Genomic DNA, 122190 nt, shown 5'->3' on the forward strand with positions numbered 1-122190 from the left:
ATGATTTAACCATGTAGTTTGGCCGATGCTAATTATCTAAACTTTTTCATACTATACCACTTTCTTTGTGGGACTTTCCTTGTGAATGTCTCCTTGTGTGTTTTCCACTCAGCAGCAGACATTAAGTGTTTTACTGTTTACAGAGGATCTCTAACAATGTGTCTTCGAGGTGAATGCATTGTCAGCCAAATGCAGAATAAGGAAATTAAAAGGAAACAGGGAAGGCTACCCACAGTTTTCTGCCTTAAACAACCTTCCATTCATCCCCATTGTCTCGGTTTGTGTTTTCATTATATTCATCTTTGTGCCGTTCCAACAAAAGAGCAAAACAAGGATCAGGGGAACACAATGGACTCCCAATGTCTTTGGGTATATTAACCTTGCAGCAGTGACCACAGGCCCAATTCTTAAAATCATATACAAGTTTCATCTCCAATAATCTGCACAAAATGTTTATATATTGACCAGAATTCTATTTACAGCCTTTTCCAGGAAGTTTAATTCTATTTAGATAATTTTCTTTCCTTTTCTTTTTACCTAAACTCTTTTCTGGTCTATTTTACGATGATTGGTGTTATGCTCACTATTGTGCATACAATTTACTTTATTGTGATCGTGGACCAATAATAATAACCACTTAATACCTTAATGTGTCTAGTCTATGAATCTTAGACCATTATAATGGGGGTTCAGTACTTGATGCAGTGGTTGTACACTGTATGTCAAAATGAATTATGAGTAAATACAGCTTATTTCAATTTTGTTTAAATTGGACACATTATATTGCGCTTATAGAAGAGCAACCGCCCCGCCAAAAAAATCAGTGATCCACAACAAATCATCTAACATCAGGCCTTGGCCTCAGGAATACTGTCATAGCTGAAATATGGGAGTCTACAAACAAGCCAAAAACAACTTGATCAGCACTCATAATGTAAGACGGCCTGTGGTGTTGTAGGGCTTTGGTCCGTGTCCAGGTGGAGCAGGTAAACAGGTGTGTTATTCCCCTCCTGTGTCCTCAGATAGGTTATATATGGATGACCTGTGAGCTCAGTAGTCTCTCTTTATTGGCTGGTCACTTCATTTCCTAATGTGATTAGCCGGAGTTGGGTGGAAGCAGCATACATGAAGTCTAAGCTAATCTCCAAACTAATGCTGGGTAATATACAATCTACACCGGTAGTGGCAGTGCATAGCAATAATGATATTTATAGTTTAAGAAGTGCATTCTGCGTATGTCTTTTTGGGTTGCCAGATTTGGTGATTTGCTAAGGGCTAGCGCACACAACCAGAGACTTTCTGTATTTAGCCAAAACTCTGGTGTTTTCATTCACATGGCTAAATTAGCTTTGAGAGGCAGCACCATTTTATGGAAAGCACATTCTCAAACATATATGAGTCATAATTGCCATGATCTTACTTTGGACAGCCATCCTTTAACCTTCTTATATTAATTACCTTGCATAACTTCAAGAAGTGAAAGTGGCATGCTCTCCTCCCTCCAAACCAGTAGCAGCAATAATCCAAACCTTAAAAGTAATGGAATAAATGTACACACCTGTTTCTCAAGAATTCCCAAATGTTCTACATTTTTGCGGAATCATAATAATCAAAAAATACCTTGTCAGTACAATTTTGACATAAATTCAGACCTCAAAAACACTTCAAATCAACTTCTTGTATGTTTCATATTTTACAGTGTAAAGAAAGAGCTAAATTTAGCACTTCTGAGGGTCCCCGTGGGCTACTTTAGGGACCACTGGTTGGGTTCATCGGTCAAAAGCAAGTTCCAGTTTTTCTTTGTACTGGACTCAGGGCAATAGCAGGGAAAACCTCACAGCCATCTGCCTTTGAATATTGTAGAAGCTGTAGCTTAATCCAGATTATGACCTGACCACTGTCTCTCTCTCTCTCTCTCTCTCTCTCTCTCTCTCTCTCTCTCCCTCTCTCTCTCTTTCCCCCATCAGTATCTCCACAACACAGTCAGGCTGTTTGGTGAGTGAATCTCTTCACTTTTCAGCACCTGAACTAAAGTCCTTCACACCATAAAAACAGGAAAGATCTAAAGGGTTCTCATTTGACGTGTGACGTTTATCAGCAAGCTCCAGTGGAACAAATAAGAAATGGCGTTTCTCATCAAGAGTATGATAGGGAACCCTCTGAAGGGCATGGGCCTGGGGGGAGGTGAGGAAAAGGCCGAAGAGGAGACCCCCAAAGACCCCGCGGCAGCAGCCGGGATGACCAGAGAAGAATACGAGGAGTACCAGAAACAGCTGGTGGAGGAGAAGTGAGTTTGCAGCTTTTACTTTCAATCACACTATCTCTCTGGTTAGATCTTGCTATTCTCTGACCTTCACAGGCTCCAGGAATGCAATGGCGGACTTTCAGGTGACTTATATTGTTGTATTTGTTGTATGTGCTTCTTTTAATGACAAAATAAAACAGCTTTAATCACTGTATAATGGCAAACTGTGAGCAGAGATTTCAAATAATAAATCCGTGTAGTTTTCCTTGAGTACTGTTCACATGCTCAACTCTCTAGACCCTTTTATATTTACTTCTTGAGGCAGAAATAACCATTAATGACATGAATCACAAGTGTAAAAACAAATGTAAAAATGCAGTGCGTTCAATCTACAAAGCACTGTTACATAATCCCATCATCCGTAATCTTTCCCTCTACTAACGACACCAGTCGTCCGCCATGTTGCTGAGATCAGTACTTTATTATAAATATGCTACGTGACCAAGGGTTTGTGGGCATCTGCTCATGCAAAAGTTTGGGATGACTTTACAATACATGCAGATGATGCGAAATTTTAGATTAGTTTCTAGTGCCCATTTTATGGCATTCAACCACAAGAGAATAAAAAAGGTCAGGTAATGTTGTTGCGTGGAGATCCAATCATCCAGGGAATGCTCTCCACAGCCCAGTGCTGGTGGGGGGTGGGGATATACCCCTTTGGCTGATACTTTATTGTAAAAAAATAGAAAAATTTAAATAAACGAAAGTCATTGTAAAGTAACTAATCAGCCTTAAGGGCAGGAGTTAACTCAGACCATATTCATATATATATTCATTCATTATCTGTAACCCTTATCCAGTTCAGGGTCCCGGTGGGTCCTGAGCCTACCTGGAATCATTGGGCGCAAGGCGGGAATACACCCTTGGGGGGTCCTTCATGGGGCAACACACACTCACACCTTCACTTACACCTACGGACACTTTTGAATCACCAGTCCACCTACCAATGTGTGTTTTTGGACTGTGGGACATAACCGGAGCACCCGGAGGAAACCCACGCAGACACAGGGAGAACACACCACACTCCTCACAGACAGTCACCCGGAGGAAACCCACGCAGACAAAGGGAGAACACACCACACTCCTCACAGACAGTCAACCGGAGGAAACCCACGCAGACACAGGGAGAACACACCACACTCCTCACAGACAGTCACCCGGAGGAAACCCACGCAGACACAGGGAGAACACACCACACTCCTCACAGACAGTCACCCGGAGGAAACCCACGCAGACACAGGGAGAACACACCACACTCCTCACAGACAGTTACCCGGAGGAAACCCTACAGGTACAGGGAGAACACACCACACTCCTCACATACAGTCACCCAGAGGAAACCCACGCAGACACAGGGAGAACACACCACACTCCTCACAGACAGTCACCCGGAGGAAACCCACGCAGACACAGATACAGGGAGAACACACCACACTCCTCACATACAGTCACCCAGAGGAAACCCATGCAGACACAGGGAGAACACACCACATCTGATCCTCCCCCCAAATAAAGCTCAGCTCTGTGGGGGTCCTGTAAGGATAAGATTTTATATCTTTTGCTCATTATTAACTCCCTTAACCCTCTTGCACACAATTAGTTAGTCATTTTCACAATCATGTGAATGGCACAACTTGACCAGTGTGTTGCATCACGGGACATGTATTTAAATTTATACAGGCTTTATAATGATTTTAAGTATTAACTGGAATCGCATCGCGGCACGGTGGCGCAGCAGGTCACACAGCTCCAGGGACCTGTTCGAGTCCCACTCCGGGTGACTGTCTGTGAGGAACTTGGTGTGTTCTCCCTGTGTCTGCGTGGGTTTCCTCCGGGTGACTGTCTGTGAGGAGTGTGGTGTGTTCTCTCTGTGTCTGCGTGGGTTTCCTCCGGGTGACTGTCTGTGAGGAGTGTGGTGTGTTCTCTCTGTGTCTGCGTGGGTTTCCTCCGGGTGACTGTCTGTGAGGAGTGTGGTGTGTTCTCTCTGTGTCTGCGTGGGTTTCCTCCGGGTGCTCCGGTTTCCTCCCACAGTCTAAAAACACACGTTGGTAGGTGGATTGATGACTCAAAAGTGTCCCTAGGTGTGAGTGTGTGTGTTGCCCTGTGAAGGTCTGGCGCCCCCTCCAGGGTGTATTCCCGCCTTGTGCTCAATGATTCTGGGTAGACTCCAGACCCACCGCGACCCTGAACTGGATAAGGGCTTACAGATAATGATTGAACGAATTAATGGAATCAGATCAAATTCATCAAGTTAATCATTTTATCAAGCATCTTAATATTTATAGATTAATCAGTGTTTTTGTAAAATGTCTCCATAAATCTGTTACTGATACAATATAAAAAATCTACTTTAATGGAAAATGATCAAATAGAATCTCATTGGAATACATGGAAAAATATGCAAATGAATGTGTCCATTAGGTGTATGTGAAGATAATGTACAGATGTATGTAAAGATAATGTGAAGATGTGTACATTAGGTGTACAGAATATAAAATATACATCATCTCCATGCAAATTGGCCTTTTATTAACAAAGTACACCTTCATATATTACTGAGTTTTTATGTTTTTTTTGCGTAATCATGGCAGCACTAACATGAACTGACCAGTATTTTCTCTTCTTTAGAAATTAAATATTAGGAACACAGGTTGCTTTGTTAAAATAAACATCAGAGCAACGTCCATTCATTCAGCTTTCATTTGTTCCATTTAGATCTCTGATTCTAAAACATATTACAATGTACAATGTCTTCACCACCAAAAGTAAATAACTGGAAATTATAAGTTCAATCTATTTACTCTTCAGTAACATCAACGTGTGTGGAACAGGTTGTTTTTATGTTTTTATGTACAACATGACAACAATTTCGTTTCTAAAAACTAAGTAGAAACACGGAGCTGTTCACGCAGAAGGACTTCTGTGTCCTCTCTTAATCCTGAACCTTCCAAACTGATTATCCTCAGCTTTAATTAGCCACCTTAAACACCAGCTTGCCTACAGTGAGCACCTTGGTACAGGGACAGTCTTGTTAAAGTGAAATATGTAGCCATCAGTTTATATCTGTTGTAAACACGATAGTATTTAGAGTGAAAATGTACCATTTAAAGATGAGGAAATCCCACATTTGATGATGCATTCTGAAGGTATGAGGAGTTTTGGAAGGATTAAAACTGCTTTAGGGGTAGCTGAGGTTGGACTGCTAAGAAGCAGAATATCACATATGTATTTATTTACTTCTACATCTGAGTCTTGTATTTATACAGTGCATGTTGAGAAATGTATTGAAAGAGCAATTATGTTTAGTCCAGCAGTATAGAACAACACAGAACATATTAAATATCCCATTTATTACTAGTTTACAGCTGAATTAAAACAAAAATGATGTGTCCAGAGTTTCCGAATGAATGAATGAATGAATGTCAATATTTGCAACCAACTTCTAAGACTGAAATTCTAAGAGTTTTTAAAAGTAAAACAAATGTAGCCTTTCTCTTCTGGTGTCTGTTGAACACTGCAGCGCAAGTCAAAATAGTATATATATATATATATAAATAGTTAAAACTGAAAAGAACTTAGTGTTGATGTCTGTTTGACAGTTCCTAAGCAGTAAGAGAGCGTGAGGTGAAGCAGCCCGGCACGTGCCGTGGTCTTATCTAGAGCCTCGTCGCTCACTGAACTGATACGATTAAAGGGCCTGAAAAGCTTTAGTACCCACCTAAGCTTCAGCATTTAACCCTGGAGATCATTAAAATCTGCTCCCAGTAAAATACTACACATTAATAAATCAGAGTTCACAGTTCATTCCTAATACCCACATGTTATATTTTCATAAAACATAATCAGATTATGTAACTATATTTTGAACACACTTGAAAAATATATTAAACCATTTGACGACTCATTGCGATGCCTTCTGTTATGGCTCCGCTCACACTGAGTTCATTTTATGTATTTCTTGTCCTTCTGTTTCTTTGTTGTTTGTACGGTCAATTGTGGATTTATATGTGTTTATGATGTGGATTGTTGCTTCATTTATCTCCTCAGGCTGTATATGAAATGAATTTTAAACCTCCCTTTCCCTTTACATTTTTCAACATTGATTATTTTTCCAAAACGTCTTTTTTTTACCTTAATGTTGCTTTAAAATACAGTCAAAGTCACATTTGTCAGTAAAGTTATAGTTAGTTAAAATGATAACCACCTTGTTTGGACACTCACTGACCATAAACAAGCAGTTAGTTCTACAATTGTAGTCTATAGTCCACCTGTTGCAGCTAACGGCTAACAGCTAACTGTAGCGGTTAGCTGTGATCTTGTGTTAGTGTGTGGATCAGACACAGCAGTGCTGATGGAGCTTTAAAACATGGTGACCACTCACACTCCACTCTGTGAGACACTCCTCCCTGTTTGGTTCACCTTGTAGAGGTAAAGTCAGAGACAGTAGCTCATCTGTTGCTGCACAGTTTGTGTTGGTCGTCATCTAGTCCTTCATCATGCTGTTGGCTGGGTATTTTTGGTTGGTGGACAATTCTCAGTCCGAATGACAACTAACTGTAGGACTATCATGTGTGTAAGAGCATATTTCAGAAAATATATTCAACACAGACCCTGTGAAACCTTTATATTGCTAATTTTAGTGAGAGTTTGCCTGACCTGAACTGACCTTGTGACCATGTGTTTGACCCTCAGGATGCAGAGAGATGCAGACTTCCTGCATAAGAAAGCTGAGAGAGCGACGCTCAGAGTGTGCCTCAGAGAGAAATACAGACTGCCAAAGGTAAGAACAACACTATCCTCATAAAAGCAGCCTTAACAATGCTAGTGGTTCTCTGAAGGGTAAAAATTCAGTACTTTTAGCTAGGGACATAACATAATTGTACATAAATTCTATATTAATTGTAGATTATTGAATTTTATTTATATCAAATGCCCTCATTTATCTCCAGGACTTATATTGCATTATTTTATTGGTAAAACTTTAAATTACAGCCCACTAATTACTGGGTAAGTACAGAGTATTTACCTGTTAAATAAGCCGTAAGATAAAATAAGTACTGAGTAAGTAAACGGCACACTATAAACATGTGGTTATTACTGGGTATCTTACAAACATTTGACAAATAAGGCACGTAACTACATTCTGAATCCATTTTACTTCTACACATAATTATAGATCACAAAATTGAATTAAAAGTATGACAAGTGACTACTACTGTCATTTTTTATAAATAAGGAATGGAGCTACTATTTTGAATAGATCCTTTAAACTTATTTACAGTGCACCTACAGAGAAGGATCATCACATACTTAGGATATATTTTACACTGTTTAACCTGTATGTGCAGAGGCATTACATGTACATAGCTGACAAATGAGGAAATGATTGAATGAATTTTAAGATACCCAGTATTAACCACATATTTCTAGTATCATGCCCTTTACTTATTCAGTACTTAATTTATCTTACGGCTTAATGATCAGGTACTTACTGATGATCTCTGTACTTACCCAGTAATTAGTGGCTGTAATTTAAAGTGTTACCTTTTGTTTTACAGTTCTATAACTAACTTGACTTTAAAACCACTGTTGTACCTTTAACGGTATATTTACATTTTTGCACTTTTTGTGAACAATAATGTACAGTTTTTTTCTGACATTATTTCATGCCACATGTAATGTAACTGGTTACATTGCTGAACTAATTAAAACATTCATCATAACACAGTAAATACTACTTTTGTGTGTGTAAGAAGTGTAACAACTGCATTTTTTAAAATAAATCACAGCGCTCGACCTGCATTAATGTGAGAGCATGAAACAAGCTTAAACAGAGCAAACAAACACATTAAACACTGAGAAATGAGCACTGATAAAAAAAATACTGAAAACAAGACAAGAGAACACAGACAACAAAATAATAAAAAGGGCTCCTCTCTCCTCATTCTGACTCTCGCACTGAACTGAGCTGTGGTTCATTCTCATTTAACGGATCAAGTGCTGAAACTGGTCATTCTTAACAGGGCTGTGCAGATGCAGAGAACATGGCTGTGGTGTTTGATCCTTGTAGTATTTTTCATTCATTCATTCATTATCTGTAACCCTTATCCAGTTCAGAGTCGCGATGGGTCCAGAGCCTACCTGTAATCATTGGGTGCAAGGCGGGAATACACCCTGGAGGGGGCGCCAGTCCTTCACAGGGCAACACACACACACACTCACACATTCACTCACACACTCACACCTACGGACACTTTTTGAGTCGCTAATCCACCTACCAACGTGTGTTTTTGGACTGTGGGAGGAAACTGGAGCACCCGGAGGAAACCCACGCAGACACAGGGAGAACACACCAACTGCTCACAGACAGTCACCCGGAGGAAACCCACACAGACACAGGGAGAACACACCACACTCCTCACAGACAGTCACCCGGAGGAAACCCACACAGACACAGGGAGAACACACCACACTCCTCACAGACAGTCACCCGGAGGAAACCCACGCAGACACAGGGAGAACACACCACACTCCTCACAGACAGTCCCCCGGAGCGGGAATCGAGCCCACAACCTCCAGGCCCCTGGAGCTGTGTGACTGCGATACTACCTGCTGTTGTAGTATTTTTATTAAAGTATTTCATTAAACCAACCAAGATCCCGGGAACTGCATATAACTTGTGGAAAACAAGTGGAATATGCCCCCTTTATGTAATCAGGCTAACTTTTTAATCTTGTTTGTGGAATACCTCCTAGTCCCTGACTTTTGCTGGTGCATATTAACATAATTTTAAAAAGCACAGCGTTTGATCAGCAGTGTGTGAACTGAAATAGATTTGACCTCTGTAACTTTGTGTTAACTCGAGGGGTGTAGCGTAGTGTCTAAGTGTTTGTGACTACTTTGAAACAGTAACTCTAGGAGACATCAAGCTGGGCAAAACAGCATGAGGAATCAGTTTTGCCCAGCTTGATGTTATTTATATATATATATATATATATATATATATATATATATATATTTTATGACTAAATATAAGTCATATATTTCACATGTACTAGGTTCCCTTCAAAGCTAGTGGAATAACTAAGTGTATCTGTTCACACTTGCTAGATGCTAGCTTTGCTACGCTAGGCTAGGATAAACTTACAACGTCAATGTAAGATTTTCAAAATGTAACAAGGATTTTAGTTATACACCCCAACAAATTAATCACACAACAAGAAAATGTTTGAAGCAAGAATGAAGAGTTTGTGTTAAGCTGCAATAAAAGCATTGCTGTGGCTTCATACATTGTTACAAGTTTCTGTTATTCAGTTGTTGTAGAAAAGGTTGGTGGTTGAAATGTGAAAGCTCTGCCCACTCTTGCATTTGTACATACAGTATCAACTATTGAGAGGCTGAAGTTCTGGTCTTTATTACACTTTGAAAACAGCTCATATATAAAGAAATGAGAAATGATAGCACAGTCAACAAGAAGCAAACCTTTCCCTTATTTATCCAGTTAGTCTGTCTTCAAAATGTTGTATGTGCTCCTGTTTTTGTCACTGTGTTTGTGAATAAGACTATTTACTCCTGTGTTAGAGTTTGCTCCTAATTTTATGAGATATTTATCAGTATTCCTCCTATTTCCGACTGTCCCCTAATTCCGGCCACTGCCGTATATGGTGCAATTCTGCTCCCTCTCTTCGCCAGTCGCATTGGGTAAAACAATAAAACATAAGATCAAGCCCTAGTAGGGCATTTAAACATCAGTCTTGCAAGAAATCACACATCTAAACAATATTTAAGTGTCTCTAACAGTGTTGTAATTCTTTGTGTGCAAAACTGCATGTAAAACACAACACATTTCCATTTTGCGACAGATATTTCCCTCAGTGTAAAAGTTAGCTTAGCGGTTAGCTTCCTTTTCTCTGAGGGGAAAATCTACCGCCTTTGTAGTCCTTACATGTAGAGTACGGATACCAACACAGGACAAACGTAATCTCATTTTGAACCTCTCAAAACCACTGAATGTGGTAGAAACTGTCTCGTTTGACTGTCACAAGCAGGGGAGGTGGCCGACGTTAGGGGGCGCTAGTAATCTTAGCAGCATTGGCACCTACTTAAACAAAAACGTCTTTATATGAAAAGATATATACTATCAAAATCAAAAAGGTCTTGGACATTAATCTACACACATTTGACTCCTGACAAATGTTGATTTGAGTGAGTAAAGTACTTCTATTTATTTACAGTTAGCTAAGATTTCCAATATTGTAACTAAAGTGGCCGGAAGTTTGGATAATTATGCTAGGTGGTGTATTTGTTGTTGTTGTTGACGATGCTGATATTGGTATTATTTGGTGTACCATAACACACCTCTCTGTGTCCTTGTGTAAATCAGAGTGAACAGGATGAGAATATGATCCAAATGGCTGGAGATGACGTGGATGTGCCTGAGGAGCTCCTGAAAATGGTGGACGAAGACGCCACGGAAGAGGAGGAGAAAGACTCCATCCTGGGACAGATGCAGAACTTGCAGAATATGGACATGGATCAGATCAAAGAGAAAGCTTCAGCCACACTCACTGAGATGAAGAGCAAGGCGGAGGAAAAGTGTTCTGTCATGTAACTGTGTGAGGAGCTACTAAAAACACATAGCTTGTCACAGCTTAACATACTGATACACAATTGTATACCTTTGCTTAAATGCAGAAGAGTAGCATTGCTATCTTTGATCTAAACTGAGGTTTTGGTGAAGAAATTACCAAAATTAAAATTGAATTTATGGACGCCTTTACCTTATATTACCTCATATTCTATTTTAAACTGAAAATTATACAAAACAAACAACAGATATTACAAACCAGCCAAGACTTAGCAATGAACTGATGATTACACTACACAATGAGTTGGTCCCACTTTATTACTATCCTGCAATTCATAAGCAGAGTGTTATGATGTTTTTGAGACATCCAATATAGGACTGTTCAATTGCCATTTATGTCAGTAAGCACTGATCCCTGCGTTATTGCTCAGCTTCAGGGGTTAAGCCTATTGAGTGAATATTTCTAAAAATACTGGGAAAAATAAATGTTATGGAAAAGCCCCATATCAACATTTTTGTAGGAAATTACATTTTTCTTTTGAGGAAACCCATGCCTTTTTCCAAATCTCTAATATACCATTTACTGTCTCAGAGCATTTGCAGAGGCCACTGAAGATTTATATTTTCTTCGTAGGTCTTTTGCTTGGACTGTTTTGCCAGGTTCCATTGCATCGTTTGTCCTTTGACACTTTTCTTTGTGTTGTTTCTGTAAATTCCGTTAAAGTTTCTGTCTCTGAGCTCCCACCAATTTTTTTCCTCCGCACGGAACTGTCCCAAATGTACTGGATGTTTTTACAGTGTATTTTATGATGTACAGTTAGAAAAAAAATAGTGTCATTAATTGTTAAAAAGGGTGGAAAGCATGTACAATACCCTTTGCTTTTTTACAGGATTGAGATGATCGTACATACATTGCAATAATTTACAGGAATTATTGCAAAAGTTGAACTGAATTATAATGCTGCACTGTTGTTCAGTGAATAACGTAGATTTCTGTGTGAGGCAGTGTGTGTAAGATTGTGAATGTATTATGTATAACGTGCGTACAGAGGAATTTAAATAATAAAACAGACTGTTCATAAGTCTTTTCAATTTCTTTTTTTTAAGTCTGAATTATGTGGTGGATAAGCGGTTATGGATAATGAATTAATTAATGGATGAATTATGTGGTGCTGTAGTCAATCTATAATTAAAGAATCTGGGAATATCCAGGGACTGCTGAATGAATGCTGCAAACAATTATAAGAAACAATACAAGAATCAGAAGACTGTTATTGTGATAAAATGTGTCAGTTGAGGATGGCACGGTGGTGCAGCATGTAGGGTCACTGGCACATAGCTCCAGGGACCTGGAGGTTGTGGGTTTGAGTCCTGCTTTGGGTGACTGTCTGTGAGGAGTGTGGTGTGTTCTTCCTGTGTCTGCGTGGGTTTCCTCCGGGTGACTGTCTGTGAGGAATGTGGTGTGTTCTCCCTGTGTCTGCGTGGGTTTCCTCCGGGTGACTGTCTGTGAGGAATGTGGTGTGTTCTTCCTGTGTCTGCGTGGGTTTCCTCCGGGTGACTGTCTGTGAGGAATGTGGTGTGTTCTCCCTGTGTTTGTGTTGGTTTCTTCCCATGGTCCACAAAAAAAGTTAAAATTGATTTACAACTAAATGAATAACTGTATTTGTTTCAATGTAATTTCATGATTTATTTGAACTATTTTCATTTATGTTTAGTCCTTTTAATGAGATAAATAAAATTTCATGTTTTGCTAGCACGGACCACGCCCGTAGGGGCTGAAAGGGGAGGTGAACTCAGGAGTCTTTGGCGGAGAGTTGAGGGTGGCTTATGAATGCCCCCCCTCCCCTCCCCCCTTTTTTGAAGTTTGGTGTTCTATATTGTAAATTGTATGAAAACTCTGAGAATTAAACCTGTATTTAAAGATTAAGCTACTTAAATTAAGGTGCTAACTATCTGATGGGCACCAACACATTGTAATCTTCCAGATGAAGAAATGGGTCTTAATTTAATTGGAGATTATTCCTCAGCAGTTTGGGGCTGAAGTCTCTGGTGGTTGGAGGAAGTCCACCATGTTGTGAATTACATGCACGTCCATGGTCAATATGCCTTGGATTTTGAGTTCAAAAGATTAAGCGCTAATAGGATCAGCTGAGCTGAGACGGTCATCCCATCAGGGCTAAATGCCCCGGTCAGACTCTCTTAAGTAATTTGTGTGGCATTAGTTTAGTTAGGAATCCAGACAAACACAAGCCTAGCTCCTGCTGGCAACGTGAGTGTAACTCTGCATTTTTACGTTCTTCAGAAAACTACATCCTTCTAGAGAAATGTTAGGAAATGTCATTTCTTTGGGATTAGGGGCATTATGGGAAATGTAGTCTAAAAGGACTGAGTGGAACCATGCAGGCATTTGAAGCATCAAAATGAGTTTTAAATATTTTTAAATAATTAGAATTATTGGCTAATAATCCTCTTCTCATTATAAAGCGCAATATATAAGTGAAACTTATTATTATTATTATTATTTTATCATAAAAAAATGTTTATTCTTCTTATTATTTATTTTCTTATAATTGTGTTGCTATTTTTGTTATATAATATTAGTATGATAAAGTAAAGTCTTTTATACTACTACAATAAAATAAATAAATAAATTTATAACTATTTTAGGTTGTTTTTGGGAGTATTCTTGGCATTGTGACAGGACAAGATGGTCAGATCTCTGAATAATAACAATGTGTGTGTGTGTGTGTGTGTGTGTGTGTGTGTGTGTTCGTGTACCAGGTTTCACTGACGCTGTCAGAACCAATATCTGTATTACACACACGTTGCAGGGGAAAAAGCCGGTTCCACCAATTAAATCAATCTATTTTTGACGGTTAGGGTAAGTGTAAGAGTTAATGTTAGGTTAAAGGTCACAGAAAGGTTAGTAGTAGTTATGATGACTGTTAAGGTAAATCTGAAATAAATCCCCTTCATGCATATGACATTTGTGTGTGTGAATAGTACACATTTTCCTCCTGGTGTTTCCCTCACACACTTAATGACATTGTTCTAGTTTCACGGTTCTAAATGGATCTAATAACCTCATTCTTTTTTTGTGTATTTTTTCCTTCATGCATTGAGACCTCATGAATAAAAAGCTTAGGAGACTAATAGACCATTATCTGTTATAATAAGACACAATCTAAACAGAAGAAATAAAGGGGCTTTGTTTTAGTGTTTTTAGGGAGAAAAGCGTAATCCCCTTAAACAGCGTGTGGCCTTAGGATTAACAAACTACTGTCAGTCTTACTTCGCCCTTAATTACGCGTATCCATTCAGCTCAGAGGAAGTTGGCAAATTCTTCCAATTAAGTTCACCTCAATTGCAAAGCGAGTGGCTGACACACACACTCACAATCATCTCCATGAATTGTGGGGACATTACCTTGACTTACATTCATTTAGTGGAGACCAATTTTAACCAAAATTACCACTTAATAACCCTAATGCTAACCCTAAACTAACCTTAAAACATTCAGATGAAAGGCTACACCTTAAAACCGAATGATTAACATTGTGGGGACCGGTTTGTGGTCCTCACAACGAAAACATTCCCATAATTCGTGTATGTAAACAGATTTTGTCCCTATAACGTGAGCAAAACCCACACACGCACCCATGCCTTTCCGCTCATCTCAGGTCCAGGAAAGTGAGTTTGAAGAAGCCTGTAAGACAGATCACTGGCTCTATAGCCAATGTGTCTTTTTAAAGGATGTTTCCTCTGTATTCGGCCGCATTACTGATTTATATTAACTGTAAACTCTTTGGCCACTTTATTAGAAACCCCATCTTTTATAGTTACAGACTCTAGCTCATCTGTGGAAGCACAGATGTATGAGGTGTCCTCATCAGTGATCACTTTCTGACCACAGAGTCTGGACATTGAAAGTAAACAGGGTGTCAGAGGATGGGTTACTGTAGTTTAACACTAGCAGTGACACTGTGTTAATGCTGCAGCAACACCGCTGTGTCTGAAACACTCATATCAGCGCTATACTCTGTATCATTACTCCACCAATAAATTATCAATAGTAGTATTGAATTATTTATAGCAGTTACTGTGTACTTCATTGAAATTACTGGATTATTTCACTACTACGAGTTATTGCTATTTTATACTATTAGTTATTATTTATAGTAGTTACTAAATAATGTTGAATAGTTAATGTTTAAGACCCTGGAAAAAATATTCATGAATTTGACCTTAAAAAGATGTAATGTCATCAATAATACAATATATTTATTGTATATTACGTGACAAAACACATATATTAAAGCACAATGAACCTAATACATTTGAACTTTATGTGCTGCGCGCTGTGCTGATGTGTCCTCTCTGTCTGACTCAGTCAAATCAAAAAGTGTAAATGTCTCTGTGGGCAGTGTGGGGGTCTCTGGGAGGAGTCCTGGACCATCCAGCCAATCTGAATCCTCACTGAGCCACAGGGAGGAGATCGAATGCACACAAAAGCCCCCCTGGCTCGAGGGTCAGTATAAAAGCCCCCTGAGGTCCCTGAGTTTCCACTACCATCAAGTGGAACCAAGGTGATGCCTTCAACTTCTGAACTGACAAACAGCTTTTTACAGCGTCCTACATCTGAAGATGTTTTTGTATAGAGACTGAGTTCAGCTTTAGGAGGCTTGGAATAGTGTTTATTTTTTGAGTACTTGATAAGTTCATTAGCCATCATTCCGTTTTTAATTTTTTTAATTTACTTCATTTTCTATTTTTATTTCGTAATTTCTTTACTTATTATCACTCAGTGGAAGCAACTTTGTCCAGTGTTTTGTTTTTGTTTATTGATTGTTATTTTTATGTTTTACTATTTTGATGCCTCTTGTGTAGTTTGACAGTTGCCTCTCACTGAGAGAATTTTACAGTGAACGTCCAGTTTTTTTAATGACATTTTTTGTCACCGCTGTACTTTTGTCCTGCGTGTTCAATGCGTCTTGTTGGGGTGCAGTGTGAGACTATGGAGGAACAGCTGTCCCCTTCTGCACATCTGGCTCGTGCAACTGGACCTCAAGCAAGAGTCCACAGCATTGAGGCCATCCTGGGCTTCAGAGAGGAGAAGATCCTGCAGACTGAGAGCTGTGGAAACCGAGGAGCCTCCAAAGCAGACACTAACACAGAAAACTTTCAGAGTGAGTAACAGCTAAAGGAAACTACTGCCTTTCTGTACACTGCATTACACTATACTACACTGCACTGCCTTTCTGTACACTGCACTACACTACACTACACTATACTACACCGCCTTTCTGTACACTGCACTACACTATACTACACTATACTACACCGCCTTTCTGTACACTGCACTACACTATACTACACTACACCGCCTTTCTGTACACTGCACTACACTATACTACACTGCACTGCCTTTCTGTACACCGCACTGCCTTTCTGTACACTGCAATACACTATACTCCACTGCACTGCCTTTCTGTACACTGCACTACACTATACTACACTGCACTGCCGTTCTGTACACTGCACTACACTATATTACACTGCCTTTCTGTACACTGCACTACACTATACTACACTACACCGCCTTTCTGTACACTGCACTACACTATACTACACTGCACTGCCTTTCTGTACACCGCACTGCCTTTCTGTACACTGCAATACACTATACTCCACTGCACTGCCTTTCTGTACACTGCACTACACTATACTCCACTGCACTGCCTTTCTGTACACTGCACTACACTATACTACACTGCCTTTCTGTACACTGCACTACACTACACTGCACTGCCTTTCTGTACACCGCACTACAGTATACTACACTGTACTCCTTTTCAATATTCTGCACTACATTCTACTCTATCACAACTCACTGATTCATACATGAAACAAACCTATTGAAACTTGGAGAAACACAGAAGAAAAGTCTTAATTTTCAACAAAGCCAATTATTCATTTTCTCATTCGATTCTATAACCACCCCATCCTGCTCAGAGTCGTGCTTTGTCCAAGGCCCACCTGGAATCGCAGGGCGCAAGGCAGGAACACACCATGGACAGGGTAGAGCCAGCAAAAACCTGAATGATACACAGGCACACACAGAAGTTAAAATTGGTGGGGGGAAAGATGACTGAATGCTTTTAAGTCTGCACTGTAAAAAATGATTAAATGAACTTTTTACGCATCAGTCTGAAGCTTGTGAGTCAAGTATTGTAAAATATAGTAAAAATAAACACTTTTCTTGACAATATTTAAACATAATAATAATAATATTAATAATAATAATAATAATATGCAATTATATGTCATTGTACAACATACAACAAAATATGTCTTCCACAGTTATCCCATCTGTGGCAGTGAACACACACACACACTAGTGCCCTAGGGGCTGTGAACACACACCCAGAGCAGGGGGCAGCCATCCCCGGTGCCTGGGGAGCTGTTGTGGGTTCAGTACCTTGCTCAAGGGGAAATCACTTCAGCCGTGGATTTTCTTTTCGGTCTATTGAACCAGGGACCTTCCGGTACCAAACCCGGTCCTCCAACCAATAGGCCGAAGCTGCCCATAAAAGCCCCATTCATTAATAAAATTAATTTACATCCAGTTAAAACTGACCCAAATAAACTTTTGAAACATGGGAATTTTCAAAAGAAATTAATGACTTAATTAGATCGATTTGAAATTCTATATTTAAAGTAATAACTGAAATATCTAACTCTCTGTGTATTTGTGTGTGTGTGTGTGTGTGTAGACAGTCCCACGAGTCCAGAGCGTAAGAAGCACCGCAGGAACAGGACCACCTTCACCACATTCCAGCTGCACGAGCTGGAGAGGGCCTTCGAGAGGTCTCACTACCCTGACGTCTACAGCCGAGAGGAGCTCGCCCTCAAAGTCAATCTCCCAGAGGTGCGCGTCCAGGTGAGAGAAACACATCCCATAATAAGCTGGAGGAAAGGGGAGGGCCACATCAAATGAAAGAAAATGTTGAAATAGAAAAGATCAACACACATCCTGTAGGCCCCTCTCCTCAGTTAATGCTCCGCAAATAAAATGTGTGCAATCCAAAATATTTTTATTCACCTAAGAATTCAGATTTTGAGAAATTTTGCCCGTTTATTTTGTCAAAGCAATATTCTGAATTTCTTCCACTAAATGAGAAACAGATATAGCTCCAGAGGGAATATGATGAAGTCAGTAAAGTAGGAAGTAATTGAAGGATGCCAAAAAAAAAATGGAGGAAGCAAGTTATTTTCTTTTATTTATTATTATTATATTTATAATTATCATAAAGAATATATATTATACATAAACTATGTATACATGATTTAAATATTTAGGTATTCTATGATTTCACTCGGGCAGCACGGTGGCGCAGCAGGTAGTCGCAGACACACAGCTCCTGGGACCTGGAGGTTGTGGGTTCGATTCCCGCTCCGGGTGACTGTCTGTGAGGAGTGTGGTGTGTTCTCCCTGTGTCTGCATGGGTTTCCTCCGGGTGACTGTCTGTGATGAGTGTGGTGTGTTCTCCCTGTGTCTGCGTGGGTTTCCTCCGGGTGACTGTCTGTGATGAGTGTGGTGTGTTCTCCCTGTGTCTGCGTGGGTTTCCTCCGGGTGACTGTCTGTGAGGAGTGTGGTGTGTTCTCCCTGTGTCTGTGTGGGTTTCCTCTGGTTTCCTCCCACAGTCCAAAAACACACGTTGGTAGGTGGATTGGTGACTCAAAAGTGTCCGTAGGTGTGAGTGTGTGTGTGTGTGTGTGTCTGTGTTGCCCTGTGAAGGACTGGCGCCCCCTCCAGGGTGTATTCCCGCCTTGCGCCCAATTGGATAAGCGCTTACAGATAATGAATGAATGAATGAATAATTTCACTCTGTAGTTTTAATTGCATTAACAAACAATAATAACACAGTAATCATTGTGTGGCTACATTAAAAGTGGTATTTATTCACAGTTATACGAGTGATGATTAGAAGTCTTGCCATGTAAGGGTTAATAAAGGCATTTTCAGCCTAAAGTCTGCCTTCGTTGTCTGTGTTTTTTGTTTGAAATTATTGCAGGCCAGATTTCTGATATGGTCCCTCTCTTAGAAAAGAAACAGATCCCACCAAGTACCCAGTGTTTCCTATTAGAGATTTGCAGCAGATACAAATGACTTATTAAAATGCCTGATTAAGGGGTTAAAATGAATACATTTCTGGATCATCTATTAACTCTTCATTACTATGTTACTCTGCAGGTGTGGTTTCAGAACCGTCGCGCTAAGTGGCGTCGTCAGGAGAAGCTTGAGGTCAGCTCCATTAAGCTCCAGGACTCATCCATGCTGTCTTTTCCAAGGTCAGTCGCTCCAGGCATGGGCAATGGTGGTCTTCCTCTGGACCCCTGGTTGACCGGAACCATTGCCGGTCCTATTTCGTCCCCTGCCTCACCTTTACAGACTCTGCCAGGCTTTATGACTTCTCAGGCTCCCAGCTACACTCCTCCGCCTTTCTTGGGCCATACTCTGCCGCACCTGGCCCCAGTGTGTCCCCCACCACCCCCACCAGCCCACCAGTGCTCAGGGTTCCTGGACAAACTCAGTCTGGAGGAGACGGACCCTCGTAATTCCAGCATCGCATCACTGAGACTCAGGGCCAGGGAGCACATCCAGTCTATAGGGAAAACATGGTAGAGCCACCACAGGACTTTATAGACTGTAATAAACTGCACAGAATGGACCAACAGGCTCCTACGGGATCCTAAGTGCTCACAAAGCGCAGACTCTGTATTTTGGCTGTAGTATCCATCAGCGAGAGGCCAGACTTTTACCAGCGAAGCCTAAACCCGAGGATTTTATGAAGTAATAGATTAAGACCACAACGTTGTCCCCTTGATGAAGTCTGTTTGATATGGATTTGCCCTGTTTTTATGTAATTGCTTAAAACAAAAGGCATCAAATAAATGAAAATCAAATAATGTGGCAATGACAGCTGAGAAACACAAACAAAAATGTACTGAAACCAAAAAACTCCCCACCATTCTGGGGCTCCCTTCCTGAGACAATTCTGCCCTATTTTTTTAAATATATAATACGTTTGTAATTTGATTGGATGAGGGTAATCAAGTACCAATATCTTCATGTGTCACAGACTCTTTTGCTCATATTATTACAGTTACTGTGCTGATACAATCTATTTATTCCTACTACATCTTTCTGGTGTGAGTTCTTAATTTGTTACCATGTGTTTTTTTTTCAGACGTTTGTGTGTGTGCATATGTGTGTGTGTGTGTGTGTGTGTGAGAGAGAGAGAGAGAGAGAGAGAGAGAGAGAGAGAGAGAGAGAGAGACCTGAAACTATTATGTTTTGCAAGAATATCCATCTTTCATATTCATTAAAAAAAAAAAAAAAAAAAAAAAAACGAGGGTCATTTGGGCATCAGGGATTTAATGAATCAATTTCCTTGTTTTCCTCAGAAAATATAAAAATAAAAATATTTTTAAACAAACAAACAAAAAGTTCTAACACACATTTATACCACATATACCAAGGACTTTTAATCTAGGATTTAAATAATTGATTAAATCAATTGACTTCAGAAAATTTGGTTAGATTTCAAAACTCATAACTGAAAATTAAAGAAGTGTATTTAGATTACTGGATTTGTAACCAGTGAAGAAATGTATTCATAATTCATAAAGAAATGGTCGCTTATCGTGCTTTTGCCTTCCCCTTGTGGTCATGTTGCTCTGTGATGAAGATGATGATGTTGATTATGGTAGTAATACTATTGTAAGATTACTTATGAGGTTTTATAGGTCTTTGGAATCTGTAACAAAACAACAACAACAACGTTGTCTTTAAATAATTGAAAATACTGAAAAAATATTTGAAAATGTATTGATAATGGGTAATAAAATATTAATTAAATAAAGTCCCTTAAGCTCGTTGGGGACAAAAACGACTTCCTTAGTCCACAAGATGGCGCCGAGACGCTGTAGTAAGATGTTAGAACGCTAACGGCTCTACTCGAGGTAAAAGAGGAGTATAACCTGCCGTAACTGGTAAAACAAGAAATAATATTAATAAATGGCTATAAAAATATGTCTAATTCCAGCAACTAGAATTATAAACGTGTTCTGAAATTTCAGTAAACTTTTATAATTGACCAAGTACTCAACTCCATCCACAGTTGATTAAATTGAACAAATCTTGGCTTCAAAATGGTTACTAAAACCGGCTCGATTTGAATAACGTCTGTCTTAACGGTGTTACCCTCAAACACCAGGCTTTCTACTACATTTACACAGAATTAAAATATTGTATGTGAATTTAAAAGTGGAGTAATGAATGCTATTGGGTATTGGGAGCAAACTAATGGTCTTTTATGATTTGTCAAAATTCATTATAATCTTACAGAAATGAAAATAAATTCCTTACTTAATTTTGCAAGACTTAAAGTTTAATAATTTTCTATTAATATACTACTATAATATACTAAGACTTAATATATATTTTTATATCTTCAAAATGTATTTGAACTGAATCAATATTTTTATGATCTTATGCAATAAATGTTAGTAAATGTATATACATTTTCACTCAGTTTGTGGAAACTTATCCTTACCAAACAATCACTATCATAAACCAAACCATAACCCTAACAGTATGCTAGCTCTAGCATTAGCTATCACTACCCTAACCCTAACACTAGAATGTAAGAGATGTTAACTAACATCGTGTTACCTCAGCAGTATGCTGAGGTAAATTTATTTCATTAAAACATTATTAAACTCAGCACAAAATGGAGAATGACTGTTTTACATCTCCATTATTAGCTCTACTGGTCTGTCACAAATGAGCTAAGCAAACAGGCTGTCAAGGCTGTGCGAACAGGAAACACTTAAGCACAAAAAGAGAGAAAATCTCGTATTAACATCGTTGACTGAGTGAAAGGTGGGCATCAGTAATTAGGGCCTTCACACTTTTGGACAGCTGAGAGAGGAATATGGATCTTTCCTCCAGGGAATCCTCGACGGGACACACACACAGGTTTGAAGCTTAATTGCGTCCATTAGAGCTGAAAAGAGACATTAGTCACTTTGCAACTCATGGACTGATGGTTTTCAAAAAAATAAAAAAAAAAGCAAATGTCAAATAGAGAATGACAGTTTTTTCTTCGTCCTTATAATTAGAATAATGTTAGTTGACTGCATTTATCACGGCCACAGAATAATTCAGTTATGTTTTCATTCATGTTTTGTAACTACTTCATCCTGAACAGTGCTGAACCAGAATCACTGGGCACAAGGACTGACCAGCGCCGAATAATCCTTTACATGTATTATTTTAGATGTAATCAGTGATTGTTACTAGGAAGACTACTGTGAGGAGTTTGGTGTGTTCGCCCTGTGTCTGCGTGGGTTTCTTCCGGTTTCCTCCCACCGTCCAAAAACATGTTGGTAGGTGGATTGGCTCCTCAAAAGCATCCATAGGCATGAGGGAATGTGTGAGTGTGTAAACCTGCAAAGGATTGGCGCCCCCTCCAGGGTGTGTTCCCGCATTGTGCCCAGTGATTCTGGGTAGGCTCTGGACCCACCGAAATGAACTGCATAAGCGCTTACAGAAAATGAATTAAAACACTGAATTCAAATGGCCAAAACAGAGGTCGCTCTCTGTCTTAGAGTGTCTGGTCAAAATATGGGTGTGTCTGAAGGAGTCATGTGATACCTCTGAGGTGTGTTTTTTTTTTTTTTTTTGAAAGTCACCATGAATGAAGAGAATAGACATCTGTGGTCCTATTTAAGACGCCGAATTCAAATGGCCACCACAGGTCTTTTTCTGGCCTAGAGTGGCTAGACAAAATATGGGTGTGTCTTAAGGAGTCATGTGATACCGCTGAGGTGTTTGTTGAAGATTCTGCAGAATCTTGTGGTTTCTTGTGGTTATCTGAAGACACATAAACAATAAGTCTGTTTTCACTCAACAGGAAACCCAGAGAAAAGAAGCCAAATTGAGGTTTGTAGCTGCTATTTTTAGCTTAGCTTTAGTTCAGTTCTCTCCACTGTACTGATGTATTGAGCTGTTGCCATTACAGATTCAGGTCCCTTGCAATAATTCTAGTCATCTGGCTTATTTATTCACTACCCCAAACCCACCCCAAAATACACACAACAATGCACTTGTAGTTTTCATGCAATGCCTTTAAACTAGAGATGATGGATTTGAATACTAGCTTAACTATTTATGTTCCCAGGATGCACCTCAGTAGAGATTAATGCAGAATTGGATTTCTTATTCTGGCAAAAGTCTATTAATGTTCACTTTTTTGTTTATGAGTTCCACACTACCATCTATGGCACACAGTTAAGAGTACATTAAATGTTGCTAATGTCTCCTTAAGGAGACTGTCTAATATTACTTTTCGTTTGAATCGATTCCATTATATTCATTAGATCTGTTGAAATATTGGTCAGTTCTGGTCAGAACAGAAAGTCACTTTGATTAACACTGCAGTCTATTCAAATAGTTGAAGATTTATTGAACATGTCTGAAGAAATGTCATTCAAAATCATATATATAAAGTAAGATAAATATAACCTTTAAATGAAAAAATTAAAGTCCTTGTGTTGAGTGATAAAGATTTACATAAAAAATATAACTTATGTTTATTTGTAGATTAATATATTGCAGAATAAGAAGCGTATAATGCATGCTACTTTTTTATTTTGAACAGACACAGCTGTGGTGGACTGTTATCATTTATCAGCTGCATCAAACGACAGAGAGTCTTTGATAAATGAGGGCACAGTGCTGGACTTCAGCTTTTACTGGGATCTCTCATGTTTAAAGCCAACAGCAAAATCTTTGCAGTCTGTAGAAGAGAAGAGTGAAAAAGCATTAGTCGTTTAATGAGTATGCAGTGGGCCATAAAATTAGATTAATTAGTGTTCAGCAAATTCGTGCAGGTGCAGCATTCATATTTTGTCATTTTAAACACAATACATAGGTCAATTTCAAATAGAATTTGTAAGATATGATTCTGTTTACAGGTGCTACAAGTTATAAGATCCTTTGCAGCACTTAATAAAACTGTTATCCTAAAGAATTAACAACACACAAATGCGTTTTTAATATGACTATTTTGTCCTGTTGGTCCTTGGCCTTGAATTCAGTCAGAATCCTGGCTGACTGAATATAGTGCAGCTCTATATGAAATTCTGAATTTAAATAATGTTTTCACTGGAACTAATACACTTTAGGGCGGCACGGTGGCGCAGCAGGTGGTGTCACAGTCACACAGCTCCAGGGACCTGGAGGTTGTGGGTTTGATTCCCGCTCCAGGTGACTGTCTGTGAGGAGTGTGGTGTGTTCTCCCTGTGTCTGCGTGGGTTTCCTCCGGGTGACTGTCTGTGAGGAGTGTGGTGTGTTCTCCCCGTGTCCGCGTGGGTTTCCTCCGGGTGACTGTCTGTGAGGAGTGTGGTGTGTTCTCCCTGTGTCTGCTAGGGTTTCCTCCGGGTGACTGTCTGTGAGGAGTGTGGTGTGTTCTCCCTGTGTCTGCTAGGGTTTCCTCCGGGTGACTGTCTGTGAGGAGTGTGGTGTGTTCTCCCTGTGTCTGTGTGGGTTTCCTCCGGGTGCTCCGCTTTCCTCCCACAGTCCAAAAACACATGTTGGTAGGTGGATTGGCGACTCAAAAGTGTCCGTAGGTGTGAGTGTGTGAGTGAATGTGTGTGTGTCTGTGTTGCCCTGTGAAGGACTGGCGCCCCCTTCAGGGTGTATTCTCGCCTTGCGTCCAATGATTCCAGGTAGGCTCTGGACCCACCGCGACCCTGAACTGGATAAAGGTTACAGATAATGAATGAATGAATGAATAATACACTTTAAAACACTTCATTAAAAATATAAATCACGGTCAGAAAAAATGAGTACAAGGGATTTGTCCAACAGGCTTTACATTGTTCTGTAAGGGAGGTGTTCATCAAGCAAAATGAAAACAATTTTCACAAATTTTGTAATTGAGTGAATTAAATTGAGTTAAATCACTCACTTCAATGATAATCCTGTTTTTTTTTAGAAAATCTGATGAAGAGAAGCTCTTTCTCCCACTCACTTGTTCTCTCTCTCGTTGAAGCTGCTCCTCCAACAGTTTCCTCTGCTCCAGAGCACGCTGCTGTCTCAGGCTGGTGTCTCTCGCTCTTTCTCTGTCTCTCTCTCTCTCACTCTTTGGTCCAGCCAGAGCAGTAATGAGAGCCTGCAGAAATCCTGATGGCTGTGAGTGTTCCTCAGACTCTGCTACTGTTAGATATAGCTCACTGACACCATCTCCTTCTTCAGAGCTCTGCATCTCATCTATGCTCTTCTTCCCCATCAGGTGCCCTGTTGGAAACAAGCAGAAAAGAAGACAGTTCTGACTCATAGCTGAGATGAAGACCATGTCAAAACACATCCAGTCTACTGTCAACACAGGTTAGAGTCATTTGCCATGTCCTGATATAGATAGGTGACAGAGAAAGGTTTCCACTGACAGAATAGCACAGGCTACCTTAAAAATGAGACGATTACCATGATAAATTTCCCTGTACTTAGGCACCTACCCATTTAGGTCAGTTAAGGTGGTTATCTGAACTTGGCTCAATATAAGAAAATTGAAAAGTGATTAAACCATATACTTGCGTAAAATACTGGCAGCAGAGTTCCCAGGCATTTACCGCATTATTACAGGAACACTACTGTATTTCAAATTTACAGCATATTACTGTAATTGAGTATTACAATAAAATACTGTAGCAATTTTTACAGTGTGTGTATTACCTGTTTTAGGTTTAACAAGTTTAACAATAAAAAAACGTATGTATGTTTTGTCCTTAATCTAAGCTCTACATTTCTATTCTACAGATGAACATCTGGAATTGCTCCAGTAGCAATGATTTACCCCAATACATGGTCAGAAGAAGGAGAGTAACTAACCTCACCATGCAATTCTTTATACATATAGCTTTCTTTAAAAAAAACACTACAATTTCTGCAGTCCGATGTTCCTCTGTTCATGGATATAACTTAATCAAACATAAGTTCCATGGTTTTGAGAAGTTGGATATGGTTAAAAATACCTTTCTGATGTCTCAGTTGCCAAATATGCCAGAGACCTCCATGAGCCAAAGAGACTTTACATGCAAAAATGTAAAAATATCAAATCTATTGTAATGCATGTATCTTATTGGCACTTTAAATTAAACAGAAAAGCTATTGAAATGAGAAAAATAAAACTCAGCTATTGTCATGAAAAATTCTATGGTGAGCTCCTTTAAGCCTGTGCTCTTTTAATAGAGCTGCTCTAAGCTTATTGCGTGTTACTGATTGCACATAAAGGAGGTGGAGTTAATCAGCCAGCTGCCCTTTAAAGCTGTAAAAATGGAGGAAAATCTGCAGCTTTTACACCCCCTTAACCCTCCTAAAGCACCTGGAGAGCCCTTCGAATGCCCTCTTCACACTAATGTAGGAGACCATCACAAGCAACAGCCCAAACCCAAACCAAATGGGTTACAGATCTGTTATATGCTGTTTGAGGCAGGTTTGTTTGGAAATGTGTTGTTTACGATAAAAGAAACAAAACACACAATTTCTATGATGAAGTAACCAATGTCTAAAGAAGAGTAAGAAAGTAAATAACCAAATGAAACAACACATTTAAAGAACTGGCAACAAGTATGTACTTCAGGTTATAAAATATGTCCAAGTAAAAGTACTTTCAGCTCACAAACCCGTGAAGCCAAGACACATTTCCAGAAATTGATCTTCCATTTTTCATTCCATTCTACTGTCATTTCTTTTCTAGTCTATTGTATTGCAATCAGATCAATTCTATTGTAATTAATTTGATTAATTTCTGTTCTATGCTATTCTAGATACGCGTCTGCATATTAAGATATATAATGGTATACAATTAAATAAGTATAAAAAATCAATATAAAATCAAATCAGAAACATGATAATTATAAAACTGAAATACTGTAAATGGTAGGCCCAAGTAAGAAAGTTCCTTATTAAATTGTATGAGCATAAAACACATTAACATAAAAAGTAGGACTGAATAATAAAACAAACTTTGGCAGACAGATGAAAACATGTTAGATATGTCTTCTCCAGGTTATGGAATATGGTAGATTAAATACGTAAAATACGACAAATAATTAATTAATGAGGAACACTGGGGATTTTTTTTAAATAACTAAAACAAAAAAGCAGAGGCGAAAACATTCATGGGCAAACACACGTCAGAAAAAGCTGAACTTAAAAGAAACATGCAAAAACATGTAAACCTCAACACGGTATACACATACACTTTTCTCACCTACGGCCCAGTGGTTTTGTCGTGGATAGATGTACTTTGTGAGCTGTGTCTCCTGTTCTACTTGAGCATCGCAGACTATGAAGACAAGAACAGCGAACACTGGAACGGCGAGTCTTCGTCTCCAAGCAACGCACATCGCGCGGGAAAACTAACGGTCACAGAAGCGAAGAGTATAAAGTTTATCAGCTCGGTGTCCGTCCTTTAAAATAAAAGTGTGTATTAACGGTGCACAGGTATCATCGTCTCATTTATACAACACCGTGACGAATCGATGGAAAGCCGTAAATGACGTGAGAACATCGCTTTGATTAAGTAATCCCAGAGTTAACCATCTCGTCCAGTACGGTCCCTCCCCCGTTCAGGCTAACGTTCATTTTTTGCACACCTGTATCCAGGGGAAAGCCGCCTTTGTGCGCTCTGGTTGGCTGGTAGTGTACTCTCTCAATCCAGCGAGCCAATCACAGCGCAGGAGGCGCCGAACATTCCTGAATACCGGTGGGAAAGAAATAACGGTCTTCACAGCAAAATAGCGTCTCAGCAATTCAGTTTTTGTCTCACCTTGCCCAAATATCCTTCTATCAGTTAATGGAGATCTGTAAAAAGACAAGACTATTTTTTATTTTTCCTGTTAAGAAATATAAGTTGGTAACCATCATCTAATGTTTAGAAGTGATGTATAAACTGAATTATATTTATTTATTTATGAACTATATTTAAAAATATGTAAAATATAAGGCTGCATTTCAATTTTGTAAGAAACTTCTCCTAAACTTGTTGTGGTTTATCAGTGCTGTTAGCATGTTTTTCCATTGCTTGCGCATTGTGGCTCTGTCTGACAATAGTAATATCAACACTTCTGTTTGTGTTGCTAGGAATATCGCATCTTTTAGGCACTGAACACCAGTAGTGGAAACAGCAGTGTGACAGATGAAGAAATGAATTGATTTGAGGAGGGCAAACACTGCTGCTTATGCTTGCTTTCATCTTCCATGAAAGAGGATATTATACACATAGATCAAACAACTATTCATATTGTTCCTGAGGAAGGCATCAGGGCCCACATTAGTTGTTAATGCTGTGATGATTGAATTCCATGGAAAAACAAACCAACTGACGAAGCGGTGAGAATTGGGTGATCATTCACTCCTGAAGCCTCTATTTATGGGTCACTAAATAATAAAGTCAAAAAGACGCAAACAAAGGAGTGTTTTCAGGAGCAACAGGTGACTTTGGACGTAATAAAGCTGGGAATTCCTTGAAGGCATTGTCCCAGGAGGAAGAGGAAATTGCATTAACAATTAAACAGTGTTTTTTTTTCAGTCTGTAGTGCTATAAATGCAACAACAAGCATGTCCTAAATAACCCATATGCAAACAAGGCTTCTAATTACATTCAACTTCACCCACTGCTGACACATATCCAGTTGTGCACACAAAGCCTGTAACATCCATGCCCAATGCCATGCATTGTTTAGAGAGGTAAAAAGCCCTTCAATGCAGAACCTATCAACCAAATGTCAATACCAGACTTCAGAGTCCGCTCTTGCAGCTGAATGCAATCAAATCCTCACAGCTATGTTGCAAAATCTGGTATAAACCATTCCCAGGAATGGCCTGAATATTATCTCAGTTAGCCAGCCTGCTTATAGGTAAACTCAAGAATCTTTAACAGAAGATAAGAGACACTTGTACTAAACAACATTCAGCTTAAGCTTTTCTCACTATAAACGTAACAGAAAGGGTTCTTTGAACAGTATCGAAAACTGTGTTTTTAGTTGCCTAACAAATAATTTTTAAGACTTGAGATATGCGTAATATGTCTTACAGAGAGCCACAGTTGCATCATCCCTGTTGGACATATTGTGCACTATTTTGGCACAGTGGTAACATATAGTTAAATTATGGGACATTTGAATTTCAGCTTTATAAATACCCCTGTGAGAACTTGTATGTACAGAGAATTAATATCAAAAGTGCACATCCATCCATTATCTGTAACCCTTATCCAGTTCAGGGTCACGGTGGGTCCAGAGCCTACCTGGAATCATTGGGCGCAAGGCGGGAGGGAGGGGGTGCCAGTCCTTCACAGGGCAACACACACACTCATGGACACTTTTGAGTCACCAATCTACCTACCAACGTGTGTTTTTGGACTTTTGGAGGAACACTCTGAGGAAACCCACGCAGACACAGGGAGAACACACCACACTCCTCACAGACAGTCACCCGGAGGAAACCCACACAGACACAGGGAGAACACACCACACTCCTCACAGACAGTCACCCGGAGGAAACCCACACAGACACAGGGAGAACACACCACACTCCTCACAGACAGTCACCCGGAGGAAACCCACGCAGACACAGGGAGAACACACCACACTCCTCACAGACAGTCACCCGGAGGAAACCCACGCAGACACAGGGAGAACACACCACACTCCTCACAGACAGTCACCCGGAGGAAACCCACACAGACACAGGGAGAACACACCACACTCCTCACAGACAGTCACCCGGAGGAAACCCACACAGACACAGGGAGAACACACCACACTCCTCACAGACAGTCACCCGGAGTGGGAATCGAACCCACAACCTCCAGGTCCCTGGAACTATGTGACTGCGACACTACCTGCTGCGCCACCGTGCCGCCCATCTAAAATGCACATGGTTCTCATTAAAAAAAAAGCAACATTTTATCCAAAACTGAAAACCATTTCCAGATATTAATCCTAAACTAATGCCCTTTCACTGGAGAATATCCACAACACGATGCAAAATCCAAGAATAAATTCACTCCCTGAGTGTGCGGTAAAATGGATATTTTTAATGAGAGTTCCATGTATTCTCCACTAGATGGCAGTATATATTTTAAATTACAGCTTGTTTGAAAACCTGCAACCGCACTTGATTTATTCATGAATTTGTTATCAAACACTTAAAACAATGCATTTTCTTATAATAGTGAATTACGTTTTTATTATCATTACATTCATCATCACTGCTTATACATTTTCATCATAATTTTTAATGCTAGGATAATAGGTTACTGGGGGAAAACTGTTAGAAGAGATATACCAATAATAATTAATAAAAGCATTTCATCATCATCATCTTCTTCTTCTTCTTTGCTGCTTAATCCATTTCAGGGTTGAGATAGCATTTCATTATTAATGAAACAATTAAAAGAACAGGTAAATGTGTACTGACATGATTTCCCTAAGTCATTACATTCATTCATATAATCCATCCATGAGTTTACATAACGAATATACATGAAATAAATCAATATCATCATCGGTATTCTGACCCATGAGCATATCAATGACAAAAAGCTAAATTGATGTGAATATTTCAATCTGTAATTGGCTTTTTTGTTTTGCTTTGAATGTTAAGGCATTGTGCTGTCCTGAAATCATTTACTTGAATTTTAATAATGGATTCTCTTTCTTCACAGATGCCCATGTCAAGAAACATGAACTGACTAAATCCAGCCGATAAAGAAGACGCCAAGGGCTTAAAGGCTTAAGATAAGCGTACTTACATTTAAGATGAAAAGGTCAGACATGCAAATTTGATAAGCACTGCATAGGACATGCCTAAGTTTAAGTGTCACTAGAAATCCTGTCAGCTATTAAGCCTACTTGGGTAAACAATTCAGTGATTAGAAAATGACTAGACTGTTGGTTTAAAATTAGAATCATGAGTTTGCTTTTATCCGTTCTGTCAGATATGATGAACTACTGCAGATACGTCCAAAACCGTACCTTGCGACTGCATGCTCTACAAATATTTGCTCAGAGTAAAGGAGAATTAAAAAGATGTACATAATGCCTCTGCAGTTTCTCAACAATGAAAAGTGAAAGACATTTTTATTGAGTTTCCCACTGTTTAGATTTATTGTGAGAAAAAGAGGCAAGGAATCTCACGCTTCCTTTCATGTTTTAGCAAAGTTCTCAGTTAAATGTCACACTGTGTTCAGTATTGCTCATATTTATCGACAACTGAAGTATAGACAGAAGCTAGGCATGCTAGATAAGACCAAATATGAAGCCGTATTTACCAGGAATAGTACTAAAATACGTCTAACAAAGATCAATGTCAAACGTTACCAGCTCTGTTCTGGAGACATAGTGCACTACTTTAGTGTAGAACCAGAAAATCCTAATAGAGCACTATATAAAAAGAATTGTGCCATTTGTGCTTCACACACAGTTTAAACCTTTGTGGTGTATAAACAGGGCTAAATATGAATGCATTTCTGGCCCCTGTACCCAAATAGTGCATTAATACGGAATTATTCATAATGCACAATGTGAAGAGTAGAAAGCAACTGAGATGAATAGAATGATTCAAATAATTCACTATATGGAAAGTGAGGAGCCATTTTAGGCTCACACAGATTTTACCCGTGGTAGGGATTTTTCTTTCCTTCTGTATTTAAATAGTGCATTATATCTCCAGTACACTGTGCTATATCTCGAGAATGGAGCCGATTCTGTAGGTCATTGCACTAATGAATAGGCAGTAAGGAGCCATTTGAGAGTCACAGAGAAAGAGCTGAACCCCCTGTTGTGGGTAAAAACGACAAGCTTGGCTTATTCCTGAGGGCCTTTGGTGTTTTCCAGACAGGGCAGTGTGCAGCAAAGCCTTGTGGGAAGCAGGTTTGGTTTGTCCACAGCAAGAAAACAGGGAAGATGTGGAGGGAAAACGACACCAGGGGGCTAACACACTCACGGCACTGATATGACACGTTGTCCGACGTGGTGGCGTGGGCTTAGCAATGAAAATCAAGCCGTTAAAAAAAAAAATAGGTGATTTTTCGCTTAGACTCGGTTTTTCTGAGGGTAGGGTGTTTTTGCTCACGGCGGGGATTCATGGGTAAGTGTGACATAAGGCTGGTACTGTTCTCTCGCACGTATTTGGACATTTTACATGACATCGGAATGATTTTCTTCGTGTTTTGAGAGTAAAAGTGGATGTTAGGTGTGATGTAGCAGCCAGTCGCCGCGCAGTGACTCATGGGATTGACGAGGCAGTGCTTTTGTTAGTGTGTTTACGTCTTTGAAATTGTAAACAACGCTCCTAAGGCACAAAATAACCGGCGCTCGGCGAAACTAAACCGAACGCATATTCTACGTGTGGTTCCAAGTGTTTAAAAGACATTATTTTGTCGTTTGGGATGGAAATACAGTGCGAAGTGCATCATGGGAGAATCAAGGCAAACACGGAGACAGACATCTGTGAAAAAGAAAATGTGTCGTTTGATATGTTAAAACTCCCGACACAAGCGTCGGGTAGGGTTAGATATCGTGGGGAATGTTTGGTAGTGTTTTTGAGGCAGAAAAGGAGACAGGAAAAAAGACGACACCTTGTCACGTGACCATGGACCATTATGGGGTGGGCTCTCTCTCTCTCTCTCTCGACACTGGGAGTAAATACAATATGCATGCATGGGGTTTCTATGCACATTGGAGCTTATGAGCGTCCAAAAGCTTTTATTTTTCCTGCAATGCCATGTACTGGTGTCCAAAAACACCCACTGAAATCTTCCCCTTTGTTAAAATGATGTGCACTCCTGCAGGTCAGTGGGTGCTGTGAGGATCACTGGCTGGCCCTCTAGCCTCTGGCACTGACATCTGCCTCCTTCACCATGGAAAAGCCTCCTCAAGAACTCTTGGCCTTTCGCTGAGACTCAGCAGTAGCACCCAGGTAAGGTCAGCTGTCTGCTGTTTGCTCTTCGAGTCATGTGGGTCATTCTGACTTTGACTGGTCACACAAGGCCTGGGAGAGCACAGCAGCATGACATACACACACACACACACATGGTTCTGAATGGGGCTTCTATTGTGAAAGACTGTTGAGTCTATTGATTTATTTATCTAAGGGAGAGCTGAGGTGGACAGTGGGGTTTCTGGGTTATTTGTTAATTTATATATTCTTTTATTTTTACAGGCCACTTCATTTTATGGACTAGAACGTGAGAGGCTTTATTGAGAAAATGTTAAAGATGAATGCAGTTAAGATTTTATTACTCCCTGTTGTGATTCAGCATGACTACGTTCACTGTCGTGACAGCGATGAAGAAATGATGTATTATGTGGCCTATTGTTATTAATAAACAGTAACTTTTAGATTGTATAGAATCCATTAGATGTCATCCATCAGTTTAAAAAGATTTGAGTAAAGCAGATGATTGTATTAGTTTGTTTTGATCTCTCTTGTGTTAGCAGTTGTTGATGAGCAGGTGCCCTCTATTGGAGGTTATCACCATGGCCTAGGTCAAAGTTCGTAAGGTCAGCTCAGCCTGGACTGATGCTGATTTCAGGCCTTTGTGCTTTATGAAATATTGGACATGAGAGTTGATCTGGTAGGTCTGAGTGCAACATGTACACTGCATGTTTATTAACTACTACTATGTTTATTAAGCACTACTCAGACCTATTTATGAACTACTATGAAATATTCAACTCATTAATCGCTATGACATTAACATGTAGTTTGTTGTTAACGAGACGTAAGACCCATTCGGACCAGATTAGTTTAATGCTGAAACAAACACTTAAAACACATGAGTACTGTAGTATTTGTTAATAATATCATTCACTGTGCATCAAGTGTAGTGTTATATTTTTAAATATTCAGTGATTGCTTTTGTGGGTGCTTTTCATTAATCGTTTTATTGATGTAGTCCAGGAATATGAATGTATTTTTTAAATGAAGGTTTTATAATATATAGTGGGGTGTATCACAGTAGGAAATGTGTAGCAATATAATAACAGCACTAGTATTTTGTCCGTGTGATGCAGCTCCTACTGCCCACTCACACTCCACCCTTAGTGTCCTCGGCGCCATGATGGGCCTTTGTTCTTCCAGTTCGTCTGACAGTAAACATACTTATGACTCCACAAGGGGCTTCCTTCCCCCTCCACACACACACACAATTGAGAATGCACATTTGGACTGGACCTGGCCATCAGATCCTTCACTTCCGTAATATCCTCATTTTTCTACCTTTATCTGTTTCTCTCCTCTAAATCCCTTGCTCCACTGTGCTACCGCAGATGGTTGCAGTTTTGAGCCAGTGCTGTCCCCTCACACACACACACACACAGGCAGCACACGTAGACAAAAGGCCATAGCTGCCTGTCGAAATACTGCCCCCTTTTTTCATTTCCCATGAGATGCCTTGCATCTGCAAAGAGAGAGAGAGTGACCTGCAGGGGCTGAGAGAGGGAGAGAGAGAGTGAGATGAAATAAAAAAAGGAAAAAGCACCAGAATGAGGCCTGGCTGGACTCTCTGTTTGCATCATGGACAATCTCATGGAACATTCCAGATAGTAGAGGGAATCAGACAACCAGGGTAGGCACCAGCGTGCTTTTTCCCTGCATTTCCATATATTTTTCAGCATGAAGTCTTTAGGTCTTTAGCTGATTTCTTTCTTAAATTGAAAATACCGGCAGATGTTAACCCACATCAAGAAATTGTTCAAAGTAATTTTAAATAAAATGATTTTAGACATTTAAGAGCCTTTTTACTTACCTGACATTTTTGGAGATGTGAGGTTTCATTCCAACAGCCAGGTCATGTGTGTGTACGTTCATCAATGCTTGTGTGTGAACATATATTTATACACAAATTGCAGACTACAGTAGGGTAAAGCATTGTTTTCCCCTTTTTTTCATTTATTGCAGTATTCTTTATTACACAGATTTACTGTTTGAAGCTGTGCTTTATACTTTTTACCTTGATCTAACAATCTGGACCCAAGCTAAATACATTAGTCCCAATCTGGTGCGACAGCTAATTATTAACCTCCTATTTTTGATATAGTAGTCTACTATGTAAGATGTTCTTTTAGTTTAAAAAATATTAATGAATTGTGTTAATTCATAATTGTGATACCATGATGTTGTATTTATTAATACCACCCCGGCATGCAATTGAGGGTTTCATGGCCTTTTGTTTTCTCCCCCATTTAGACTGGAGAGGATACTTGGTGGTTGCCCGTGGCTGAAGGATTAGAGACATACAGCTGATTTTAATTGACAAAGATCAGTCTCTCCCTCTGTCTCTCTCTTTCATTCTCTCTTTGGGAGAAGAGAAGACGAGAGGAAGCAGAAGCAGGGACACTGGATAGAGGAGAGGAGCAGGGACCAGGCAGAGAGAGAGTGAGAGAGAGGGAGAGAGAGAGGGAGAGGAGGAGAGGGGGAGGTAGAGCGGGAAAGGAAAGAGCATACCAGTGCTGCAGAATGGGGTAGAACGGAGAGGCAGAATCAAAAAGAGGCCAGGTACAGAGCCTGTTTACTACTACTACTTCATGTCTATGCTTTTTTTATTTTCTCAGTAAAGAGAGAGTGCTCGCGAGAGAAGAGAGGGACAGGCACTTGCTGCTTTTCCTTCTGCTGTGTTTCTTTTGCTTTCCTCCCTTGGGGGGAAGGTGGAAGGCACATTTACTTCACATTAAGTTGTTTAGTTGTTCATTGCCATCTTATCGCCATTCATTCATCCATATAAAACGTGGGTTCAAGCCTCCTGCGTGCATGCTCGTTGTGTCTTTTCCTCCATGGTGGGTTTGTGTCTGTTTTTCAGGCCTAGCATTTCCTTCCCAAGGAATGACATGGGTTTTCCGAGCCATTTTCACCACTAACCTCTTTCAAACGTGGTCCAGCACTGCTGCAGACGACATGAAGAACAGTCCTTGGCTTTATTTTAAGGGAAATGTTTCAGGTTTGACGTGGAGCACACATCAAAACGGGCAGCTGCTTCTTCCTTTTCTTCCTCTTCTCCTGTGAGGCTGCACTGCAGCACAGACATTATGTGGGGTGACCGGAACCGGTTGAAACCGGTTTGAGGCAGACGAGGAGGCTCAGGAACAATGCAGTTACTGTGCTATGGGCAGATAGCCGGCTGCTTTATGGCAAAAGAAGACTTCAGAGGACACCCAGGCTTAATTTAAAATCACCACGGAAGGGTTTAGGCTTCTCTCAGACAGTTTACTATCCCCAACCTATTGCTTATGTACTTCTAAAGGCCACAAAGCTAAAGTACACAGCACTCCTAAGTCGCCCTGTAGCACTGTTGCTGGTTGGGAATGGCTGAGGGACATTGCTACTTTTTGCTGGACATAAGGTGACCCTCATTATTTCACTCCTGCCAGGCCCTGCCTGCTGGAAGAGGGATTTTTTTCATACAACATGAGAATGACAAGGAGAGAGAGAGAGAGCGAGGAAGGAGGGAGGAGGTGTTTGTTTGAGGCTGTGGAAGTGGCAGAAGGACCCAGAGTGAGACAGGGGGAAGGAAGGAAGGAAAGAAAGACAGAAGGAAGAAGGTTATTTTGCTTTAAAAAATGGTCGGAAATGAGGGTGAGGCGTAACCTGATTTGCATGTTTCCACTCTGGTGTATGTGTGTGTTCGTGGTTTGTGGTGAACCCTGGAGGAATACTGCTGGTTAATCTTGATTTTAATGCCTTGAGGCTGAGCACACAGTGTTTATGTGACATTACTCATTGTCTTGTACTTCTTCTTGATGGTTTGATCCAAAAGGCCCAGCACTTCTCCATTGCAACACTTGGGCTTTAACATATACTCTTTATGTGATGCTTTTTTAAAATGTAGGCCTCATTTCTTCTTTTTTTCTAGTAGATTGCTCTGTACATAAGCTCCATTGTTAGTGTGTATGAGTGTGTGTGTGTGTGTGGAGGAGGGGGGAGAAGGCCATTTTGGCCCAGCCTGGGCCGAACGTGCAGATGTTAATAACAGTAATGGAGGAAGGGCTGCAGTGAGCACTCCCACAATAAAAGCAGCAAAGGGACAAGCGCTAGTTGGCTAACCTGAATAGCTTAGTCTGACCTAGCTGTCCCTCTCCTTTCTGATTCTGGTCCTTGTTTCAGGTTTTCTTTCCTCAGCCATGTCACCATATAACAACAGAGCACACGCTATCCTGCTTCGAGAAACACTGAACATTCTGTACCTCATTTCTTTCCAAGCAGTCCTGTCATGCACTTTTTGAAGGGAATTTGGGCCTACTCTGCCATAGTCATGGAATAACTTAATGTGGTTCCCTTACTAGAGAGATTACTTGGGTCTTATGTAAACTTTAATTAACTTGTTTGGATGGTTATTGAAGGATGTGTTGTACACACATTGTTATTGTATAGTAATTTAGTGGGTGTGCTGCGGGACTCTAAATTCACTAATTCATGCAGTTTATATCTTTATTTGTTGGCCTTTCAAGGTGGTCATAATTGTCTAATCACAATTATTGTGGCTGATTCCATGTATGTAACCTGAGTACAATGTTTCTCAGTTGCTAGCTTTTACAACTTGAGTTTTAATCGGTTCCATTGAGGAAATTCATGTAAATAAAGAAAGCTTTTATATAGCTACATTGAATATTCCTTCATTCATTCGCACATGCATTCACGTCCTGTATTTGCTTCATCCTGTTGAGGGTTGTGGTTGGTCCCGAGCCAACCTGGAATCACACGCAGTCCAACAAAGGGCATCACTCACACTCACACATTCACTCACACACCACAAACCTGGGGCCCCATCCAATACCTGGGAAGAGTGAGAGTGGATCAACCTCACAAATGCTCTCTTGGCTGAATGCAGTCCAACCCTCACAGAAATGTTCTAACATGTTGTTTAAAGTTTAAAGAACAACACTGATGTTAGTAGAATGTTGAAACTAGGAGTAGAGTCCCCTGAATTAGAATTATAGAGCAATATAAATAGCTTTTCCAGTGTACAATTAATACATGATGTCAAATGCAAACATTTGACCAAAGCCAATATGATGTAATTAGACTCCTGCAAATGTTGATATAATTTTGATTTCCAAAATTAAGGCTATGCAAGCTACACTCCAAATACACAAACATCTATAGCAATTTCATTTTACACATTTGCAGTGAATGTAACAAAAGCATATATTTGTGGGAAATTTACAGTTTGAATGGTCCAGGCTGCTTTCTCTGTAATCCAGTTCTTCTGTTTGTATAATAACTGTTTACCTACTGGTAGCCTTAGAACACTTAATGCACACCATGAGTTTAAAACTCTCTACCTTATTCAAAACATGAGAAACATCGAAAGGAAAGTAACCTAGTTGTACGTTGCCACTTTTAATTGTTTTTGTTGGCTTCCTCTGTAAAGGGAAAGAATTGGCTGAGCAGGATTGGACCCAACTGTTCATTAGTAAATTGACTAAAGTTGGAATGTGATCTGAATCTCAGCAGTCAAAACTAACATAGTATTTACTTGTTTTTGTTTCCTTCAAAGGGGTTTAGCTCATTTTTGTAAGACCATGGGCGACATGAAAACTCCGGACTTTGACGATCTACTTGCAGCCTTTGACATTCCTGACATGGTTGATCCCAAGGCTGCCATTGAATCTGGTCATGAAGAACACGAGGGGCAGCTCAAACAAAATGTCCACCATGACGATGACTCCCATGTGCCCTCAGCCCCAGATGTTGGAGTCAGTGTCATTGTCAAGAATGTCCGTAACATTGACACTAATGACCAGTCTCTTTCAGACAAGGATACTCATCCCTCGGTCGGAAATGGAATGCACAATGGGTTCATGGGGTCCCCTAAAAACAGGTTCAGCAAAGAGAGTAATAAACTTCAGAAAAGTGGAAATCATGGAACAGATATGAGCGGCTCCACATTTAACCAGTTTAGTCCAATTTCCAGTGCTGACGAGTTTGACGATGATGACAAGATTGAAGTAGATGACCCTATAGATAGTCAAAACAATTTACCTTGTTTCAGACCTAATCCTCTTACAGGACTTTGCTCTAAGCAAGAAGAGCCCCCTTCAAAAACTACAAAATCTTTTTCAGGTGATGGCTCATCTAAGCCAGGAACTAATGGCAGCTACAGCCATTCAAAAACTGAAAACATCAACAGTAATGGTACATTAAGTAGCTCAAACGATCCTCCAAAGTCAAGAAAATCAGAGTTGCAGCCCAAGGAACCACTCAAGGCCCAAGATGGAAAAGAAGCAAGAGAACCAGTTGTTGGGCTGAGTGTGACAAACCTCTCTCAAGCCAAGGCCAAGTCATCAGCCAAGCTCTCCTCCTGCATTGCTGCAATTGCAGCTCTCAGCGCAAAGAAGGCTGGCACAGACACCATAGTCCCTGAAACTCTCGCCAGTAAACAAGAATCACCTAGAGAGGCCAAGGAAAGCCCAAAGGTGACAGAGAAGCCTCCAGAGCAAGAGTCAGCCCTGGAGCTTGCCAAAAAGATGCTCTCCAAGCAACCCGAGAGCCCTTGTAGTTTCACCAGTGAAAACAGCAGCAAAGGATCTCCCTCATCCCCTGCAGGATCCACACCTGTCATTCCCAAAGTCCGTATTAAAACCATTAAGACGTCTTCTGGCCAGATCAAAAGGACAGTCACCAGAGTGCTGCCAGAATTTGACCCCGAAGGTCTGAAGAAGGGGATTGACGCTGGATCCATTGTGGTATCATCCCTTTTAACCTCCTCAACCTCGTCGTCTGTGTTTTCATCCTCTGCCCGAACAACACTACCCACCACAGTGGTAGCGACCTCTGGAGGCTCAGCTATTGAAGTTACAAAGCAAATGACCATCAAACCTGTTGCCACTGCCTTCTTACCTGTCTCAGCAGTTAAGACAGCTGGATCCCAGGTGATTAACTTGAAACTGGCCAATAACACAACGGTAAAGGCTACTGTTATCCCTGCTGCATCCGTTCAGAGTGCCAGCAGTGCCATCCTCAAAGCTGCCAATGCTATTCAGCAACAAACTGTCATGGTGCCTGCTTCTAGTCTAACCAACACAAAACTAGTGCCAAAGACTGTACATCTCACAAACTTGAACCTGCTTCCCCAGACACCATCAGCCTCAGAGCTGCATCAAGTCCTGTCCAAAAGTCAGCAACCCATTAAACAAGCCATGATGGCCAGCCAAACTGCTAAGAAAGTGTCCCGGGTGCAGGTCTTGGCCAGCTCCCAGAGTTCAGTAGTCGAGGCCTTCAACAAGGTCTTGAGTAGCATCAACCCAGTGCCGGTCTATGTGCCCAACCTCTGCCCTCCTTCTTCAGCATGTATCTCTCTGCCGTCCCGTGGGTACAAATGTTTAGAATGTGGTGATTCCTTTGCTCTCGAGAAGAGCCTAACTCAGCATTATGACCGGAGGAGTGTTCGCATCGAAGTCACTTGCAATCACTGCTCTAAGAACTTGGTTTTCTACAATAAGTGCAGCCTCCTCTCCCATGCCAGAAGCCATAAGGACAAGGGAGTTGTCATGCAGTGCTCCCACCTTATTTTGAAGCCCATCCCTGCTGATCAAATGATACTGGCCCCTTCAGTGACCTCTAGTGCCCCCATTTCCACTTCAAGCCTCGGTCCTTCTGCAGGAGGCAGTCAAGGAAAGAGTGACACAGCAGTGATTTCTGCACCCTCTTCAGCCCCTGTAGTGGCTGCCATGCCCCTGGATGAAGATGCCTCCAGACTCTGCCGGTCAAATCTCAAGTGCTTGGAATGTAACGAAATGTTTCAGGAGGAGTCCTCTCTAGCCATGCACTATCAGCAGGCTTCTGAATCAAGTGGACAGGTATTTTTCCCCATGGGTTGTTCAGTACATCTGAGTTTCTTTTGTCATTAAATTTGACATTTTGCCAACCTAACTAAACGCATAGTATAGTTATTAAATTTATAGCACAATATACATGTACATGCAAACAATTTATTTATTTATTTAAGGTACAGTGGAACCTCTACCTACGACCTTGATCCGTTCCGTGACCCAGTTCGTAAGTGGAAAAGTTAATTTCTCAAGTCAATTTTCCCCATTTAAAATAATGGAAAAGGAAATAATGTTCCAGCCCCCACCCGGAAAGTCACCCTTTTTGCACACTGATATACACTCTCAAATTAGTAAAAAAATACATGTAGCGTTACTAAAAATAAAAGAGAAATACAGTGGAAACAGTAATAAAAAAGAAATAAAGTTTTAAGTGGTTACACATCGCTACCTTGAAGACGTGACGACTGGCTGGAGGAGTAACACAGGCACTGGCTGAATGACGGGAGGTGGGGGGAATAGCGGAGAGTAGGCGGTGAATGTGGGGAGACGAAGCGTAGATGCGGCTTAACTTAGCATGAATTTCGATGTCTGCTATTTACACTAATGCTAAATTGCTAAAGCTACAATGTGCTAATCTTAAAAGCTCACTCAAGTCTGGGCGCTAGGAGACTCACCTATTGGGGTCAGGGGCCATTTCCAGCCGCTGGCTCGGCGGAGGCTCGGGTTCGTTTCTAGAGTCGTGGGTCGTTGGTGGAGGCAAAAAATATTCAAATGCCTGGTTCGTATCTTGGAAAGTTCGTTAGTGTAGGCGTACGTTAGTAGAGGTTCCACTGTACTTTGTTTTGTTGATTATAGTTATCCTAATTTTTATTGCAGGCAATATTTAAATATATATTTATATTATAATAAATGTCACCACATAAAAGTGGTGGGTATCTTCAGACTATACAATGCTAATACAAAGAATCATGTTTTGAAATGTTACCATAGAAGAACCTCTTTTGGCTCCCTATAGAACCTTTCAGTTGACAGCTTTCAGGTCAGTTTTAAAAAGCTATTCTTCAGGGAAACAAAAGCAGTTTCTCTTTGGCAACACACCAAAGAAATAATTTTGGCTTCTTTATTTTGATGGGTGTATGTACAGTTGCCCAGTTATGTGCTAGTGTTTTTTCTTGTGAAGAACCAAGCTGCACTTGAATATGAAAGTTGCTACAAAACGTTTGCTACCATGACTGCTATGTTTGTATTATTTAGTATTGTTACTATTTATAATTCTTACACCTTTTTAACCATTTGGTCAAATGTATTTATTTCAATAGATATTTTAAAACTATTTTGTAGCATTGTAACTGTGAGTTATAGTGCCCATATCTTCGTAATTTCACATACTGCTTTTACACTTCTCCTCTTACAGAAAACCTGCACCATCTGCCAAATGCTGCTTCCAAACCAGTGCAGCTTTGCCTCCCACCAGCGAATCCATCAGCACAAGTCTCCGTACATCTGCCCTGAGTGTGGAGCCATCTGTCGCTCCGTCCACTTCCAGTCCCACGTCACCAAAAATTGCCTGCACTACACACGACGAGTGGGATACCGGTTAGTCACTTTGTGACGTCATCATTGCATCAGTTCCTTTCAATGTCTGAGGCTGAAAAGCGTCCTCATCCAGTTCTTACACTTTGTTTAAAAGTTAACACTTAAGGCTTTAAAAATACTTAAATGTACCGAGAGGGTCTTTAATTGGTTATGAGTGCACTATCAACATGCCATGGAATGGCTACTTAATGAGCTCTTGGAATTTCATTTGCTGATGTAATCACAGTAATTACCGTGTCAGTTGCTTGAATGATTACTGCTGAAGTTGACTAATGTCTAATAAAGAAACAAAGCACTGTGTGCATAGGATATTTTTGTCAGATGACAGGTCAGCTAAGGATAGTGTGTCCATATTTCACTCACTGACATGTTGTTCAAGCATGCTACCCTCAGAAACAAAGGTAGGATGCAGGTACATTATGGTCACTAAAGGTACAAGCAGTGTAAATGTGCATTTAAAGGTATAGCAGTGGTTTTAAGGTTTTAAGTACATTACATTCTCTTCTCCAGAAGAAGAGGTGAATATTTGTATCCTAACTGTGTGAAATAATATAACGTAAGTCCTTGAGATGAATTAGGGCTTTTGAAATCAGCACAACTTTGTAATAAGGTACAAATTTGTTCCTTAATTAAAAGTACAGAATATGCACTCTTGAGTGTTCCACCACAGTAACAGCAAAAGGTACCAACACAGTGACAGATTTTCTGACAGTGTATGGTTTCAACGGTGTTGAATGAGTAATTAATTTAATTATAAGATGTCAATTTTGTATGAATTACAACGTTTAAAATGAATTCCAGAGGAGTTTCTAAGCAAAAGACGTGTACGTGTGTGTCCTCAACAATGTTCTCATCTACTGAAGGGCGGGTACTGCTGAAAAAAGTTCCACTGTGTTAAGATCTTCTATGTTTAGACAATCCATGAAACTTGAAGTCTGACCAAATGTTTACATACAACTTTAGATGTCAGCATTAACTATGTTTCCGTGTACAGCAGAGGTTTAGAAAGTAAACATCCTGTTAAGTTGGAATTCAATCCTGAGGTAGATTTTAACTTTCCAGACCTGTACTCCCAAAACTCTTAGAAACTGGACCGAACACAGATGCTTGAAAGACCTGTGTAAAGCACCAGTTCACGTGTGGTCTCATTTACATGCTGCCCACGTGTGTGGGATCCTTCTTAAAAATGTAATGATGTGTAATTCCAATTGTGTTTAGCATCTAAGTGTTCTAAGTTTGTCTAATTGTCAAAAAGCTGTCAGACTGTCAGTCAGTAGACTGGTCTTAGATTAAAGTGTATAAACGCCATCTTGAGTAGTTCAGTCGGCTTTGGCCAAATGTTTTAATCAGGCTCAGCTCAAGTCGATTAAAACCTTGTTGTTTACGTGATTAGAGCTTAGTCAGACTAGCCATCTTAGACTAATATTGAGCTATTTCTGTGTATGTAAATGTAGGTGCTTGGTTTAAATTCTGTTTATATCTCATGGATCTTTGGATTCTAGCCTCACTCTTTGGACTCTTTGGCCTGTTTGCACTAGCTTAACAACAATTTCCAAGTAAACAACATAGTAATTTGTAAGTTGCTTTGGCTGACAATGTCTGCTTAATGTCATGACAAGATGGCAATAAATGACTTGTATATGCAATTTTGTTATTGGTGTCCAGTTTAAGAGAAGTGGAAACACACAAATATGAAGAAACCGATCCAAAAACTACTCCAAAAAAAGGCATTTTTAAAACCTTTATTTGAAAATAGCCAGATTAAATCATTTGAAAAATAAAAGGATTGAATATTTTTCTGAATGTGTGAGTGTCGCCCTGAGAAGGATTGGTGTTCCTGCCTTGCGCCCAGTGATTCCGGGTAGGGTCTGGACCCACCGTGACCCTGAACTGGATTATCGGTTACAGACAATGAATGAATGAATATTTTTTTATTTATTATAACATTGCTTTGCATAATGCAATCATGTGCAGTTTTATGACCTTAATAGCTAGTTATGTATCTGTAACACATGCCAGCATTGGTGAAAGTTAATTTTCTAGGCTGCAGCGTTCCCCAGTGAATGGCTACTGTCACAGCTGAGTTAAACTTGTCTCTTATCGTGGGTAAAATAATTTCTCCTGCTCTGTTCTTCCTCAGATGTGTTCACTGTAGCGTAATCTTCGCTGATGTCGCTGCCCTAAAGTCACATATACAGAGTGCCCACTGTGAGATCTTCTACAAATGCCCCATCTGCCCCATGGCCTTTAAATCTGCTCCAGGCACTCATTCCCATGCCTACACTCAGCACCCAGGTGTGAAGATTGGAGAGCCCAAGTAAGTCTCTTATTTATCGCCAATGCAATATGTTTTTGAAAGTTTGTATACACCCCATAATTATTTTTTTTCTAAAATAACGAAGCTTCATTAAATACCTTTGAGATGAGTAGGAGTTTGTGATCCAGAACCTTCATCATCTAATATCAGTACCCGATCTCTCTAATGTTCGTGAAATCTAAGCCTTCTCAGAAAGAGTGGAAGCAAATATTTACTGCAGCAACTCCATATTCGTAGTCTTTATTTCAGAAGAATATTTGAATATGGGGCGGCACGGTGGTGCAGCAGGTAGTGTCGCAGTCACACAGCTCCAGGGACCTAGAGGTTGTGGGTTTGATTCCCACTCCGGGTGACTGTCTGTGAGGAGTGTGGTGTGTTCTCCCTGTGTCTGCGTGGGTTTCCTCCCACAGTCCAAAAACACATGTTGGTAGGTGGATTGGCAACTCAAAAGTGTCCATAGGTGTGAGTGAATGTGTGTGTGTTGCGCTGTGAAGGACTGGCGCCCCCTCCAGGGTGTATTCCCGCATTGTACCCAATGATTCCAGGTAGGCTCTGGACCCACCGCGACCCTGAACTGTATAAGGGCTTACAGATAATGAATGAATATTTGAATATACAGGTGTCCACAAACATTGGTCAAACACACAGCTGGGTGATGTATGAACCAACGTCTGATAAATTCATTCAAAAAAAGCTTTTTCATTAAAAAATGCCCCTTTATATCACTGTAGACTCAATAGTGCTAATGGCATGAGATATTTATTGGATTCTGCGTGAATTTTTCTGAATTTTATTTATTTAATTTTTTATAAAATTCGTAATTGACTTTAAAATTAGTTCCAAATTTATTTGACAGTGTTAAAATGCTGAATCTAACATAGAAATTGTGCCCTAACACACATGAAGAAAAAGCTGACAAGTCAACACCCTTTATAATGGTTTAGAACATCAACAAAGTATGGACTTTGACCTACGTGTTTTCAAACGTCACAAATGCAATAAGCAAAAGAAGAATCACTGTATTTACCCTATGACTGCACTATATTGCTGCATGACGGCTCTTTTGAATGCTTCTGATTAGGGCCTATACAGATTCTTGTAGATTTTAGGGAAGTGTTTTATTTTTCCACGAAGGGAATACGCACACTCTTTACACGTTTAATCAGTGTGACAGTCCACTAAGTGACTTAGATCACTTCCTTTAGAATCGGTTGGCCCCTGACATTTTCCAAAAGGTGAAGGTGTAGAAAGACATTATCCACAGTGGCTTTACAGCACATTGTTCCCCACCTCTAACCTGTGAACCTCGTCATGTTCATCAGCACTTACTAATTAAAAGAGCAGATGGCTCTTTTGTGCTTCCTCTCTGACCTGTTACCATGACGTGAACAATAATTACACCCAACAACGCGAACACTAATAAAGACGTTTTTCTTTAATGCTTAATACTAATGTGTGTGAGTGGTAATCTTTCACTTTAAAACGAGAGAATATCCTCATTAATGAAATCACTGTTGATGAAATGTGACTAATCTCGATCGGCTTTATTTGTTCACTGGATTACCCTCTCTGCCCTGTGGTGTGTGTAAACAAACAGCATTCAGATTGCACTGATATTGTAGTTAGTAATGAGTTTGTTTAACCTTTTTATTTTTGGGTCTATCCTCTTTTATTGTTAGTGGCATGTTATTGCATTGCAGTCATGTTTCTATGATATTAAATTACATTTATATCAGCTGACCTTAGTCCAGTTTGTGTAACCTATTTTGTATAGTCAATATTAATAAGGTGTTGAATGACTGATCCAAAATTAAACTGAAAGGGGTATTCCATGTTTTGTTTAATTTCCTCTACATGCCTCAGTCATTCAGTGAAAGTCATTTAGAGTCGTCTCATGTTCATTTTAGAGAAAACTGACATGAGAAAGCCGCAGTCCCAATGCCTACAACACCAATATGGCACTTAAAAATGAATTTTAGACCAAGTTTTTATCTCACAACTACCATAAAAACAACGTCTCAGACATCTGACATCTGTGTTTTCAAAACCATTGCATGCAGTAGCTTTTTGTGCAGAGATTTTAAAGCCAACCGTGTAGACATCTGACTGGAGTTAGCACCACTGTGTTCATTCTTGTTGGGCAAGTATTTCATTGTTGATTTAATTAAATTACTTCAATCAAACTACTCTGGAACATTTTCTTTACATCTTAACCATTTAATAATTTGCATTTTTAAAACCCTTCAGGAGTTGTTCAGCACCTATAAACACCTTTGGAATTATTTATTTAAAGGAACACTATGTAGTGTTTTTACTTAAAAATGATAGCTACAAAAAGATTGTAATAGGGAGATAGTGCCTCTCTCACTGCTCCTGGGGGTCCATCTCTAAAAAACTGGGCCATTCAACTTCAACCCAACCTCGGGGCGGAGATCTCTCCGATGAGAAATGTGTAACACTTGGTTAAAAGCAGGTTTTTGAGAGTTAATGATGAGTGAGGGCCAGTGGGCCGGTGTTTGTGTACGATGCCTTGTGATGGACTGGCACTCTGTTCGTGATGCTGTGTTCCTGTCTTGCATACATTTTATAATTTAAGTGTAAAAATGCAGAATATGTCATTTTTCATTTATTGTTTTTGTTTTTGCAGGTTGATCTACAAGTGCTCTATGTGTGACACTGTATTTACCCAGCAAACCCTGCTCTACACACACTTTGATCAGCACATTTCCAGTCAGAAAGTGTCAGTCTTCAAATGCCCCGACTGCTCCATGCACTATGCCCAAAAGCAGCTCATGTTGGAACACATTAAGGTACAGAATTGAGTACACTATCCACTATAACCGTATTCATCTTGTGATTTTGCAACACATTTTAACCTAAACTTTCTGTACTCTTCTTCTCTAGGCCACACATGGGACACTAAAGACAACAGAGGGTCCTCCTAACCTGGGCATCAACCTTCCTCTCAGCAGCAAGCCTATTAACTCCATGACCCCCAGCTCTAACAGCAAAGATGGGGGTGCTTTAAATGGACTAGAGAGAGGGGAAAAGAAGGCCCCCTCCAATATCAAGAAAACAAAGAACGGCACAGACACCCTCAAAAAATCGGCATCGTCCGATTCCTCCTCGTGTCCCGGCTGGACCTGCAAAGACTGTGACCGACTCTTCACCCAGAGAGAAGTTTTCATTGCACATATGAAGAGAGAACATGGCAAGGTAAAACTTAACCATGAAAGTATGACAGTAAACATGGCTAACATTGGAGAAGGAAAGTGCAGATCTATGCCATCTGCTGACTGCATTCAACATTTTCATTGTCCATTAATTTTAGCGAATGGAAATGATGTCCTGTTAAACGTCACTCAGGGTTTGATAGAGCCATCTCTTACACAACTGTTAGAATTATAACTTCTAACATGAATATAGCCCAGAAAATGCAGCCACATACCTAATGTTATCTGGATACAGAGCTATTTTTCAGTGGAATTTAGATTTTTAGATGACATTAAATCCATAATGTTACTTAACAGCAACAAGAGATTAATCAGCTTCAGAGGGTCCTTCATTGTGACGTACTGGGCACTGAGGAGACCAGAAATACGCCATTGGTTAGAACAAAAATGAGCACTTATCTGAAGGTTTTGTACAGAAATCAGAGTGAGCATAAATATTATAATCTTAGAAAACAATTGTGCAATCAAGTTTTATTGCACCAACCCTTACATTGGTCGTAAACGTCACAGGCAGATGCCTAGTGACCAAATAAAAATTTTCAGTGCTCAGTTTCATAGAGTATTTAGAGATTAACAACGCGCATGTTTGTTTGCCGTAATCACAGGGTTGTCTTAATCATAGAGTGGTATCAATTGCAGCAATCGCCTGGAAATCAAGCGTAATTAGACGGTGGGGCTATAATTTGTGCTTAAGGTGTGAATGCCTAATTCGGTGGTTTAAATTTCGGTGATGGGAGGAGCTAAATAATGGCCCTTACAGGTGAAATACACACATCTATTTTACCTTTTGGTGATCGAAAGTAACTACAGAAAAAATGATGCTGTCAAAACTGACGCAAAGGTCAGAGCAAAATATGGGAAAAATATAGCTTATAAGTGTATATTTTTCGAGGCAATCCGCAAGAAAAGTAAAGATACATAAAATTATATATACGTATAATCTCGTCTGTTTTCTATTAAATCAGCATTAAATAAGTAATAAGATGTGAGGTGTATATATGGAATTCTCTCTGGAATTTTAATTTTCCAGAACATTTTTAAGATTATTCTTTTTCTGTCCTGAGCCCTGGTCTTTTTCTGACCCAGATCCCTTATAAGGAAGATAAATGGCTTAATAGAGTAGTTAAGAGATGTTCTTTCTCATCCTTTCTGTAGCAACTCAAGAAGCATCCATGTCGCCAGTGTGACAAGTCTTTTAGCTCCTCCCACAGTTTGTGCCGACACAATCGGATCAAACATAAAGGAGTTCGGAAAGTTTATTCCTGTCCGTGAGTATCAGGGCTTTTGTGGATTTCTAATGTGTTGTAAATGCAGAAATGTACCATCAAAATTGTGTATTTATTTTAGTGTTTATATTTATTTTTCATAAATTATTTTAGAACAAATTAATTACATACTGGATTATGACATTAGTAGTCAGTTTAAACCAGGAGTCGGCAACCTTTATCACTCAAAGAGCCGTTTGGACCCGTTTCACACAGTAAAGAAAACACTGGGAGCCACAAAACCCTTTTGAGATTTTAAATGAAATAACACTGAAATAACAGGGTTTTTTTTTTTTTTTTGCCTTTGTGCTGTGTATAAACAAACTATAATGTGTTACATTTATGAAATCAATGAACGACTGCAGAGAAAATGAAATAACATTTCTGCATGCAACAAAACATTTTTAACTCCGAAAAAAAAGACGTTGTGTTGACGGTTAAGTAAAATACTCAATGTCTATTTGAGTCGTTGTAGTAATGGGGGAAAAAACGCAGAACTTAAATTATCCACTGGCAGCAAACAACGCTGTCCTCTCTCTGTGTGCCGTCATTATTTTACTGGCGCCGTGCAGTCAGCGGTCAGAAAGTTCCAGAAACCGCTCACTAGCGGGTGTCGCACATTGGAAGTTGTGACGTGTATTAAGAGCGACAAAAATATCTTAAATATTAAATATTAAAATATTTTAGATGTCACAAGATCGCCATAATCTTCATAGAATTACATTTTGAAAATGAACGAACTAAAATAAAATACATTTTAATTAAATACTCATTAATTATTTTCAAAATCTGAGCAGCATCAGAGGGATCAAAGAGCCGCGTGTTGCCGACCCTTGGTTTAAACTGTTATTATACGATGTACAGGCTGTTGTTTAAAGAATCATTATCATTGCTCTAGTTTTTTAATGAAATACGCAGTTGTTTATTGTTTAATGTGTATTGCCGTTGATCAGTATATAAACAGAAAAAAAAATCATTGTCTCTTGTTATGAGATTCTTTTCATCTTCGTTCCTTAGACATTGTCCAGACTCCAGCCGCACTTTCACCAAGAGGCTGATGTTGGAGAAACACATTCGGTTGATGCACGGCATCAAGGAAGCGGAAGGTAAACCAGCAGTGGAGCACATCAGCACAGAGGAGCCCACCAAGAAAGACCAGGTAACTGCTCTAAAACACACAGCCTGAGTGTCCAACCCTGAACCTTAGGTGTGCAGTTTTTGGGGCTTTTCACTTTTGTGGGCCGGCTTGACGTCACTGCCCAAGTTGTTTTCTAATTATCAAAGAACACAGGTAAAGATGATGGTTAAAATAACACAGTGTATCCCATCTGCCCAAATAACAAACCTGAATCAACTGGTGACTTTCTGACAAGAAATTAGAATCTCCCATAAATCATGATCATGTCCAAGCAAATAGAAAAAGCCACTTTGAAAAGATTAGTTTGGTATTTATTTTCCATTTGATTATTATTTGCACTGAGCACTATTAGGGTCTCGGATTGGCTCAAGCTCCACAAACATCAGGCAGAGAACATAGTGAAACATCTACCACGTCATTAAAAAATTACCTACCTTGTTGGCATGTGGTTACACGCATATACAGAGCTAAATTAGGAAGAATACAGCACAGTTCTCCACACTGATGCAACATGCAGCTAAGTGCCTTTCCTCAAGGACACAGTGGCAGAGCCATTGTCCTCCACTGGTACAAACTTGGGATTTTAGCCAAGATTTCTAACCTCTAGACTGCACATCTTTTATTTACTGACACTTTACCATTCTTAATACACACATTTATCTTCAGTATAATTATACCTTTATTATACTTTTAATTATACTTTCAACACCCCGGGGTAAACTAACTCAACCTGCTAGTAGCCACCTGCTACTTGAAATTGCCCCTCTGCCAACACTATCCCCCTCAAAGCAAACTTCCAACCTTGTATTTTATTTTATTTTTTTGAAAACCACATTAAATATGTTTTAGATAAATTTAGATAGAGTTACATACATGATTCTTGTTCAAGATGGCGCCGAGGATGGCAGCCACGGTGACGAGCTCCTCCGTGTTATGTTTGTTTTTGTTAATTAATGTTGTCTATTGTACCTCAAACTTGGTCAGCTGGAACAGAGAACAGTTATTAACCGCCAGGGACAACATTTCTCCTGATTTTATGCCGGAATTTATTCAAAAACCTTCAGAGTGTGTGGAAATCTTTACAACGGCCGCGCTGACGCTGCTCGGCCTCGCAAGGAGACGCTGGAGTCGCAGACGAAGGGGCAGACGCGCGGGCGCGCTCGTGCGTCTCAGGCGGCGCGGGCCTCGCACACCTCTACCATCATTATTCCTCTCCAACCTCCGATCTCTCAGCAACAAAACTGAGGAACTACTCCTGCTCCACCGGACCAACAAGGACGTCTCCTCTGCTTCTGCCCTCTGCTTCACGGAGACCTGGCTGAACGAGCTGATCCCGGACAGTGCGCTGGACGTACCGGGCTTCCAGCTACTGAGAGCGGACAGAGACGTGGAACGTAGCGGGAAGAGTAGGGGAGGAGGAATCTGCTTCTACATCAACGAGCGCTGGTGTAGAGACACTACAGTATTGTTAACATCATGCTCTCCTCATCTGGAGTCTCTCTTCATTAACTGTCGGCCGTTTTACTCTCCCAGAGAATTCAGCTCCTTCATTCTGGCCGGCGTGTACATTAGGCCGAGTGCGTGCACCAGCGACGCGCAGAGACAACTGGCCGAACAGATAATGGAACTAGAGAGAGACCATCCAGACTCGCTGCTGATCATTCTGGGGGACTTTAACAGCGCTAACCTCACGAAGGAGATGCCCAAATACAGGCAACATATCGCGTGCGCTACACGTGAAGGCAACACACTAGACAAATGCTACACAAGCATCAAGAATGCCTATCGCGCTGTTGCGCGCGCCGCTCTCGGGCTCTCCGATCACAGCCTCGTTCACCTCATTCCCACGTACCGGCAGAAACTCAAAACCAACAAGCCGGCCATTACAACAGTGAAGAGGTGGACCAGTGGAGATATAGAGAAGCTGCAGGGCTGCTTCGAATCCACAAACTGGGCTGTGTTTGAGGAGGCGACAGACGGACTGGACGAATACACAGACGCTGTGACGTCATATATAAGCTTCTGTGAAGACAGCTGTATTTCAACTAGAACACGTGTTAAACACAGTAACAGCAAACCCTGGTTTTCTATAGAACTGAAACAGCTTAGGCGAGAGAAGGAGGCCGCATTCAGGAGTGGAGACAGAGCTGTCTACAAAAAAGCCAAGTACAGATTGGAGAAAGGGGTTAAAGCAGCGAAAAGAAAGTTCTCAGAGCAGCTGAATAACCACATCACAGCTAACGACCCATCGTCAGCCTGGAACAGTCTTCAGCTTCTCACTGGCTACAAGGTGAGAAATACCCCCCTCCACCTGAACGACCGTCAGCTCACCAACGACCTGAATGAGTTCTTCTGCAGATTTCAAACAATAGACAATCAGCAGACTCTCTCACCCCATCATCAACCCCCCTCCTCCCCCACACTGGCTCTCACACCTCCACCCCCAGCTTGTCTCACCATCAGCCTGCAGGACGTCCACAGACTCTTCAGCAGACAGAAGGTGAAGAAAGCCCCGGGACCTGATTCAGTTTCTCCATCCATCCTAAAACACTGCTGTGACCAACTAGCACCAGTCTTCACCAGCATCTTCAACAGATCACTGGAGCTCCGTTGTGTTCCAGTCTGCTTCAAGACCTCCACCATCATTCCAGTCCCCAAGAAATCCACCATCACTGGATTTAATGATTACAGACCTGTCGCCCTGACATCTGTGGTCATGAAGGTCTTTGAACGCCTGGTCTTAGCCCACCTAAAGACCATTACAGACCCCCTGCTGGACCCCCTGCAGTTTGCATACAGAGCAAACAGATCTGTTGATGATGTGGTCAACCTAACTCTCCACTTCATCCTTCAGCATCTAGACAGCTCTGGAACCTACGCTCGGGTTCTGTTTGTTGACTTTAGCTCGGCTTTCAACACCGTTGTGCCGCAGCTACTTCAAAGCAAACTGTCCCAGCTGTCAGTGCCGGACTCCATGTGTCAGTGGATTGCAAACTTCCTCACAGACAGAAGACAGTATGTGCGGCTTGGGAAACACACCTCAGACCTTCGAACACTCAGTACTGGAGTTCCACAAGGGTGTGTTCTTTCACCCCTTCTCTTCAGCCTTTACACCAACGACTGTGTCTCCAAGGAACCAGCTGTAAAGCTCCTGAAGTTTGCAGATGATTCCACTCTGGTGGGCCTCATAGCCAATAGTGATGAGTCTGCTTACAGAAAGGAGGTTGGTCAGCTGGTGTCCTGGTGCAGTGACAACCACTTGCTGCTGAACACAGACAAGACTGTAGAGATGGTGGTGGATTTCCGACGCAACCCACCCCCTGTATCCCCCCTCTACATCAAGGGCACCGCAGTTTCCACTGTAGAGTCACTCAAGTTCCTGGGCACCACCATATCCAGGGACCTGAAGTGGGAGAGGAACACCGTCTCCATCACCAAGAAAGCTCAGCAGAGAATGTTCTTCTTGAGACAGCTCAAGAAATTTGACCTGCCACAGACCCTGATGATCCAGTTCTACACAGCGATCATCGAGTCCATCATCACCTCATCCATAACCACCTGGTTTGGTTCCTCTACCTCACAAGAAAGAGCCAGGCTCCAGCGCATCATCAGATCAGCAGAGAAGATCATTGGATGTAACCTGCCAACGCTTCAGGAGATCCACACCAGCAGGGTGAGGAAACGCGCTCGCAAAATTATGCTTGACCCCTCACATCCTGGACATCACCTCTTCCAGACTCTCCCTTCTGGTAGAAGACTAAGGACCATCAAAACCAGCACAACACGACATGCTTACAGCTTCTTTCCCAGAGCTGTAGCTCTCCTCAACCACAGTGAACACCTCTGAGTCTCCAAACCACTGAACTAAACCGACTGGACATAACTGCACTGAACAGGACACTTTACTCACTTGCACTATGCTATTTTGCACAGCTGTACAGAAGTTCTATTTCTGTAACTTCTACAACAATATATAATATAACCTACTTTAGGAATATCTGGAAACATTTTTATTCATACGCATATCTGTACAGTATAGATTTTATATTTTATGTTGTCTAATTTATGTCTTAACGCTCTTTTTTTCTAGTACTTAACTGTATTTTTTTAGTCTATTTATTGTTTATTGTACCTCTTTTAAAGTTTTGTTAACAGTCTGTGTACGTGTTACATGTCATACATGTGTTGCTGTCACCAAGACAAATTCCTAGTATGTCTAACATACCTGGCGAAATAAAGAGATTCTGATTCTGATTCTGATTCTGATTCTGATTCATATCCCATACCTGGTCTTGTGTGTTTAATGAGAATGAGCAGATCATTCATTCATTCATTCATTTATTCATTATATGTAAGTGCTTATCCAGTTCAGGGTCGCGGTGAGTCCAGAGCCTGGACCTGGAATCACTGGGCGCAAGGCGGGAATACACCCTGGAGGGGGCGCCAGTCCTTCACAGGGCAACACACACACTCACACACATTCACTCACACCTACAGACGCTTTTGAGTCGCCAATCCACCTACCAACGTGTGTTTTTGGAGCGTGGGAGGAAACCGGCGCACCTAGAGGAAACCCCCGCAGACACAGAGAGAACACACCACCCTCCTCACAGACAGTCACCCGGAGGAAACCCACGCAGACACAGAGAGAACACACCACACTCCTCACAGACAGTCACCCGGAGGAAACCCACGCAGACACAGGGAGAACACACCACACTCCTCACAGATAGTCACCCGGAGGAAACCCACACAGACACAGGGAGAACACACCACACTCCTCACAGACAGTCACCCGGAGGAAACCCACGCAGACACAGGGAGAACACACCACACTCCTCACAGACAGTCACCCGGAGGAAACCCACGCAGACACGGGGAGAACACACCACACTCCTCACAGACAGTCACCCGGAGGAAACCCACGCAGACACGGGGAGAACACACCACACTCCTCACAGACAGTCACCCGGAGCGGGAATGGAACCCACAACCTCCAGGCCCCTGGAGCTGTGTGACTGTGACACTACCTGCTGCGCCACCCAATGAGCAGATCATTTTTTTTAAAATCCAGTATTTGCTGATACTGGTTTCATTAAAACATTTTTGTGCATGTATATTAGGAACTCTAAAGATTCCTGGATCTTCCAGGAACTGAATATGGCTCTGTTTTCTCCAGTACAAAATTGGAAAATATTTGTTACCTAGAAAATTATAATAATGACGTAATTAAAATGTGGGTAACTCTACTTCTTTAATATAAGTAATAATTCCTTATAGTAAGCCTGTGTGTGTGTGTTTGTGTGTGCGTGTGTGTTTATAGGTACGCAGTCCAAAACGTAAGCAGAACACCGAGGATGATAAACCTGACCCAGCAGAAGAGCGAAGTGAGAAAGACAGCGTTGCTGGGGTTCACAGCCAGCGCTGCAGAGACTCCTCCTCACAGCCTCTGAAGAAGCTGAAGGTGAATGTGTTTAAAACGCACAAGTGTGCCGTGTGCAGCTTCACCACAGAGGACCTGGTGCGATTCCATGAGCACATCCCCCAGCACAAAACAGACGGCTCGTCTTTTCAGTGCCGAGAGTGTGGCCTCTGCTACACCTCGCACCACTCCCTGGCCCGCCATCTCTTCATCGTGCACAAGCTGAAAGAGCCGCCGGGGGTCGGGCGCCATAGCGACCAGCAGGAGAACAACCCTGAGAACAATGCACTCGGCATCCCGGACACTCAGTGCAAAGTCTGTGCCAAAACTTTCGAGACCGAGGCCGCTTTAAACACACACATGAGGACACACGGCATGGCCTTCATAAAATCTAAGAGGTTGAGCACTGCTGAAAAATAAACAGGAGTGGTAGCGCCACCTTCGGGGAAGATATTTCTATTTTTTTTACGTTGTGTTTTATTTTTATTCATTTTATTTTTTACAGTGTATTATAAGGTCATTGTGGAGACATCACAGGATGATTACATGTCTGTTCCTTATATATGTGTGTATTATATATACACACACACACACATATATATATGCACATTAGAAATGTATAGATATTGTACACACACAAAAAACGTGTGTGTTTAAAGATATGTAATATATTGAAAGTGGATTTATGTGTATTTAAATATCTATGAGAACACATTTTGTACACTTTATGATAGTTGTTTGTATGGATGTTGAATAGATCTGATCTTTCTTTTTATAGTGTTTTGTTTTCTTCTAGACTGGTGTGTTAGGTTCTAGATTGAGCAGAACGTGTTAAACCCAGTTGAAAACCCACTTGTCTTGGGTTAGAATTTCAGTGCTGAGTAATTGGCGAGACTCCAGCCCCTCATCTGCTGCTTGATTCTGCAGAATGTCTAAACGGACGCTCACTCCTTGTTAATTTTGCTCTTAAAGGACAATCAGTCCATTTCTGTGAAAATGGACGTGACTGTTGTCTTGTGAAACTGTTGCTGCTTCGCTTCGCTTTACTTTATTTTATTTCTTTTTCCTTCCCATGATGTAACTGTCACTTTTGAATGAATACTTATACCTAGAACTTAACACCATTTTATCAGTCTCAGTGCTTCAGCCACTGCCAGTGGACCACGGGAAATGTTTTTGTGGTTAGATTAGGGTTATTTAACTGGTCGTCCTGTCAAAGCTCAACATTTCTCTCTCAGAGCTGATACACAGCTCATTGTTGGTTGTTGGCCTTCATTCAGCAGTTCTTTTGCCTTTACATTTTTAATCATACCAGGTTACTATCTATCTTCTTCATTCTTAGTGTCTCATAAAGAACTTTTGGAACAGAGTAACTTGCCAGAGTAAAAACTCTGAGTTCACTGACTGTGGTGAGATATCGTACGTATTGTATGTTGTAGTATGTACGCTCTCTCCTCAATGCATATATAATACCCAGCAGAATATACTCTTAATAATGAGGATGCCACAAGGGGTTCTTGAAAACATTGCTATAGAAAGAACCCCTATTGGTTTCCACAGTGCATGTTTTTTTACAGAACTCTTTCTGTAAGTAAGATGTGTGAGAGCAAAGAACACTTTTGAAACAGACGCATATAACGTGAGACTATCCATAGAGCCGTACACTCAAGCCAGGGACTTTGTGAATGAAAGGTTGTGATTGCTTCATGGGGCAGGATTTGATTCCCAATATCGGGTGACATTCCTACACTGCGCCTTTAAGAGTCCTTGGGCAAGACATCTAACGCTACATTCGCCTACATCTGTTACCTGATTAAAATTGTAAGTTGCCATAGATTAGAGTATCTGTCAGATGCCATTATTGCCATATGAAGCTTTTTTCTCCCTCATCCACATTCCATCTCAAATCCTTGAGGTAAATGGGTCTTAACTGGTCTGAAGTATTCAGAGACGATAGCACAGACAAGTACGTCTAGTGCCTGATTGCCGGAAGCACATTAGACATAATCGTCACCCCACAGTTCCATTACATTTGCTGGTCATACTTAAAGTTCAAGTACATTTATTCAAACTGTTTGTTTCTGTGGAGTTGGAGTCAAAGTTTGGGCTAAACCTAGAACTTAAGGCTCAATGAATCACTCAGACTTTTGCCTTTTTGAAAAGAAAAAAATATATAGATATATAAATATATATGAATGTCTTTAAATGTGAAACTGGAATCTTTTTCTTTAAAAAAAAAAGTCACAGCTGATTGATGTAGCCATTTTTCATCATTAAACAGTTCACCATTTCACATGTGAATTATTGTATCAGAGTTATTAAGGGTTAAAAAAGCTACTTTACTACAGCACTTCATGTTCATTTGTTCTGAATTTCCGCAGAAGACACGGTTTAATGTATGTTTTTTTTTTTTTACTTTTTGGATAAATGGACATTTGTGAGGATGCATATGTGCATGAGAGAAGCCATTTATGGTGGTTGTTTCTTAGAATGTCTTGCTGCTGTTCAATAGAATTGTCCAATGTTTGTGTAAAAAAAGACAAAAGGTAAAAAAAAAAAACCAATAAAACCATATGGAAAACAAGGGAATGTCTAAACTCACATGTACATTTTTTTTTCATTCATTAATTCATTGTATGTAACCATTTATCCAGTTCAGGGTCGCGGTGGGACCGGAGCCTACCCAGAATCACTGGCCGCAAGGTGGGAATGTACCCTGGAGGGGGCGCCAGTCCTGCGCAGACATGTGCAATTTTCTGTTTTTTTTTTTTTTATGGCTTCACACTTTTCATTTGTTATTTGCAGAAATGGTAATTGTTTATTCTAGTGAATTTAGTGAAATTATTTTCAGCAATTATTTTTTCATATTTTATTTGCTTAGTTGCTGTGCTGCTGTCTGTGAGGAGTGTGGTGTGTTCTCCCTGTGTCTGAGTGGGTTTCCTCTGGGTGTCTGTCTGTGAGGAGTGTGGTGTGTTCTCTCTGTGTCTGCATGGGTTTCCTCCGGGTGATTGTCTGTGAGGAGTGTGGTGTGTTCTCTCTGTGTCCGCATGGGTTTCCTCCGGGTGACTGTCTGTGAGGAGTGTGGTGTGTTCTCCCTGTGTCTGCGTAGGTTTCCTCCAGGTGACTGTGAGGAGTGTGGTGTGTTCTCCCTGTGTCCGCGTGGGTTTCCTCCCACAGTCCAAAAACACATGTTGGTAGGTGGATTGGCGACTCAAAAGTGTCTGTAGGTGTGTGTGTGTGTGTGTTGCCCTGTGAAGGACTGGCGCCCCCTCCAAGGTGTATTCCCGCCTTGCGCCCAATGATTCCAGGTAGGCTCTGGACCCACCGCGACCCTGAACTAGATAAGGGTTACAGATAATGAATGAATGAATGTTGTGCTGCTTTTTGATTTGTCTGTGCTGACCTTGGAGCTTTAGTATTTTATTTTAGAACAAAAAGAGTAGAGCAGAACTGGTCTGTTCCTATGCTGAGAGATGCTGCATATATTAAGCAGTTTCACTGCAGTTCAGGCCACTACTCTGTACTTAAGAGGTTTTTGGGAAGGTATGTTTATATCTGCATGACTCAATACGGGCTGAGGTTATTCTCCCTGTGCCTGGTTATTTGTGACTGTAAAAAATTGAGCATTGCAGAGCTGATGCAGTATGCAAATGAGCTCTTTAACAAATCAGGGATGTCCTTTAGATGTATTGACAATTTGGTCAAAATCATGTTGCATATGTGTAATGAACTGTAAGTTCTATAGGAGTTGATTCGTCTGGTAATATATTTGCAGTATGGTATTTTTCCTTACTGGACACTGACTCCAGTTACTATGACAACATCCTGTCCGAAAGCTTGGATGTGATTGGTGGTTTTGTGCTTCGTGACAGCATTGACGCATTGAGTGATGGAGCATGGGTGAGTCATAGGCCACATCACCTGTGAGACTCTCTCTCTCTCTCTCTCTCGCTCCCTCACTCCCTCACTCTCTTAAAATGATTACCTGCATGTAGGTACACAAACATAGAAATATTATAAGTTGCCCTTGTTTAGTGGCAGTTTTGACCATATTCTGTTTAATGCTCATATTTCTCTTCGCAGCTGTAGTGAATGACCTTTGCTTTTCATTAATAACTGAAAAGCAAGCCAGCCCCAGGCGAAGCTCAAAGAGGAGCGCTTCAAATCATTTTCACGTGCCATATGCTTCTAACTGTAGGCTACACTCTTGTAGTAAAGACACATTGCTTTTTTTATATAGAAGTATGTAGCAAGCTTCATGATGAGTGTTGAGTTTCTGGTTCAAATCTGTTTGATTCAGGAACTCTTACTATGTACAGATATGTGCAAAAGTACAGGCACCACTCATCAAATGCTTTGTTTATTATTATTATTATTTAATAAATGAAGACACACAACCTCTGTTGATAATATACCTTATCTAAATCTGAAACTGTTTGCCGGACCAGTTTTCACTGAAGAGTATGTGTTAGCTTATTTCTGGGACCACCAGGAGCCCCTAGCTCATTATCACACCTATACCGCAGGTGTTTTTGATAAATGGGCCAGTGAGTGCAGGTACAATGCATGTGTGCCAAATAAACTAGTAGCTTAATGCAGAGCTCCAGAGCTCAGGCCCACCGTTATAGGAAGTTGCATAAATGAAGCTGACCCTTCAGAAGTACCACCTAAGTACAAGCATCGATCTAAGACACTGCTAGCTGCTCTGCTAACTTTACTGCTATATACAGTACTAGCCCTCAAGCTGCAGTCAGATTTATAAGTGGCAGCCAAGCGCTCACACTTGTGCATGAAAGCTGTGCTTTTTCACGCTGGATTTATAGGCAAGGAAAGCATGACCACTGCATATCAGCTTCTCTCTGGTCACGTGTCCCTGCTTCCAGTTATTTAAATGTGTCCAGTTCAGAAACCCCCGAAAATGGTGAGAATGCTGATGGGGGAAAAGACAGCTGGATTAATCTTTCTCTTCTGCCTCTTCTTTTGTTCCTCAGGCCAGTCCCTAAACATCACAGTCAAATGCATGCGGGACACTGCGGCCTTCCTCATGGAGCTGGAGAAGGACAAACCAGAGCAATATGCAGTGCAGAGTAAGTGATAACGGTGCACTTTTACTGTCGTTTTAAATGTGTTTATTGTTTAAAAATCCAGGGCTAATCTGTATTGAGTTCAGTGGACTCGTGTTAAACAGGACTGTGTCGGTGCGTACACTGGTGAGTGTCACTGGAGCGGTGGCTCTTGAGGATTTTCATAAAGTTCCAAGTCAAACTTCACTTTAAATCATGCAGCCATGCAGAGGTTAGAAGTACTCATGAATGTTTGGAAATAAATAACACATTGATATTCAGTTTAAACAGTTTACAGTAAATGAATTATCATATGAACACAGCAGTAAGAATCATATTTCACTTTCAACCTCATGGTTTCATATTAAACTTGAATGAGGGTAAATGTGCTTTTATTAATTTACGGTGTGCTATTATTATCAGTGCATTTGTTGTTTCAGCTTTGAATTGTGATTCGGCAGATATGTGTTATGTTGTATTCCTACATTTCTGTAACTAATCAATCAACCAATCAATTTCTACATGCAATATTTCATGCTGTACCATGAGTTTAAAAAGGCTTCACCACTAAAAGCCTGTAGACCTTTTTGAGCCTACGAACACTATTATTTAAAACAATCTAATCAAGTTCCCTTTAAAACTATTCCTGAATAAAGAGAGTGGTTACAATTAAAATATTTAAAATGATGGATGACATGCTATTACAACTTCATGGGAAAGTCATTTTTGGAACATGAGGAGATTTACAAATAAATATAATAAAAATGTAAGAGTAGTTAAGGAAATATTAATCTCTTCTAGGAGTTTATGTCTATTTTTAGGTAATTTATTGTTGGGAGATTTATAAACAGAATCAGAACATTTAAAGCACTCAACATATATTTAGAAAAAGTATTGAAAATTTGCCTGAATTCTGTTATTAGCTGATGGTCTCTTTAAGCTAATCAAACTGTCATTGGTTATAATGGATTATGAAAATTGTCAGTTGTCGTGAAAAGCACGTGTAGCTCCCATGTGACCTTAGGTGTTGCATTAAGTAGTTATAACTAGGCTTTATATAGTTAACAGGAAAGTAATGCTCTCTGTTTGTGTGGTAGGTGAGTAGTCAGAGAACGCAGTATGGAGTGTGTTCAGATATATTTATAGATAGAATGCTTTCCATTCATAATTGTATTACACTTTATTAATGTTTACTGTTTACAAAGAGGCACGGTGGTGCAGCAGGTAGGTGTCGCAGTCACACAGCTCCAGGGACCTGGAGGTTGTGGGTTCGATTCCCGCTCCGGGTGACTGTCTGTGAGGAGTGTGGTGTGTTCTCCCTGTGTCTGCATGGGTTTCCTCCGGGTGACTGTCTGTGAGGAGTGTGGTGTGTTCTCCCTGTGTCTGCGTGGGTTTCCTCCGGGTGCTCGGGTTTCCTCCCACAGTCCAAGAACACAAGTTGGTAGGTGAATTGGCGACTCAAAAGTGTCCGTAGGTGTGTGAGTGAATGTGTGTGTGTCTGTGTTGCTGGATAAGGGTTACAGATAATGAATGAATGTTTACAAAGAGCGTTTAAACCCAAAATTATTATTTATCCCCATCCAAACAGTCTGATGAACAAAATATAAAACAGAGTGTATTATTGATGTCTCTGTCCTGTATTATTTGGGTAGTGTACGATGCTTTTGGGAAACTGGGCAGTGACGTGGCAGGGGGGAACGTGAACAGAGCTGGGTCTCTGCAGGAGTGTGTGTCTGTTAAAGGCCCCAGCTTCAGAGGACAGTACTGCCAGGTCTTTCTTAAACAGGTACACACACACACAGACATCTTAATGTTTTTAAAAAATACAGTTGATATTTAAAATTATAGTCTGAATAGGCCAGTATTATGAATGTTTGCTCCAAACACTATAATTATAGTTATATATTATATGGCTTTTGATATATAAAGTGAGCCTGGCTAATGCTAATGCTAACATTTACTACAATGTCAAAACGCTGCATGATTTATTGTTCTAAATGTCTGGCCATTTCTTAATTTCACTGTCAGACCTTCCCTTGATTGATTTTATTCTTGCTTTAACTCGCAAATAAAAAATAGTAAGACAGGAAATGCACTGGTGTGTTGTGTTTGTTAGCCAGTGTGAACTGCTGGTTTAAAAAGGACACTTCAAAAATACACATGGACAAAAAAACAGCCATTGTGAAGTCTGTGAAGGAATTAGGATGGGTGATGAGAATTCAGGAATGGTTCTTCACACAGGTCCACAGTTGATTTAACAAAAAAATGGAACGTGTTCAAATCACAGTCACTAAACATGTCTGGGCTGATGACCAAATGTTGTTAAAAGGGGAGGTAATAGTAAATAAAATTTGTGTTGAAGTATTCCTTAAATGACTCTTATAAACCCTTATAATTGATGTTTATTGTTAAACTGTTGAACTACTGAGTAGTTTCCCTGTGCTCTTGTTGGTGGCGTGCAGGAAGCAGTGGAGTATTTTGTTGGTGTTTGTGTGCCAGACTCCTGCGATGAAAAGGAAGTGAGGACACTTGTTGTCTACGGTGAGTCAAAGCAAGGTTCTTTTTTCTGTGATCGATTTAAATTAAACAATGTAGTTAAACTGAAAAAAAAAAAAACCTCCAGAGATCTCTCATCATTTGTTTAATTTCCAGTCATAATTGCCATTAAGTGCAAGTTATTAACTTTTTAGGAGCTGCTAATTTTGACTAGATTATTCAGAAGATAATAACTCTTGCATAAGAATAAAATCAAAGGAATATAAGTGAAAACAGGATCTTCCAAAACTGGGGGGGTGATGACGCCCCTCGCTGCCGTTGTATTCTTAGCTGAACCTATGTGTGCTTTTAGGTCCTTTACACCTTTATTTGCTACACAAAACATGGGAATTTCTTTTTTAATTCATCCGAGAACTTACATTTACGTTTACGTTTAAGCTGCTCGAGATGAGGGTGGGTACAGGAGCTTTGCCTGACGTGAACAAGGACTACTGACGTGCAGACTGACCAATTAAATGTGTACAGAGAAGGTTATCGACCAATAACGGTAGCTCTACAGTCAGACCGTCCAATCAGAAGATTTTAGGCTACTTCACCGCGCCCCCTTCTCACTCAAGCGAACCAATCGGAGTAGGGGAGGGCGGGACTAGTTTGTGAACGAAACTTCTCGAAGTTCTATGTAAGCTCTAGAAAAACAAAATGCCGGACGTTTGTGAAATTCCGCCCGGACATTTTTTTAAGTCTAAAACAGAGGACATGTCCGGGTAAAAGAGGACGTCTGGTCACCGTATATAAATTGCATTTAAAAAAGGATGTTGATAAAGGGACTCCTAATCATGTGATGAAGGACTGGCGCCCCCTCCAGGGTGTATTTCTGCTTTGCGCCCAATGATTCCTGGTTGGCTCCGGACACACCGGAACTGGATAAGCGCTTACAGACAATGAATGAATAAATGAATGAATGAATAATCATGTGAGATTTAGGATACTGACGAAACCATCCACGTCATCCAAATGGACACAAAAGACGTAAAAGCTACAAATCAATCTAAGAAACCACTGGTGTCTTTACACATCTAAATACATTTGTCCACAAATCGACCATAACATTATGACCACCTCCTTGTTTCTACACTCACCGACTCCCCACAGCATCCCCACAGAGCAGGTGTAAATGTGTGTGTTTGTGTGTGTGTACAGAGGCATTTGACCAGGGTCACTCCCCTCTCATTCCTCCTGTGCCGGCTCCCTTAATATCGGACCCCACGCTAGGCATCTTTATGACTCAGTGCATCAGCAACAACATCACACCTGATGAGTCTGCTGTATTCTGTCTGTGAGTATACACACACACACACACTCACACACACAAAATTCACCCATGAATCTGAGTAATGAATTTGTCCTTGGTGCTTTATTATAACACAGATAAAATCAAGTATTACACGTCCGAGATAATCACGCTCATCTGCTTGAAAGTTACAAACCCCTCACAGTATTGGGCTGTGGAACATTGGAACTGTGTTCTCTGGAGAGTCTTCAGCTCTACTCAGGACTTTTGAGATGAGTTGGAGTGGTGTTTGTGATCCAGAGCTAATCGTCCTACATCAGTACCTGACTTTACTAATGCTGTTGTGACTGAAGGTTTTCTGAGGATTTGTGGTTTCTGATGTTGGAGGAGCATTCACTTTAATGTAAGTGTGTGTGTGTTTTGTCTCAGGTGTGTGTGTGTTCTGATGATGGCTCTGCCTATCGTGGCATCCGTCTGTGTAACGGTGGTCAGACGGAGGAGGCGGAGAGAGGTCAGACAAGGGGTAGACTCTATCCTTCTCTCAAAAAACAGCCAGTACGGAGCTCTGTCCAATGGGTCACCCAGTCAAAGCAAAGAGTGCATCTCACTGCAGGACACAGCAGCAGCACGGGACCTGCAGAGAGAGCAGGCGGACAACACAATGAGCAAGTACACACACACAGACACACTGAAACATACACACACCCTGTGCATTCAGTGACATTTTTGATCAAGTCGCAACAAGAATGGCCAACAGACAAAACGAAATAAGTTCATTAACTCAGAAAATAATCCAAATTGGATTTCAGTGAAGCAGCTTGTGTCGTGGAAACTTGATTCAGTAATTACATTCTCCCTCTCTCTCTCTCTCTCTCAGGTGGAGTGTGGCAGTATCTGCAGTGTTTTACTGTGCAGGTCGGCAGTATTGGTGTGTTTAACACAGCAGATTCTGAACACAGTTACTCGTCTCTGAATGGGATCCGTATCCTGAGTCTGTTGTGGATCATCTGTGGTCACACTGTGCAGCTCAGCGCCTGGAGTAGCCTCGGTCAGAGAGAACATGATACATGAATTCATTTGGTGAAAGTTGAATATCTATCTATCTTTTCTATCTATCTATCTATCTATCTATTCAATCTTTCTTTCTTTTTTCTATCTATTCAATCTTTCTTTCTTTTTTCTATCTATCTATCTATCCATCCATCTAAAAGCCTGGATATTTAAAGTATGTATGTAGTCCCCTTCCTGCATTGAAACCCATTCATCAGTTTGGCTCCAGTGACTCATGGAAAATGATGACAGAGACTAATTTGTTTAATGCCTCGTTGAATGTCTGTATTGTTTGAGGCTCTAATTACGTTCAGGAAGAGAAACTGTGACTCAGTACAGTGTCTTTCCGATAATGTTTCTGTAAGCTCAGGTGCAGGTTTACAATGTAAAACGATGATTAGAAATGAATATTTACATTTCGCAGCAGCAGTGATCTGTGTGTGAATGAACTGTTTGCTCTGTGTCCAGACAATGATAAGCGATGGAGACAGACAGTCCAGAGCAGTCCACTCTATGTGTTTGCCTTCAGTGGACCAGTCTACCTGGCTGTGGACACATTCTTATTTCTTGGGTAAGATGAGTCAAATCTGGGTAAAATATATCTGTGGTGTGGCCATATGTTTGTAGACACTACTTCTACACTTTCAGAAAACAAGGTACTGTACATGTACATTATTGTCACTAATTATACAAACAGTGAACATTTATCTTTAAAGGTACAATGGTGTGTTTTAAAGTCCAGAAGAAGAGGTGAACATTTATAATCTTAAGTCCTGGAGATAAAACGGGGCTTATGAAATCATCACAATTTCAAAACATTTTTCTAATATATTTCTTTTTTTTTCATTTTCAGTGGTCTCCTGAGTGCAAAGTCTCTCCTAACCTCCATCCAGAGATCAGAGAACACACTCAGTCTTCGTCTTGTGGTTCATTTCCTCCTTAAGAGGTTCAAAAGGTCCCGTACACACCCAGTCATATTATTTATACATGGTCCGGCCATAGCCTTAAATGACCATCTTGTTTCTACACTCACTGTCCATTTTATCAGTTCTACTGTCCATACAGAAGCAGGTCCATCTGTAGGTCATTCATTCATTTATTGTCTGAAACCGCTTGGTCCACCGTTACAGAACGTTACTAACCATCTGTTGCTCTGCATAGTTTTTATCCCCCTTCCACCATGTTCCTCAATGTTCAGGCCCTCCAGTGCTGCTTGAGATGTAACGTCAGAGACAGTAGCTCATCTGTTGCTTCACTGTTTGTGTTGGTCGTCCTCTAGTCCTCCATCAGTGAACACAGAGCCACAGAGCTGAGCCATAAAGCAAAACTCTCAATTTACCAGTCAGTCTACGTCCCCACTCTCACCTATGGTAATGAGCTCTGGGTAATGATGAAAGAACAAGATCGCGGAGACAAGCGACCGAAAGGAGCTTTCTCCGAAGGGTTGCTGGGCGTACTCTCCGTGATCGGGTGAGGAACTCAGTGACTAGGGAGGAGCTCGGAGTAGAGTCGCTGCTCCTTTGTGTTGAGAGGAGTCAGTTGAGGTGGTTCGGGCAGCTGATAAGGATAACCTGCCCCAGGACACGCTGGAGGGATTATATCGCCCAGCTGGCCTGGGAACGCCTGGGTATCCCTCAGGAGGAGCTGGTGGAAGTTGTGGGGGACAGAGTTGTCTGGGCTTCTTTGCTCGCCCTGTTGCCACTGCAACCCTGAAATGGATAATGATGATGATAATATTTGCATCAGTTTCTGGGTAGAAATATTGCTAAAAATGTTGGTGTGTGTGTTAGGGCTGGGCAATAAATGGGAACGTAATCGAAATCAACATTTAGAACAAAATCCTGTCTAAATCAATTATATCAATTTTTAACAGTTTTTTTATTGTTATGTCCCTATTGTGTGTTCATGTACTGTCCTTTTTAAACCACACTACCACGCTGTAGTCATGTGATTCTGCCCCTATCTGCGACATGGAAGCAACATGGAGGAGAACCTAAACACTGAGGCCGACCGAGTGTCTCAAGCAGCTTGTATCAAAGAAAATCGCAACGTCTGTTGTTTAGTTGTGTTGAGTTTGACTTTAAATAACGACACTGAACAAAAAATACAGATTTACACTGAGGGAAAAAAAGCTTTCAGCAAACAAAGCACAATCACAGACCGAATATAAAAAGTGCTCAAAAAACAAAAGAGGAACAAGCTCCCAGCGACATTAGAAAAAAATGTCCCAGCTTTTATACTGGAACATATTGGAGTCACTGAACTGTGAGGGTCAAAAATACAAAAACAAATAATTAGTTCATTAATTGTAATCATGGTAAAATGTACAATTAATCGTGATATTGATTTGCGCTCATATCGCCCCGCACTCATGTGTGTCTGTGTGTATATATCTGCCTTTATGTGTGTCCAGGATCCAGCCTCTACACCTCTTCATCGTGTGTATGATCATCGCACTCTTTTCGCTGCTGCACAGAGGTGTGTTCTGGTTCATGGCTGAGGATGAGATACTCAACTGTAAGAAGTACTGGTGGTCCAACCTCCTGCTCATCAACAACCTCTTCACCATCACTGACATAGTACGTCCACTGATGCATCCAGAGTTCAAAAAACATGTCTGGAAAATAATCCTGTTTTTATTAGAAAAAAACACTTTAAACACTGTGCCCACTAGATGACACATCTGTTAGACACACAAACCTCGCTGGTCCACCTTGCACTCGTACTCTAGCCCTTTTCAGTGGTCAAAGGACGCTGCCAACAGAATGGTGTCAGCTGGGTATTTTTCTTTGGTGGACTATCCTGAGGCCAGTAGTGACACTGAGGTGTTTAAAATCTCCAGGAATAATAGCAGGGCAATAGATCACCATCACATCAGTGTCACTGAAGCGGCTCCCAAAGACACAGCTCTCCCTCCGCGGGTCATCGGCTCCCAGAGGCAGAGCTCAGATCACTCAGATCAGAATGATGATTGTTTATGATGTGTGCTTATGTACGCCTATGTATATACATACTATACACAGCTAATAGAAAATGAAAATGCACTGAAAGATTTATGGGTGAGTTTTCTGTGTTTCTGTGTTTCATTGAAGTGTGCTCCTTGGACCTGGTACCTTTCCATTGACTTCCAGTTCTATGCGATGACTCCCTTTCTTGTTTTTCTCTATAGACTGTAAGTATAGTTCCCTCGTTTTCTAGGCACACGGACTGAAGCCAAACCAATCATTGAAGCATATTTTTGCAGCCATTTATAGGCCCTAATGTTTATGGTATATGCGTTCAACAAAACCCAATCACTACCAATCTGTATAGCGCTATAAAAATACCACTCTTTATTTGTTTTAACATTGTGAAATGTCCTATAAATATCTCTATGTTTCAGGAATAAATATGTGCTGATTGCTGTGGCGATGGTTCTCTTGGTCTTATCCACTCTGGCTGGTGCTCTGATCACTGCATTTCTGCATCTTCCTGTACACCAGCCCACCACACTGTACGCAAAACACTTATTGTTTTTATTATAGAATTTTGATGGTGTTTTCTTGTGTAATGCAGACCTGTTTCTGTTGATTATGTTAGTGATCAGATAATTGAATAATTCATCAGTTATTCTGATCTTGGAGCATATTATTCATTCATTCATTATTTGTAAGCATTTATCCAGTTCAGGGTCGCGGTGGGTCCAGAGCCTACCCAGAATTACTGAGCCAGGAACACCCTGGAGGGGGCGACACACATTCACTCACACACACACCTGTGAACATTTTTGAGTGGCCAATCCACCTACCTACGTGTGTTTTTGAACTGTGGGAAGAAACCGAAGCACCCTGAGGAAACCCACGCAGACACAGAGAGAACACACCACACTCCTCACAGACAGTCACCCGGAGGAAACCCACACAGACACAGGGAGAACACACCACACTCCTCACAGACAGTCACCCGGAGGAAACCCACACAGACACAGGGAGAACACACCACACTCCTCACAGACAGTCACCCGGAGGAAACCCACACAGACACAGAGAGAACACACCACACTCCTCACAGACAGTCACCCGGAGGAAACCCACACAGACACAGAGAGAACACACCACACTACTCACAGACAGTCACCCGGAGCGGGAATCGAACCCACAACCTCCAGGTCCCTGGAACTGTGTGACTGCGACACTACCTGCTGCACCACCGTGTCGCCCTTAGAGCGTATTAATGATTATTAACATAATATCCATAATAAACCCAGCCCAAATCTATGGACATAATAAATTATCCCAACCTGATATAAATGATTTTCACTGCACTCTGACAGCCATAAAATCCTGTTCACAAAGTGGAATAACATGGCATGAAGGAGCAATAGGTTGTGTCACTGCCACCCAGTCCAGAGTCCTGAGGTCCTGGGTTCAGCCCCCACTTCAGGTCACTCTACTGACTACAGTGTGAAACTGTCCGGAGGTGTAAGTGACTGTGTGAGTGTCCAGGTTGTGTTCCTGAGCCGAATTAATCTGGGTAGGATCCAAATGCACAGTGACACTATGTTTCAATGTTCAATTTTATACATCTCTTAGCCATGGGTGTGCCTTAAATAGCTGACTCCAGTAAATAGAAGCAGTGTCCACATACTTCTGACCGTGACTAAACAAAGCAGCAGTATGAAATTCAAGACCAATCAATGCCTCTTTAGAAGTAGGTGTGATACTATAATTAATGGGGAATCCTCTGAAAATGGCTACATTGTGTTCATTGCGTGCCGTCTCCTCCTCATTTCTGAGAAACACTTTGGTATTGAGTGCAGCCCAAAAACAGTTATGTTTTTCACAGAAATAAATCAGCACAGCTGACTGTGTCCTATTCAGACTGGTGAATGATTCTGCATAATTTTAACTGAATATTTCTCTGTCTCTGTCTGTCTGTGTCTCTCTATCTGTAATTGACTTAGGGAATATGAGAGCTACTTTAAATATTACTACAACAAGCCCTACACCAGATATGGGCCCTATCTGCTTGGCGTCCTTGCGGGACTTTACATGACGACCAAAAAAGGAGCACTTTTAAAACAGCAGGTAAAGGTCATTGTTCTGAAATGAAGTGCAATATCACACTAAGAACCTTGTGCAATGAGAAGAAATGATGTGTAAAGCCGTGAGGTAATTTCAGTAAGGGTTCCAGCTAATAGCAGAGAAAGCTACCCTGTTGAAACATTTTGTTTTATGTCATCAATGTTGTCAAACTGCCCACTTAAAAATAAAAGCCTGTGTACACTGTAAAAAATTGCTGTAAATTTACAGCTTGTCTGCTGCCAGTATTTTACTGTAAATCACAGTATTTACAGTAAATTATTTTATTATTCAATTACAGTAATATTCTGTAAATTTGAAATACAGTAGTGTTCCTGTAATAATGCAGTAAATGGCTGGGAACCCTGCTGCCAGTATTTTACTGTAAAATTTACAATAATATTTTACAGTGTAATGTTATGACCAGAACGACCATGTGAGATATACATGGTCTTTCTGACAATTTGCCTACACTACAGTATAGGGGGTGATATGGCTTCTAATGTTTTTTGCACTGTAAAAGAAGAGAACTTGTTTAATCAGCTAAAACATGAATCAGATTCAGAATCACTTTATTGGCCACTGTGCTTGCACACAGGGGAATTTGCTCTCTGCATTTATCCCAATCAGTGCAGTGAAACATACATTTACACACACACACTAGTGAACACTAGGGGGCAGTGAGCACACACGCCCGGAGCGGTGGTCTGCCCCAGCCACGGCGCCCAGGGAGCAGTTGGGGGTTAGGTGTCTTGCTCAAGGTCACTTCAGTCATGACCTGCCAGCTCTGGGGATCAAACCAGCAACCTTCCCGTTACAAACCCAGTTCCCTAACCACCAGGCCACGGCTGTTCCTCATTAATCATAATCACCATTAGCTACAGTCTACCATGTACGCAGAACTGGTATTCATACAGAATTAAATACAATGGATCATTAAACATCATGTGCTGTATTAGCAGGTGAGAGTTAGCTACACTGATGCTTCTGCTATCCAGAGCTGGATGTCCAAGAAATAATAACTGGGTAGAATAGCTTCCACTCTACCTCAGCCTTGTTATCTGTTAGCTGACAGTAATAGGAGTGGGCAGTTAGCATTCTCCTCCAAGTGTGTTGAGCTCCAATGGCCTGCTGTGTAAATAATACACACCACCAGAGTTACAAACTTTGTCTTCCCAGACACAAAGAAGCAGTGTCTGGCTTCAAATCTCTCACAGAAATTATGCACTGCCTTCATCCTCCAAATTTTACATTGTGAGCTTTGAGGAGACCTATCTAATTGGCTGAAATCATAGCATTGAATTCACTTCTCAGGTTGTACAATGTTTTCACACGTTAATATTGTCTCACTCTATCACTGATGTTGATGTGTAGTGGCAGGCTGTTGCTGGTTGGTCGATCTCTTTATCCGTCATGGCTCTGCTGGTGGGGCTGGCCTATGTGCTGCGGGACGTCCCAGCCCAGCCCTCTCTGGCTCACGCACTATACCAGGGGCTTCATCGCTCTCTGTGGGCCCTCGCTGTGGCCTGGATCATCCTCGCTTGTGAAGAGGGCTACGGAGGTACGAGAAAATATATATTTTATCTAGGAGCTGATTAATTGCTGAAAGCATTTCTAAAGTCTTTAATAGTTTACACAATACATTACAGTGTCTTGCTTAAGATTATATACAGATGGCACAGTGGTGTTGTAGTGTTGCTGCAAACAGCCTCAGGGTCCCATGGCCAGGGGTTTCAAACCACACCTCAGATCACTGTCTGTAAGGACTTCTCATTGGGATTCCTTGGAGATCCCACAATCCCAAACCCATGTAGGTTAGCTGTATGAAATTGCCCAGAGGTGTGAGTGTGTGAGTGAGTGGCTGAGTGTGTGATACCCTGCAATTGACTGACAACCTGTCCAAGGTGTGTTTCTGTCTTGCACTTTTGCCTCTCTGCCAGAAGTCTTACTGTTGTGGATTGGCTGCTGTTACATCATCTAGGTGGGTGCTGCACAGATTTGGGTGCCTAGAAAAGTACTATGTAAGTGTAGACAGGTAATCATTAATAGTTATAAGAACCTACATCCATAAAGGCTTATATTTGTTATTAAACATTACTGTATCAATGTATGAAGTTGGGTTTCAAAGCACCTAGTTATAGAAAGCTTACTTTATATCAGACACTCTCTGTCTGTCTCTCTCTCTCTCTCTCTCTGTCTCTCTCTCTCCCTCCCTCTCTCACTGTCTCTCTCTGTCTCTCTCTCTCTCTCCCTCTCTCTCTCTCTCTCTCTCTCTCTCTCTCTCTCTCTCCCTCCCTCTCTCTTTCTCTCTCTCTCTGTCTCTCTCTCTCTCTCCCTCTCCCCCCCCCTCTCTCTCTGTATCTCTCTCCCTCCCTCTCTCTGTCTCTCTCCCTCCCTCTCTCTTTCTCTCTCTCTCTCTCTCTCCCTCCCTCTCTCTTTCTCTCCCTCCCTCTCTCTGTCTCTCTGTGCAGGGTTTGTGAATAAAATCTTGTCCCTGAACGTGTGGGTTCCTCTGTCCCACATCAGTTTTGCCTGTTACCTGATTCACCCAGTTCTCATTTTACTGTACAACGGCAAGCAGGAGACACCAATTCACTACACTGACCTCAACTTTGTAAGTATCCAAACAAACATGAAGTCTAGGGAATTAGTAGAGTTTTAAAGTTTCTGATTTTCTACTAAATAAATGAGATTATTATTCTGGCTCAGTAACACAGGCATTATGTCCATAGATAGTTGGAGGGGGCTTGTAATATTCTCATTACAAACCAGATTAGATGAATTGACTAGATGTGTTATGACTACATTTGTAAAAATATTAAAAGACTTCTGCTTCCTTCTGCCTCCCATCTTTTTCTCTCACTCTCCATCCTTCTCTCTAGTTGTACCTGTTCCTGGGCCACTTGGTGCTGACCTTGGTGCTGGGCTTTGTTCTGACCGTGCTCATTGAGAAGCCTTATCTATTCCTGAGGAAATCTGAAGGATAAACCTGTGCTTAAAGCAGTTGATTTTGTGCCAAAAGCCATAAATAAAACAAGAAAACCTTAAGTGTGAAAATAGTCAAATATATCTATACACCAGTCAGCCAAAACATTAAAATCAGCAGGCTTCTACACTCATTTTCCATCTTATCAACCCCACTGACCACACAGGAGCACTTTGTAGTTCTACAATTACAGGCTGTAGTCCATCTGTTGTTCTGCATACTTTGTTAGCATGCCCCATTGGATGGTGTTTAAGGATGTTGGTGAACGATGGTGTTCTTCGGTGGTCAAGACCCTCACAGGAGCACTGCAGAGCAGGTATGATTTGGGTGGTGGATGATTCACAGTGCCGCAGTGGTGGTGGTGTGATAGTGAGCATCGTATTGGTGTTAGTGGATCAGACACGGCAGCGATGCTGGAGATTTAAACGCCTTAGTGACACCGCACAGCTGAAAGTGAGCTCCAGATCTATCCTCAGTCAGTTCCTGACATCATTGGTGATCTCATGGCTGAATGCAATCAAATTCTCACAGAGGTGTTTCTTTTACCATAAAAAGAACCAAGGTAGCATGAGTGAAGATTTTATTGGTTCTGATTGATTTCTGTTGATGGGTGGCTGAAACAGTAAGTGCTTTTTTTAAAATCTGTTAAGGTTAAGTCCAGTCTTGACTCACGCTGTGTTGGTGATTGCGAACTCTGAACTGCTCTGATTGGTGTGTGACTGTGGTGGTGTGTATTGTTCACACTCAGCAGGTGGACACACAGCCAAACCCACTGACCAGCAGAATCAAGCTCAAGAGCCCATGAAGTGCTTTAGGATCAATGGATATTAAACATGTTATTTAAAGAAAATAAAACAAAAATGAAAACTGTGGCACGAACTACACTGGCCACTGAGTGTCTGTGTAGGTTTCCCCCTACAGTCTATAAACAGAGATTAAGGGGTGTATAGGCTGTGTGAAACTGTCACTCAGTCACTCACACCCGTGGAGAGTGTGAAACTGCCACTAGTGTGTGTGTGAGTGACTGGGTGAGTTTGTGTGTGTGTGTATGACTGAGTGAGAGTGTGAAACTGTCCATAGGTTTGTTTGTTTGTGTGTGTGTGTGTGTGTGTGTGTGTGTGTGTGTGTGTGTGTGTGAGTGACTGGAATGTGTGATGCCCTGTGAGGGACTAGGGTCCTGTCCAGAGTGTGTTCCTGCCTTGCACCCAATGATTGTGTGTAGGACCTAGCCCATTTTGTCCCTGATCAGAAGGAAGCATTTGCAAAAAATGAATGAATAAATGGATGCTTGTTCAGCGCCTTCTGCTGAATGATGTGTTAAATGACATTGCCCTCTAGTGGCTGAATTTGAGAAGTTCAGATTGTGTTAATGAAAGTCGTATCTGTTTGGGATGTACATTAATTACTTTAACTGTGCCACCCCCGGCAAACATTATGGAATCACAATCACTGTTAGCATCACTGTTTCCAAATCAGTTAATGTCACTGAAAAATATGAAACAAAGCAGCCTAGTCATGGATCAATTTTCTAAATTTCCACCACAACTTTTCAATGGGATTGAGATCCAGACTCAATAAAAATGCTTTATCATGGTATGCTTTGTGGCTAAATGCGTTATAATCCTGGAAAATTAGATTCCTTTACTGTCACTGCTCAGAGTACAAATATACTGGGTAGTAATCCTGATGACACGTTACACACGACATGAAGTAAGTACGCTAATATAAAGCTTTACACAGCAGACTGGGAACAACATTCATTCATTCATTATCTGTAACCCTTATCCAGTTCAGGGTCGCAGTGGGTCCAGAGCCTACCTAGAATCATTGGGCGCAAGGCGGGAATACACCCTGGAGGGGGCGCCAGTCCTTCACAGGGCAACACACACTCAGACCTTCAGCCACACACAGGGACACTTTTGAGTCACCAATCCACCTACCAACATTTGTTTCTGCATCTTCTTGTACACCAGCCCACCACACTGTACGCAAAACACTTATTGTTTTTATTATAGAATTTTGATGGTGTTTTCTTGTGTAATGCAGACCTGTTTCTGTTGATTATGTTAGTGATCAGATAATTAAATAATAAATAATAAGTTATTCTGATCTTGGAGCATATTATTCATTCATTCATTATCTGTAAGCATTTATCCAGTTCAGGGTCGCGGTGGGTCCAGAGCCTACCTGGAATCACTGAGCGCAAGGTGGGAACACACCCTGGAGGGGGCGACACACATTCACTCACACACACACCTGTGAACACGTTTGAGTCGCCAATCCACCTACTAACGTGTGTTTTTGAACTGTGGGTTGAAACCGAAACACCCTGAAGAAACACACGCAGACACAGGTAGAACACACCACACTCCTCACAGACAGTCACCCGGAGAAAACCCACGTAGACACAGGTAGAACACACCACACTCCTCACACACAGTCACCCAGAGGAAACCCACGCAGACACAGGGAGAACACACCACACTCCTCAAAGACAGTCACCCGGAGAAAACCCACACAGACACAGGGAGAACACACCACACTCCTCAAAGACAGTCACCCGGAGGAAACCCACGCAGCCACAGGGAGAACACACCACACTCCTCACAGACAGTCACCCGGAGGAAACCCACGCAGACACAGGGAGAACACACCACACTCCTCACAGACAGTCACCCGGAGGAAACCCACGCAGACACAGGGAGAACACACCACACTCCTCAAAGACAGTCACCCGGAGGAAACCCACGCAGACACAGGGAGAACACACCACACTCCTCAAAGACAGTCACCCGGAGGAAACCCACGCAGACACAGAGAGAACACACCACACTCCTCACAGACAGTCACCCGGAGGAAACCCACGCAGACACAGGGAGAACACACCACACTCCTCACAGACGGTCACCCGGAGGAAACCCACGCAGACACAGGGAGAACACACCACACTCCTCACAGACAGTCACCCGGAAGAAACCCACACAGACACAGGGAGAACACACCACACTCCTCACAGACAGTCACCCGGAGAAAACCCACGCAGACACAGGGAGAACACACCACACTTCTCAAAGACAGTCACCCGGAGAAAACCCACGCAGACACAGGGAGAACACACCACACTTCTCAAAGACAGTGACCCGGAGAAAACCCACGCAGACACAGGGAGAACACACCACACTCCTCACAGACGGTCACCCGGAGGAAACCCTCGCAGACACAGGGAGAACACACTACACTCCTCACAGACGGTCACCTGGAGGAAACCCACGCAGACACAGGGACAACACACCACACTCCTCACAGACGGTCACCCGGAGGAAACCCACGCAGACACAGGGAGAACACACCACACTCCTCACAGACAGTCACCCGGAGGAAACCCTCGCAGACACAGGGAGAACACACTACACTCCTCACAGACGGTCACCCGGAGGAAACCCACGCAGACACAGGGAGAACACACCACACTCCTCACAGACAGTCACCCGGAGGAAACCCACGCAGACACAGGGAGAACACACCACACTCCTCACAGACAGTCACCCGGAGCCGGAATCGAACCCACAACCTCCAGGCCCCTGGAGCTGTGTGACTGCGACACCCGACTGCGCAATGTTCCATTACTTCAATTGACAACTGGCACTCACCTTTAACTGCATATTATTATTTAAGAACTGCGCTGGTATTTGTTTTGAAAATACAAATGATAAGGAAATTGTCACATTGTTCACATTGTCATATCTGTGATTAGTTGATTTGTTTAGAAGTAAAACAAAAGTGCTGAGTGAACATCTCTGAATGTGGCGATTCCAAAGTGTTTAGCCAGGGTTTGTAGCACTCTGTGTGAAACACTTTCTTTGTAAACAGAGTTAAAATGTTTGGAGAGTATGACATTTTGTTCCTGAGCTCATGTTCACTTTTGGAAAGTGACCCTAACCCAAAGATCACCCTATTAGACTTCAGTACACAGAGAGAATGTTCAGGAGATATAGCATGAATTCCACAGCATGACACACACACACCCACACCCACACACACACACACACACACGGCTTAAGCACCATGACTAAACACTGTGCTGAGTGATGACGTCCCACACTAACGTCATTAAGTCGAGTTTGTGACTCAGATTTTAACACTTGCCTCCTTATATGCACTGTTCAAAAGTTTGGGATCCAGTTGGACTCAAGGTGGGAACAACACTCTGTGGACAGGCCACCAGTCCATGGCAATTACTTCTGATTACTCATTTATTCTGATTTCAAATGCTGGATGGGCTAGCTGTGTTCAAAATGGGGATGAGCTCTTACTATGTACTTACGTACTTGGGCTATTAGTGGGAACCAGGAGGGGGTGTCTGTAGGGCAGCCCAGCAACTCTCTGAATACTGGTTTGTTCAGCCTAAATGGGTCCTTTACTTGTCCCTTCCTGGTCCCATCATTGACTCCGGAGGACATCCATACGCAAAACCTAGCATCCACATGTTTAAGGTGTGGACAACATTTGAAGGTGCCCTGCTGAGCTGCCCATATGACCCTCACATAGGTTTGTCATAGCCAGGGAGAGTAACAGCTCCTCTATCACCATTGCTCTTTTATCAAGGCGTATTCCTTCAGTATTAATTACTGAACCATAAACATCAGGCAGCTGTGGTCAAAATGCTAGTCTCATGCCATTTCCTACCTATAAGCTGTGTGTAATGGGGTCATTAATAAGCTTTATTACGAGACTAATTTAAGAAAGTCTAAGTGTTTTATGAGCCCTGTGTGTGGATATAAATTAATACTTGATTAAGTCTCCCACTCAGTGCGTGAGAAAGTGTGTGTGGTTTGGTATCACAGTAACGCTTGGCATTTGAAGAGTTTAGGGCCGGTGACCTCCACACCTGTTTACATTTAGCAAGCTGTGTGTGTGTGTGTGTGTGTGTGTGTGTGTGTATGTGGCAATACACAAGGACTGTTCTACTGCAACTTTACCCAGCAACTACCCTATGCAGACTCATGTGGAGTGTACACACACACACACACACACACACGCACGTTTCTTGTTAGGAAAAAATGACTAACAGCAGACTGACCTCTCTACACCTGCCAGGCTTTCACAACACTGTCACAAGAGCGACACGTTAATTACCCCTCATTACAAAACCAAACATATGGCGACAACCTTAACACCACATTGGTACATGTCCCCTGGGCCGCTGGTTCAGAGCAATGAAAGAATGTGATCTAAAGGAGAGTTAATGGTCTAAAGGATTTAATATTATGCCTGTGCTTGGGCATAGTACTGAAACCCGTCCAAAAAACCTTTAAAGTTATTGTTTTGTAGCATCAGGAAAATGAAAAAGAAAATTACACAGTAACTTCAGCAATAAAATTCAATTTAAAAATGGCAGCTTTGATTCTGTTCGTGCCACTTTTAAAAACTGCATGCAGCATGCAGTCAGCTGGAATGTGGGTCAGAGAAATTGTGTGTGTGCGTGTGCACTGATGTGTGTATGACAGGTGGGGAGTGTTTATTCCAGGGGTTTATTTACCTTCTCTGATGAAGGATGCATGCAATTTCTCCCCAGATGGTTTCAAATTGAAATTTGAGGACAGTCTCTAGTAGAGCTAAGTGTGACCGTGTTTAGTGTGTGTCCTTGTGTGTGTTTGTGCAGTGTGTTACATCTTCATGTCCAATTCAGTTTTCCTCTAGTTGGACATTTCCCTACAGTCTAATGAGAGATTACGCTTAACTCTTTTAAAACATGTATTACTCATCTTTATGTAACAGATCACAATTTTGAATATATATGTGTTTTTCTCATTTGACACTTGAGGTGTCTGGGGGTGAATTATTAATATATACTTATGAAAAGAGAAACAGAGAGAGACGGGAACATTTATATAATGGAAGTCCAGGTCAATGTATTTGGCAAACTGATCCCCCCTGCAAAAAAAAAAAAAAAATATATATATATATATATATATATATATATATATATATATTCATTCATTCATTCATTCATTATCTGTAAGCACTTATCCAATTCAGGGTCGCGGTGGGTCCAGAGCCTACCTGGAATCATTGGGCGCAAGGCGGAAATACACCCTGGAGGGGGCGCCAGTTCTTCACAGGGCAACACACACACACACATTCACTCACACACTCACACCTACGGACACTTTTGAGTCGCCAATCCACCTACCAACGTGTGTTTTTGGACTGTGGGAGGCACAGACACAGACACAGGGAGAACACACCACACTCCTCACAGACAGTCACCCGGAGGAAACCCACGCAGACACAGAGAGAACACACCACACTCCTCACAGACAGTCACCCGGAGGAAACCCACGCAGACACAGAGAGAACACACCACACTCCTCACAGACATTCACCCAGAGGAAACCCACGCGGACACAGGGAGAACACACCACACTTCTCAAAGACAGTCACCCGGAGGAAACCCACACAGACACAGAAAGAACACACCACACTCCTCACAGACAGTCACCCAGAGGAAACACACGCAGACACAGAGAGAACACACCACACTCATCACAGACAGTCACCCGGAGGAAATCCACGCGGACACAGGGAGAACACACCACACTCCTCACAGACAGATACCCAGAGGAAACCCACACAGACACAGAGAGAACACACCACACTCCTCACAGACAGTCACCCGGAGGAAACCCACACAGACACAGAGAGAACACACCACACTCCTCAAAGACAGTCACCCAGAGGAAACCCACATAGACACAGAGAGAACACACCACACTCCTCACAGACAGTCACCAAGAGGAAACCCACACAGACACAGAGAGAACACACCACACTCCTCACAGACAGTCACCCAGAGGAAACCCACACAGACACAGAGAGAACACACCACACTCCTCACAGACAGTCACCCGGAGGAAACACACGCAGACACAGGGAGAACACACCACACTTCTCAAAGACAGTCACCCAGAGGAAACCCACACAGACACAGGGAGAACACACCAAACTCCTCACAGACAGTCACCCGGAGGAAACCCACGCGGACACAGGGAGAACACACCACACTTCTCAAAGACAGTCACCCAGAGGAAACCCACACAGACACAGAGAGAACATACCAAACTCCTCACAGACAGTCACCCGGAGGAAACCCACGCGGACACAGGGAGAGAACACACCACACTTCTCAAAGACAGTCACCCAGAGGAAACCCACGCAGACACAGAGAGAACATACCAAACTCCTCACAGACAGTCACCCGGAGGAAACCCACGCAGACACAGGGAGAACACACCACACTCCTCACAGACAGTCACCCGGAGGAAACCCACGTAGACACAGAGAGAACACACCACACTCCTCACAGACAGTCACCCGGAGGAAACCCACGTAGACACAGAGAGAACACACCACACTCCTCACAGACAGTCACCCGGAGGAAACCCACGTAGACACAGAGAGAACACACCACACTCCTCACAGACAGTCACCCGGAGGAAACCCACGTAGACACAGAGAGAACACACCACACTCCTCACAGACAGTCACCCGGAGGAAACCCACGTAGACACAGAGAGAACACACCACACTCCTCACAGACAGTCACCCGGAGGAAACCCACGCAGACACAGGGAGAACACACCACACTCCTCACAGACAGTCACCCGGAGGAAACCCACGTAGACACAGAGAGAACACACCACACTCCTCACAGACAGTCACCCGGAGGAAACCCACGTAGACACAGAGAGAACACACCAACTCCTCACAGACAGTCACCGGGAGCGGGAATCGAACCCACAACCTCCAGGTCCCTGGAGCTGTGTGACTGCACCTGCTAGGGGACGAGACAGAGAGCATATGTGGTTATTATTAAAGCTACTGTTATTACTGGTGTTAATGCTGGTGTCACACTGCTGTGTTATTGTTATTAATTCCTGCATATGTTCAACATAATCATTTTTTTTTCTGCATTTTCCATACTGTACAAGAGCCACGGCCTTTAAGAGATCCTCTAAAGTGGCTCTAAATGTAAAACATCACACCACTCTCAGAACACCGTGTCTAAACACTTCACCCTGTGTATTTTAATAACCTCTTCACAAAAGCTGATATTGCTGCTGGATGACTGTTACTGTCACTACAGGCTACTGTCACTACAGGAGTAAGGCATAGTTTTGTGTATTATTTTACAGCTACTGCCTACTTGGGAAAAAGCAATTTTACTGTGAGACACCGTATCTAACAACAGACCGTTATTTCTGTGGGACATGTAGCGTGATCGGGTAGGGGTTCGAAATGGTGCTACAGCAAAAACACACCCACATAAAGCAAATTGAAGTGTACGTCAGCAGACACACACAGATGTTAACTTCAAAGCACTTCAAAGAAATGTATTATGTTAAGGTCAAAAGGTTAAATAAGAGATATCATACGTATTTCAAAACTTAAGTTTATCAGCTTGGTCTTGTATGATTGGAAATAACTGCCTGGCAGTGATGTTAATGTGGTTGCGGAGTTGGAAGGACTTTGGTTCAACGTGCTTACAAACAAGGTGAGCATCAGACTAAAGGTTTCCAAAGGGGAAAAAAAAGTCTTCAGGATCTTGGTCGTAGTTGTTTGTCAATCCCGATGAGTGAAAGCAGGGTAAATATAGCTGAGGGGTGTTAAGTGCCAAGGCACGGCACATGTCCACGCTATCAGGTAACTTATTTTCTACTCAGGAGGGACAAGGACTTAAAATAGCCCCCAATGTTGAGGTCCCCCTGCTTTAGATGAACAAGTTCCTCCATCGTGTCTCAACAGTTTAATCACCCACTCGGCAGTGAGACAGGTATGTGGATGCTGTTGTTCTTTTTTTCATTTAAGGACTGGAGAATGTGTAGCTTGGCAGAAAGGGTCTGAGTTTTTGGACAAAGCATCTCGAGATATCTTTGTTCTGGCAGGAGTGACCACTCTCTTCCGGCTGGTCCGATTTTATGATGTTGGCATGTATTTGGGTTCATTAAAGTCGTCATATTATTGTCACTTAAAGAGAGGGTTTATTTACAGCTTAAAGGGGAATTTCACCTATATTTCTGAGTCTGATGTTCAGTCAAAGGGGATTGATCTGAAATGGTTCACTCAGATATCTTTACAGTGGTGGAGATAGGAACCAAGGGTTGTGAGGTCTAGAATGTACCTTTAACCATTGTGTTTGCCATTCCAAACTAGAGAGAAAATGGTACAAAGCCGTGCAAGACCGCATCAGATAGACAGTATTTAACGTTTCATCATTGAGAGGCAGGATAAATATCAAGCTCCATTTTGCTTCAGATCTGAACCAATCCACAGCTGTGGGTCTATCCTTCCACCGTGAGAAGACAATTCAAAGCTATGTGTCTGAAAGAATGTGCAGCTGTCAAACCTGAGTAAATTAGCTGTGAAGAAAGAGAAAAGGCTGCTGATGTTTCGGAACAATAGGCTGGCCCCAAGAGCACAGACTTCTCTGTAATTTGAATTCTGTGAATATCTGCTTTGCTTTGGCACATTTGGCTGACATTAAATCTACAGTTTTGTGCTGTAATTCTGTAACTGAGATGTATTACAGGTCCTCAAACATTTATTACTCATGTGGGTGTTAGTAGTTGAATTGTTCTGAGGGAAATCTGACCTTGAAGGATGATACGGAGGTGGGTCAGTTGGAATAACTAGTGACAGGTTCTTTGTGGAGAAACAGACAGATTCATCAGAACAATGCCTGCTAGAGGGAGATGAAGTCTTTTCTGAGTTGCTCACTATGATAGAAGCACGTACATGGATTTGTTAGGTAACATAACCTTATTGGGCAGTTAGCATTCTCTTCCAGACATGTTAAACTCTTCAATCACTCGATTTAATCATGTGTTGCCCTCACCACCCACCCCGTCTTGGTCGCATCATGTGATGGGGGTGACCTAGCTATGTGTGGAAATGGCAGCTGACTTAAACTGGGGAGATTAGCGCAACATGCAGCATTTTGATTATGTTGTCTAATGCGCTGCATCTCCTCCTTCATTCTTGTTACAGGTCAAGTCAAACTGCAAAGTGTAAAAATGAATGGTATCTCTGAGAGAAGCCTAGAAGGAGAATACACCTTCACAAATGGAAAATGGACAGTAATATTAAAGCTTGTCAGAGTAGCTGGGTAAACACTAGCCTGCTGTGTTGTTGTACCAATGCTAACCATTTTAGACCACCACTACTAAAACTGAATGTGTTTCTGTTGCTGTGCAGTATCTGGTCATCGTTCTTTCCTAGAATGCCTAGCTTGTATTTCTTAAAATTAATTTTGTAAGACATCTGACAGCTAAACAATTATTTCATTATTTTGAAGATCCTGGAAAATGGAAAAAAAATAGACAAGTGCTTGTAAAAGGGTTTATTATTTTCAGCCCTCTGTGACCCTTCCTCTCATCCATTCTTTTGATTTTGTCCATTGACAGTGACCCAGTGTGCAGTAGAGAGGAGATGACAGCAGATCAAGGCAACAAGGGCATTCCAGACGACCTGCTGTTCTCTGACACGTGTACCATCAAACCTCCCATAGTTGAACAACCGTCTGTGCATGAGGAATTCAGCCATGCCCTGGACCAACAAACTCAAGATCTCCCCAGTACTTCACCCACAATGCTAACCCCTAGCTTGGATATTATAACAGAGGTTGAGATCATGGATATGCAAGTGGAGACAGAAAGTGTCAACCTCTTAGTTGACGCCCCTGCTCAGACTGTTTATATGGGGACCAACACGGTAGAAGGTGGTGATGTTGGGAATTTAGCACATGTTGCACAGTTTGGAAATGAAGATGGCAGTATTTCCGAACTAAGTACTAATACTGCAAATGATGATGATGTCACAGCAAGGTCTGAACCTACAAGGGACCTTAATAGTGATGTTTCTGATGGATCTACTAACAAAGGCATTGTGGAACATGTAGTGCCTGAGAATGTTCCATCACAGGATGTAAAAGTTGATAACCAGGGGTCTGTTTGCACCATAAAGAGTCAGGATTTGTCAAAAGCAATACCGACCAGCTTACCAATGATGCCTGAGCATTCGGAAAATGTTGCAGAGTTTGTGCCACACAGTTTTGACCATAATTCCCTTGATCTGACATCAACCAAACAAGAGTCCCCAGTTCTGGAGAGTAAAGAGGATGAAAACATACTGCTTATCTCAGACAGAAGTTATTCCATGCAAACTCAAGGTCAGTCACCATCACAGCTTCTAAACAGAGAGTCTGCCGCAGTAGGCAACATACCAGACAAAGACTTTAAGACTGACAGGACAAGAGAAATCCCTCGGGGTGTTGACAAAGTATGTCATGGGGAGATTGTTTGTAACTCGGACGTGGAGAGTTTGGCCGTCTCTCACAATGACCGTGAAATAGTTGAGGAGACTACACAGAAAACAGACCCTAAGATAAGTGCCATTGCTCAGGACCCTGTTGGTCATACTAACTCTGGAATGAGTGACTTTACGAGGGAACTTAGTTGTAAAACTGACCCTGAGGTAGGTGACATAGTTGAGGATATTGTCTTTAAGGCAAACACCAGATCAACAGTTAGCAACCTCACAGAAGACATTTCCTATAAAACAGAATCAGTGAGTTACACTAGAGAACATAAACGGCATACCACTGATCCCGATATGAGCAACATTTTAGGAGAGACCCTCCGTCAAATAAACTCTGAAATAAGTGATATACATTGTGAGACTATCTGCAACATGACCTGTTCAGTAAACAATGTCATAGGGGCTGCGTGTAACAGTGGTACTAGTTCTGAAGTAAGTGGCATTGTAACTAAGACTGCCACAGATACAGGTTGTGAAATACAGTTTGGTGTAGAAGAGACTGACGCTGAAATAAATCACATACAAGTAGAGGTTATGCTAAATTCTAGCAAAATAAAATGTGACGGAACTGCAGACAGTTCTGTGCTTAAGATTCAAGGAATACAGGAGCCTCTGTACAATCTCACAGATGAACTGAACAAGCCAGACACATTGTTTGCCGCTCCAGTTTTACGACAGTCGTTCACACAACCCAGTTCATCAGAACTCAGTGACAACAATCTGGAGGGCAATGACAGTGTGTTGATCTTGGATCAAGCAATTCCTAATCCAGATGCCATTCCAGAGGACAGCACAGCAGACTCAAGTGCTAATTTGTTGGAGAATGTCTTGACTCAGACACCACAGAGTCTTCTTACAGAGTCCCAACTGGACATAATGGCATCAGAAAATTATTTGCAAGATGATCCCGTGACAGACAGAAACCCACACATTTCAATACCGATGCCCAAGCAGGTGGAGTCAATGGCTTCTCACACCAATGACCCAGTGATGTCTAACATGATGGAAAATAGCTCTGACACACATCTTCTAATCTCTGGTTTCCTGCAACCCACAATCAAAACCCCTCTGGTTAGTCAGGAAGCTGAGAGAGACCTGACGCCACTAGATCTTTGTTTCACACCTGGCATTGCCCAGGATTTAGATTGTAGCTTAAGGGATATACAGGGAGATTGTTTAGAAGTGACAGATGCAAGATACAGCAATGAAAATCCTGAGTTGTGGGTGGACGCTTGCCAGTTTCTGGCACTTGAGGAGGACAAGGGATCTATTTTTGATGAGTGGGGCCATTCTCCAGCCCCTAGCTCTTCCAGGGCCTCTCCAGACAACACAAAACCTTGGACTTACTCTCAGGGGAGGGGAGATATGATTGGGCAGCTTGGTGATTGGGAACTCCCACCTGTCGAGAGATGGTCATCCTCAGACAGCTGGGCTAGCGCACTCTCAGACTGGTTCCAGACCGTTAGTGTATTACCTGAAAATACTCCACTTGGGGCCACCAAAACAAGTAGGAGCAACAGTATTAATCAACCCCTACCCTGCATAGGTATCCAAGGCTCCAAAGATGAGCAGAAGGAAAGCCAAGAAAGTCCTCCTGATTCTGGACAATTGTGCCTACCTCCAAGTCCCACAGAAGTGGCCGTAGATTCCCAGAGCAGTAGAGTGCCAAAGGATGACAACTCTGTGAAGCCACTGCTACAGCTGGCAGACAAAGACATGTATCTCCATGCTCAGTCATACACTCCCTGGAGTCAGGATTTACCAGATGGTTCTGTAGACACACAGAATGAGATAAGATTGAAAGGAGACTCTGTGAACTCATCTGGAGACTCTGTGCCAATTTTACAAGATGAGATGACAGTTTCTGGGCCACCTTACACAACAGGAAAACCCACAAACCAGCTTATCCATAGCTCTAAGGTAAGATAGTAATTATGCTATTGTTTTAACAGCTGTGGACTGAGGGAAAATCTGTGGCAACAGTTATACCTTCCACATCAGGGCACAGGTTTTTTAAATACTATATATATCTCCAGTATGAGACTCTGTCATCTGGGATATTCATTCTTATAAAGCCTAGGTCTGATTCACACAGTGATTTTAAATGATTTTGTTAAGCCAAAAATTTAAATATTTATGATACTTAAGATTCATTAAGTCGCAGTCACACAGCTTCAGGGGCCTGGAGGGGTTCGATTCCTGCTCTGGGTGACTGTCTGTGAGGAGTGTGGTGTGTTCTTCCTGTGTCTGTGTGGGTTTCCTCCGGGTGACTGTCTGTGAGGAGTGTGGTGTGTTCTCCCTGTGTCTGCGTGGGTTTCCTCCGGGTGACTGTCTGTGAGGAGTGTGGTGTGTTCTCCCTGTGTCTGCGTGGGTTTCCTCCGGGTGACTGTCTGTGAGGAGTGTGGTGTGTTCTCAGGTGCTCCCACTTGTTTCCTCCCACGGTCCAAAAACACACGTTGGTAGGTGGATTGGAGACTCAAAAGTGTCCGTAGGTGTGAGTGTGTGTGTGTGTGTTGCCCTGTGAACGACTGGCGCCCCCTCCGGGGTGTATTCCTGCCTTGCGCCCAATGATTCCAGGCTTTTACAGATAATGAATGAATGAATGAATGAATGAAGATAATTACTTTTATACTGACTCCACTGTAAAGCTCTATGATGATCCATGCTATTGCTTTACAGTCATTTCTATTGTGGCTATGTGGTTCGTCACTTTTAGCATTTTCTAATGTGTACACTCTCTCTCTCTCTCTCTCTCTCTCTCTCTCTCTCTCTCTCTTTCTCTCTCTCTACTACAAGTACAAAGCTTTGATCTCACAGTGACTGTTTTATTAGAATTATAATATTATAATCATACATTTCCAACAAAGTACTATATGTTCAATTTGTTATTGTACATGTGAATATGATTTGAGTGACACACACGCGTGCACACAAACACACACTGTCCCGCTCAAGCTGACATAGGAATACACACAGACGTAGACACAGACACACAAGAGTGTGTTTATAAGAGCTAATTATAGAGGATATAGTGATAATAACACACACCAGAGTCTGAGAACAGCAGGAAGGAGTGAGCAGGTGGACAGTAATAGTTTCATTTACAGTTTAATATATTTTTGGTGAGCGATTTCTTGTGATTTTACTTCTGCTCATGAATCGTTTAAAAGATTAAAAATTACAATAGTTTATTTGCAGATTAATGTATTAAACAGTTTAGTATTGATGCTATGTTGTATTACTTTGTTTCAAAGAAACAATAATGAATCAGAATAAGTATTGTATAAATAATATATTCAGATTAAATGTAATATTAAAAGTCACTTTATAGATATAGATAACTAAATATATAGAGTGACTTGTATTTGAAAAGACATGCCCAAATCTCACAGATCAAATAGCCATTTTTAATGGTAGAAATTATCTGAAAAATATTAGTTGTTTATTTTATAATATTTTCTCATTTTTACTAATTCTCAAACCATGTTTTTCTAAATGTAGTTTATTAAATTTTAAATCTACGCTTTACATGTTCTCAAAATATGAATTCATGAAAATATGAATGCATTTTACTGCATCACAGGTCTTCATCTTCGTGTTCAGTGCTGGTTTAGATTTAGTGTTATGTTTCATGTCAAAAACAAATTATCAAAATGATCACAAAGTTCCAGTTAATTCTCAAGATGTAGATTTGAACTCATTTTTTTTTGCCCCGGTTGTTGGTCAGTTTGTATTTGTGTAAAACCCTTGGTACTATGGGCCTAGTCTACACACCTCTGAGTGTCAGGCTGACTGATACAGCACAGCTGAGGAGTGAAATATGACTCCAACCCAAACTCACACCTCTCTGTCTTCCTGTGCTCTGCACACACCAATCCCTTAGAGTCTAGAGCCCAGTAGAGCTCTGTCATTGGCTCTAGGGCCTTCTTGAGATTGTTGGTCCTTATAATAGTAAGGAACCACTCCTCTGGATACTATATGCACTTTGCTGACCCCAGCATGAAAGTGTGCTACTTTTTGGAGTAGGAGAATATAATGAAAGAGGAAGGTATGTAAACACATGGGTTTAACTTTATATTCAGAGAAACTGTTCTTTAAATCTATTTCCAGGTTGTTGATGTATGTGTTTTTATATAATGATCATAGTAACATGGGTCAGCAGGTGGAACTAGAGCGTGTTGTCTTCATTGTCAGAACAGAATTCAAATTTGATTTTCATTGACTGATGGTTTGTGGCACAAAGAAATTATGTATCTACATATGTTTCATTAAATCCTGTTCTTCACATACTGTCGCTGTCCAATTAAAAACATGTATCTCCCAAAATAGTAACTTTACAGAGGAAGGGAGAAAGAACTCTTAACTTTCAATGGAAGTGAATGTAAACAGATTTTACTTTAAGTCATTTTAGAGAATTTCTATTGGTCCATTCATCATGAAATTAACAGCTGCTGGGTTCAAATGTAAAATAAAAATCAACAAACAATGGGGGGATTGCATGTCTTTAATTGGACAGAGAGAGTTCAGTCAAGTGGCAGAACTAGGTTTTTTGTTTGCTTTGAGGTTTTGTTTTCATAAATTTCCAATTGGAATAGATAATTTATAGATAGTTATAGATAATTCATTCATTCAAGGTCATAATACCAGTCATTCAGAGTGGTTTCATATAAAATGGTTTATCATAAAGTTACTGAATTGATATATTTACGGTAGCAGTGTACAGTAAAGAAACAGGTCACAGTGTTTACAAAAGTATCTTATAGTTGATAGAAATAATATTTTTAAAAAAAATTCTTTTTGCCACTATTTCATCCTTAGAACATCCCGTAGGTACCCCTCTGTCGTGAGTATACAAAAAGTACATTTTAGGCCAAATACTTAATTTTGAATGCTAGCCTGATATCAAGTATTGTAACGCAATGTTTCAGGCATCAGACAGGGTACTTAACAGTTTCCTGAAATAACTATGTGTAGGAGCTTAAAACGCTGGTCTGGTTCCCATTGCTGCCATTTTGAACAGTTCTGGGATGTTAATTTTGTCTGGAATACTACATGTCAGAATGACATTGTCTGCATCTTAACCATTACCTTTTGGGAATGGGTTGGAATGGGTCACTTGATTGTCAGGTTGATACTTTTTGATCTGCCTCCAGGTTTCCAAAGCATGTTGCAACCTACATAGTCCTAATGTTTATGCTATTTGGGAATGACCTTTGAGTATGTTTGGTACATTCTGACCTTTGGGAGTGTTTTTTCCCTTTAGTTGGAGAGTGACGAAGTCCGGAAAGAGACAGGAGACAGAACGTCCCAGTTTTCGAGAGACTTTGTGGAGCAAAGTGTAAGGAATAACTGTCCGTTGATGGTCTCAGGTTTCTCCAGTGACAAGGATCCTACAACTGGAGGTGGGAGTGTCCCCTGTCTTGACACATACACTTCTCAACTGGACACACACGTACCTTCTGAAACAGAGCACCTGACCCGAGCGGAAAGTGTGGAGGCAGACTGTCTTAGCACGTCACACATTCTTTCTCACATTGAGGGGATTTGGACACCGGAGTGTTTCCACAAACAAGATTCGCAAACAAGTAGACTTTGTAGAACTGACGATCCTGTGTTTATTATGCCGTTTGCACCAGTCAGCATTGGAACATCATTCCAAAATCCCTGCAATTTGAATGAAGAACAACCCTGCCCAAAGTCATCCCTAAAACCATCTCTCATTGGCATTAGCGATGAGGTTAGGGTAGCCAGCATTGCTGGAATCTCAACAAGTAGTGAGGAATCCTCTGACGACCAGATCCACACTTGCTCTCAGAAAACTCCTGAGATTGCATCTTCAGCTCGTGGAGACTTGGAAGAGATTTCATCTGAAGAATCCAAGACCAAAATCGAGACACAAAAAGCCAGTGACATCAGCTGTGAACTTTCCAAGCTAATCTTACTCACAGGCCAGCGATTTATAGTCTCAGAGGAAAAGCGCGTGGCATATGTCACTCTGGACTTGGATGACTTCCTAAATTTTAATAAGGTTTCAAGCGATGAGACATGTGACCAGGGAGTTCCGCCCTCTCTAAAGCTAGCTGACTGTGAAGAGCAAGTCACAGATATGCCTCACAAAACCCACAAAGCATCCTCTGAGAGCAAACCACGCTCCAAACACAAGGAGAAAACGACCGGCCAACAGCTTGGAACTCCAGCCAAGAAGCAGGGGACAGAGCGTTCGGAGGCACATGCTGAAGTTGAAACTAAGTCTCTTGGTCCTGATGATGGTAAAGTGACTGTATTTGAGACCATTGTCATAACAGAAAAAATAATGCCCAAATCTCAAGGGAAGAAGAAGAAGAAACATGGGACGGCTAAGCCAGAGAGTGAACACCTGGCTGAAGTACAGAATGGTGCAAAGGCAAAGGGCGCAAAAGTCAAAAGTGAAGTTTCGGAGGCTACTCCACCTTTGAAATCTGGGAAAGTGAGAGAGAAACCAGCACTGCCTCATATCTCTACACTAAACAGTGTCAGCGCAGACTCCCCACTCAAGGCAAGTATTACGAAGCAGCAGGTGGAACCAGAGGCAATTAAAGCTAACGCAGAAAAGCCAGGAAAGTCCACATTAAGCCAAGAGCCCCAAAGGACATGTCTTCCCAGTGCGCTGGATGATGACCTCATCAAACGCAGACGCATCTCTGCAGAGAAAAAGGAAGGAGTCTCTGTAAGAACAAGGCCACAACTACCTGCAATATTCCAGCAGAAGAAAGAGGAGGAGGTGGTCGTTAAGAAAGCATACAGTGAAGTTGTCAAACAGAAGATTCAGACGACTAAGGAAGGTATGAGAAAGGCATTTCCTGTCTAAACTTTTCAAAATGTCTGGTTAAATGTCTGGCAGTTAACATTGCAGATTTAGAGCAGTATATTCAGCAAAATAAGACTCCAACAAAAGACAACTTACAGTCATCATTAATGTAGCTTTAGTCAGAAAGTATAACAACTGATAACTGGAATAAGCCTTTTTCGAGATGTTTTTGCTGTTATGAAAAACGTATGCAGTTGCCATGTGGCCTTATGAATGATGAATTATGGTAAAGGGCTACCAAATATTCAAAATAAGGCTTTTTTTTAGATCGTACCTTACTTGGCAATTCTGCAAAACTGAAGGTACTTGCTAGAGGTACTGATATTGTCCGACCTTAGCAAGAGGTCTCACACTTCATCAGTGTGTTGGGATGTCAGCACTCCTGAATGCTCAAGACTTTGACCACCTCTGAGAGAAAATATGGGCAAATAAGTTTTATTGGTTTTTGTTTTTGTGGAATGTAAAACTGTAATTCAATATTTAAACATTCTCCTGCTCTTTATGAATTTTATGGTGACTGTTGCATAGTATTATAAGCGACAGTAGTTGCATAGTAAAACTGTTTAATTGTTATTTACAAAAACAACCTAAAATGTAGTTTGAAAATGGCAAGTGAGAAGACTTTTTTGGTCACTGCATTAGTTATGAGTTTCTAATGCACTGCAAAAGCAGGTGATCAATTTGGTCTGTTCTTAAGGATAATGTTTTATCCATACTATGTATAGGTTTTTATAAGTAAAAAGTCAGAATGACTAAATTGTGTATTACAGTTTCAAACTTACTATACACCTAATATTATCAATAGTTCATGAACGTGAGGGAAATGCAGCCAACTGATTAACGCACCTGTTACTTTAATAAAATAAACACTGCTGCGTTTTGTTGTGTCGTCTAGTTATTGTACCTCGCGTGGTAGCTGAGATCCAGGCTGCTCCAGTTCCTGACGACCCTCAGAGCATCTCTCTGTGGTGCCAGTTTAGCCCAGTGGCAGCAGACTCCTCCATCACATGGACCAAAGAAGGCAAGGTCCTGTCTGAGAAAAAGAGAGGGTAAGAATGTTAGCCTGATATCAAGTCCCTTTTGAGGTCTGATCATAAAATGTCTAATCTGATGTCCCACTGCCAGCTGTCAGCGTCTGTTCATTCTGCCAGAACAGACCAAAAGAGCTACACTAATGCTTAAGAGTCTGGAAGCAGAGAGTCGTGAAGACTGATATAAAATATATCTAGGACCATTTTAAATGAGGAAAATGAATAAATTGTGGGGGCATAATTTCTTTCATCAAAGCCAAGAAACTCTCTAACATTTTTTAGCTTAATAATTTACTCACTTAATCACTGCTAATGCCGTTCTCACTGCAGGTTTATTTTGAGGAGTTCTTTCGAGGGTATTCCTTTGATTGAAGAAAGGGTTATGGATTGCAACAATCCATTTGTTACTTGCTACAGCTCTTTACCAGAGTGGGTTTTCTCCGGGTGACTGTCTGTGAGGAGTTGGTGTGTTCTCCCTGTGTCTGCGTGGGTTTCCTCCGGGTGATTGTCTGTGAGGAGTGTGGTGTGTTCTCTCTGTGTCGGCGTGGGTTTCCTCCGGGTGACTGTCTGTGAGGAGTGTGATGTGTTCTCCCTGTGTCTGCGTGGATTTCCTCCGGGTGACTGTCTGTAAGGAATGTGGTGTGTTCAGCCTGTGTCCGCGTGGGTTTCCTCCGGGTGCTCCGGTTTCCTCCCACAGTCCAAAACGCACGTTGGTAGGTGGATTGGCGACTCAAAATTGTCCGTAGGTGTGAATGTGTGAGTGAATGTGTGAGTGAATGTGTGTCTGTATTACCCTGTGAACGACTGGCGCCCCCTCCAGGGTGTATTCCTGCCTTGTGCCCAATGATTCCAGGTAGGCTCTGGACCCACCGCGACCCTGAACTGGATAAGGGATACAGATAATGAATGAATGAATGAATGAATGAAAAAGATTATTTTGACTGTGATTGGTCCAGATGTATAGGCAAGGCCTATAGTGCAGTGTTCTTTCACAGGCCAACGTTGTGATAACAATGAACAAACCACATATTCAGCTTTGTATCCATACTATGGTGAAAAATCCGATTAATTTTCAGAAAGTTCAGGCCTCACTAGAGTGTTCTGAACCTCTTGATGGTGCTGTGCTCTGTGTTTTAGTGCCTTGCTCTCGATTTTGGCAGAAGTCTGAGTGAACATCAGTGCTGCAGTGATTCAGCCATGACTTAGAGTGGGAGCTGTGCTTGCTTTTTACATAACTGCATGATTCAGTTCAGCCAGCTTCTCTATACAGCTCAGATATGATCTCTCTGGACCTTGCTTAAAACAAATCCTTGCGTAAGTTCTGCATTCATATGCAATGCTGATTTTTGGTAAAGGGTAAAATGTGTTGGTGGTAACCTACTGAGGATTTTGGAAGGAGTTTTTAAATGTGCACCTATATGTATGACCTTCTAAGGCACATGGAATTCATAGCTAGTGAGTGGAAGTATAAGGTTTATTTTTTCTAATAAAGTAATGGCTCTCGCAAGACTCAAAACATCTATTTAAAACTCCCATAATCTCAATACTTTTTAACTTCCCTCTCTTCCATTTCTCTCCCTTTGTAGGGTGGCTGATGAGAGTCGTGTCACTTTGTCCATTTTGAAAGCCTGCAGTAAAGACCTGGGCATGTACCGCTGCAGTCTGACCAGCAGCATCGGCTCAGTGTTCACCTCGGACTACCACCTCACCTCGGAAGGTAAGATCAGGGGCCCGTCTAGAGGAATCGGTCTCAGATGATCGTGTAGCAGCTTAAAGATAAAGGATAAATGTGCTCAGCTCAACTCAGAGCAACTCCAGTCATACACGAGGAGCACAAACTGACCTCAGATCAGCGCTCTTGCTCTTGAGTAGTTTATCGATATTAGTTTACTCCAGATTACTCCCGTTGTAACATGTATTCGGGAACTTAAACAGAACCAGCTAATCCACGGTTACTGGTGAACCATCAGATTTTGGAGGGGATTTTCTAAATGTGTTGTTAACCCTTTGTTTACTCTTCTTGTTTCAGTGCTCATGGAACTGGTAATCCCCAGCCACAGCACACCAGGTGGGCCATCATTTCATTTTACTGTGTCCTCTAACATAAAATAGAAGAAATCTGAATACATAATAGATGGAATCTCTCTCTCTCTCTCTCTCTCTCCAGAGCCCAGGGAGGTGAATGGGGAAGAGGAGGATGTACACTGTGCTCCTCTTTTCTTTAGGGATGATATTCTGACTGATCAGTATTTTGGTGAGAACCAGGCGGCCAGTATTGTGACAGAAAAAGTCCACTTTGGGGAGGGGATGCACCGGAAGGCCTTCAGAACCACATTGCAAGCTGGCATGATGTCTACCTTTAACCCTGGACATCCCTGTGTGCTCAAGGTCCATAATGCCATCAGCTACGGGACCAATAACAATGAAGAACTTGTCCAGAAAAACTATAACCTGGCTGTGGAGGTAAGAATGAGACCTAACATCAGACCCAACACACTAACCTAACCCTTACCCAAACATTATCCTAGCCTTAAAACCAGTGTTGACCTTAATTTTATCGATTTGGACTTCCACATTTAAGACATACATGTCAGTAAACACACACACACACACACACACAAGTGATTAACGGAACTGAATACACACACATATCTGGAGCGGCAGGCAGCCTTGTCTTCATCCAGTGAGCAGTTTAGGGCACTTCAGCCATGGATGTTGATGGAGGAGATAGAGCTGTGATCTCACTCCCCTGCCACTATATTTCCTGTTTGTTTACAAGATCAAACCACCAGCGTATAGCTGAAAGGCCTGCTTCTCTTACCTTGAGGCCAAGACTGCCACAGAGTTACAGAGTTTTCTGTTTTCATGCTCTAAAATACTTTCCCCTCCAGAGCCTTGGCTGCTCAGTGTTTTCTTATTTGGACCAATGACTTGTAGAAAACAGTATATTATGTAGCTTTATTATTGTTGCTGAAGAATCATTGTGCATCATTGCCCTTTTCCCCTGTAGGAGTGTCATGTGCAGAACACAGCGAGAGAATACATCAAAGCCTACACAAATGCAGCCAAATCCACAGAGTCATTCGGAGAAGTCCCAGAGTGAGTACCACACATAGCTCCCACACAATAAAGTATTTTATATTTGCATTTTATCATCACGGTGGCGCAGCAGGGAGTGTCGCAGTCACACAGCTCCAGGGGCCTGGAGGTTGTTGGTTCGATTCCCGCTCCGGGTGACTGTCTGTGAGGAGTGTGGTGTGTTCTCCCTGTGTCTGTGTGGGTTTCCTCCGGGTGACTGTCTGTGAGGAGTTGGTGTGTTCTCCCTGTGTCTGCGTGGGTTTCCTCCGGGTGACTGTCTGTGAGGAGTTGGTGTGTTCTCCCTGTGTCTGCGTGGGTTTCCTCCCACAGTCCAAAAAAACACACATTGGTAGGTGGATTGGAGACTCGTAGGTGTGTGTGTGTATGTGTGTGTGTGTGTGTGTTGCCCTGTGGAGGACTGGCGCACCCTCCAGGGTGTATTCCTGCCTTGCGCCCCATGATTCCAGGTAGGCTCTAGACCCACTGCGACTCTGAACTGGATAAGGGTTACAGACAATGAATGAATGAATGAATTTTATCATCAACGATGCTGTATATTATACGTAAAGACATCTATTAAGGTCGGAATATTGGTTCCCTAAAGTCCTGTTACAGATGCAGTCAGAGTGAGGAGCCTTGCCCAAATATTTTTTATTGGTTATTGAACTGTTTGTTTTTAAGAGAAGGGTCTTAAAGATCATTGGGTGTGTTTTCCAGGATCATCCCCATTTACCTGGTACATCGGCCATCCAATGACATACCGTACGCCACTCTGGAGGAGGAGCTCATTGGAGACTTTGTGAAGTACTCAGTGAGGGATGGGAAGGAGATTAATCTGATGAGGAGAGACTCGGAGGCGGGGCAAAAGTGCTGTGCCTTCCAGCACTGGGTTTACACTCAGACGGAGGGAAATCTACTAGTCACTGACATGCAGGGTAAGGCCAGTTGATCCCAGTGTCCAATAACACTGGTTGTGTTATTACTGGTTGTGAAAAGGCCTAGATTAGATGGATAAGATTGGATCCAGGAGTGAGGTTGAAAATCCATCTTTAACCAAACTTTAACCCTGTGCTTTCATTATTTCTGTGTAGGTGTTGGTATGAAACTGACAGATGTCGGAATTGCCACTTGTAAGAAAGGGTAAGCGCATTTAGAATAATGTCACTGTATATTTTTACTGTTTTAGTAAAATGTAACGAAAAAAAAAAAAGAACAGCAGCATAGTTTTTCCCTGAAACTGAATACAAGAAAAGTGGGTTCTGACTTTAGCACTATACTGGAATATTAAAAACACTTTCTTTTTGTATGTGTCCAGTTATAAAGGGTTTAAAGGGAACTGCTCCACGTCCTTCATTGACCAGTTTAAGGCTCTACACCAGTGTAACCCATTCTGTGAGCTGCTAGGTCTAACATCCTTACAACCCAAACCCAAACGGACAGTGGCTCCACCAAAGCCCAAAACACAGCCTGTGCCCAAGAAAAAGACATTTGGCCCAGTTCTAAAGAGCAAATCTTGACTGGACAGAAGCCCTGACCATGGGGCATTATGGGTAAGTGCGGCATTACCTTCACAGGACTGCCTCAAGAGGGACTGAGACGTTTAGAAATGGGAAAACAAGTTTAAGAAAACACTGTGACTACAGAGATCAATAATAAGAGACTGCTGTACATCACTGTAGTGTCTCATCGACTGCTGTGTATGTGTGTGTGTGTGTGTGTGGAGGGGTTGGCATGAACATTACAGCAGTGTGATATGTGTATGTGAATACATAATTTTATGGTTGATGCAGTGATATTTATTTAGTAGAAAGTTACCAGACAGTATGCTATATTTTGATATAAATTATTGTACAAATTTAAAATACTGGTTTTTTCCTGTGTATTTGTGTTTTCTGTGTAATATTAAATTCAGTGAGTAACTTTGCTTAATTGGTTTTAGTAGGAGCAATGTAACACTGAAACTATAGTGTAAAACTGCTAGGGTAGTATTAATTATATTTGTTAACCTGCATGATATGGTTTTTATTATTGTACTTGAATAACTGCATTAAGAGAATTTACGTGGGTACTGTATAATGAACTCTTTCCTGATCCTTTATATATTTCATCAAGTCTTTATTCTAAAAGATATCTTAGGTGTACATATTTTTGTAATGCTTACTTAGTTTTTCAGCCTTTTCTTTTTCTTTCTTTCTTTCTTTCTTTCTTTGTGTTTTGTACAGTATTTGAAATATTTTTATCTGTAAGTTATTGGCAGTGTACTGTGTTGCATTATTTTCTTCTGAAAGCACAAAACTTAGATTCTGTTAATGATACTCTCCAACTTTTAAGGCAGAAATGTATTGGTTTGAGTAAAAAGCTGACATTTTTATCTGTACGTTTTTACTCATGAATTACCACAGAAACTCGTTAATAACTCAAGCTGTGTAGTTTTATAGCACTTTCAGTCTTTGTTTACTTTTATGCAGTTAGTGTCCCGAATTCAGAGTCAGTTCCTCTTTAAAATACGTAACTGTAATAGCGAAAATATGTCGGTGTAACTCACCTTTGGAGTAGGAATAGAGCAACGTCCTGATCTCTGTTCAAGCTTTTCAAAGTTCCGAGGTCTCGCTACGTTCAAAACACGTCCTGATACCATTTCTTAGCCGTGCCTGAGCAGGCAACGGGCGGAGAGAACTCTGGAGCCCGTTAGGACTGAGACAATTAGTTTGTTTCCCATTTAATGATCATGAACATCGCCTTTAAATTGTTTGTTGATTATTTAATATCAGCTCGTGAAGGCTTGGCAGTTCAGGTGATGGATGTGTTTCTGAGCCCAGGCAGTGATTTCCACTACAGAATTGTGTTTGTTTGTTTGTTCAGTGCCACTTTAGGGCCCAAAGATTACAACCAGCCAATATTAGTTTTGGGTCTTGATTCGTTTGAGTATTTTAATGATATTTTATACCGTAGATAATGAAATCCCCAGGTTATACTTGAATTGTTTCCCGGATAGACTTTTACAGAATGGTAATGTGTTTCTGGTATCAAATTCAAAGTGGGCCTATAACTTTCAAATATATTTATAAACATTGTCTTTCTGCTATTTTCCATTAAATATAGGGTTTTAAAGATTTGCACACTTTTTCTACGTTTTGTTCTGATTATTTTTTTTAGTACCATCTTAAATATTCAGTTGAACTCACGACCTCAACTCAAACGATCTGAAAATTTAACCACAACAGACATAACACTGATATTTCAATGAAATTGATAGAATGTACTTTTTAGGTTTCAGCGTAAAATACTAGTCTTTAGAGTTTATGTTTGGTTTCCATTACATTCATGCACTCTAGGTAATATTTTGAATGAACGTTTTATGTCAAATAAAACTGGGGGTAATTTAACAAAGTTTAATTGGCACAGAATTTGTTAAGTATATCCAACAGTATTACAATTTTGATCTTTTTTTTCAGTCATTCTGACAGCAGTTAAACTCTAAACTTCCAAATTTCCCACTTTCAAAGCTATTTATTGTTCGATTTTTTTAAAATACATGGAGTAAGCAGCAGGGAACTGAACCTGCAAAGCTCCATCTGTTTAAAGGTTGATTGATGTCAGATTCCGGTTATTGACTTGGAGAAGAAGCTGGAGGTAGAGGTGAGAGTGGAAACGGTCTCTTGTTGACCTGTAAAGCCAGCTGTTCTACTGCGACTCTGAGAATGTTTATGTAATCCATCACGAGATGCCTGACTTATTACAATGTAATATTCACTTTCCACGTGAGACACAAGGAGTAATCATAGGCTGGACTTCAAACAGTAAAGTATGTGTTTGCTGTTGGGCCTTTTTTCCCCCTGTATTGGTCTATAACTAATGTATACAGACCGTCAGAGATACTGCCCTCACACATGTAATCAGATAGTTGGGCATCACTTATACATACAACATATTTTATTTGTTGTTCTAAAGGGACGAAGATAAACATTACCTTTAGGGAAATGGTGCCTTTTGGTGCAAATATGCTTTTTATCACCAGAGTGTAACAAAATGAAAAAAAAAAAATCCCACAAAGCAGAAGAGTTTTAGGCCAGAAGTTTAGGACAAACCACATTTTTTCACCTAGTTAATAGCTGTGCTTCTGAAATCTGATTGGCTGAGCCAATCAGTTCAAAGCTGTTGCTCATATAATCAAACACGTGGTGTTGTGTATAGAATAAACAATTATTATGTTGCTTTGCAAATGTAGCATACTGTTGTTCACTTACATCAAACCTATATCCAAATGCTTCTAATTGACATGCCCCCTTTATTTTTAAGATTTCTAGTGTTGCAATGTGACAGGCTGTAGGTATCATGTTTATAAGCTGAAAATGTCAATTCAGCTAAATGCCAGGCACTTCCATCCAATCCCAGTCCTCGTTCGGAAGATCAGGTTGCAGAACTACAGTCACGCTCGTCTAAATGGAACACGAATCAGGTTGCAGGGAAAATTTACTTCTGTGAAGTCAAGATGTGAAAGGAAGAAACTGCTTTGCTTGACACCCTTGTATTGAGTCTGTAAATTCTGTTCTTCTGAATGTTTCGTGTACATTAAACCTTTTGTTTTCTTCTCAGTGATTTATTACATTAAAATTCTCTTCAGATTTCTTTCCTTTAAGTGAGTCCAAGTTTTATTCGTACGTGGTGTACAGGTTACACGTGACATTTCAAGCACTGAAACATCTGATCTCAGAGTGCACACACATACATACGTCCACATGTGCCTGCTATCGCTAACAACCAGGGCCAGGAGGCTTACTTTAGAAATGTATTCCATTACAGGTCACTGATTTGCTTTGAAGTTTTCTGTAACCTAATCCACATGATTAGTATATTAAATGTAATTTATTCTGATTATTTTCAGTTCTTTTTGATGACTTAATTTTTTAATGCTGCAACTAAGGGAAAATTTCACCATATTCTTTGATTTATTTATTAATTTTTTTTCTTTTATGTCATTTTAGGACAGTTATTTTTGACAACAGACTATTTAGAAAGCACTCTAGGGAATGTACTGCTGTTCTAGAATCAGTCTTTGAGACAGTAAATTTAAGAAGCACACGGGAATCTGGTCTGAGGTCAGTCGCAGTGTTGTCTGAAATATCTACTCATAAGGTTAATGTATACGTGTTCATTTATATTAATTCCTTTTTGAAGCAGATGCGTCTCCACAGAAATGTGGGTCGGTAATCTCATACGTGCAGGGTGCCTATGGTCAGAAATCTGAGCTATTTTAATCTTGTAAGAAATATGCTGTACCACTGACCTGTCAGTCACAGCTGTGCTGTCAATATGGGTCCCCAGAGAAGCGCTAACCTGGACGATATGCTGAAAATTAAGTGCCCTACCACTGATCTAATAGCAGAAATCACTCATTTTCTCTGATCAATCTTCTTCACTTTAGGACATGCCCTTTTTTCAGTTTGACACCTAGTGGCCTGGAGAATTCAATGATTCTATAATACATTTATTTAGCTGCCAGGGTTCCAGCCTGATGCAGCTGTCTAAGTCACTGCCCTATTATAAAAAGATTGCCAGTTTGATACCTGCTGATGCCTCAGCAATCCAGAGTCCAAGAGAGCGTCATCCCCCAAGGTTGTGATCACACAAACAAAATACTAGCCATCACAACTGTCCATTTGCTGACATAATAGATCTGGGCAGTTAGCATTCTCCCAGGGTGCATTGAAATATCCGGTAGTGTTGGGTTATCTGCAGTTAAGGGGGGGGGGGGGGGGGTTCTAGCTAACAAGGTGGGTCTGGTGACAACTAATAACTGGGAGAAAATTCCTCATGAAAAAAATGAATGTGTATTATTTTTTATGTTAAATATAACGGATTCCTTCTTTATCTTAAGCAACCATTGGCACAGCTTTTGTTTGTTAAACCTAACATTTGAATAACAAAAAATGTTTATAATAAATCTGTATTTTGGAGTGAAATGTAAGTATTCAGCAACCTGCTAAACCTATGACAAATGCTTTTTATATTTTTAACTGATATTATTGTACAATAACATCAACTAAAAACTAAAACTCTGACTTAACCAGGTTTGCCCAGTGGTGATGTGCTTTCTGTAGTGATACAGCCTGTGTTTGTATCTCCACAATGATCCTAACCCACACATTAAGAAGCAGGGTTAACTAAGCATTGCGTGACTACGAACTTTGCATATTAAATATGGAAACAATGGAAGAAATATAGATATTTTTCACTAAAATAATCCAGAAAAAAATGGTAAAAAATATAATACATAAATATAAATTGCTCTACACAGGACCTTACAGTACATCTAAGTAGAGCTAAATTCATACATGGCAAGAAAAAAACACAAGAAAAAAACATATATAATCAGCTAATTTCCTTATTTTATTATAATTTTTTTATTTACTTTTTTAATTTTGTAGATGTACAACTCTCGAATAGCCCTGAAAACACAAGACACTGCGGTTTCAGTCCAGAGTTCGGCCTCATGTCCAGCCGGTGAACAGCTGGTGTGAGGACAGTCACTGTGTAGTTATTTAGTGTGATAATGGCGTTTGATCAAACACAACACAAACACCATTGTCACACTCCATAACTTCAGAGTCAATATCATATACATGGCCTAAAGAGAGAGATAGAGACTTAATTCTCAAACATTGTAAATGTTCTGATGATTTGGTCACGCTTTCTGGATTGAACAGAGAATACACTGTCTGAAAGAGAGAGTTAATTGTGAAGCAACAAAGTTTCTTCAGAACCACGAGTGCTTTTATCTTATTTACATTTTAATTGAAGTCCAGTACCATCTGAACACCCCCACCCCCCCACACACACACAACCCTTAGCTGGCATTGTTCAGTATCTGTATTTAACATTTCTTCTTTTCCCAGGTGACTCTGGGTCAGGAGGATGCAGAAGGCCCATATGTAGACTTACACTGTGCCAAAACAAAGTTATGTGTTTTTGATGTGGTAGCCTTTTAAGAAAAACATAAAAAGTCAATTTATGCAAAAATGTTCACACAATGCATAAAACAGCTGAGATTTTCAGACGGTGTAAAACTATTACAAACAGGAAAAAAGACAGATGTTATTAAATGTGCTGACTCTAAACCCTACTTGCTGAAGATTAAAATATACCACACATTTTAATACTTGATTTTAACTCACCCGTTCAAAATGTCCAACCGTCGAGCATGCTGGTCGCCATGTGTCTGAGCTCTGTGTCTGTGTAATACTACAACAATGTAATAAAATAACATAACTCACAAAATTATACTTCACTGTCACGTTCTGAATAAACCATGTGGACGTCCAATGTTCCTCTGGCACAAAATCTACTGCAGCAATGGTCTCTGAACAGAAGTGAAGTATAATCTCACTGTCCAGTTTCTGAGCTTTGTCACTGTTTGCTGACCATGTCCTTCTGGTCAGGCTGCTCTTTATGTGGCCTGAGGGGGTTTAGTCAAACAGTAAATGGAAGTGAGAGATAAGCTCAGGGTGTTATTGATCAGCCGAGACGTGGAGGGGAGGTCACTCACCCAAAACTATGGCCCTGTGGAGCATATAAAAATAAATAAATGAAGTTCCTTCTGTTTTTCAACCAGATTGAAACTCATTCAGATACGAAATTCAGTAAACAGTGTGGTGGACAGGGTGGACACTAGCCAGTTCAGTTAAAAAAAGAATAGCATCCACTATATTCATGCTAACTAGCATAGCAACCTACTAAGCAGACATACAGATGGGCAGGAAAAATGTCTGGACAAATTTAATGGTTAAACTCCCTTAAAAGTCATAACCAACTATAAAAAGTTGGGCTAATCTAAATATTTACAGTCCCTTTTGAACAAGAAAGTGAGCTTTAGCAGGTTTTGCTAAGTCTGTAAAATGTACTTTGAAACCTTATCCTCAAAATGCTGAGGTACAATCGTCTATTATAATTTATGGCTCATGTTTTCTTAAATTTGAAGTGAAGGATTAATCATAAACGCAAATATAGCTAAATAATTGAAAAACTGTCAAACCAACAAACTGTTTAGTGCTGAGAAAATGTGTAACAGTAACCATGAATTTCTATCATGGTTGTTAACATGGATTTCATATCATATTTGCAGTAGGATTGACTGATTGTATCCAGCATCCTTTGGTGCAACTGACTCTTCCTTTGCTATACATATTATACACACGGATCACCAAAAGTGTGCCCGGTGACCAAATAATGTATTGTAAATTATATTTACTGGGATCTGATTGGCTGTAGTTGGTTGCTGCATTTCTTGTCTGTCAGCAGAAAAACCCCGCCCTTACAGTCTATCCTTCTAATAAAGCCTTGTGGCAAGAGAAGATCAATCTTAAATCTTTAAACAAGACAATAAAACACATCTAACTGGTGCATATCTGGATCTAGAAGATTCTGATGAAATAATACAAGCTAACTAAAATTAATCCCAGCACAGAAGGCCAGAACATTACCAACCAAACCAGCACAAGCCATGGGACATTACAAGTCAAACACAGTTCTGGACACCTAGATATTAATAACCAAACCCAATACAGGAGGCTGGCATATTACATGCCAAGTCCAGCAGAGGAGGTGGAATGAGGCTAGCCAAGCCCAGCTCAAGAGGATAAGCACTTATAGCCAAACCCATTACAGAAGGCCAGGACATTATTATCCATACCCAACATGGAAGGCTATAACATTATTAGCTAATCCCAACAAAGAAAGCCAGGACACTGCTAGCCAAAGCTAGCAAAGAGCCCCAGGAAATTACTAACCACATCCAACACAGGAGGTGCGGAAACTACTAGCCAAAACTAACAAAAGAGGAGGAACCCTTTTAACAACACCCAGAAGGATGGAGGAATATTTCTAGTCAATCTCAGAGGAGGAGAAATGGTACTAGCGAGTCTCAGTAGAGGAGGAGAAATATTACCAGCCAAGCCCGGCAGAGGGGAAGGATTGTTACACTCATACCCATTATAGGAGACAGGACATTATTACTCAAACCCAGCAAATAAGGAGAAACATCCCTAACCAAACCCAACAAAGGAGAAAGAACACTGTTAGCCAAACCCAGCACATAAGGCACCATGCTCCTAGCCAATCCCAGCACAGAAAGCCAAAAACTATTAGCCAACCCCAGAAAAGGTGGCGAATATTGTTAGCCAATCTCACTATACGAGGCAGGATATTATTAACCAAACTCAACAGGAGGAGGCAGAACATCTGTAATCAAACTCAGTCAAGAAGTATAGTTAGACAAACCCAACACAATGTTTGAGGCATTGGTTGCCAAGCCCAGAATACCAGACAGGACATTGTTAAGCAAACCGAGTACATGAGGTGGAACACTACTGTCAGACAAACACTGTACAGGTGGTAGCTAAACCTAGCAATGTGGACATGGCTTTGAGCCCACATTTGAGGGGTGGGGCTTTTCTGAATATTAGCTGTTTGTGTTAGAAATGTTATACTTCTATGATGAGCTGCTAGTGAGCAATGATGTGTCAATGGGAATGGGCTGAGAAGGGAACTCACACCTCTCCACAAAGGCGGTCATGCGGGGATCGAGCAGGCAGCACAGCTTTCCTGATGTAAAAACAGTGAAACTGCCACAGTCACAACTGCATTTAAACCCTTACTATAAAACATGACTTGTTTGCTCACCAACGAAGACTATGACGAAAATCCAATTTGAATCTGTTTGGTAAACCCTACACATTTCCAACAAATTAAACTCGATGCATTCCAGGTGGTGGGACGTTAGCTAAAATTAACAAAGTAGCATGACACTAATAGTCCATCCAAGCTTCAGGGGGCAGGGCTTGTCTGAATGCAGGTGGGTTTTTCCTGAAAATCCACGTGTTTAGGAGGTTCGTGTGTTTGCCTGTCCTTGAGGCCGATAAGCTCCTGATGAACTGAGTTCCCTTTGCCATGAAAGAGATCGGAACGCTGGAAATGACACACAAACTACCAGGAAAACGAACTGCTGCTCCGAAAAATAAAAAATAAATACATTTTTACGTTTATGCATTTGATCAGTTAGTGGTACCCATTCTTTTTACAAGTTGACTATATTTGCTGCCTTTATTATTATTATTAATTAAGTTTTATTGGGTTTACTTGTAAGGTTTGCATTTGACATTGTGCAACTCTGCTGTGGCTGGCTGTGTACAGTGAAAACACAAAGAGGCCTTGAACCAGTTCAAAAGCTCTATGGAGGCCAGACTTACCCCATCGCAATCTGCAGAGAGGTCATACCTACAAACATTTTACATGAACTAGGTCCCTCTGCTCAGAGAAATCTCCCCCACCTATCCCCCTGGCTCTGGCCTTGTTTATCTTGCCTCTGTCCTACTTGGGGCTAGCCGTCTGGTCGATTGTGAAGCTCAGTACATCTCAACCTGACTCTGTGGAGCAATTGCCAGCTCCAAGCTTCAGGCCAGAGTCAATATCAGAGACCTGCACTTTCCCAACCCTTCCGCGAAGCATCAGGCTCCAAGCAGAAATTAGGCATGGTGTCCTAGGAAAATGGATGTGGGTCAATGGCATGATGACGAGTTCTTAATTCTGAGTATCAACTCCTGACAGAAACAGTAATGAAACGCAGGGCCTCTGTGTTAGTTTTAGTTTTGCTTTTTTGAAATTGCTGGATTGCTAGGAAAATGTGTGAGTTATGACTTCCATTAGGTGCTCTGCATCTGAAATGTCATTAAAAAAATAACACCCTAAATAAATTTGGCTTATTGTAAATTGTTTAATCTATTCAATGTTACTAAAGCAGGAAAACGTTTTTCCATAATACATATGCATGACAAAAAAATTATTAAATTTGAAATAATTATTTAATTTCCTCAAATTATTTTTTCTAAATTTAACTGAATAATTCTATGGAAATATATGGATTAGTTGTTGTTTTTTTTTAACTCAATACTGAGGACCAATACTGGTTCTTTGATGGGTGGAGGGGCTCCAAATGAGAAGCAATATATTCATTCATTCATTATCTGTAAGCACTTATCCAGGTCCAGGTCACGGTGGGCCCAAGGTGGGAATACACCCTGGAGGGGGCACCAGTCCTTCACAGGGCAACACACACACACACACATTTGGACACTTGAGTCGCCAAACCACCTGCCAACGTGTGTTTTTGGACCGTGAGAGGAAATCGGAGAACCCACCAAATTCCAGGGAGAACACAGAGTCACTCAGAGGAAACCCACACAGACACAGGGAGAACACACCACACTCCTCACAGACAGTCACCCGGAGGAAACCCACGCAGACACAGGGAGAACACACCACACTCCTCACAGACAGTCACCCAGAGGAAACCCACGCAGACACAGGGAGAACACACCACACTCCTCACAGACAGTCACCCAGAGGAAACCCATGCAGACACAGGGAGAACACACCACACTCCTCACAGACAGTCACCCGGTGGAAACCCACGCAGACACAGGGAGAACTCACCACACTCCTCACAGACAGTCACCCGGTGGAAACCCACGCAGACACAGGGAGAACTCACCACACTCCTCACAGACAGTCACCCGGAGGAAACCCACGCAGACACAGGGAGAACACACCACACTCCTCACAGACAGTCACCCGGTGGAAACCCACGCAGACACAGGGAGAACTCACCACACTCCTCACAGACAGTCACCCGGAGGAAACCCACGCAGACACAGGGAGAACATACCACACTCCTCACAGACAGTCACCCGGAGGAAACCCACGCAGACACAGGGAGAACACACCACACTCCTCACAGACAGTCACCCGGAGGAAACCCACACAGACACAGGGAGAACACACCACACTCCTCACATAAAAAACATTATGACATTCCTTCATCATTATATGATTATGAAGAAATAAACAGATATCTTTTTAAAATAATAGTGATTAACTTACGACAGTATTTTTAAACAGTTAAGAGTGGAGAAGCCCAATATTGTTAGTATGCTGAGGCCTCAGAGTTGACTGTAATTGGATGACTCAATTCAACTTATTTTCAAAGGGGTTTAACCCAATGTTTACAGGCCTAATCATCAAGTCTGACTGATGTTCATCAGGAACCCTAACAAAGGACAAAATTAACTTTTCTCAACCCAAACATCATTCAATTCCCAATTATTTACTTCAGCCAAGGTGTTAGAATCACACTAGTACTTTGCAGTTTCTCACTGTGTTTAAACAGTCAGAAAGATAGAGTACCGCCTTTAAACCCCCTTAACATGCAAAAACAAAACTAAGTCCTTTAAAAGATCTAAAACGATATTCATAGGTGCTTTTACACCTAATTGCAAATGATTTCATGACTCAAATAAATAGAAATTGTGAGCTCTATGTGCAGAAACACAATGTGTATTTCTGTTACCTGTAGAGGATGTAGTCATTTTTATTTATTTTCACTTGATGATAGACTATTATTATATCCATTTTTAGCTCTGTTCATTGCAGTGTAATATCCTGTGAATGTACTGAAACATGAGTGAGTGAAAAATAAATCCAAACGGGAATGTGAGAGGATGGAGTTTGCATTCGTCAGTTTTTAATTTGAACCAAGTTACGAACTGCAAGGGCTCGTGGAATGAGGAATCACAACAAGGTGGACAATTCCCCATCGATAAAAAAAACAACAACAAAACAAAATCTGAAAAACAACAACAAAAAAATAAAAGGCAACAAAAAAAAACAAAAAACCCTCCTATAAAAGGAGAGAATGGAAAATAACAAGTTAAAAGAGAGAGAGAGAGAGAGATTTCAGAAAATAAGCAGGTTTGATGTGAAACAGCCTAAAAGCCCTGATCCCCGGTCAATTTTGACTTCATAGAGGCGTATTGTGATGAGAGGACAAAAATGACCTGGGATCAGCCCCAGAGGCCGTGTTGTGTTTGTTAGCAGCAGGCAGAGAACAGACTGATATTGCACCGGGTGTTTGAGTGCTCCGAACAGAATAAAGTGAAATATTCATATAGTAAAGTCACATTCAAGTTAATAATAAAAGACAAAACGTCAAGCCCACGACCCTCGTGAGTGACCGTTAAAGTGCCCTTATAGGTTCAGTGGTACTGAGAATGAAAGGAGGAAATGAAATGAGGAAAAAAGGAAGCAAAGGTACAGAGGAAAATAAGTGATAGAGGACTTTTTGTACTAAAGAGTCTGAACTTTCACATCTTCATCCTTTCATTCTTGTTAATACTTACACAAGCTTTAATACACAGTGAGAAAATTAAGTTTTTTCCCTGCCCTCCCCACAAAAAAAAACAAACAAACTCATTTACAGCATTATTATAGCATTATAACAATAAAGATAATAACAATATTAATAATAATACAGTCGTGAAGAAAAGCGAACTCATTTACACGTCTTATTGGTCTTCCCTCTGTTTCTGCGGAAGAGCGAGGAGTCGGTAATTACTACGTAATCATATCAAAAGCACACATACATGTTCATGCCAGCTGTTAGCACTACATTAACCACACTGATCATGTTTTTTTTTGTTTGTTTTATGATATTACAATGATATTTATTTCTGTCACAGCTCTGGCTAGCTTTCAAAAAGAAAAAAAAATATCCTGAACACTTTCTAAAACTGTAAACCACATCTTCGGTACAAATGTTGGCAAGAAGCTAAGAGAGATAATAGAATCAGAAATAAAAATGATTAAAAATGATTATGAACATCCTTTTCCTTCTTGGCTTTAACAGAGGAAGATAACGATCCTAAAAAAACAGACATAACAAGGGTCCTTTGCAGAAGGAAGGAAGGCGTGAACAGGAGAGGAGAGGAGAGGAGGTGGGAGGACGAAGAGCTGGTCTTCTTCCTGGGATCAGCTGTTTTTCTAAGGTAATCTGGTGCTTAGACCTGATACGACAGGAGCCGCTCGTTGGCTGCGTTTTCCAGAACTACCCATAGCTTTTATTAAAGGACAAACTGAAACAGTCTGTTTTTCATTTCTCTTTTTTTCCCCCTTCTTCTCAAGGGCATGCTCCTGAGGCTAGCACAGAGAGAAATAGAGAAATACACAAGTCTATCTGAGAAAATCTCTGCAGATTGAGAAGAGAGAGAGAGAGAGAGAGAGAGAGAAGAAAGCACCAGAGAGAGATAACATAAGTGATAAGAGTGGCACAGGCGGAGAATTAAAAGAACTGAGATAGGAGAGAGGATTAAAAATGAAAAGAAGAGAGCAGGTAGGATAAAAAGAGAAAGAAAGGGATATAAAAGAAAAAAAAAAGGTGCAGAAAGATGTGGAGTAAGAGAGAAGCACCAGAGAAGAGAGGATGATGAGAAAGAAGAGAGGGAGAAAGAGGAGAGAGCAGGTTTAAAGGACTCTGCTGAGAGCTATATTGTCTACTGAAGTCTCCGTGCATTTCTGTGTAAGTCCACACTGGCTCCTGGGCACGAACACATGCATTACTGTGTGATAATGCTGCTTCAGGCGCTTGGGTTCCACCATACACTGGCAGCTGTGTGTGTGTGTGTGTGTGTGTGTGTGTGTATTGGCAGATTAGACATTTTCATAGTCATTTCTCTCAGTTTATCTTTCTTTAGTCCACTCCCTCGAAGCCCTGGGCATTCTCCACTGCCATCAGCAGCTTCTCTCTCAGGTCGTCAAACGACTCGTAGGCTGGAAGGTCCAGACGATTAAAGCTGAGGACAGAAACAACAGTGTTACAATATATATATATATATGATAGAAAAAACACAACATATACAAATTTCCCTTTTGATTGAAACATCACTGGTATTTAACACATTTGGAGGAGAACACTAAGCAGCGTAATTGTCTGTAGGGTGTAAAATGGGCTTGAGCTCAGTAGCACTAGAGCTGTGCTTTGTATTATTTGGGGTGTGGGACGTGGACTCTCGTAGCCGTTAAATGGCTGCAGTAAACTTTAAATACTATATTTGACTTAGCAGCCAGGCCTGAAGCTTCCCAATCCAAGTCCAGGAGATCTTACCATGTGTGGGCTCGGGGCAGTTTATCTGGTGTGCCCCACTGCTCGATGGTAAACAGCTGTGGCCCATTCGAACCTACAACACAGAACAAATCTCAGAACAACAACAACATGGTGATTTACATAAACTGTTTTTTTTTTTACAAAAAAGACTGGGAGACAATGCAGTTGACCTTATAACAAACTGTAACACATTAACAATCAGTGTTAACATCTAATATTGTGGTGGAAAATGGACACAACAAACCCACACCATCAGACAGAAATACAGTCGTTTACAATCCTTCAACGTCTAATAACATACAGGGGTTAGACAATGAAACTGAAACACCTGTCATTGTAGTGTGGGAGGTTTCAGGGCTAAATTGGAGCAGACTGGTGGACAATCTTCATTAACTGCACATTGCACCAGTAAGACCATGTGCATCCAATGGTTTAAACACTGTGTCCTGAAGGCGGTGCTGTGTATCAGGACGACAATGCACCAATACACACAGCAAGACTGGTGAAAGACTGGTTTGATGAACATGAAAGTGAAGTTGAACATCTCCCATGGCCTGCACAGTCACCAGATCTAAATATTATTGAGACACTTTGGGGTGTTTTGGAGGAGCGAGTCAGGAAACGTTTTCCTCCACCAGCATCACGTAGAGACCTGGCCACTATCCTGCAAGAAGAATGGTTTCAAATCCCTCTGACCACTGTGCAGGACTTGTGTATGTCATTCCCAAGACGAATTGACGCTGTATTGGCCACAAAAGGAGGCCCTACACCACACTAATAACTTACTGTGGTCTAAAACCAGGTGTTTCACTTTCATTGTCCAACCCCTGTATAACTGGGTCAGAACAGTCCAACAGTACTGAAATATATCTCATTGTGATCATACAGAGTGACTTCCCATACTGTGGTGTTCTTAGGCATAGTGACTAACAAGGGCATGTTTATTAGATGCAAAGCAATGAAACAATCCGTTAAACGTAGCTCCATTTGGGACTGAGCTGTTGTGTGTGTTGTTTTCCTACCGTAGAGCTCAGCAAAGCCATTCATGGGCACTCTGGAGGTTCCTGTGACGAACTGCAGTAAACGAATCCTTTTCTCAGCATCCATTAACAACACGGCCTACACACACACACACACACACACACACACACAGGATAAAGACATTACTGTCAGTCATAGGAATTAACATTATATTAAATCAAGATATGACATAAATTATGTCCCAAACCTTGTAGACACCCCTCATAACTACTGAACTTAGCTACTTTAGTGTCTACTGTAGTGACTGGACCCATCACGACCCTGAATTAGGTAAGAGCTTACGGATAATGAATGAATAATTGATTTTGTTTAATCTTTACAGAAAAGCAGGAAAGCTGCACGAGTATGAGGTCACCCTGCCTAATGTGAAGGGTCATCTAGAGGAGTACGGAGACCTCCCAGAATTGGACTGTGGAGCTGATAAGGGTGATGGAGCTTCATTCAGTACTTCTGAGGGGAGCTGGACTTGCATTTGTAACCTCCAACATCTGAACATGACCTCACTTATGTTCTCACAGCCTAATGCCATCGAACCAGACATTTCCTATAATTAGTGAAAAAGCTACTCCAGCATTTAACTGTATAATCTTCATTAAAATAATAAATAAATCAAATAAAATAAATGAATCCCAAGGTCACCATACAGCCCCTGAGCACTGGACACTATCCAGTCCCTTTGGAATGACTAACTGTTGCAGTAAAAGTACACAACACACTAATAACACCCATGATTCCAAAATAGTTTTTTGCTAAGGCAGTGTCACTGAACATTCGGTGTATACATTATACATTTGGGACAGGTTACTAGTAACTATATCATGTATATGACTTTGTTACCTAGACGTAGGTGTCTGCTTGTGTGTGTGTGTGTGTGTGTGTGTACTGGTTTGTTCTGTCTCCAGCCGGCTGATAAGCTGGTTCTGATGTGCTCAGTGGCTCTTTCATCAGAGCAAACAGTGCATGAGCATCACATCAAAAAGACTTTGATCTGCAGTGTGTCTGTCCCATACACAAACAGCAGCGCACACACACATTACACACACCCTACTCAAACCGGTCACATTAACTTCAGTCCTTAAAATCACACAAGCTCCAGTTCCCTATCACTTTTTTTATTACATGACACTGATCAAATATTTACTCCCATGTAAAAGCCACAGTGAATTAACACAAATTTTTTTAAGACTCATGAACCTGGAAAAGGAAATGACGTTTTATTAAGCAAATTATAGCTGCTCTAAAATATACAGTCATGTATATAATTATGAATGTGAATATGAATATGAACCTGGAGATTTCTCCACCAGAGGGAAGTAATGAGGCTGCTTTTGGTCAGAATTGCTATGAATTTGCTGGGAATTACTTGGAATTGCAGAGTTGCCATGTCTTGCAACAGACAGTTTGGCGTAACAGGACAGCACCAGAAACATCCAGCTGAAGAGCATTTTACACTCTAGTCTTACAGAGTTAACTGAATACAAAGGTAACAAATTACCAAACCAGAACGGCCCAGTGGAAAAGCAACCTCTGACTCAATCCAGCACACACAGCGTCAAACAAAACATCAGTGCCTACCTTCCAGAACCACTGAATGACCGGGTGATTTGGGCAGTAGCCGTTCTTATAGACAGTGTGCTGCCTCCAGTCGTTAACATCTACATCCCCCAGACCACACATCAGCAGCTGCACAACAACACAACACATGGTTAACATTCAGATCTCTTGGTTTATTATGCAATTATTTTTTTTAATCATTATATTCTATCCACAACTACATATATGTATTTATTCAGACAAGTTTGTGAAGCTGGTTTTCAGGAATTACAGGAATTCAGGTCAATTGCTATTAAGTTACTAAAATAAATTATAAACCCCAGAGATGCACTGGCATTATTGTCACGCTGGTATTTCACTTAAAATGAAGGTTTCTACATAAATATCCCTATATACCTAACAGTACGTGTGGAATACCCAGTAAACATTTAGCCGTTGATTCAACGTTGAAATAACGTAATGACTGCCGTCTAATCAACGTTCTCTTAAGGTTGAAAATGAAAGTTGAAAAGACGTCCAAACACAGACATTGAAAAGACGTATAAAACGCATTTTGGACGTCCACTGACGTTATCGATTGGTCACCACTTAACTAACTTATTAAGATGGAATTTGGACGTCCACTGACGTTTAAAATATGTCCTTGACGGACAGACTACTTTTAGACCTATTTTGAAAGTCCAGGGACGTTCCTTGTTTACTGGATATGCTCAGGAATATCTTCTCAAACTGTCAACAGTAGACTTTGGTTAAAAGTGTATAGAACTAATTTCAGTGCCTCCATGATCTGCAAATCAATAATGTAATTGCCACCAAGATTCCACTATTTATAAGTGTCTTTGAAGAATTGGCAGCATTTGGAAAATAAATAGAAACTTAAAAAATAGATGATAAAACTCTATGGGGCTGTTAAAATACAGTTGGTAAGTTAGGAATAAATCTGTAATATTCTTATTATCTGATAATGAACTAGGAAAATTATGTTCTGTGAACATTACTGCCCTGATAACCTTTTCAGGTTGTTTCTGTAATCCAGAGCCTGGTTTTCTACCTGTAGTTCTGAACATCAATGTAAAAAGAATCTGCAATATGTTTGTGTGACATACTTCTGAGTTAAATATATATTAAAAAGCTCACAAATATTCTCTCAGTGACAGCTAGGCAGATCGAAAGTGGAGTGAAACATGATCTTATTGGTTATTTCTCTCCACCTGCTGCTGCTTGGTGATGCCAAGATCTATTTTACAGATTGTACATGAGGCAAAACCATCACATTTTAATGAGAGCTAATGGGAAAATAATTATTTGATTTTGACAGGATACAAGCTGTAATGAGGTAATCTTCATACAAGGTTGGCTTTAAATAATAATACCATAATCATTAAATAAACTCAATACCAAGCTCAGCAGCATCCAGCACAAACAAAATCATATTTTATTTTGAATTTAGTTGTATATGGTTATTTTTGACTGTAGTAGGGTCCAGGGTATTTGCAGATTAGCATGCTAGCTAATTTATTCAACTCAGGCCTTCATTATTTAGCCAATTTGCTAACTACTTTTATTGTGAATCAAACTTCCTCTTGAACATATTGAGTAATGTTAGCAAGAGAAGGGAAAACTCGCTGATTTAATCACTGTCTAACCCATGTGAATTGGTAAACTGTTTTATAAGGATTGGATTTTCGTGAAAAAGCTGCCCACCTCCTACACAGCTGCTTATGTATACTATAGGGATTAAGGCAGTTCAGTAGGGATTGAGACAGAGCCCTAGTTCAGTTTGTGTGTTGTAATGTAGAACCAGGAAGTATCTGTGCATTTGCCAAGGGCGCAGTTACCTCCAACTCGTTCTCATCAAAGATTTTGATTAAGTCTATGAGGATGAGTTCTGTGAATCCCTGTGGAGAAACAATATTATAAAATCAGACAATTATGGACAAAACCAACACACAAAGACGGACAAGCCATAGTCACAACACAACTTTTAGGACACACTGCCACCTGCTGGCATATTAAATTAAAGTAGTTTTAAGAGTAGGCATTAATATCCTAAGGGTGAATTTTCTTACCTCCATGAAGGCATTCATCTGTTTCTGGACCCTGTTCACAAACCTCCACTGAATGACCAGGCTGTTCAGAAAGGGAGAATGAAGGGAAAAAATTAGAGAAATGAGGGAGAATCCTGGAAACAATCGGTGGCTGTCTGAGACGAAGGGCTTACTCGATGTACTCCTTTTTGTTGTCGTTGGTGACGACCATATCTGAGCCACTTGGCTTCAGATCCACCTGATACGTCTGAAACAAATAAGGTGAAAATAGACTGAAAATGTTAACACATCCTCTATAGAGAAAACAATTCTGCAGATATTAACTGGTTGAATATGATATAAAAATAACAAATATACATACAAAAATGTACAATATAAATTACTTAGTCTTGTTCCCCCCCCCCCCCAAATATCCATCATTTTGATCAGGGCTGTGGCAGTTTCCCACCTGGAATCACTGGGTGTGAGGCAGGAACAGGCTTCAAACACTACAGCAATCCCACACAGCCAACTGACCAACCAACATTTGTTTTTGGACTGTGGGAGGAAACTATAGATTCAAAGGGAACCCCTCCTCCGAGATGGGGACTGAACCCAGGACCCTGAAAGTCCTGGAGCTGTAGGGCAAAGCCACTACCTGCAGCACCAACATGCCGCCCACCTCACCAATACGTAAAACTTAATTAAAACAAAACTGTCCACTTAATTTGCTCTGTTTAAATTTGTTCCCTGTAGATAATGTTTTAACTTTAAATAACAACAAAAAACTGGGCCCCACAGAAACTTCCCCAAAGTTTTGCAGTTTCTCTGAGGTCTTTGATATGAATCCAGCAATAAATCAAAGCTGAAAGGACTGAGGCTATAAGTAATCACCTGTCCGAAGTTGTCTTCATCGATACAGAACCGTAAATCCAGCTCCATCGGGTCGTTCTCCAGAATCCATTTCAGAGAGTTGTAGTACTCACTGTCCTACACAAAACAAAAAAACACAAACTTCACTTAAGGGTTGCTGTGTTTATTTTTATTCAGTATTAGCATATTTAAATATAATAAATAAAAAAAAGCCAAATCACACGCTTAAAAAGTACCCTTTCCAAAGTGTGAATGCTCATTTGAGCTCATAGCATCTCCTCCTAATGGAGTGGGACCACATTTCTGTGGTGGTTTGTGACTTACCACTGACTCCATGTCATTTAATGTGATCTGTTTTCCCAGCATCATCTTGTAAAAGGGACGAATGAAGAAACCTGGGTGGGGAGTAAACGACCTCTTAGAAACACAGTATGCCCTGTATCCCAACTATTCAATCAGAAAGTGAAACATACCATCCAGTAGTTTTCCGTGATAAACAGCCATGCCTGCGACTCGGCCGATGAACTTGAAGTAAGAGAGATGGTCTTCATTACAGAGGCCTGAGTTGGGGTTGATCTGAAGCGTGTAGTTATCTCTGCAGATGAAGGAAAATTGAATGTGCTTATATGCTTGTATATTAAATAATACTTTTAATTAACTACAGTACTGTGGCATTAAATCGCCATATTTATCAAATCATAGTTCTCAAACAAAATATCAATCATTCATTCATTATCTGTAACCCTTATCCAGTTCAGGGTTGCAGTGGGTCCAGAGCCTACCTGGAATAGTCCTTCACAGGGCAAGACACACACACACCTACGGACACTTTTGAGTCGCCAATCCACCTACCAACATGTGTTTTTGGACCGTGGGAGGAAACCAGAGCACCCGGAGGAAACCCACACAGACACAGGGAGAACACCACAAAATATCAACAATCCCAAATTATAAATGAGGGGAAAGGGCATAATAAGAAACAAAAACAGCTTAGAAAAGATAAGATAAGCCCTAGGAGAACAAAAAGCAACACACCACAGCCCTCGCCCACAGGGATCCTGGTGAGGTTCGAACACAGCACCTTGAGATACTGATATTGTGTGCCAGCAACACTACCTACAGCACCACTGTGACATCCAAAACATTATTACTGAACACCAAACACCAGCAAAGTCCACCACATCATCATCATCATCCACACACAAGAATGTTCCTCCAAACACTGTCATTGCCTACAGAGCCATATCCACCAAAAAACACCATTATTCTCCACCAAACACAAACATTCCCCACAAAAACACACCACAGCCCTAACCAATTTTAATATCTGATACGACTTCATTCATTTTCATTATTCATTCATCATCTGTAACCGCTTATCCAGTTCAGGGTCACGGTGGGTCCAGAGCCTACCTGGAATCATTGGACACAAGGCGGGAATACACCCTGGAGGGGGCGCCAGTCCTTCACAGGGCAACACAGACACACTCACACACCCCCCACGGACACTTTTGTGTCACCAATCCACCTACCAACGTGTTTTTGGACTGTGGGAGGAAGGAAACCCACGCGGACACAGAGAGAACATACCACACTCCTCACAGATAGTCACCCGGAAGAAACCTACGCAGGCACAGAGCGAACACACAACACTCCTCACAGACTGTGACTCAGGAAACCCACGCAGGCACAGGGAGAACACACCACACTCCTCACAGGCAGTGACCCGGAGGAAACCCACGCAGGCACAGGGAGAACACACCACACTCCTCACAGACAGTCACCCGGAGGAAACCCACGCAGACACAGGGAGAACACACCACACTCCTCACTGACAGTCACCCAGAGGAAACCCACGCAGACACAGGGAGAACACACCACACTCCTCACAGACAGTCACCCGGAGGAAACCCACGCAGACGCAGGGAGAACACACCACACTCCTCACAGACAGTCACCCGGAGGAAACCCACGCAGACGCAGGGAGAACACACCACACTCCTCACTGACAGTCACCCAGAGGAAACCCACGCAGACACAGGGAGAACACACCACACTCCTCACAGACAGTCACCCGGAGGAAACCCACGCAGACACAGGGAGAACACACCACACTCCTCACAGACAGTCACCCGGAGGAAACCCACGCAGACACAGGGAGAACACACCACACTCCTCACAGACAGTCACCCGGAGGAAACCCACGCAGACACAGGGAGAACACACCACACTCCTCACAGACAGTCACCCGGAGGAAACCCACGCAGACACAGGGAGAACACACCACACTCCTCACAGACAGTCACCCGGAGGAAACCCACGCAGACACAGGGAGAACACACCACACTCCTCACAGACAGTCACCCGGAGGAAACCCACGCAGACACAGGGAGAACACACCACACTCCTCACAGACAGTCACCCGGAGGAAACCCACGCAGACACAGGGAGAACACACCACACTTCTCACAGACAGTCACCCGGAGGAAACCCACGCAGACACAGGGAGAACACACCACACTCCTCACAGACAGTCACCCGGAGGAAACCCACACAGACACAGGGAGAACACACCACACTCCTCACAGACAGTCACCCGGAGCGGGACTCAAACACACAACCTGCAGGTCCCTGGAGCTGTGTAACTGCGACACCACCTGATATGATTTCTGTTATTCAAAAACAAAAAACCCTGGCTCTTACCTGAGTAAGAGTCTTTTCACATGAACAGAAATAAATAAACAGGCTCTACATGCACACACTCAGTTGAATGCCATAATATCTACATCAGTGGAAAGGACTGGAGTGATAACTATGAAATACACTGTTAGTGAGTATTTTTTATCGTGGCTGAGGAAGACATATCCTAAATAAAAAAGTAAAATTTCAGCTGCATCATTGTAAATCACGAAAGTGGAAGCCATTCTTCATTCCCAGCAGATCTACGTTACCTCAGATGGACAGCCAAGATCAAGAAATAAAGCCAGATGAGAGAAATGAGGCAGAACAGGGGGAAAAAAAACTAAATAAATGAGTGAGATGGATGAGGGAGGGAAGTGATGGATGGAAAGAGAAGGAGGAATGAGGGAAAGGAGAGAAAGTGAGAGGATCAGACAGGAGCATGTGGTGTACGTCTGGGCTGCTCTAGAACCATAAAGCAGAGCGTGAACATCGGGGGGGGATGAAGAGTACTAGAAGAATATCACAGCTGGAGTAAAGCGTACATTATTCATCCCTCAGACACTTCCCCCACAGCCAACGGATGAAATATTGCTACAACTTCAAAAACACTGGTCTAAAAATAGCCCAGACATGGGAAACTGGGTTAGCTGTGGCGGCTGCTTCGGCCAAATTCCAGCATCAGGAAGAAAATAAATAGTAAAGGAGAGTGGCCTCTTAATAATAACATCTATAACAGACTCTTCTGTCTAGACACTTGAGGCTGATTTAAATGGTGGTGAAGTGGCCAACACACACACACACGTTTCATCAATCATTCTTTGATTAATCTGAGATGGCGGGTGATGAGCTCTCCCCTCGCTGCAGTTGTATGCTTAGCTGAACCTGTGTGTGCTTTTAGGTCCTTTACACCTTTATTTGCTTCACAAAACATGGGAATTTCTTTTTTAATTCATCCGAGAACTTTTTTTTTTTATACATTTACGTTTCATAGCTGCTCGAGATGAGGGTGGGTACATGAGTTTTGCCTGACGTAAACAAGGACTACTGAGGTGCAGACTGACCAATTAAATGTTTACAGAGAAGGTTATCGACCAATAACGGTAGCTCTACAGTCAGACCGTCCAATCAGAAGATTTTAGGCTATTTTACCACGCTCCCTTCTCACTAAAGCGAACCAATCGGAGTAGGGGAGGGCGGGACTAGTTTGTGAACGAAACTTCTCGAAGTTCTATGTAAGCTCTAGAAAAACAAAATCCCGGACGTTTGTGAAATTTTGCCCGAACATTTTTTTAAGTCTTAAAAAGAGGACATGTCCGGGTAAAAGAGGACGTCTGGTCACACTACGCTTGTAGTGCATCCAGATTATGGCTTCAGTGGGTGCAAAGCCTACGTGGAATCACTGGGCACAAGACAGGAACAAAACCTGGACACAGCACCAGTCCATGGACGGCACAGACATGAAAAAGTTTTAATATCATACCTCTGCCATAAACAACAAAGGTTGAGGGACCTTTTATGAAGTAGGTTTACGTAGCTTTAAACATTTGGGATGTCTGCTCCCTATCACCACAAAACAACTTTTAAAGGCAAAACGTTTAAAAACAAATGAGTGGAAATGACTTTTACTACAGAATCTAGTTGATGTGCGCAGTGTTACACGTACGTACCTACCCAGTAAACAAGGAACGTCCCTGGACGTTCAAAATAGGTCTAAAAGAAGTCTGTCCGTCAATGACATATTTTAAACGTCAATGGACGTCCAAAATCCACCCTAATAAGTTAGTTAAGTGGTGACCAATCGATAACGTCAGTGGACGTCCAAAATGCGTTTTATTCAAGTAATTTATTTCGGGACCAATTAATAACGTCAATAGACGTCCAAAATACGTCTAATAGTCGTCTTTTCAATGTCTGTGTTCGGACGTCTTTCAACTTTCATTTTCAACCTTAAGAGAACGTTGATTAGACGGCAGACATTACGTTATTTCAACGTTGAATCAACGGCTAAATGTTTACTGGGTAAGCTCAGTCGATCACATTTTTGAAGCAGAACTTTCTGCTATCTATGATTTTATGTCATTTCAACACATGAACTGAGGTTGTAAAGAGCAAACCAGAATGCCCGTTATTTTTACTATCAGGAGTAAAGTCAGAGTGGACCAGCAGGGGGCGCAAAAGCCCCAGCGAAAACAGAAGCAGAAAACAGTCGCGCTCAAAGAGTGTAAACAAAAATATTTTGAACCAGCGTCAGAAAAAAAGCCTGTCTGCTGCTCTCAGCCCACGTCCTGCTGATTCATTGACATGTTTTATGACCAACACTCTGCCACTGTGTCATCCCACAGCCCACCCAAACCACCAGCTCAATCGCTGGCCATTACTAACCAACACGACAAAGCCGTAACTCCCAGAACAACACTGCTGCAGAATGTTTACAGCAATGACACTAACTCCATATCAATCCAGAAATGACAAGTTGGTGAGAGACTGAATGCTGGGATCAAGTCTGAATAATAGAAAAATACCACCTTAAAACACATATCTCTCTCAGTGCTGTTTAACAGGACCTTTACAATTAAAAGATAGCATTAAAACAGCAACCACCAATCAGTCATTCTTTACATTTATGCTTTTTCACCATTTGAAACTGCCATTATACAGACACCTCTACCTTTATCCTGTTCAGGAGCACCAGTCTATCACAGAGCATCCCACTTATGACTTCAGGAGAAACCTGGAGCACCCAGAGGAAACCCAAAGAGGAATAAACACTCCTCACAGACAGTGACCCAAGGTGGTGTTTGGACCTACAACCCCAGAACCCTGGAGCTGTGAGACAGCCAACACTACCCACAGTGCCACGGCGCTGCCCTATAAAGTAATCTCAGAGCTACTTATTTATGTAACTCAATACTCAACGGCTCAAAGCTTAAGATGGTTTCTGGCACTGTGTTGTCGCAGAAGCACTAATCCCACATA

General features: G+C 41.4%; 7 protein-coding genes and 1 long non-coding RNA gene across 17 annotated transcripts in view; 6 read left to right on the forward strand and 2 right to left on the reverse strand.

The window, feature by feature from the left end:
- Positions 1–2114: 2114 nt before the first annotated feature.
- Positions 2115–11196, forward strand: cplx4a (complexin 4a). Its single transcript, XM_066646703.1, has 3 exons — positions 2115–2287; positions 6998–7085; positions 10689–11196. The coding sequence occupies exons 1-3, from the start codon at positions 2124–2126 to the stop codon at positions 10914–10916; spliced, it is 480 nt and encodes a 159-aa protein (XP_066502800.1). The 5' UTR covers positions 2115–2123; the 3' UTR covers positions 10917–11196.
- Positions 11197–15876: 4680 nt separating this feature from the next.
- rx3 (retinal homeobox gene 3) lies at positions 15877–19578 on the forward strand. Its single transcript, XM_066646705.1, has 3 exons — positions 15877–16078; positions 17666–17832; positions 19147–19578. The coding sequence occupies exons 1-3, from the start codon at positions 15877–15879 to the stop codon at positions 19576–19578; spliced, it is 801 nt and encodes a 266-aa protein (XP_066502802.1).
- A 1277-nt stretch (positions 19579–20855) lies between these two features.
- Positions 20856–26399, forward strand: LOC136668801 (uncharacterized). 3 transcript variants are annotated; one of them, XR_010795530.1, is made up of 4 exons: positions 20856–20918; positions 25016–25155; positions 25256–25350; positions 25780–26399. It is a non-coding gene; the product is annotated as an uncharacterized lncRNA (long non-coding RNA). The 3 variants fall into 3 exon arrangements; XR_010795531.1 differs by having other exon boundaries at positions 20868–20918; positions 24959–25155; XR_010795532.1 differs by lacking the exon at positions 20856–20918 and adding an exon at positions 21726–21936.
- On the reverse strand, positions 22951–27597 carry grp (gastrin-releasing peptide). The gene is made up of 3 exons (XM_066646510.1): positions 27236–27597; positions 24995–25260; positions 22951–23758 (listed from the first exon to the last, which is right to left on the reverse strand). The coding sequence occupies exons 1-3, from the start codon at positions 27369–27371 to the stop codon at positions 23705–23707; spliced, it is 456 nt and encodes a 151-aa protein (XP_066502607.1). The 5' UTR covers positions 27372–27597; the 3' UTR covers positions 22951–23704.
- Positions 27598–31932: 4335 nt separating this feature from the next.
- Positions 31933–58305, forward strand: znf532 (zinc finger protein 532). 4 transcript variants are annotated; one of them, XM_066645715.1, is made up of 10 exons: positions 31933–32118; positions 32822–32949; positions 38525–40826; positions 42214–42395; positions 44536–44712; positions 47360–47522; positions 47617–47928; positions 49101–49213; positions 50228–50369; positions 55672–58305. In XM_066645715.1, exons 3-10 carry the CDS (start codon positions 38550–38552, stop codon positions 56188–56190), a joined length of 3885 nt encoding a protein of 1294 aa, XP_066501812.1. In that variant the 5' UTR covers positions 31933–32118; positions 32822–32949; positions 38525–38549; the 3' UTR covers positions 56191–58305. The 4 variants fall into 4 exon arrangements, with proteins under 4 accessions (XP_066501812.1, XP_066501813.1, XP_066501811.1 ...); XM_066645716.1 differs by lacking the exon at positions 31933–32118 and adding an exon at positions 32617–32637; XM_066645714.1 differs by lacking the exons at positions 31933–32118; positions 32822–32949 and adding exons at positions 35385–35529; positions 35831–36603.
- A 1361-nt stretch (positions 58306–59666) lies between these two features.
- Positions 59667–73734, forward strand: oacyl (O-acyltransferase like). Its single transcript, XM_066646377.1, has 17 exons — positions 59667–59670; positions 60219–60317; positions 60762–60857; positions 62486–62619; positions 63296–63374; positions 64530–64665; positions 65050–65285; positions 65498–65668; positions 66139–66241; positions 66524–66625; positions 68084–68249; positions 68763–68842; positions 69053–69163; positions 70613–70736; positions 72105–72291; positions 73202–73344; positions 73613–73734. The coding sequence occupies exons 1-17, from the start codon at positions 59667–59669 to the stop codon at positions 73715–73717; spliced, it is 2076 nt and encodes a 691-aa protein (XP_066502474.1). The 3' UTR covers positions 73718–73734.
- A 10470-nt stretch (positions 73735–84204) lies between these two features.
- On the forward strand, positions 84205–98136 carry alpk2 (alpha-kinase 2). The gene is made up of 11 exons (XM_066646378.1): positions 84205–85248; positions 85684–87012; positions 90356–91913; positions 92835–92988; positions 94557–94687; positions 95000–95038; positions 95138–95433; positions 95981–96069; positions 96766–96983; positions 97140–97188; positions 97364–98136. The coding sequence occupies exons 1-11, from the start codon at positions 84205–84207 to the stop codon at positions 97563–97565; spliced, it is 5109 nt and encodes a 1702-aa protein (XP_066502475.1). The 3' UTR covers positions 97566–98136.
- Positions 98137–108611: 10475 nt separating this feature from the next.
- Positions 108612–122190, reverse strand: part of nedd4l (NEDD4 like E3 ubiquitin protein ligase) — a 114591-nt gene continuing 101012 nt past the window's right edge. For all 5 annotated transcript variants that reach the window (XM_066645392.1, XM_066645391.1, XM_066645389.1 and 2 more), the window contains 10 exons: positions 117006–117127; positions 116857–116927; positions 116554–116649; positions 115854–115927; positions 115702–115762; positions 115471–115530; positions 113654–113761; positions 112060–112156; positions 111038–111110; positions 108612–110726 (listed from right to left, as the gene is read on the reverse strand). In XM_066645392.1, coding sequence (XP_066501489.1) covers positions 110624–110726; positions 111038–111110; positions 112060–112156; positions 113654–113761; positions 115471–115530; positions 115702–115762; positions 115854–115927; positions 116554–116649; positions 116857–116927; positions 117006–117127 — 865 coding nt within the window. In that variant the 3' untranslated portion in view covers positions 108612–110623. The remainder of the gene's footprint in view (positions 110727–111037; positions 111111–112059; positions 112157–113653; positions 113762–115470; positions 115531–115701; positions 115763–115853; positions 115928–116553; positions 116650–116856; positions 116928–117005; positions 117128–122190) is intronic.

This window comes from Hoplias malabaricus, chromosome 15 (genome assembly GCF_029633855.1).
Source record: "Hoplias malabaricus isolate fHopMal1 chromosome 15, fHopMal1.hap1, whole genome shotgun sequence".
Taxonomy (NCBI): Eukaryota; Metazoa; Chordata; class Actinopteri; order Characiformes; family Erythrinidae; genus Hoplias; species Hoplias malabaricus.

What these genes read in the sequence shown, in the direction of transcription:
- cplx4a (XM_066646703.1), top strand. Translation starts at nt 2,124, where the DNA reads ATGGCGTTTCTCATCAAGAGTATGATAGGGAACCCTCTGAAGGGCATG. An exon ending in AAACAGCTGGTGGAGGAGAA is followed by an intron (nt 2,288 to 6,997) that starts GTGAGTTTGCAG and finishes TTTGACCCTCAG; the next exon opens with GATGCAGAGAGATGCAGACT. An exon ending in AGAAATACAGACTGCCAAAG is followed by an intron (nt 7,086 to 10,688) that starts GTAAGAACAACA and finishes TGTGTAAATCAG; the next exon opens with AGTGAACAGGATGAGAATAT.
- grp (XM_066646510.1), bottom strand. Translation starts at nt 27,371, where the DNA reads ATGTGCGTTGCTTGGAGACGAAGACTCGCCGTTCCAGTGTTCGCTGTT. An exon ending in ACAAAACCACTGGGCCGTAG is followed by an intron (nt 25,261 to 27,235) that starts GTGAGAAAAGTG and finishes TGTTTCCAACAG; the next exon opens with GGCACCTGATGGGGAAGAAG. An exon ending in TTCAACGAGAGAGAGAACAA is followed by an intron (nt 23,759 to 24,994) that starts GTGAGTGGGAGA and finishes TCTCTTCTACAG; the next exon opens with ACTGCAAAGATTTTGCTGTT.
- rx3 (XM_066646705.1), top strand. Translation starts at nt 15,877, where the DNA reads ATGCGTCTTGTTGGGGTGCAGTGTGAGACTATGGAGGAACAGCTGTCC. An exon ending in TAACACAGAAAACTTTCAGA is followed by an intron (nt 16,079 to 17,665) that starts GTGAGTAACAGC and finishes GTGTGTGTGTAG; the next exon opens with ACAGTCCCACGAGTCCAGAG. An exon ending in TCCCAGAGGTGCGCGTCCAG is followed by an intron (nt 17,833 to 19,146) that starts GTGAGAGAAACA and finishes GTTACTCTGCAG; the next exon opens with GTGTGGTTTCAGAACCGTCG.
- znf532 (XM_066645715.1), top strand. Translation starts at nt 38,550, where the DNA reads ATGGGCGACATGAAAACTCCGGACTTTGACGATCTACTTGCAGCCTTT. An exon ending in TGAAGAGAGAACATGGCAAG is followed by an intron (nt 47,929 to 49,100) that starts GTAAAACTTAAC and finishes TCCTTTCTGTAG; the next exon opens with CAACTCAAGAAGCATCCATG. An exon ending in CGGAAAGTTTATTCCTGTCC is followed by an intron (nt 49,214 to 50,227) that starts GTGAGTATCAGG and finishes TTCGTTCCTTAG; the next exon opens with ACATTGTCCAGACTCCAGCC.
- alpk2 (XM_066646378.1), top strand. Translation starts at nt 84,205, where the DNA reads ATGACAGCAGATCAAGGCAACAAGGGCATTCCAGACGACCTGCTGTTC. An exon ending in GATTCAGACGACTAAGGAAG is followed by an intron (nt 91,914 to 92,834) that starts GTATGAGAAAGG and finishes TGTGTCGTCTAG; the next exon opens with TTATTGTACCTCGCGTGGTA. An exon ending in CCCCAGCCACAGCACACCAG is followed by an intron (nt 95,039 to 95,137) that starts GTGGGCCATCAT and finishes CTCTCTCTCCAG; the next exon opens with AGCCCAGGGAGGTGAATGGG.
- oacyl (XM_066646377.1), top strand. An exon ending in AGAGCAATATGCAGTGCAGA is followed by an intron (nt 60,858 to 62,485) that starts GTAAGTGATAAC and finishes TTATTTGGGTAG; the next exon opens with TGTACGATGCTTTTGGGAAA. An exon ending in GAGTCTGCTGTATTCTGTCT is followed by an intron (nt 64,666 to 65,049) that starts GTGAGTATACAC and finishes GTTTTGTCTCAG; the next exon opens with GTGTGTGTGTGTTCTGATGA.